The sequence below is a fragment of the Gracilinanus agilis genome, chromosome 3 (assembly GCF_016433145.1).
Source record: "Gracilinanus agilis isolate LMUSP501 chromosome 3, AgileGrace, whole genome shotgun sequence".
Classification (NCBI taxonomy): domain Eukaryota; kingdom Metazoa; phylum Chordata; class Mammalia; order Didelphimorphia; family Didelphidae; genus Gracilinanus; species Gracilinanus agilis.
In genome coordinates this window covers 464,621,613-464,734,557 of record NC_058132.1, presented here as the reverse complement: position 1 = coordinate 464,734,557, position 112,945 = coordinate 464,621,613, and the positions used below count along the sequence as shown (strand labels likewise).

The window sequence follows — 112,945 nt, the reverse complement described above, 5'->3', positions numbered from 1 at the left end:
TGAGCTTAAATTTCTTGGTGCATCCAATTTTATTGTTTTTTCAAGCTCCTACTGTGCTTATTGTCTATGAACTTAGGACTATTTTCCCAATTCCCCTTCATTATCTGGGTGAGATTCTCTACACATACATACCTGCAATCTGGAACAATGACCTGCCTTGGAGTCAGAAGACTTGGTGGTGTATCCCATTTCAGCCACTCACCACCTATATTTTCTTGGGAAAATTATTCCACCTCTGTTGTTTTGCTCCATTGTTTTAGTTGTGGCTAATTCTTCATAACCCCTTTTGGCATTTTCTTGGCAAAGATACTGCAGCCATTTGCCATTTCCTTCTCCAGCTCTTTTTATAGAGGAAGAAACTGAGGCAAATGGAATTAAGCAACTTGCCCTGGATCACACAGCTAGTAAGTATCTGAGGCCAAACAACTCAGAATGATGAGTCTTCCTGACTCAAGGTCTGGTACTCTATCCACTGTGCAACCTAGCTGCCCTGTTACTTCTCTAGGCTTCCTATTCCTTATCTATAAATATGAGAAGGGAGGACAAAATCAATGGTGCTCATTTAGTAGTTTGCAAAAGGTCGCCCAACGGCTTTGTGCTAGAAATTGTTTATTGTTCCTTTATGAAGAAATAATTGCTCAATTTTGTTAAATATATAATTATTTTTCCTCTATAAAAACATGTAAAAGCATGTCTGAAACATTATAGGGTTATGTCTGTAGTGATTTGAAACCATCACAATTTATTTACTGAGTTTTCATAACTATAAGTAGCATAATTTTATCATTTGAATTATATAATTACATAATGTAAATTTTAATTTGGAGCTTTTGGGAGGCAAAAGTTACTGTTCTTTTCATATGCCCTCAGTGGATAAATTAAAATTATATATACATATATATAAAATATATAAAATAAATGTATAAGAAATTACTCTGAGATTCAAATTTTTGTTGTTTTAAGGGTTTCTCAGAAAAAAATTGGGAACCACTGAACTAGAATGCTTTCTAAAGTTCCTTCTAACTCTTAATCTGTGAATCTGTGTTGGTAAAAAAAAAATAAGGAACTAGTATAATTGGAAAAGTTTCACCAATTGATATCGGAAGATTTTGTCCTACTTGGAAGAAAAATGGAATTCTTCTCCCCAAAAAATTCCTAGCCAACTCTGGAGTACTAATTTTATTAGGATACATCACCTTTGTATCTTAGGGGGGAAAGACTCAAACTTTTCATTCACCATATCTGAACCTGCTCTGAGTCACTATGATGCTTCTGGGAACTGGAGAGCTGTGTGTTCTTGAATCCTGAACAACCTCTAGGAGACCAAAAATCTGCAAAAACCAAAATGCAGTGGGCAAACTTCAGAAAAAAAGAAATAGTTCTTGCCTCGCATGGTATTAGATGCCCAAATGAAAAGGCACCGGTCTTTCTGTGGAGGTGCCAGGGTTCACAACTGCCCATTAACTGGACTATAAAAGTGCCAATATGTTCTTTTTATCCTGGTGACTGTTGTTTAAATGCTGCCAAGAAGGCCAGTCCTTAAGTGGGAAGGACAGTGTGGGAAGAACAGATAAAAAGTTAGCATTGTGGTTGGATTGATTGATTAGTGGTGGGAGTCAGAGGGAGAGAGAATAGTAGCAGTGAGTAAGCTACTGGGAGGGGCTGGGGAGTGGGGTATTGAGTGGAGAAAATCCAAGGTATGGGTCCGGGAACTCTGGAAGCTTATGAGTACGACTTGGTTTGTGGGAGTGTGGAGAGAGTGAATAATGGAGCAACACAGAGGTTGGCACATCCCAGTTGCTCCACACCCTGACATTGCACATGCCTCTAGTGCCTAATATCCCTATATGCAACATCAGTATTTAGGAAACTAGCTGAAAGAGCTCTGACAATTTCATACCTAAGTGCTCCAATTCTGAAGCCCCAGAAGTCTCTGCACAGGGCAGGGGATTGCCAAAGGAGCAGAAACAGACCTAGAACTTGGAGTGTTTGAGATCAGTCTGAGTGGGAGTGGGTATGTAACAATCAGAACTGTGACACCAGGAAAACTTTGTCAATACAAATTTTCTTTGAGTTTGTAAGCTGGTAAAATTGTGAAAGGTTAAAATTTCTTGATAGGAGCTATAAATCGGAGCTGTGGGAAATCCACCTAAGTACAGCCGAGTTCTTTATTTATGTCACAGGAGAGCCTCTAACAGAAAGGTTAGATCTGTATTACTCATTTAAGCACCTAATCATAGGTCAAAAATTTAGAACTGGAATGGATCTCTGGGAGTAATCTAGTCCAATCAGCTACATTTTACAGATGAGGAAATTGAGGCCCATAAAAGATAAAGACCTGGTGAAGGTCATACAAGTAGTAATTGGCAGAACCAGGATTTGACATTCCCATAGAATTCCCTTGTATTGCCTATTTTTATTTCCCTTGCAATGAGGTTAATCATAACCCACATCCCTTTCACCCATCTATTCTGACAAGAGCACAGTCCACTGATGAAGCTGAGCTGGTCTTCTCTGGCCACTTCCATCATACCATGTGGGTTCTAGCTCAGTAAGAAAGAAGTTGGCATTTCTAGATGACAAGAAATTCCTTGGTCCCATAGAGGAATGCATCAAAAAGGGATTGGGGAGATAGCTTCCATTCTTGACCCCTCTCTCTTCCTATCTACTAACCATGTGATAATTTTGTAGGGTTTTCTCTTAGAATTCCTGTAAAGCAGGAAGGGAATAACTCACTTTAATGCATCGTATTTTCCCATTAGAATATAGGTTCCTTAAACACAGGGGCTATGTTGCTGGTAGTACCTGCATGTACCTGGTACATGGTAAACATTTATAAATGTCTATCTAGAAGGTGGTGCTCCGGCTGGGTTTTGAAAGAGGAGAGGGATTCTATGAGGCAAAAGGGAAAAGAGAATAAATACATTCTAGTTGTGAGGAACAGATAGGAAATGGAGGAAAAAAGAAAGAGAGAGAGAGAAGAGGGAGAGGGAGGGAGAGAGAGAAAGACAGAAAATCAAAATATGATGAAGAAAACTGGACAGAATGGATCAAAGACACGTGTCCTTTCCAAAGAGATGGGCTACTTCACTGTCAGAGACTAGGGGAGAAAAGAAGAGAGTGGAGAATGATGATGATGAGGTATTTTGAGATAAAGAGAAAGGGAGAAGAGGAGGTCCTATTGAATAGTCTCAGTTTTCTCAGTAAAGAAAGAGATAGGGTCCTCAATTCAGAGAAAGAAAGGAGGAATATTGTGGGAAGCTGTTGAGAAAAACATGGGGTGTGTATAAGCTTTTGTGGGGAATGAGACAAGGAATCAAAGAGAAATAAAAGAATTGCCTTGCTTCCATGAGGGTTCAGTTGAAGTTGGATAACATGAATAAGTTATGAACCCCTCAGCATGATCATGTGACTTTCTTGAGCTTTTTTGAGACCTGAAAAAGCACCAAAAAGGCAGATAGTGGTAGTATTCCAGGGTTGGTGTTTGGTGGAAGATAGAATGAGAGAGCAAAGAGAAGAGGTCCCTCCCAATATATGATTCACTTTAGGGTCAAAACTGGAGAGGAAGGGAAAATGAAGTCAGAGAAGGGATGATGGCCTGAAAAACTATTGCGGGACAGAGAGATTTGAGGTCCTAATGAGTACATTCCCCATTCCTACCAGTCCTCCACATAGCCACCAAAGTGATTTTCCTAACATAGAGTTCAATTTACTCCACTATTCAGTGGACCAGATGTTCCCCTTCACCTCTAAGATTAGGTAGGAACTCCTCTGACATTCAGGGCTCTTCAGAACATGGCCCTAACTTACTTCTCCAACCTTGGAACTTCCAAGACATTATTCCCCCTTACACACTCAATGGTCAAGCCAAACTGGCTTTCTTATGGTTCTTCATACAAGACATTCTATCCCTCAGGTTCAAGTGCTTGCACAGGCTGCCCCCTGTGCCTGGAATGAATTCTCTCTGCACATCTCAGAATCCTACTTTCTTGGGGGTAGCTGGGTAGCTCAGTGGATTGAGAACCAGGCCTAGAGACGGGACTAGGAGGTCCTAGGTTCAAATCCAGCCTCAGACACTTGCCAGCTGTGTGACCCTGGGCAAGTCACTTGACCCCCATTGCCTACCCTTACCACTCTTCCACCAAGGAGCCAATACATAGTATTGACTCCAAGATAGAAGGTAAGGATTTAAAAAAAAAAAGAATCCTACTTTCTTTCAAGATTCAACTCAAGCACTACTCACTCTCCAGGTACTAATAACTCCTCACAAATTACTTTGTATCTAATATTATACATGCTTATTCCAAATGAGAAAATATTTGCAAAGCACTCAGCACAATGACTGACACATAGTTGTTTGGTTTTTTTGTGTGTGTATTGGCTCCAAGGCAGAAGAGAGGTAAGGGTAGGCAATAGGGGTCAAGCGACTTGCCCAGGGTCACACAGCTGGGAAGTGTCTGAGGCCAGATTTGAACCCAGGACCTCCACACAGCTGGGAAGTGTCTGAGGCCAGATTTGAACCCAGGACCTCCACACAGCTGGGAAGTGTCTGAGGCCAGATTTGAGCCCAGGACCTCCGGTCTCTAGGCCTGGCTCTCAATCTGCTGAGCTACCCAGCTGCGCCCCCCCAATAGCTGGCTCTTAATAAATGCTTGTTCCTTTCTCTTACCCCAAAATAAAGAGCTCTTTGACAGTAAGGACTTTTACTTTACATCCTAGTACAATGTAATGACTGATACATAATGGCACTTAATAAATATTCATCAAGAGTCAGCTTAATGGCTCAGTGGATACAAAGACCTGCAGATGGGAGATCCTGGATTCAAATCTGAATTCAGACACTTCCTAGCAGTGTGACCCTGGGCAAGTCATTTAATCCCAATTTCTTAGACCTTACTGCTCTTCTGCCATGGAACCTCTACTAAGAATTGATTCTAAAATGTAAGGTATGGTTTTTATGAATAAATAAATGCTCAGTGATTGTAAGAAGAAAATATTTTCATTCCTGAGAGATAGGTTCTCTGCTAACAAATTAATGGCCATTTACCTTTGATACTCTAGATTCTCCCTATATACACCTTATTAGCATTCTAGTTCTATTTTATCAGAGGGAGAAAACCTCAGTTAGGAACTGACAGGTTGAAAAACCAGCTTAGGTTACTTTTAATGAGTGGTAGGGGAAAGAGGGTTCAAAAATTTCAAAACTATAAATATTGAACTCCAGAATGTGGAGGGTCAACTATATAGTTTTTCCAGAATGAAAAAAATTGAGGTATAATCTTCTATTCTGCACTCAGAAACGTTCTATTGTTGATACTTGCTTATTTGCAAAATGTTTAAAACAGGAGTTCTTAATTTTGAACGCATTAGGGTCCATGACCTAGGAAAAGAAGACGTACAGGGGGCAGCTAGGTGGCTCAGTAGTTAGAGAGCCAGGCCTGGAGACAGGAGATCCTGGATTCAAGTCTAGCCTCAGACACTTCTTAGCTAGGTGATCCTGGGCAAGTCACTTAACCTCCATTGCCTAGCCCTTCTGAGTCTTTTGCCTTGGAACAGATACTTAGTATCAATTCTAAGAGAGAAGATAAGGGTTTTAAAAAGAAAAAGAAAAAGTAAAAAGTACATCTCTAGTTTCACTAATTTCTAACTGAGTGAAATTTAGCATTTCCTTTAAATATGAATGTAAATAGGGTCAGCTAGGTAGCACAGTGGCCCTTGAACTGAAATCAGGAGGACCTAGGTTCAAATCTAACCTCAGATACTTCCAAGCTGGGTGACCCTGGGCAAGTCACTTAACCCCAGTTGCCTAGCTTTTTTTTTTTAATTTAAAAAAAAATGTTTAAACCCTTAACTTCTGTGTATTGGCTCCTAGGTGGAAGAGGGGTAAGGGTGGGCAATGGGGGTCAAGTGACTTGTCCAGGGTCACACAGCTGGCAAGTGTCTGAGGCCGGATTTGAACCTAGGACCTCCCATCTCTAGGCCTGACTCTCAATCCACTGAGCTACCCAACTGCCCCATGCCTAGCTCTTTCTTGCCTCTCTTCTGACTTAGAAATGTTACTAAGATAGAAGGTATGACTTAAAAAAAATGTAAACAAGAAACCTAATCATTATAAGGAATCCATAGACTTCACCAGAGTACCAAAAGGGTCTGTACAGTGGTGTGCTAGAGCCAGCTCTAATAACTCTAGAGAACTGATTATTAAATTTCCAGGTTGAGCATTTACACCTCAGAAGTAGACAAAATCTAATAATGAGGGTTTGGTTTACCATTTTTTCAATTTCTAGACTTATGAAAATGATGGAGAAAATGTTAATAATGTAGACTAAACTAAAAAGTGTGTAGTGTATACTCTTTTTGGGTGTGGGAATGGGAAGGGGAAGTAAAATGTTAAACATTTACCAGCACACCCCAGGGGGATGGGGGTGTCTATTAAACAAAAATAATTAAGATCTTCTAACTAAAGAATTGGGCCAAGATCTATGGAAATCATTCCATATGGCTGGAAGGAAATCTTCTGAGTCTTGCTTGCTAGAAAAAATTCATGAGGCAATGAAAGGTTACCCCGGGGTAGTGAAAATAAGAATGTACTTAGAATCAAGAGAGACCCAGAATCAAATCCCTCTATGCTTATAATGTGTCTATGAGTGAGTCATTTGACTTTCTGAAACTTCATTTTTTTTTCACATATAAAATAAGGATAATGATATGATCATATTTATGCTCATGAGGTTGCTGCGAGGATTAAATGAGATGATGCATGCAAAGTATTTTATAAACCTTAAAATACTATATAAATGTGAGTTATATTACTGTAGTGTCATTATTTTTTTCCTATGATTTTTTTTCAGGGAGCTTTAAATTTTATTGTTTTTTGGTTTTTTTAAATTTTTTAAACATTTATTAATATTCATTTTTAACATGGTTACATGATTCATGCTCCTACTTTCCCCTTCACCCCCCGCTTTCCCCCCACTCATGGCCGACTCACATTTCCACTGGTTTTAACATGTGTCATTGATCAAGACCTATTTCCAAATTGTTGGTAGTTGCATTGGTGTGGTAGTTTCGAGTCTACATCCCCAATCATGTCCTCCTCAGCCCATGCGTTCAAGCATTTGTTTTTCTTATATGTTTCTTCTCCTGCAGTCCTTCCTCTGAATGTGGGTAGCATTCTTTACCATAAATCCCTCAGAGCTGTCCTGGGTCATTGCATTGTTGCTGGTACAGAAGTCTATTACATTCAATTTTACTATAGTATATCAGTCTCTGTGTACAGTGTTCTTCTGGCTCTGTTCCTTTCCCTCTGCATCAGTTCTAAATCTCTAATAATTAGAGAAATGCAAATCAAAATAACTCTGAGGTATCACCTCACACCTAGCAAATTGACTAAAATGAAAGAAGGGGAGAGTAATAAATGCTGGAGGAGATGTGGCAAAATTGGGACATTAATGCATTGCTGGTGGAGTTGTGAACTGATCCAACCATTCTGGCTGGCAATTTGGAACTATGCTCAAAGGGCTATAAAAGAATGCCTGCCCTTTGATCCAGCCATACCATTGTTGGGTTTGTACCCCAAAGAGATCATAAATAAACAGACTTGTACAAAAATATTTATAGCTGCGCTTTTTGTGGTGGCAAAGAACTGGAAAAGGAGGGTATGTCCTTCAATTGGGGAATGGCTGAACAAATTGTGGTATATGCTGGTGATGGAATACTATTGTGCTCAAAGGAATAATAAACTAGAGGAGTTCCAGGTGAACTGGAAAGACCTCCAGGAAATGTAGTGTCATTATGGTGACTATATTCCAATCAACCAAAATACAAATATCACCACAATTCTGACATGGAAAATACAAGCTAAATGACCTCCCTTCCAGGTAAAAACTATTCATTAAAGAAGGAATATCAAGTACCAAAGTACTATAAACAAAATAGATGACCATTGTTTGGAGAATGATACATCATTTTAATGAAATGTTACTGTGCCAGAAGAAACAATAATTCTGAAGAATTCAGAGAAGTACTTAAATGAACTTATATGAACTGATGCAAAGTAAAGTAAGCAGAATAAGGGAAAACATTATATATAACTGTAAAAATGCAATAAAAAATTAATAAAATCCCAAATTTAACAATATGCACTCATAATGTTCCAGCCTGGCCTTTGGGAAGTGAGGAAAAAGCTACCTCCCATTTGATTTCCCAGGAAAGTTGGTCCCTTTCAGCTCCAAATCCTATAAACTCTTGTTTGCAGAATTGGGGGGAACATTGGTGTGGAGCATGATATATTGTCAGATTTAATTAATTAATGAACAAGCATCTATTAAATATTCACTAAGTGTCAGGCACTATGAATTCAGTAGATATAGTGGTTATTTTTGCTGAAATAATTTTCTCTTTCTCTTTCTTTTTTTCAATTTCTTTTTGTTATTCTGTTTTAAGGAATAGTTTTGGGAGAAAGAAGGGGATATATTTAGATGAAAGGGATATAAAAATAGAAGATAAGGTTTGATGTTCTGAAACTATAAGACTTTTTCCATTTCTACTATTTTGATTATTTTTAAAAAATTATTATCATTTTTGCAATATACATATGTTCTAGCATTTCTGCAAAGGCTCTCTTTTACTTTTGTATCTTTTTTAAAACTTTTACCTATTGTTTTAGAATCAATACTGTGTTTTGGTTCCAAGGCAGAAGAGCAGTGAGGACTAGGCACTGGGGTTAAATGACTTGCCCAAGGTCACACAGTTTGGATGTGAGGCCAGATTTAAACCCAGGACCTCCCTGTCTTTACTTTTGTAGCTGGCTAAGATGGAATCCTCTCTCTTAAAGGTTCTGTCAGTCAATATTACATGGATAATAGTTATAGAGAGGTCCTAAGGGTCCTTCTGAAAACATTATTGCTCAACAGGGTGTTGGGGACAAAAACAAGCTTTGTCATCAAAACAGGCCATCTTCTCCCCCCACCAAATATGGTAGCACAGAGACCATGATCTACAATTCCACTATGACCTGATTTATCTTGCTGAAAATACAGTGTTGCTGCTGTTTGTTACCGCTGTAATCTCATTCATGACCAGGGTCAATCCACAGACAAGCATCCTTGTAAGGTTGTCCTTGAAGAAAACTGGAAACCTTGCAGGCCGAGTTAAAACCACTTTATTTTTCCAGGAAAGGATTTGGAGCAAGCTCTTGGCTTCTAGCCAGCTTGAGAAAACTGTCTGGGAGTGACATTGCTGAGATAAGATGATGCACAGCTCATTTACAAGGGAATGCTCAAGTTAGCTCTTCCATTTCCAGGCACAGTTCATTCATCTCCCCTGAAAGTGATTTTTTTTTTTTTGAGTAAGAGAAAAGTTAGAAACTTTTTTAAAGCAAGGGAATGGGGAAAAGAGTAAAGGTAATAGTAACGGTGAGGCAGCAGAGCCGATGGGAAGGAGTCATTGCTCCAAAGAGCAGGAAATCTTGGCAATGCCCTTAGGAATTTGGGATGGGAGCCTCTTGGCTCTCGGACAGTTGCCATTCATGATTTCCCCTTGCTTCCCTCTGGAGCAGCAGCAGCAGCAGCAACAGCAGCATTTAAGTTTTGGGCCCCACTTGCAATGTGAATTTCAATTGTGCTGGCATCAGAACCTGGGGGAAAAGGAGAAAGGACTCTGTTACTGACAGTCCTTTCTGTGTCCCCTTGATGCTTTGGCAGCTGATCTCTTTAAATATTCCTTATGCTGAAACCCAAATGGTTTTGATTTGCTAGTTTGAGTAACCAGCAAATCAGTTAACTATAGGACTGACATAAGCAATGAAAAGATTTGCTTTTTTTATACCTGAGTGAGTGACAGGACAGATCCTGGCAGAATAATCTATAATGCCCTTGTGAACTGATCCAGGAAACATTCAACATCATTCAAGGAACACTTAAGTACTTACTGTCTACCACTTCAAGTTTTGGACACTGCAGAAGTTGTATTTCCAACTTATATTTTTGCTTAGGAAAGGACCAACTATTGTTCATCTTGACTCTCCACATTATTCACCAGACTTGAAGTCAGATGACTTTTGGTTGTTTCCAAAGATCAGACGCACCCTTCGAAAAACAGCTGGTAAGTATCAGAGCTGAGATTCATTCAAGGAACATTTAAGTAGCTATGATCTGCAACTTGGCACACTGGGTGCTAGGGGAGTTATACCTGCAACCTGGTTTATCCAACTTTCTTTCCACAGAAAGAGAAAGTCTGGTATAAAGGAAAAACAAATTCCACAGTCAGATCTATATTTACGTCTCAGCTCTGATATTTACCATCTGGTTTTAGAGGGTGGGTTTGATTTTCAGAAACAGCCAAAAGTCATCTGGCTTACAGCCTGGTAAATAATGTGGATAATCAAGATTAACAATAGAGTTTTTGATACTTTCCCAGAAAAAAATATAAAGTATTAAAACTAATTTTCATGTCTGGGTCATAAATTGCCCTAATGGCAGATGTAGATGAGGCACTCCAGAAATGTTATTGTTGGAATAAGTATATTCCCTCCCAAGTTGATTTGGAGGCATGGTTTTTGTTTGTTTGTTTTAAAGAAATTTATTAGCTACTGGACTGCAAGTTGCTTTTAGACAGGAATCGAATCTTATCTGAACTTTGTGTCTGTGCTGGTAGAATTTACACTTGTTGAATAATTTCATAGTTCTATCTCTTATTTACAATGCCACTAGTAAGCAGGTAGCAAACTCATTAAAAGCTTGTACTTGTCAAGTGATTGCCAAAGATATGAAGTCAACCAGGGGAGAGAGAGTGTATCCAAGAATCTGTTCTGGATCTGAAACTCTTTTAATATTTCTCCCAATAGAAAGTTTGTTGGCATTTGTGAATGGCGTCAATTTGAACAAAGTAGCTAGGACCTGAAAACTCCAAGGATCTCTGTATTTTGCTAGTGTGTCTATGCTGACCACGAAGAAAGAAGGCATTTGCCTCTATATGGTAACATTTGGGCTTTGAGAGCTGCTGCGTTCAAAACGGGAATTTTGCCCAGGTAGCTTCTATGGGCATCTGGGTACCACTGTCCTGAGGACCCAACACCACCAGATCATCCATAGGAGGGAAATGAAGAGAAAAGGGGAAGCGTTGGGCTATAGTGGGTGAAGGGAGTGGGGTAGCTATGTTGTAAATGAGCCTAGGTTTGCTATAATGGGAAGTCTACGATACAACACATCACATGACCCTGCAATTGGTTAATTATATACCCCTTAGGGTCAGGCTTTGCCCACCCCCCACCCCCCACCCCTGTGGGTGCCATAGTCTTCACTTCACTTCACTTCACTTGCTCTTTAAGAAGTGGCTTCAAGATTACAAAAGTAAAGATATAAAGTATTAACAAAAGAAAAGTTCAGTGGGTGAAGCATTATAGGCTTTTGTGAAAATGCAAAAGTGGACTGGGTTAGAGAAAGCTAGGTGGCTTAGTAGATAGCCAGGCTTAAAAACAGGGAGTCCTGGATTATTCAACTCTGACCTCAGACACTTCCTAGCTGGGTGTCTTTATGCAAGTCATTTAATCCCAATTACCAAGCCCCTACAGTCCTTCTGCCTTGGAACTGGCACTTAGTATCAATTCTAAGATAGGAGATTAAGATTTTTTTTAAGGGGACTGGGGAGGAGGGCAGCTAGGTGGTTCACTGGATTGAGAGCCAGGACCAGAGATAAGAGGAAGTCCTGGGTTCAAATTTAGTCTGAAACTCTTCTTAGCTGTATGACCCAGGGCAAGGCACTTAACTCCCATTGCCTAGCCCTTACTACTTTTCCCACATTGTAAACAATACACAGCATTGATTCTAAGAAAGAAGGTAAAGGTTTTTCTTTTTCTTTTTAATTTTCCATGATTACATGATTCTTGTCTCCCTTCCCTCTTCCCTCCTCTCTCCCACAGTTGACAAGCAATTTCACTGGGTTATACCTATATTATCACTCAAGGATTTTCTTTTTTAAAAAAAAGTGGATTGGGTTGCCTGTAGGTGGTAGGCTTCACCCTTCTTGAAGGTCTTCAACCAGTGGCTGGATGACCATTTGTTAAGTTTGCGAGCACAGGGATTCTTTTGGTTTGAGGTGGACTAAATGACACTAATGTCCCTTACAGCTTTCAAATTCTATGATCCTTTGGGTTTCGTTGTACATTCGTAAGAGAAGATTAGGCATAATGTCAAGATAAGAAAGGTTTTATGGTGCAGTGAACTCCACAATGCATATTTGCACTGTTGCTATGGAGACACATATCTGATGTCAGGATATTATATATAAAAGGTGATTCCTCTGGGATGAACTAACACCAGTCAAGGCCTGCCCTCACAGTATCATGTTCAGTGTTGCATTACATATTTTAAAAAAGATGTGGAGGGGGCAGCTGGGTAGCTCAGTGGAGTGAGAGTCAGGCCTAGAGACAGGAGGTCCTAGGTTCAAACCCAGCCTCAGCCACTTCCCAGCTCTGTGACCCTGGGCAAGTCACTTGACCCCCATTGCCCACCCTTACCAATCTTCCACCTATGAGACAATACACCGAAGTACAAGGGTTTAAAAAAAAATGAAAAAAAAAAAAAAAGATGTGGAGAATTTCCCAGAATTCATAGGATGACAGTAGGTGATTAAAGGGTTAAAAAAAAAAGGGACTCTATGAGGAGAGGTTAGAGGAACTCAGATCTGAAGGAGACAAGGCAGGTTCTAGGTGGAGGAAGGGCTATTCCAGGAAGTACAAGAGGCAGCTGTTTCCTATCACAGCCAAGAATAGATGCAGGGATTTGACTTTCTACAGGAGGACTCAAGTTAGATAAAAGGAAGGACGGAAAAGGTGCCTATCCATCCAAAAGAGTGAAGACCACTTTCTCTGAAGACTGGGAATGATGACCTCTGGAGAGTCCTGAGAGTTCTGCAATTGCATTCCTGTAGAAGGAAAGGCTTGTGGCACAACATCATAAGCTGTTTATGACCCTGCCTGAACCCATGTTTTTGATGTCCTGAGCTCATGGGAACTTCCATGAGTTTGTGGGTTGTTGTTTTTTTTTTTTTGAAAGCCTGGATTGTCATGTCACATGGCGTCAAATGATCTAAGTCTGACCCGAGGACATTCCCATCCATGCCTTCATCTTGTAGAAATCACTAAAAACTACAGTTTTCAAGGAGTCTTCTAAGCTCTCGCCTCATCTCCTCCTCCCCCTTCCCAACTCTCCTTTGGTTTCCTTTAGGAGCAAGGCTTTTTGTTTTGTTTTTAGAAGAATAATGGGTATGTGTAAGGGGGTGGGAGGCACGGAGAAATAACTATGAAGATTGAACTTGCTCAAATGAAATCCTCGGATGCTTAGTTTGGTAATTATTTGCTCTTTAAGTGGGTTTCCCTGATGTTTTCATTCTAATCCTAAATATTTCCTTAGATGGCTATTTGATGGACCAATGACTAGCTAGAAGGGTCTAGGAGGCAAGAGTCATCTAAACTAAGCAGGGAGGATCACAGCTAAGCTATTGCAAACAGATGCAAACACTTCCAGAGAGAGGGACTTGTAACTTTCCTCAGAACTCATCCCAACTCTTAAGTCTGCATGGCATTTTCAGGAAAGCCCTGCTTCTGTTTTTCATGGGAAAAACTTCAGATGATGAATTGAATTGGATCACTTTCGCCCCCTAGTGCCAGTTGGCATAAGCACCCTTAAAAGAACAAGTTTCCTGATTAAATAAGTTCTCTAAGTCCTAACTGGATGTAATAGACTAGGTGGACATAATTATTCCATTAAGGATCAGGAGTTATTAAATTCTTCTTCTTTATCCTTCTGTCTAATTTCTGATGGAGGCTCTGCTGGCTATGCCCTTTGAAAAGCCTTCTGATTCACAGTTGACACAGCTGCCAGCCCTCAACGGATGTCAGAGCCAGTGAACATATGATAGCTACACTTGGCTCCTTCTCTGCTCCTGGACTCAAATCAAGGCATTGAATTTGATCTGGCCATCCTGTAGAGTCGATGGCCTTGTTGTATGTCTTTCTTTGTGTCCCCATAACAGCTCTACTCCATCAGGCCACCTGCACTGGCAGGACCCAGGCTTTAGTTTCAAGGGGTGACAGCAGGATACTGTGATGAGAAAGTCTATATCTCTGGAGCCTGATCCCCCTGAGAATCCACGTTGTCTGGATTGGTTATTTCTGGGCCCCAGGATAAGGTCTCTTTCCTGAAGGTATTTACTAGATGAAGTTACTGTGAGGATGAGTGGCTAAAAAGAAAAATCCACTCATGCATCATGACAGGAAACAGGTATGGGAAAGGGTCCATATATTTAGCCTAAATGACCATGAAGAACAGCTTTGCAAATGACCCCATGAGGAGAGAACAGGCCTTTCAGATAAGTTATCTTGCCACAATAAAGAGAAATTCTCCAGTAAAGTTGGGTTTGGATTCTCCAGGTTCCCATGAAACACCAGTCAGCTTTGACATTAGCTATAGGCTCTTCTGGGCTCAGAGAGAAAATGGAAAGCTTGAGGAGTGGCTCTTTTTCCAGGTTTTCCACATGTGGCTTCACTTATCTTTCTTCTTATTTGCAAACTCTGGCGCTAACCACTAGAAATAAGGGTGGAACTTCACTGCCGGGCTGCCACCACCCCACCATTTTTGCTGCTAGAATTGACCTTTTCAAACAATGGTATTTTTAAAATAACTCACATATACCATCTTGAAATCAGTTTTGTGCTCTCAAGAAACAAGTTCCACACGAAATATATGTATAGTTGTGGAGAATTCCTATGAGTCTTTTTTTTTAAACACACATCAAAACTTAAAAGTAGCTCTATCCATAAATGTTAATCATGCTTCAATGGTATCTAACAGAGTGAAGTTAGCTGTTTTTAATCGTTGTTAGGCATAGCTGTATCTATTACCTATAGATTCATTTAGGTAGCTTAAAAAGCAGAGTTGTTCCTAGGAATATGGCCAGGGCTTTGGGTGAAACAGCAAGATGGGGGAATAAATACTTAACAAAACTCTGCCTGGTGGCCCAGAGTTAAATATAATTTCCAAATCTAAAATAACAAAGACATTTCAAGATAGGATACTTACTTATTATTAAATCTCCAAAGCTTTTTTTTTGGAGTGTGGGGGTGTGGGGTTATTACTAGATCAGTCCACTGATAAGATTCACAATACTGGGAAAAGAAGGGTTCACCAACCATATTCCCAACCCAGACTGAGGGCTTTTCCAGAGTGTTCTGGCTCTTAGGGATGGACGACTTGGCTGAGGCAGCTTCCTTGGACTCACTCTGGACTGAAAATGTTTCTAGGGATTCTCTCCAGACCTCAATAGCTTCCAGAATATCACAAAGCAAATTAATCCATTCCAAAGTCTGGCTCCCATTGTAAGAATCAGAAAACTAACTATAGTTTACAATAATATAATTGGTCTATAATAATCGGTCCTGAAGTGCCCCAGTATTAGTCTCTCCACACAACCCTATCACCATTATATATTCTGTATGTATTTATTTATGTAATGTTGTTTCTCCTCAGTAGAACATAATATACTTGAAAACATGGTCTTTGAAACACTTTGCATCATACCTAGCACAGAGTAGATTTTGTTGAATTCAATTGAAAGTTGGTCGATGCACTATCATCTGACTCTGAGAACAACTTAAATAATAACAGTGCTGGAAAACTAAATGACTTTGAAAGACTTAAGAACACCAATCAAAGCCATGATCAGTTTCTAGAGAACTGATAACAAAAACAATATTGTAATATAGACAACATGTAATTTTATACATAAATACATAATTACACAATACATAATAAAAATAGCTAATTTTGAGGTTTGAAAAGTGCTTTACGTATGTTATTTTACAACTCTGTGAGGTAGGTGCTATTATTATCTCCATTTTACAGATAGGGAAACCAAGGCTGAAAGAGGTTATGGATCACAAAGCTAGTGTCTACCACGAGATTCAAATTCAAGTCTTCCTGATGCCAAGTCCAACACACTTACCCACTGCATCATCCATCTGCCTCAAAAATGATGAAGAATGCTGCTCATCTCCTAACAAAGAAATGATCAACTAGTCATGCAGAAGCATACATAACTGGACATACCATATATGGGAATTTGTTTTGCTTGACTATGCATTTTGGTGACAACAGTTTTATTCTTATTTTTTTGGGGGGGGAGAGAAAATAAATACTTCTTAATTTAAAAAAATTTAAGTTAAAAAATTATCACCTGAAAGATAGATGTGTGACACAATCAATGTGGTGATTTATGATTAGTGAAATCTTCTATTATGAAAGTTATCTTTGGGCATTATGGGCCACATTCAATCTACTAAAAATTTTTATTTTCATAAAGTCCTATGCAAATCTCTAGTATAAGCAATATGTATCTTGTTTCACAACATGACAAAGAGGGAAATATGTATTTTATGATAATATATGTATATCCTATATCATATTACCCAGTTTCTCTTGGATAAGCATATTTATTAGAATTTACATACTTATAAGAAATCATATGTTATATTGTTATATATCATATGTAAAATAAATGGTAACAAAAAGATTTAAAACTAAAAAAATATAACCCTCAAATTTAATTGAAATTTTAATAAAAACAATTACAACAAAAAGGAAGAATTGGCCTAGTCTCACAATAAACCTTTCTAAAATACCCGAGTCGTGGCAGGTCTCTTGGGCTTTCAGGGTTCCAGGTCTATACATCTTTGGAGCTGTCCTAAGTTTCCCGATTTAGAGGTACTTTGTCTTCAATAGTTTCAATTGGCACAGATATAAAATTCATGCTATATTTACTCTATCACCCTGTTAATTTCTTAGCATGTACCGATAGCAGAATGCCAAGACTTAAAACAGTTAACATAGAAGACCCTGGGACATTAACAAACTCTTTTAAAAATTCCCTCCAGCTCATAAATTGGTTTGGTAAAACCCTATCCATCTTTGATGAAAGTGAAAATTTGGTGAGAATTTAGTAGTAGTAGTGTCCATTTAGGGAGAAAAAGCAAGCAAGAGATATATGGAAGTTAGGAGCTACTAAATTTGTTGGAAATGTCAGCCCTCAAGACACAGTAATGTAGGCACTCTCAAAGGAATGCCCCATCCTGGCTAGAACTATCCTTCATCTACGTCTAGACAAGTCTTTTAAAAATAATGACCCACAGGCCCTCCCTTGAGAGTTAACTCTGTACAGATAAAGATGTATGTGATCTGTACAAACAAACAGATCTTGTGGGAGGAGGAGAAGGAAGAATGTTAATACCAACTATGTCTAGAAGAAGCAATTCCAGAGGAATGACACAACTTCATCTGAAAAAAGGATGTGGTGTTTTCAACAACACCAGCAGTTCTCTCCCAAAAGTATCCTTCCCAGACCACCACCAAATACACACAAACACACACACACACACGCCAACCTTAAGTAGGTTAATAAGACTTGGAAATCTAATTATACCCTGGAGATTTCTCATTTCGTATTTCATTTTGTCAATACTACCTACCTGATGGACTGAATCTCTGTCCCTATCATTCTCCTCTCTACTCTAGCAAGGGATCTTAAGATCTACTTGAAAAATTCTGCTAATATGTCAATTGCCTAATATGATAGTTTGAAAGTAGAAAGGGATAGGGCTGGCTGGGTTCAGAATGTTTGACATTTAATCATTTAAATCCTCATTGTCATTCTCAGCTTGTTCATCTATATTTTAAAAAAGGGGGGGATGGATATAGTACACTTTAAACGATCTGTTGTCTCATTGATTTGGCTGTTCCCTCCAATGATGCAGCTTGCATCCCATCCCATGTGGCCCTTTTCTATGGCCTTCCTTGAGTTTGCCACATGGGGACCTCTCAACATGTCAGAGGTCTTCCTTGATTTCTTCTAACATCATGAGGATGCCAGTGGAATACATTGGTTGTCTGTTTATCTTTTCTTATCCTGCCACATGACCAGCCTAATTTCTCTTTCTATCATAAATTTTCTTGGTGCATTCTAATAATCTAATTGTGTAATTGCATAGCAGTTAAGACATGGATCCAACAGTCTCTAAATAAGAATGAATATCACACAAAGGACAATGCATGGTGAGGGGAGTTGGCTGCAACATTTAACCAATAAGGAATTTTGAAGAAAAAAGGGAATAAAAAATGTCATTAGGAAACTGTATGATAAGAAAAAATGGAGATAATAATCTTTATATGCTTTACCCAGTTGTTGTAAGAAAAGCACTTTGTTAACCTTAAAGTGTTATAAAAATGTTATCATCAATTTTCAAACAATAATATGACAATCCTAAAAATTTGATATGTGCCTATAAATACAAATAAGGATTGGCAATGGCAAAAGCAATGACTTGACATGGTTTTTCCTAAAGTCATTTTTATGATTTCATCCAAAATGATTATATGATTTTTTTTTTCTCAAACTTCTGATTTCCTTGCTATAGGGAATTCCCAATGAGGAAACTCCCAGTATTAGTGTGAATTCATAATCATTCTATATCTTATAGGCTTAATGAATTTGCCTGGAGCACTGAAATGTGACTTACTTGGGGTTACAAAGTTAGTTAGAAAACATTCAGAAAATAAGAAGCAAATCAAAGAAACAAGGCACAAAATAGTTCTAAAACTTGTTAAACTGTTTAGTGTGTGTGTGTGTGTGCTCGCACGCGCACATTCACTAGAGATCTGAGAAGGATGCTTGAAGCAGGATATTTCAGACTCGATAGCTTCTATTAAGATATAGAAATTTATATAAGATAGATTATCCACTTCATGTCCTCTATGTTTCCCTGGCTACCTTAGGGATAGAAAAATAAACTAATAAAATAAATATCTGATTAAAAAGGATAAGAAAATAAAATTGTAAATATAAAAAGCAAAAAGGGAAAATTTATATAAAATGTAAAGAAAATAACTACAAATTATTTAGTCCAAATTATATGCCAATATAACTGGAGCAGCTAAGTGGTACAGTGGATAGAGCATCAGGGCTAGAATCAGGAGGACTTGAGTTCAAATTCAGCCTCAGACACTTACTAGCTGTGTGATCCTGGATAAGTCACAATCTTTGCTAGCCTCAAATGAGGATAAAATTAATTTGTTGTAAAGATCAAATGATATAATATTTGTAAAGTATTTAGTATAGTGCCTGGCACATAGTAAGTGCTATATAAATGTTAGTAATTATTATTATTATTATTAACTAGATAATTTAAATGAAATAGATGAACATATAAATAAATGTAAAATATACAGATTAACAGTGCAAGAAAGAGAGAATCTAAATTATTCAATCTCAGAAAAAATTGAAGTCATAAATGAATTTTTTAAAAAGGAGAAGGCTTTTTGAGTAAATTTTAGCAGATATTCTAAAAATATCTAAATCAAATTTTATGTAACCTTTGAACTAGTATAGGAAAATGAGAGATACAACCAAATTAATTCAATTGAAAAAAATGATTACTTAATGCCTGTACGAGGGAGACACAAAGCCAAGAAGAAAAATAATTATAGTCTCAATATTCATAATGAATCTCAGTGCAAAAATATTGAATAAAGTACTAGCAAAAGGCCATAACAACATATTTAAAAGATTACACACTAGATCAAATTTGATTTATCCCAGGTATACTAAGTTGGTTCAATATTAGAAAAACTACAAATTATTATTATTAATAATAAATGATAAAATCACATGATAAAAATAGATGGAGTTTTTCACAAAACACAACAATCTTTAATGTTTCAAAAAAATTAAAAACACAGTAATGACCAGACTTTTCCTTAATGTGGCAAATAATTTTTTTAAAAACAAAGAGCCAGGGCAGCTGGGTGGCTCAGTGGATTGAGAGCCATGCCTCAAGATGGGAGGTCCTACGTTTAAATCTGATATTTCCTAGCTGTGTGACCTAGGTCAAGCCACTTGACTCTCATTGTCTAGTTCTTACTCCTCTTCTACTTTGGAACCAATACACAGTATTGATTCTAAGATGGAAGGTAAGGGTTTAAAAAACAAATAACAACAATAAAACAAAAAAATAACAGAAATAAAAAAGAGAGCCAACTTTCTCTATATAATGAAGAAATGCTAGAAGCTTTTCCAATAAGATCAGGGGTAAAACAAGGATATCCATTGTCACCACTATTTTTTTACACTATTATAGAAGTGTTAGTTATATCAATTAGAAAAGATAAAGAAATTGAACAAATGAATTTATCTCTTTATAATGGATATGAATATCTACAAGTATATCCCTAAGGATTTAATCAACTAAATAATAAATAGAAACAATAACTCCAGAAAAGGAGGATCTAGAATAAGCCTACACAAATCATCAGCCTTTCCCTATATTACAAGCAAAACTCACCAGGAAAAGATAGAAACCCCTTTCAAAATAACTACACAATGTATACAATTTTTGAGAACCCACCTACCAAAATATGCACAGGAGCTATAGGAATATATCTAGAAAACGTAATTTATAGAAATAAAGGCAAATATTCAAAATATAATTAACTATTCATAGTTGTACTATGATAATATAAGAATAGAACTTCCTGAATTAATTTACTTATTCACTGCCATACCAATCAAACTAAGGAAGAATTAATAAAATAAGGGAAAAAATTAAAAATTTGTTAAGAGAAACAAAATGTCAAGAATTTTAAAGAAGACAGGAACAAGTGAAAAGGGGGCCTACTGGATCTCAAACTATATGACAAAAGTTATTATTAAAAATATCTAATAATAAGTAAATAGAAACATAAAGTTAATTATGTATACTAAATCCAGCAGCATTTTTTTATGTTGTCAAAGAATTGGAAATTGAAAGGAAGCCCAACAATGGGGTACGGCTGAGCAAGTTGTGATACAGGACTGTGATGGAATACTATTGTGCTGTAAGAAATGATGAGAAAGACCCTTTCAGAAAAACCTGGAAAGACTTACATGAACTGTTTCAAAGTGAAATAAGCAAAATCAAGAAAATGTAGCACTGTACACAGTGATAGCAATATTGTATGATGATCAGCTGTGAATAATTTAGCTATTCTGAGTAGTACCAAATGACTCATAATAAAAGCTACTATCTCCAGAGAAAGAATTGACCACAGCATACTTTTTTTTTTCAGGGTTTTCTTTTCCCTAGGTCTGTTTTCTTTCACATCATAACTTATTCGGAAATTTTTTGCATGACTGCAAATGTTTAATCTATATCAAATTACTTGCCTTTTCAAAGAAAGAAACAAGTAAAATAATCTTTCAAGAGATAGAAAGCATCCTTTGTCATTAGTCTTCTAGATGATAATTGCATTGCTTTCTACCTTTTGAAAGAGAAATGAGAAATGATGAAGTAGAGGTATGTAATAAAACATGTATTTTCATAAATGGCCAATGTATAAATCATTTTGCTTATTGTTTCTCCTTCTCTCTCTCTCTCTCTCTCTCTCTCTCTCTCTCTCTCTCTCTCTCTCTCTCTCTCCTTCCTCCCCCGCCCCCATTTTATTCTTCCTTTTTTGGTTTCAAAGGAGGACTTTTCATTTAGAAAGGGGTGAGTTTTTTGATGATTGAGGAGCTAGTAATAATGATAGCAAAGGGGGAAAAAAGAAAGGAGTGTCAACAAAATACTTTAAATGTGACAAACTATGTCTAATAGAAACTTGCAGTTGTATATACTATCCACTTTCTGTTTTTCTTTATAGATGGAAATGTTCATATCTGTTGATTTTTTTCTCAAGTTCAGAATAACAAAAAATTAAAATCTTAAAAAAGTCCAACTCAAAACTTTTTAAAAAATCATTTTATTTTGTAATAACAACAATATGGTGTATTTAAATGTAAATGTTATTTTGAAATCACATGGAAAGTATTTGTGAAATATACTTAATTTTACTTTTAAATATAACATTTTCCCATGTTTTAATTTTTTAGATGGCTGTAGCAGAAAAATTTCAGTATGCTTCAATATTTAAAGGAAATAGTCTTTTAAAAATAAAGTTTTAAGCAAATTATCCTTGATTTAAAAAACTATTTATGTAAACACTGCGTATAACTAGACATAATTATGTTTTCTAAGTAGAACTTGAATTATATCTTTGAAAAATTAGGTGAACATTTCAGGCAGATGATTGGAGGCCCACTATGGCATTAGAAAACAACAGTCTTGATAAGATTATAAACCAATGAGTGGGAAACCAGCCACATCTTCCAACTTGGAAGAATAATTTTGCTTTTGTTTTTGAAACAACCCTGTGATTCCTCTAGTATCAGGAACTTCCAAAGAAGAAACTCCCTCTACCAATATAGATTAGTATTTTTTCTTCAGTCTTACTAAATTGTAACTTGTCTTAAGTCAAATAGTTAATATGTATCATAGACAGAATTTGAATCCAGATCTTTCTCACTCTGAAGCTAATTCCATATCCACTATAGTTGGTTGTATTATTCCCAATACTTGTTTGAACTCTCTGAGGGCCACTTAATCTCAAAGACTCAGTGGGTAGCAAATATGTTTCTACTACTTTGATCCCCCATTTTAACAACATAATCTTGAGAGAGATTTTAGATTTCTCAGATTCATGTTCTACTTTTCCAAACTAAGCCCATATCCCCAGTGTGCTGCCTGTGATCACCAGGGTCAGCCCCCAAACTCAGCAAAGAGAAACAGTGAATTTTGGACTATCGTACTAGTCGGAGAGTCTTCATTAGAGCTGAAATTGTTTCCAACTCTGTAGTTTTCCATTTCTCATAGAGAGTTAGTTGTGGCATGTCAAGCTTCAGCAGTTTCTTTCTTTTAAAAAAAAGTTATCTGAACTCAAAAAACATCTGAAGGAATTTCCTCCCCTACTTCCCCTAATCCAAGCAGCAGCATAGATTTTGCTGAGATTGAAAACAAAATGTAGCATTCGTGACATGCTTAGAAAAGAGCACATTCAAACTTGAAGGCTTAGTGAAAAACAAGGAATTGCTACTTAAGACAGAGCTTAAACCAGGAGGCATCCCAAAGCTGTTCTGATTTTAAAAAATCAAAACTTCCTCAAACTTTTCCAGAAAGAAAAGGAACCAGGAAATCGCTCTAGAATATATATGTGGAGTGATATGTGTATAATCCAGTGGAATTGCTTGTCAGCTCTAGGAGTGGGGAGAGAAAAGGGGAGGGAGAGAACATGAATCAGATATCCTTGGAAAAATACTTAAAATAAATAAATTTAGAATATATATGTGGTTAAGAAGAGAAGCTGGTTCTTTTTGTAAAAAAGACTGGGACAGCTAGGTGGCTTAGGGGATAGAGAGCCAGACCTGGGGATAGGAGGTCCTGGGTACAAATCTGGCCTCAGATACTTCCTAGTTGTGTGACCCTAGGCAAGTCACTTAACTCCAATTGCCTAGCCCTTATTGCTCTTCTGCTTTAAAACCAATACATAGTATCAAATCTTAAACAGGAGGTAAGAGTTAAAAGAAAAATTAGTGCTAAATTACCCCCAGAAGCGAAAGAAGCTGGGAGAAGGACCAAATCAAAACTGTAACAAATTCTAATTACTTTGTCCCTTCCCTGGGAGGGATCAGCAACTTTTACAGTTAATAACAATTCTGTCTCCTTAGACTCCTTCACTCAGTGAAATATTTGTACTAGATCCTTGATTTCAGAAACAAACAAGACTTTCTTTTAGCTTTAGCCAAAACTGCTTCTGTGGCCCTCTTCGAGTCTCACTGACTCGAGACAGAAAGTTTTTAGAGCTTTCACCATGGGGCTTCACCATTTTCTTTTATCCATAGAGTGAAACACTCTAAAAAACAACACCCCCTCACACATGACTAAGCAAGGGAAAAGAGCTCTAAATGTGACTTGAGAGATCAGCCAATTTCAGATGGAACCTCCCAGAGACATATTTGAAAACAACCTGAAATTTTCACAAGGTCCTTTCACACTAACAAGAATGGTGTTTTTGCTTTTGTTTTCCCATTCATTTTTTTTTAAACCCTCACCTTCCCTCTTGCAATTAATATTGTGTATTGGCTCCAAGGCAGAAGAGTGATGAGGGCTAGGCAATGGGGGTCAAGTGACTGGCCAAGGTCACACAGCTGGGAAGTGTCTGAGGTCAGATTTGAAACTAGGACCTCCTGTCTCTAGATCTGGCTCTCAATCCATTGAGCTACTGCTGCCCCTTTGTTTTCACATTCAAATAAAATGCTGGTGCAAAGAATAGACACTTTTTTAGGGTTCTAGCCTCTGCCAAACCTGAACAGCCTGAGTAGGGAAAGATACAAAGTGAGACAAGGTGTCCTAATAAAGTACTCAGATATCAGTTGCCCCAAAGGAAAAAGATCCTGCAACAATGAAACAGAGTAGGAATGCTCTCAGATATCATTTTGATTTTCCCTTTGTTTAATCCTAATTTTCCCAAGGGAATACACTACAGTTAAAATTGTCAAGAATGACATGGTAAGGAATCTACTTGAGACAATGTCAAAAGATTCATGGCTTTAATGGTCAAATATTATATTTTCTCTTGGCCCCACTTCCCCCCTTCTTGTCTCTCTCTCATCCACACATACGGAGAAAGTGTCTCCAATGTTGATCCAACCATTGTGGAGAACAATTTGGAACCATACCCAAAGGACTATAAAACTGTACATACCCTTTAATCCCATAATACCGCTGCTAGGTCTGTATCTCAAAGATATAATAAAAAAGGGGAAAGGGTTTACTTGTACAAAAATATTTATAGCTGCTCTTTTTGTGATGTCAAAGAATTGGAAATTGAGGGGATGTCTATCAATTGGGAAATGACTGAACAAATTATGGTACATGTTGGTGATGGAATGCTATTATGCTATAAGAAATGATAAGCAAAATGATTTCAGAAAAAAAGCTGGCAAGATCTGCAGAAACTGGTGCAGAACAAAATAAGCAGAACTGGGAGAACGTTGTCCACAATAACAGCAATATTGGATGATGATTATCTGTGAAAACTTGGCTACTCTCAGCAATGCAATGCTCTGGGATAAACCTGAAAGACATGATGGGAGAATGCTATCCACTTCCAGAGAAGGAACTGTTGGAGTCATCTTTCACATCAGTATATTTTTAGTTTTATTTTGGGTTTTGATTATGTATGAGTGTGCTCTAACAACAATGACCAAAATAGAAGTGTGTTTTGCATGACAACAAAAAAGGGGGAAAAAATTCTCCAGTGTTTAAATGAGAATGTTTAAAATCTCACAGCAGCACAATTCTGAGTCTTTAAAGAGTAATTGCTTTGAAACATCAGAGGGCAGTCAAAGAGATAAACTGATACCGTAACCCAAGAGCCTCTGCAGTGCTAATTCCTGAGAGCACATTTTATTAGTGAAGGGAATGGAATTACCATTTATCTTAGATTTCCAGTGTCAGGAAGCACAAGAGCCATACAGAAGGAAAAATCCCCAACAATTCTATTCTATTAAATAAATAAGCAAATTTGTACTATAAAAAAGTTATATTGCCTACATTGAACCTGTTCTAATATATGTGAATATGAATACATATGTATCTATACATACATACACATAACACAAAAGGTATGTGTATGTGTTAATATACATATTTATTATTTTTTTTAAAAACCCTTACAAAGTATCACTTCCAAGACAGAAGAGTGGTAAGGGCTAGGCAACTGAGGTTAAGTGAATTACCCAGGGTCAAACAGCTAGGAAGTGATTGAGGCCAGATTTCAAACGAGGTTGTCCTAACTCTGGGGCTGGTTCTCTATCCACTGTGCCATCTACTGTCCCCATATTTATACTTTTTTTTTAAACCCTTACCTTACATCTTAGAATCAATACTGGGTATTGATTCTAAGGCAGAAGAGTGGTAAGGGCTAGGCAATGGGGGTTAAGTGACTTGCCCTGGGTCACACAGCTAGGAAGTATCTGAGGTCAGATTTGAACCCAGGACCTCCTGCTCTAGGCCTGGCTCTCAATCCACTGAGCCACCCAGCTGCCCCCCACATATTTATTCTTAAATTCCATAAATCAATCCCATTTCTTTCAGCTTCAATTTGACTATAGACACCAATACCATATCTCCCATAAAGAAGAATCAGAAAATGAGTAGTATTATACTTTGGAATTCAGTTACCACAATACTGATACCCTTTCTAGGCTCACACTAATAGAAATGGGCACTGTGTGTTCTGTGGAGATTACCAACCTTGATAAATAGGAGAGTTTGGGAGAAATATGTCACTGTAATTGGCTATGTTACCTTCTGACAGCATGCCTAGTGCCTCATCAGAATTATGCCCATTCACCACTACTGTCTTCTTGGGCGCATAGCTTTCATAGTTGAGGGAGGAGGCAACTTGTGAGGTGTAGGCATGTTCCACAGTGGAGGTCGACATAGATTCCCATTGTATCTCTTTCTTGTGACAGTTCAAGTCCAAGTGACATCCAGTCCAGCCATAAAAAGCCAAGGAGAAAAGAAAGCCTTGCAGTGGATTAAGTATTCCCTATGAGAAATAAGAATAGAAGATAGCCAATCAATGACATAATGCAAGCAAGCCCTGAAAAGATAAACATGGGTTGGTTCAAACCAAGCCGTCAACAAACATTTATAAAAATACTTACTTTGTGCCAAGGACTGTGCTAAATCTCTGCCACTACAAAGACAAAAATGAAATAATCTCCACATTCAAGAAGCTTACATTCTTGATGGATTTCTATAAGAACTGGAAAGCTCTACATGAACTGATACAGAGTGAAATAAGTAAAGCCAGGAGAATATTATACATAGTAATTGAAACACTGTGGAACAATTAAATGTAATGGACTTCTCTACTAGCAGCAATGCAATGCTCCAGGACAATTCTGAGGGATTTATGAGAAAGAACGCTATCCACATCTAGAGAAAGAACTGTGGGAGTAAAAATCCAGAAGAAAACATGATTTATCACTTGTATATATGGGTATGTGATGTGAGGTTTTGGTTTTAAAAGATTACTCTATTACAAAAATGAATAAAATGGAAATAGGTTTTGAGTGGTAATATATGTACAATCCAGGGGAATTGCTTGTCAGCTCCGGGAGCAGGGAGGGAAGGGAGGTTGGAGACAACATGAATCATGTAACCCTGGAAAAAAACATTTTAAATTCAATTAAAAATTAAATAATAATTAAAAAAAGAAGCTTACATTCTATTGAGGTTATATAAATAAGAATATAGAAAACAGGGACCAGATTTGTGATTTCATCAGTACAAGGAAGCCTCGGATGAGGAAATTCTTATATTGCAGGTCTCTGCAAGTTAGTTTTAAAGAGTTGCTTAGAGCACTGAGAATAGAGATGTGCCAGTAAATGTTTGATAATCAATTATCTAGGGGGGAAAATGTACTTGGGATACACTTCTAAGTTTAATCTACATCATTAATGTTTTCTTTATAACTTTCTTAAGTCAAGATGATCAACAAAACAACATATCAAGTTATGATTTGTAGTTGCAGATTTCTGAAATTTAAATGCTCTCACAAGTCCATTCAAGATGGCTCCAGCACTCTGACTAGGAAGTAATAAGACTTGCACAGGGTCACACAATCAGTATATGTGAGAGGTAGAATATAAAACCAGGTCCTTCCTGGCTCCAAGGCCAGATCTCTATGATATTATTAGCTTCTTTTTCTCAATGATCACTGACTTCAACTCTGAAGATTCCAACTACTTCTCATTGGCCAAAATGTCACCCTGGGAGGCCTCCACTGCTTTTCCTCATTGGTGATTCTCTCTCCTGCACATACCTTTTTGGAAAGGTCCTCATCCATGCTTCATCTAATTCTCAACTCTCTCTCTCTCTCTCTCTCTCTCTCTCTCTCTCAACTCCACCTTCCTCTCCCTTACCTGCAGCACTGCTACTCCTTGCCTATAGCACTGGTACCCTTCTTTCCTTACTCCCCCTTAAACATAGTTGTGTGCTGTCTTCTCCAATTAGAAAGTAAGTAAGCTCTCTGAAGGCAGGGACTGACTTACTTGTTTGTCTTTGTATCCCCAGAACTTAGTACAGTGCCTAATCCATGGTAAGCACCCAGTAAGTTTTCTATATGGATACCTAAAAATATATAATCTAGAAATTTGCCAGAAATAAGATCACAACATTATGGATATCAGCATTGCCTCAGAGGTAATTAAATATAATCCCCTTGTTTTGCTTTTTTTTTAAACAAATCTCCTATATGTTTAGCTTGCTTTTCTTCATATCCACATAATAATTCCAGTCCACTAGTGTCCCAGCCCCTCCCTGCCCTCCCTGCATCACAAAAGCTATCCTCAAGGTAGTCAATATGAATATATAAATTAAGTCTTTCATATTTTACCTTTCTGTTCACTTTCTGGAAATAACATTCAGTTTGTTCTTCCAGGATTAATTCTGTGACTGTGTACATTATTTTCCTGGTTCCATTCATTCACTATTATCTTGTATAGTTCTTTCCAAGTTTAAAAAAAATCAATCTGTTCATCTTTTCTTATGGTATAACAACATTCCATCACAATCACATACCTCTATTTGTTCAGTTATTCCCCAGTTGACAGGCATTCCCTTGGTTTCCAATTCTTTGCCATCACAAAAATAAATATTTTGGAACATATGGGTTCTTTCCCTCTTTTCCTGATCTCACTGGGAAACAGACCCAGCAGTAGTATTGCTGAGTCTAAGGGTACACCCAGTTTTGTAACTCTGGGTATATTCCAAATTGCTCTCCAAAATGGTTGAATCAGTTCACAGCTCCAACAACACAGCTTTAGTGTCCCCATTTTCCACATCTCCCTTGTTTTACAAGTGAGGAAATTAACACTCAAAGGGGTAAATGACTTGCTTATGATTACACAGGCAACCAATCATTAATTAGATCATAGATTTAGACCTGAAAAGGGCCTTTGAAATCATCTAATCCAATTACCTCATTTTACAGATGATGAAAATAAGGTCCAGAGAAATAAAGGAGTTGCCCAAGGTCATCAAAACAGAAAGTAGCAGAATAGGAACTAGAACCCAGTTTCTTGACCAGAAATATAGCATTCATTTTACTGCCCTGGGCTGACACCCAATATTATTTCAGTACATTGGAATATAGTTCAACTGGACTCAGTCACTAGAACTCAAAAGGTTCTCAAGAAGCTTTCTTACAATCTCCTCACTTATTTGGGATTTCTACTCTTGGTTAATAATGTTTGTTTTATCTTCCCCAATCTAAAGAAAAGAAAAACAAAATAAGTTGGAAAATTTAGCTTTCTTACCTTTTTCTGTTATCTTGCTCCCCATCTCACCTCTAAGCAGTGATCTTAGCCATTCTTTGATCCTTCTTGTACTCTTGATTTAGGGATAGGGATAAAGATTGGGGTACTGGGACTAGACTTGATTTCACTGATAAAGGAATTCCCAAGGGAGAAAACTACCTCTAACAATGTGGCACCTTTTCTGTAACATATAGTCTGTAGAGTTGACTAGATCTCTAAGAAGGTGACTTACCCAGGACTACACATTTAGTATATATCAAAGGTAAAAAAATCTCTAAAAAGTCTCAAGACATCTTTTTTGTTGTTTTAATTATTCATTGCCATCCTCAGTTCATTCTAGAATTTGATGTTCCTGATATAATTATATGTATGTATATATATATATATCCTGATATAATGATTTTTAAAACGTTTGTCCTTATTTAATTGTTCTTACTTCTATTTTGTGTATATATGTGAAATCTTAGTCAACAAGCATTTTGTGCAGCTTAATCAGTTCCTATGCAATTTTTCTTTTTCTTCTTTATCAGAATCATTTTTCCTGGTAGCTTCAGAATTTTATTATTGAAATCTTATCCTACCTTCTGACTGACTGTTCCAGGAGAATGGTGATTTGCTCCCAAAGTTTCTATTATTTCTACACTAGGAATCAGTTCTTCCTTGTTGGTAAGAACTAGATTCATAATAGCAGTTTCTTTGTTGTTTTCTTCAATTTTTGAAGGATGAAACTACCACTAGGGTAAGTCACAAATTGTTCAGCTTTTCTGCTTTTTAATAGAGAGAACACATGAATGAATACTTTTAGATCACTGAAGTATCTCCCCTTATATTATGCCAGTTCTATTTCCTAGATTTTTTACAATATTCCTACTCTTGTCCAAGTAGTCTTTCATACTCTTGAAAGAGTATATAGCTTTCATACTCACAATAAAAATATAGCTTCTGGGGGCAGCTAGGTGGCTCAGTGGTTTGAGAGCCAGGCCTAGAAATAGAAGGTCTTGGGTTCAAATGTAGCCTCAGATTTGATCTCAAGTTTCATAAAGAAATCTCAAATCTAAGATGGAAGGTAGGGGTTTTAAATATATATTTATATTTTTGTATTATATATATGCATGTATATATATATTTACATATATATATAGAGAGAGAGAGAGAGAGAAAGAGAGAGAGAGAGAGAGAGAGAGAGAGAGATTCTGTTTCATTCTCTGTAAATCCTTATTCAAGTCATTATGTTCATAAGCATTAAAAAAAAAAACTTCTTATCTTCTTTCTTGGAATCAGTACTATGTATTGGTTCCAAGGCAGAAGAGTGGTTAAGGGCTAGGCAATGGGGGTTAAGTGTGGTGTTCAAATCTGAGGCCAGATTTGAACGCCACACCTCCCATCTCCAGGCCTGGCTATCTATCCACTGAGCCATCTAGCCACCCTAATATACATGTATTAAGTACTTACTATATGTCAGACATTGTGTGAAATGTTAGGAATAAGAACACAAGTGAAAACAGATTCTGTTCTCAAGAAATTCACATTCTAAAGGAGAAGGCAACATGTAAACAATTATGTACCAACAAGATTTATCTAGGATAAATTAGAGATGATTCCCAGAAGGAAGGCACTGATATTAGAGGGGATTCAAAGACATTTCCTGCAGAAATTGGGATTTTAGATGAAGTCAAGAGGTAGAGGTGAGAAGGGATAACATTCCAGGCATCGGGGACTGCCAATATGGAGATTAACTTTGGGCACAGAGGGGTATGACTTGATACTGGCACAAATATAAACATAGCACACACTCTCTAAGGTCATTTGAAATTTTTCCTTGCCCTATATATTTGTTAAAAGAAAGATCCTCAGTACTTTGTCTTTTCAGTAGCACTCTTGTTTAATTCTTGTGGCTAAGTGCTTTATCAAACTGTCTGTTTTCCATAACTGTTCATCATGAGGTCAGCTCAGTCACTGGAGCTTCTGAGAGAAGTTTAATTTATTTAGGTCAAACTTCCTGCCTTTCTGACAATAAGATTGTGTAATCTGCTTTAATCAGCACATTCCTGTCATAACCCAAAGCAGAATAAAGCAAACAGAAATATAGGCACAAGAAGAAATAAAATTATTGCATCTAAATATATCTGGCTACCTTGCTACTTCTCTTTGATCTTCAGATATTTGTCTACATTTTCCTGACCATTTGGTTCTCTCTATCAACTAGAAGATGAGACATAATTTATTCAACAGATAGGAGAAAACACAAGACATAAATGCAGTCTGGTGTGAGAAAGATGAAACTAAAGTTTGGGTGAATGACTGGAGCAGGATATATACATAATTGGGAGTAGTCTACAAAGAGATGATCACTGAATACATCAGAGAAGGTGAGAGCTAGAAGAAAGAGACTATATATAGAACAGGAAAATGGACTAGAACAAAACCCAAGTGGTACATTTTTGTAGCAGGAAGAAGATAAACCTTAAAAGAAAGTTAAGGAGTGCTAAGTCAAATAGGAAGAACCCAACAAAAAGCAGATTTATAGCATCTCAGAACTTGGAATAGACACTGGAGATTATTTGGTTCACACTTATAGCTTAACTGAATTAGAGGCATCTGTGACTCAGAGATTAGGAGCACTGGACCTGGAATCAGAAAAACCTGAATTCAAATCCAACTGCAGACACTTCCTAGCTGCATGACTTTGACTAGTCACTCAACCTCAGATTACCTGATAAAAGAATCTATTGGCGAAGAATATGACAAACCATTTTAGTATCCGTTGCATAGAAAACTACATGTATACCTATGGTCCATGGAATCACAAAGAGTCAGAAACCCTTGAACAACAACAGCAACAACAAAAAAAAAACAATGTAAATCCCACTTACAATATCCCTTTGATGTAGTCACCTCACTTGAAGATCTCTAGTGAGGGTGCCTGGCCATGACTGAACAAAAACATTAGCTATGCCTCTGCAAGTTTTAAGTAGCTGAGCCCTAGAAACAACTTGGAATTTTACTATTTAAATCAGTAGTGGCAGGAGCCAGTAGTTGGGGAAGAAACCAATTTTTCAAGTCTTTGCAGGGATGGGAGAAGAAGGGAATTTCTTCTCTTCCCCCTCCCATAAACTACAGTGTCTAGGAATGGAATTACTTGCCAGCATTTGGAGTGTCCATTCAAGATAGTCTAGTGAATATAGTTAGGGGTTCAGATACACATAGTTTAGACAGATACAGAGAGCCAGCCAACTGGGCCGATACCAAAAGTAGCTTTGAGGCATGTAGGTTTGACTATGGATTTAAGAGAGAACTATCCATGGCAATGGAGAGTTTAGCTTTGGAAAAGAAAGGAAGACTTTAAGGTTCTGAAGATCTAGAGTTGAGACTTGCCTGGACCATATGTATTTCCTATATGTTTCCCACTATTATTGTACTCTGTGTATTTGTGGAAGAGTTCACCTAAGATTTATGTTGCGAATGTTTTGTAGGTAATGTATTTATTATTCAGTCTTGGTAGCTAGCTCTTGACCACTACGAAAAGCCAACTGTCTATTGGCTGATCATTAATGGAAAGTCCCTCAATGAGTTCTGATAACTTTTAAGAATAAGTACCTGTAGGATACCCTACTTAAACTTTTGAAAAGCAGCAACCCTCTGGAGCACCCAACCTACCCATATGAGGCCAAATTAAGGGGACTAGCTTAGAGGAAGTACTATCTGTTTAAAAAAGGAAAGCTGGAAAGGCATCTTTGGAGTCACCAAACCACTCCAATTTGTAGAAGTGCAATGTTATTATCTCAACCAAATGAGATAATATTTGTAAGGCACTTAGCACAGTGCTTGTCATATAATTAGCAATACTTTCTCTCTCTCTGTATATATATAAAATATATACTATATAACATATATGTTACATATTATATTACATTAAAATATATACACTATGTAATGTTACATATTATATTACATTAAATATATATTACTGTATATATTCTTATTCCCTGTCCTCCAAATCTGTATTCTGACTGAGGCATCCCACTCTCTTCTTCCCAAAGCTCCACAGAATAGCTTTTACTTTCTCTTTTGGACACATGTCTTATTTTGGGGTTTGCTCTAAGGGAAAAGGTTACAGAATAATCATTCACTTGGAAAAGAATTTGCCACTAACAGAAGGACTGGCAATTGGTAGAAGAAACTGATCAAGTCTCTCCCTGTTCATTTTTTAATTTCTTGAACTCAGGGAGAGCTAATTTAAACTGCTGTAATAAGGGGTCCTAATTTGAATGCAAAAAAATTCCAATAGAATATTCATTACTGTAAACTGTTGTGATTATCTAATGGATTCTGATAAAGAAACTAGTTAAATAAAATCTTTTAGGAATAGAAATCCTTTTTTTTTTTTTTTTTTTTTTTTTTTTTTTGCTTCTTTCAGTTTTCCACACAGAAAGTCAACAGAACAAAGCAGATGACAAGGACAGTTAAGTTCTAAATCGCGGTGTCCCTGCATCAATAATGTTGAATTGTTTTGAAATTATTGTAAAAATATGAATCACACATATTTGAATAAGGCATAAATATTTAAGAAAAGGGCAATTCCTCCAATACCCAGATACGAATTTAAAGAATAATGTGCAAGTCATTTCTGAGTAAGTTAAGTTTCCTCCTCTATAAAATAAAGGGATTGAACATGATGATCTCTAGGGTTACTTCAAGCTCTAACTCCTTTGATCTGTTGCTATGGTGCATTCCCTGCCCTTTAAAAGTGCAAGAAAGATGAAAATCTGGTTGACCTACCATAGTAAACCATGTGATCAGGGTTGCATTTCTAACATTTTTCAAGGAGCTTCCATTGACATCTGGCTGTGTTTCAAGGTAGAACAAAAGACTTTCATTGATGATATTCGGCAACCAGCTGTCAAGGGGATAAAGGTACATAGTGCAAAAGAACAAGAAAAAAATTAGTTTTTAATGATGAGATCCTGTTATTAAAGCAAAAACAATGGTGACTAGAGTCAAAGAACTAAACATCTGTTTACTGTGGTTACTTGTAGCCAGCAGTGAAAAGAAATAATATGTTTAATGGCATTAGATCAAGAAATGTTAAGTTCTTTGATTCAGTCTAAAACAGAGAACAACAAAATCTAATGACCCTCCTTGCTCACATCTTCATATTCTGTGCTTCCTCACAATGTAAAATTGCCACATTTTATGTAAGATTAGTTAGAATTTGTCTGGAATATGTTTTTCTTTTGGGGGAGGGGGTAGAATGTGCTTTTCTTACTTCAAGGATCTGAGATTTCATTTGCAAGGAAGGAATGGACATAGGGAGGACTAGGAAGAAAAGAAGAGAAAATGAGAGAAGGTAGGAAAGGAAGGGGCAGAATTGACATTGTACAGCATTTTAAGGTCTATATTTTGTTTTTACTGTTGCATTACTTATCTTCACAATAACTCTAAGAAGTAGTTGTTAATAATTACAGTTGTTATTATAACCATTTTACAAATGAAGGACTAACTCCAAAAGGTTAAGTGACTTGATCATAGTCACACAGGAAAGGGGGAAGGGAATAAGCATTTATTAAACACACACTAAATGCTGGACACTATGATAAGTGACAGAGGCAGGATTTGAGGGGCAGCAAGGTAGCACAATGAATAGAGCAAAGGGCCTGGAATCAGGAAGGTGTGAGTTTAAATCTAGCTCCAGGTATTAGCTGTGTGATCCTGAGCAAGTCACAACCTTATTTATCTAAAAAAAAAAAAATTTGAATTTGAACCCAGATTTTTGCTAACTCCAAAGTTATATATTGTCAAAGCGATCCTCCTACACCTTAGCAAATAATCTTCATTGGGTTTCTGTGCTAAAAAAAATTATTAGCCAGTTTAATGAGCCTGGAATAAAGAACTTGCCCATATTTAGTTAGATAGTCCTCAAAAAAACAGATACACAACATGGGCTCAAATATCTAGAGCTACAAGTGACCTCAGAGACCATCCAGCCGGACCCTCTCATTTTATACCTAAAGAAATCTTAGTTCAAGAAATAACTTGGCCAAAGCTATTAAATACCAGAGTCAGGATTTGAACCTAGGTTCTGACTCTAAACCCATGCTATCATTTTCTCTCCCAAACTGTTAGTGTTCCTATACTGGGATTGTTTTTTATTTTAGTGATTCCTGCTAGAGTTTTGGCTTCTCTCATAAAGAACCCGGAATTATCTCTATTCCATCAGTAGGCATCAGAATAGGGCTTTAGGGAAAGGAGATTTTCTAGGACAGCTAGATGGCATAGGAAGTGAATGTTGGACTTGGACTTAAATCCTTCCTTCAGCCATTTATTAGCTCAGGGACCCTACAGAAGCCATTTAAATTCTCACAGACTGTTTCCTCACCTATAAAATTTATTCCACAAGTTTGTTGTGAAATGATCTTCAAAGCTTTTGTATTTTCTCCTTTCACATTATTGGTAGCTTATGGGTTACATAACCCAGATCAAAATAATATTCACTAGCTTCGTATTAGAAAATGTAACTGGTAGAGAGTTTTAGTGGACTTTGAAAAGCGAACCAATTTTCCTAAGAGTAAGAAAAGGTATGCTTCTGGTAGAGTATCTAATCAAACCTCATTATGTCAAGTAAATTATTGATACCACAGATACCTGCACTATACCTGGAAGTAAGTATCACTTAACCACAGTGAAGAGCTTTCTGAAATGAATCTGTCTCCACACTGGTTTCAATTCTATTTTAAAGGGCACCTACTTAAAACCCCGATTCCATCTGCCATTAGCTAAGCTGTGAATCATCCCACCGTGGAAAGTTACCAATGATGACTTGTCTCTGTCCTTAGATATAGAAATTCTAGCTGAAAGAAGAGTATCATTTGGTGATTCTTTCAAGCCTTCCAAAAGAGCCATAACCTGATGCTAACGCCAGCCAAGGGGTGAAACACCGGATGCAGATGGTTGGGAAGTTTGGAAACTAAATTTGGGACTCCTTGTTTCATGGGCTTTTCATATGCTCAAGTAAAACTAAATAGTTTTACAGAAGTTGGTGCATTGTGAACTCGCTTTCCTGTTCTCACTCCATTTCCTCAAAGGGCACCTCACACAAGTTTCAAAGATTTCCTTTCCAAAGATTCTTCTCTTTGAAACATCCAAGTCACAGCTGGATCAAGCAAAATGGCAAGTTGCTTTCAAATGCTCCCCTCCCTACTCTAGTGATGAAAATGTGGAAAAGAGGAGTTACCAAATAATGAACACCAGCATAATTTTGAAAAAACGAATTTGAATCACTGCTCCTAAGCGCCTTTCATTCTCTGTGTAGATGCCTTGTCTTCCTTTGAGTAAAGATGCCACTAAAAAGAAAAGAAAAGAACTACTTAAATGGTCTTGTTCATTATTAACAGAGATGGTACAATGATAGTGAAAGAAACAAAGCTAGATGTAACCCAAAGAGCTTTTCAATTATTCACATACAGAGTAGCTTGGGGGCAAGACAGAAGCCTGAGAAACTCCACCAGAATTTTAAAGCTACTTTTTCTGGAGGCTTTTTGGAATATGACAAATGATGTATATTTAATATACCCTGATCCAACATTATACCAGTAAGCCCTGAGTGAACCACAATTAAATCCATGCATGGTTGTTTTTGCTGTATTCACAATGTCAACTTTTTATAATTAAAAATGCCTGCTTCTTTAATATACTGCCTTTTCCATGATGAAAGATAAGAGACACTCGTAATACCCTGTTTGAGGGTTGGCTGCTACTACTGAAGACAGATTCTGGATATATCAATTAAGAAGCTGCTAATTGAGTCCCAAATATTCAATTCTCTTTCAAAACATCACAAAAAACCCTTCATGAGAATTCTCTAGCTTCATCATAGTGTCTAAGTCTAGGCTGAGCAGTTTCACAAGCAGACGTGCAGAAAGATTTTTTTGGTGACCAAAACATAGCAACAAATCTAGAAAGGTTTTACTTCTGATATAGATAATAAAGATAGGCAGGATAGGGTAGAGAACAGTGACTTTGCCTAATTCACGTGCCTTTTTGTTCTGGTTCTAATTAATTTGCATATCAAACCAGAGAAGAACTTGGAAATTTCTAATCTCAACTCACTCTGGGACAAAAGACTGTGATTTCAATCCAAGACACAGGTTTGAGAAGAAAAGACTGTCTTGGCCTGGGGTGACTCTGAATGATTTTTGTAAGATGAATGTAGTCTGATTATGACTAAAGAGTAGCTGTCTTATCAGGTACATGTTTTCTAATCACTGTGTCCTAGCTGACTGGAGCTGAGATGTCTGGCAGAGACCATCAAAAAGATGAATACTTCTAGGTAGCAAGGAGAATTGCCTGGTAGAGACTAGCAAAGAAACACACACACTGAGAAGCAGGCTAACACCAGAAGATATCAGCAATCCTGCAGTTTTGGAAGCATATACTCATGTACCCTGGCCACTTGTGTCCCTATGTGTGTGCCCCTATGAATTTCTACTCTTTCCATTGACTCATATCTTTTGTTGGTATGCTGGGAGCATCCTCTTCTGGGGGCAGGGGAGAAGGGAAGAGAGAAATAATCCATTGCTACTTTTCCAACTCTTCTAGTCCACTGAATAAATGTTTTTGCTTTGATTGTGTCCTCTGAATGACTAGTAAATGTAAACACATTGATGGGGACTTGTGAATTATGGTCTTCAGTAGATATAAATCATTAGAACGTCTTGAACTTGGCAGCTTATCTGAATGTTTCACATGCTACGTTGCTATGTGACAAAAGACTTCTGTGGTTTGTATTAATTTGCTAGCCTACTTTTTCTTTTTGTAGAAAAGCTTTCTCTTATTTCATTATTCTTACATATTTGGGGAACAGAGATAAAGTGTTCTGCAAAGTCCAAAGAGAACCACATATATCTTAAGTCCATTATAAAATAGCATAAAAGGTGTTAAATTTGTGGTCTCTGTTAATCACCTACCAGTGAAGCATCATTACCTTTACCTGCCATAACTGTCTTTCGGAACAGAAGAGGATTGGCCAACAAAACTAGCAGGAGTGGAACATAGGTAGTCACATAATGGGGAATTGCATGCTCCAAGCCGTTTTCACAACTGCAGGGGAAAAGGCAAAAGTTATTTTTTTTAATTTTTTAATTTTTATTTTAAACCCTTAACTTCTGTGTATTGACTTATAGGTGGAAGAGTGGTAAGGGTAGGCAATGGGGGTCAAGTGACCTGCCCAGGGTCACACAGCTGGGAAGTGTCTGAGGCCGGATTTGAACCTAGGACCTCCCGTCTCTAGGCCTGGCTCTCAATCCACTGAGCTACCCAGCTGCCCCCAAAAGTTATTTTTTTTGATGCCTGAAACTTTGATTTTACTAGTTTTGTATTAGACTATTCAATTGGCTGCCCCCCAAAACTGATGAAAGTAAATAGGAAGAATAGTAAATTTATTTTTGACTCAATAAAATGATTCTTATTTTGATTACAAGTATTAAATAAATTACAGAGACAAGAGCAGCATGTTTCTAGTTGTCACTTATTGAAGGATCTCATATATATAACCATGGAAAGGAGTAAAAGAATTTTCTTGATGATGAAACAATAAGGAAGGAAGAGACATTGGAGCATGATGAGCTTCCCTACAGGGCTCTTCAAAGAGAAGGGAAAAAAGCACAAGAATAAACAAAAGCCTTAGTTACAGTCACTCTTTCATTTTTCAAATGACTCATTCTGATCATTATGACTAGTAAGTAATAGTTATGACCAAGGAAATGTCATGAAAAAGAGAAGACATAGGACCTAGTGATCAGGTGAAGGTGACAGGTATATACATCAATAAGAAAGCCCAAAAAGGTAAGTGGTAAAGGGATTACATGCAACAAGAGAGAAGACATAAGGAAAGGAGGAAAAGAAGAAGAGCAGATTTAGTAACCAGGTCACAGCAGCCTTGTGACTTATACTCTCCACTGACCCCTTCTATCACTGGTGAGTTCTTTCTAGAACCACCTCCTCTTTGGGGACAGGTCCAAAACCATCTATCCATAATTTTCCAGACTTTGCTACTGGGTACCTATCGTGGTTCTTCATTCTTCTCAGCATGAATTTTGAAGGACCTACCCAAGAAATCAGGACTAGAAAATCAACCCGAGATATATGTATAAAGAAATATGTACAACAGATCCTCTTTTCAGTTTGTGAATGAGTGACTACGACTGCAGCCTCTATCTACCCCTTTCCCACACCCCAAGAGGAGGCTAGAGTTCCAGTATATGGGTTAGTAATCACATGCCAGGCAGGTTCAGGAAGATGAAGCATACAAGAAGAAAGTCATCCATCCCATGAGGCACAAGCTGGGTAGAATCTATCTCTGACTTATTGGCTCATGTCTTGGCAAAATTTTAGGGATTTTGACTACTGTGAGTCAAGGACATTTGTTACAATGCACTAGTACTTAATGGGGTGGGGGGGGGGCGCACTGGTATCTGAACATGGTCCTAGACCTTAGGAAACCTTCCACAGATCAATGCAAGCCCCTGAGGAAAACAGAATTTCATAAGGCCATGGGGAGGTTTTGAGACTTTTTCTAGAGCCACCTAAGAATCTATAATTTGGGTACTGAAATTTCTTCATTTGGTGACTTCCTACTTTTTCACATCCTCTTATACCATAAATATGCCATGAACTCTCTGATCCAGGTTGTGGCCTCTCAAACATGAAACCTGATCTCTGTCTTTTTCTCCATCCTAATGCCTGCAATACTGTGTTCCTTACCACTACTTTTCTGTTTCCCTAACTTTCTTTAAGACTCAGCTCAAAATCCACTTTTTATAAGAGATATTTCTTGGTTACTCATGCTGCTAATGTTTTTACTTTTCAGAGTACCTTCCATACATGTTGTCTCCCCCATTGGAATGCTAGCTTCTTAAGGACAGGTACTATTTTTACTATTTTTGCCTTTCTTTGTGTCCTCAGAACTTGGCACAGTACATGGCACATTAGAAGGGTTTAATATTTTTTAACTGACTGCCTGGGGGACAATATTAGGAGTTCCTGACAGCATGGGTGCATCACGAATATGATCATTTGAACTGTAAAGGGGCCTCCAAAAGTAGCTGCTACATTTGCTGTGTGTGGTAATAAGCTTGTTATTTATAAGTTCTAGAGTAACCCCATATCTTTGGGTAAAAATAGGGCTTAAATCAATTTCCTAATTTTTGTGTCTGGTGTTCTTGTTCTGCTTCATAACTTATTGATTTTACATTTCTATTTTTACTCATTCATTCATTTCATGAATGAATAAATTCTCTACCAAAAACCACCACCAAGTTGCAATAAATTAATATCTTACCTGAAGACAGAAGGGTAGTAAAGCATAATAATGCCCTCAATACAAAGGAGGATTGCCAGGCCCCATGCCATTATATGGTAGAGCAGAATAGTACTAGGAGAAAAATGAGAGGGTAATAACTTAGATATACATAGAAATCTTATATCATGACACTTTGAAACAAGCCACACTAAAATGATCAGGAAAATGCATAGTAAAAGAATCTTCTGTAGATAATCCATTTATTCTTGAGGAAAAAGATTTAATTTAGAACAAACCCTTGTCTTGACCCTGAGAGACAGTGTGGTAGAGTAGATAAAGAGCTGGCTGTAGGGTCAGGAAAACTTGGGTTCAATTCCCATTTCTTTTTGTTGTTGTTGTTAGTTTGCCATTTTATTTTTAATTTATTTTTTTAATTTTTTGTTGTCATGCAAAATCTACTTCCATATTGTAAGAGCTTGTAAGAGCACACTCATATATAACCAAAACTCCAAAATAAAACCAAAGATACACTGATGTGAAAGATGACTCCAACAGTTCCTTCTCTGGAGGTGGATAGCATTCCCCGTCATAAGTCTTTCAGGTTTATCCCAGAGCACTGCATTACTGAGAGTGGCCAAGTTTTCACAGATAATCATCATCCAATATTGCTATTATTGTGGACAATGTTCTCCCAGTTCTACTTATTTCACTGTGCATCAGTTCCTGCAGATCTTTCCAGCTTTTTCTGAAATCATCTTGCTTATCATTTCTTATAGCACAATAGTATTCCATTACACAACATATACCACAATTTGTTCACCCATTCCCCAACTGATTCAGTTCCCACTTCTGACACAGACAGACTAACACAGACAATTCCCACAGACACAGACAGTAGTCTGATACAGACTACTCAGGGTAGCTAGGTAGTTTAGTAGTAGATAGAGCACTGGGCTGGGGAGCAGAAAAGACATCTTCATGAAATCAAATCCATCTTCTAACACTTACTAGGTACATGACCCTAGGCAAGTCACCTAACCCTGTTTGCCTGTTTCCTCATCTGTAAAATGAGCTAGAGAAGGACATGGAAAACTACTCCAGTAACATGGCCAAGAAAACTCCAAAAGGGGTCAGGATGAGTCAGACACAACCAGACACAAATCATATAACTTTTCAAAGTTTCAGGCAACTCTTTATGACTATAAATTGCAGAGCAGTTGCCACCATCACTGTCAGTAGAAATTTCTTCAATTAGAGATCTCTACACTAATGAAAAACACACACAGACACACACACACAGATCTGCTTCCTTCAAAACTCAAAACAATGGCTCAATTAGTCATGCTGCTGTAAAACATTGTAAATATTTTAAAATACAAATATTTTGTAATTATATCATTTCATTGTATATTAATAATTATATTATAAATAGAGTAAAATAAGCAGAACCAGAACAATTTATACTGTAACATCAATATTACAAAAATTAAAAAGCATGATCTTCCTGGCTTCCTTTAGTCCCAACTAAAATCTCACCTTCTACAGGAAATCTTTCTCAATTCCAATGACTTCCTCTATTAATTATTTCCTATTCATAGCTTGCATTCTATATATTTGTTTACAAATTGTCATCCCTCTCCTCTCCATCCCCCCCATTAAATGATGGTAAGTCTTTGGGGGGCCAGGACTGTTTTTTGACTTTTTTTTTTTAATCCCCAGGCTTAGCACAGTGTCTGGCACACAGAATGTACTCAATAAATGTTTATATTGTTGAATGATCAACTGTGACAGACTTAGCTATCATCCACAAAACAATGATCCAGGACAATTCTGAGGGACTTAGGACAAGAAATGCTATCCACCTCCAGAGAAAGAACTCTTGGAGTCAGAATGCAGATGAAAGCATATGACTTTTCACTTGTTAATTTGGGTTTATGTTTGGGGGGTTTTGGTTTTATAAGATTACTTACTTACAAAAATGAACAATAAGGAAATATGTTTGCACAATATGTATAATCCAGATTGAATCTCCTGCCAACACTGGGAAGGGGAATCACATATAACTTAGGAAAACTTGTGTGGAAATTTGTTATTACATGTAATTGGTAAAAAAAAATTAAAAATATACATTAAAAAATAAAAAATAAATGTTTATTGAATGATTGATTAGACATACTTGTTACAAGGAATTTCTTTTTCTTTTCCAAAGAGGTAGGGGTTAGGAAGGAGAAAAAATGGATTTTTGGTTGTTTTTTTAAAATAGAGATATGGTGATTGCTTCAGTTGTGAAATTTACTTTCAAAAGAGGTCACTCTTTTTAGTTTTACTTAACTGTTTTATTTCATTACCAGAGACCTCAAAACAAACAAACAAAAAGGGAGGGAGAGGGGAGGAGCTATATACAACTTTAACTTGAGAGAATGATAAAGTCAATGAGAGTTTTTAGATAAGAGAAAGATTGAAAATGAGGATGGAGACAATTAAGGGGTCAATCTCTAGGATGGGAAATAAAAGAGATATGATCAAAGGTACCAGTCAAAAGTTGACTTGGTAGAGAAGGACCATCTTTTTATTAGAAGCTGGAGAAAAGAAGTTGGGGTTCTGAGAAGTAGAGAAGGGATAAGGTGGGAGCTCCAGGTGAATTGGTCTCAATTTTCTCAGGAACTTATGAAGTGAGATCTTTTGTTAAGAGGGTTGGGGCAGAGTAGTTTAGGAATGTGTGGAGTGAGGATCTGGAAGGTCTTAATCTCTCTAAATAAGTAGAGAATGCAGCCAGACAGAAAGCAAAGACAGATGGGGCTCTATTTGGAGAAAACAGAGGGGAAGGAGAAGAGGGAAGGAAAGGGAATTCTGCCCACACAAGCTGCTTGGTAGGGGAAAAAAATGTCCTTTCTGTCTACATACAAGCACAGACTTTTTTTTTTTTTTTAGATTTTTTTTTTAAACCCTTGTACTTCGGTGTATTGTCTCATAGGTGGAAGATTGGTAAGGGTGGGCAATGGGGGTCAAGTGACCTGCCCAGGGTCACACAGCTGGGAAGTGGCTGAGGCCGGGTTTGAACCTAGGACCTCCTGTCTCTAGGCCTGACTCTCACTCCACTGAGCTACCCAGCTGCCCCAGACTTTTTTTATAATAATATTGACACAAGATTCCCACCTTCTCCAACCCTGTATAGTGGGGGCTGTGATGTTCACAATCTTGAGCACATGATTTTCAACATTACATACCCCGCAAAAAACCTATGATGTGACTCAGGTGGTCTTTTCTTGGGATAGTAAGAAAAGCTACATTTGAAACTTCCTGTTCCTTCCTCCTTTAGCTTATCTCATTCTTTTCCTAGAGAGGACATACTTCCCAGATTACAGATAAATTCTTCTCAAAGTTTTTGAAAATAGGTCAGAAAAACTAAAAATTTTAGAGGGGGGAGGTGTGCCAGTTTTATTCTAAGGAATAGTGATACTAAGGGGTCTTGAAAATTGGAGTTACAAGCCAAATACTACTCTGAGAATTACACATTGAATCTCATCCCACACAATCCTTCCTCTTTTAATTTCAGAGTTATGTAATTCTCACCTGCCTCAGTTTCCCCTATATGCAACAATAACAACTAATAACAATGATTAAGCATAATTAGACATTCTTTATCTTCATTTTCAGAAATCATCTTCTGATGGCCAGGGGTAGGTCTCAGGAAATTTGCTCTCTCTGCTCCAGAATCTCTGCTTGCAGACTCTCTGGGGATACTCCAACTGACAAAAATTCTTTTACAAAGCAAACATTTTATGAAATAAATCTTTCTACCTCAGGTTTCTCTAGGAGATACAGAAATTTATGGGCCCTAATCTTAAGCCTAATATTCAGGTTTCCACTCAAAACTAGAACTGGAAATGTTCTTCTTATAACTATTTCTACCTATGTCTATGGAATCTTAATTACAGATCATCAACAATTTCACTTGTCTAAAGCTATCACTTAATCAATTCTAACTTTTCACTATTAGTCTAGTTGCTTGTTTGGAAAATGGAAACTTTCTATCTTACAATGTGCTTTCTGTACTGATCATAGGAATTTGTCACAAAAGAAAGGGCAGGGAAAAGATCTTTAACTGACCTCAATAGTTCCATTATGTCTACCTCTTAAGAGGACACATGGTGACTTAACACTGTCTCATTTCACGTATAGGCCAGAGTTATCACTGGCTCATGTCACAGTTATTTCATTCAGGAATCACTAGAGTTAGAGTCAGAAAGGGCCCATCTGAGTTGAGCCCCAGACTCCCTCTCCAATTGTTATAGGACTCTCATTTATCCTCTGAGTACCTTGTTGCTTTCTTCCAGCAGTGGCTCAATTATCAGATAGCCATACTCAAATTCCAAATTCACAGTAACATTAGGTGTGATTCCCATAAACCTTTTGTCTTAAATGGCAAAAAAAAAAATCTACTCATTACAGTTCAGAGAAAATTTGTTCTCTTGATGGTCCAATTTCATTCTCCAGAATTCCATAATTCAAACATCATGGAGTCCGTCTCAGAGAGAGAGCCACACTTCCTGATTCCCCATTCCATTTAGAATTCTCCAGCCCTTCCTGCTAGTTCTCCTAAATAATAATTTAGTAAACTTCCTCACAACACTAGGAGAAGACTCCTAGCCTGGCAGCTTAATTTCTGCCTTTTTGTCTTGGAGAGAAACTGTTAACTCCTTAACTGCTGGTTTACTAAGAACTTAAAGTTTTCCTAGAAAATTAGATTATAATGCTTTCTAATAAGAAAAGGTGTGGATCATAAAAGGAATCAAAGAGAGAAGTTTAAATTTTTATCTTAGATAACCCATCCTGTCTGCATCCTGACTTGTAGGGCAGAAAGGTCAAAACGCACGACCTTGCCAGCCTGCATTGATCTTTTGATGGGGTCCAGATAAAAATATCTATTAGAGACTCTGTTTCTCTCAATTGCTTCCAACATATGAGAACAGCCTATTATCTTTCAAGGCTTTGCCTTTATCTTCAGTAAGGCCAAAAGAAGACATTTGGTCTATGGTAGCTGAGTTTCCACTATCATCTTGGTAAACTATTTTCTAAGTTCTTCATTCATTCTTTCTACCATCACCAAGAAAGGAGGGTACCATGGGATATGCAAATCCAAGTCAATATCTAAAGCTCTTGCTAATCCTTGTAACATCTTAGATGTAAAATGAATCTCATTCTCAGAATCAATATTCTTGATGTGTCCCTATCTTGGCACAAGGTGCTCTGGTAAAATTCTGGTAACTGTCTAATCTTGGCTGAACCAACTGTTCATTAGCTCTTGATTTAGTAACTCCACATAAACTAATCCACTTCACTAGGAATCAGGCCTCTCTCTTCTAGCATCTTCAAAGTCTATTTGAATGCATATAATTCACAGGTTTGGACTGACCTTGTGGAACCAAGAGTCATAATTAAAAATCCAGACCCCTGTATAACATTATAATGAAACAGGCTTGTCTGTAGGAATTCCTTACAGACCTTTGGTTTCCAGACCTCTCCCCCTTATCTGAAGGAATGCCTACCTTGAAGACATCCTGCTATCCTGTTCCCTGCTGCCTACAGACACCCCCCTATCCCGCCCCCTGCTGCCTACCACTCTATAAAAACCCAGCTCAGCCCAGCTTGGAGAACCACATTAGCCTTTGAATGTGAGACCCTTAGCTTAAGCTAAGATAATAAAGTCCCTTTGCATTTTGCATTGTTGGTTCAGACTCATTTATTGGGATACGTCTCTGGGCACTTCAACCACTGGGTGGGGCTCTATCCTTTAAAGTCTTTTTGTTTTCCTCAATTATAGTATATTCATTCATTCATTTTCCATCTTAGAGTATTGAGGACTTATCTATAAATAAGTTCAATTCCCTGGGTAGGGGAGTCTCTTACAAATTCTTGCTCACTTTAGTCTGGTCTATTACTTCCATCTCTGTTTCCTTGGGATTCTTCCTGGTGTCCCATAGAAACATGGCAAAGTTCAAATTGGACTGTAAAGCCCTCTTCAGCTCTGAGAATTTCTCTCCTCTCTCTGAGTCCCATCTGACAAGGTCAGGAGATCCTTTCTCTGCAAATTGTAATTGCTCTGATATTTTCTCTTGCTCATATTTCACTTCCACTACTGGTAGTCAGATGATTGGTACAAGAAAATTATCTTCTTTTTCCTTAGTCACAATGAATCTCACTTTATAAGGCAAAGCCTTTAGGGGTAGCACATTAGTCTTCGATCTTTGTAAAAGAGAGACTCTTTTGCTCTCTCTCTGCTATTTGGGACAATTCTTTCGAGTTGTTTATTTGCTTCATCCTTCCTTCTCAGGAATCTGTCCATTCTTAGTCTGTCTTTTCTGCTGTAGGAGTTATAGCCCCTTTTTCACTAATACCGCTTGAACTTGCTGTAAGAGCTCCTTTGATGACCTATTCACCCAATCTGCCACTTTCTGGAGCTTTCTACTAATATCTGGCCATGCATTGTTTACAAAATAGGTTGTTAAGAGATCCTGTCCAAGAGGCTCAGTCAGATCTACTCCAGAATACTTGTTAAATGCCTCTTTTAACCTATTTATGAACTCAGTAGGAGTTTCATCCTTTCTGTTTGATTTCATAAACTTTATACAGATTCTGAATTTGGGGACCTGCTCTTCTTATTCCCTAGACAATCATCTTTCCAAGGTCTCTCATGTTTGTATAGTTTGTACAGTGGGCAGATTCATTGTTATCCCAATAGGGATTTCATTTTGGGAATTTCTGAATGCTGTTAGGCCCCCCCCCACTTCTTCTTCAGGATGTACCCTATACCATGCTTGAATAGTTGCCCTTCTAATCTGTCCTTGTTCCTCCTCAGTGAATAATTGTTTCAAAATTGCCATCAGCTGGGGATATTATTGGGGATGTAGACACTAAAGGATAACTCTAGTTCAACTATCAATAATATGGAATTAGGTCTTGATCAATGATACATGTAAAACCCAGTGAAATTGTGTGTCAGCTAAGGGGGGATAGGAGGGTTTGGGGAGAGGGAAAGAACATGAAATATGTAACTATGGGAAAATATTTAAAATAAAAATTAAAAATAAATAAAAATAAAACAAAAAATGCCATCAGTGCTGACCAGGAATACAAATTTGACCCTAAAAATTGATCCACTTGCTCAGCAATTCCCACAGGATCTTCCACCAGATTTTTCATGTCCTTTTTGAAGTTCCTAACTTCAGAGGCACTAATGTATCCTAGATCTTGCCCTAATGGCATTTCTCTGAGTGGATATTGCTTGGTAAGTCCTTCCAAAAGAAGATTCATCTGATCTTCTAATGATCTCTTAATATATCTGTTCACATATCCATAAAGGTCTGGCAGAGTAATTGCTGCTGTATCAGACTGAGGCAATGGAGGAGTTGATAGAACTGTAAGTGTGATAGGAGTTAATGGTACCAGCTCTGGTAGAGCTGCAGGTGCTGGTATAGAAGGGACAGGAGGAATAAAAGCAGATGGTGCCTGGGGAGCAGGAGGAGGAGGAGAAGAAGGAGCTAAACATGGAGGCAGGAGAGACTTGAATGAGTCCCAAGTCTTCTCTCCCTTTTCTAATGATTCAGACTTATTCCTCTTTTCCCTCTCTTTCCCCACAGTTGTTGCCACTGCTGCTTTATTTTCCTTTGTCCTTCTCCTAAGTACAAACATTTCTACCTTCAGAAGTCAAAGAGTTGCATATGTTTTTTCCTCATCATTTCTAATCCATCTCCTGCTTATGGTCAAATACAAGCTTTTCCACGCTGAATCTTCATTCGATCCAAATCTTGGTCATAGGGTATGGGTTCAAGTATCTAACCTAGACCATTGAAAACAACAAAATGTAACAGAACAAAGTCTTTCTGTCAAAATTTGCAATGCAGGAGGATTTATTCCAAGATTTCATCTTGATTTCCAATGGGCTATCCCTCGGTATTCTAGCTATATCTCTTCTACTCTGTTCATTCTTATTTGGCAAGGACTGCTTGTGTCCCTTCTTGATATAGAGAATTTTTGCCCCATGTTTCTCTCTATATCTAAATTTCTCTGGTAATCTTGGCAAACTGCCTAGTAGCTTTATCTTTCCTCTCTTCACTCTCTTGTGACTTTCCCTACACAGAAAGAATCTTATTGTTCTCCAGGATTCAAGTCTTTAACCCTCTTCCCTATTTTTGTTCCTCACAGACTAACACTGTTACCAAGAGCCAAAGATCACCTGAGTTGTCAGCTCAAATACCCGGGACTAAGAGGTCCTCTATTTACACCCGAATATCTCAGACTTCCCTTAAGTCTTGTCTAGGCACACCACTTGCCTGTACAACCTACTTCATATAAATAGAGGAAACTGGGACACAACTTATATCCTGAAGGCACGACTTCTTTTTCCCTTCTTCCATTAGACTTTTTCTCTTGTTCTTTCTTTTATTCTTCTCTCAAAGCCACAGACACACACACACTCTTAGAGAGAAATGCACCTCCCCCATCAAGATCCCTATTGATATTCACTTAAACAAATTCTTCTGTTGTTCTCTGTCTTTGATTCTGGATTGCTGCTGGCCTTCAGTCATCTGCCTTGTTCTCTTTCCACCATTCTCTCTAATCTTTTGTTACTCAGTCCTTTAGAAGTGAATGAGAGGCCTTAATTCACCTATTATTCATATAGGTAAACTGAGGCACTCTCTAGTGGTCAAGTTTCCAGGTCAGGGAACCATCTGTGTGGAGTGAGGATCTGGAAGATCTTAATCTCTCTAAATAAGTAGAGAGTGTGGCCATATAGAATGCAAAGACAGATGTAGCTCTATTTGGAAAAAACAATGGGGAAGTGGGGGAGAGAAGGAAAAGGGATTTTATCCACACAAGCTGCTTGCTAGGGGAAAAAAAATGTCCTTTCTGTCTACATTCAAGGACAGACTTTTTACAATAATATCAACATAAGATTCTCTCCAACCTCTTTACTAGCCCTGTAGAAGCGGGGTGGGGAGGCGGCCCTCAGGCTGTGATGTTCACAATCTTGAGTACATGATTTTCAATATTACATAACCTCCCCAAGAACCTGTGATATGATTCAGGTGGTCTTTTCTAGGGACAGTAAGAAAAGTTACATTTGAAACTTCCTGTCTCTTCCTTCTTTGGCTTATCTCATCCTTTTCCTAGAGTTGGCAAGCTTCCCAGACTACAAATAAGTTCTTCTCAAGGTTTTTGAAAAGAGGTCAGGAAAACTAAAATTTTAGGAGGGGGACAATTTTATTCTAAGGGACAATAATATTAAGGGGTCTTGAAAACTGGAGTTACAAGCCAAATACTACTATGAGAATTATACATTGAATCTCATCTGACACAGGAATGTGTAAATGGAATTAACTCTAGCCCATTCATAGTCAAAAATCTACCCATCCTAGGCATAGAAATTATCACTCTCACCTTGCTTAGTGAGGAGGGGAGACGAGTTACCCACACGTAACAACAAGTAACAAATCAAGAATAAGGGACTGCCATTTGTCCACTTGAATTAGAGGTGGACCCATGGGAAGTGACGAAAGACACTATCTCTTTAAGTAAGTTAGTTACTTCCTGTGGAGGCAGTTTGCTCTGAACCTGGTGCTGAAGGATCTCCTGAGACCACAGAACGCTTCCACTCTGTATTGTCACGTGGGTAAGTTAGGCTGACTTCCTTGGCCTGACTGGGCCACTTCTAACCTCTACCCAAGCAGGCGCCAGCCTATCTGGTTGCTGGGCCTTGTGGCTTACAGCTTCATTTATTTAGCCTTTTAACCTTCTCTCTCCGTCCAGGCCTTTGGCCTGGACTAGCTTCTTCCTTTCTCTTTATTCCTATACTTTACCTTCCTGATTGTAAATAAACTTGCCTCAACCCGCTGCTGACTTGGGTCTGATTTAATTACGGAATCAACCTGAATTGTTGATTCCTGGCGGCGACACTTTAAATATATATCTATAAATACCTAGATTTTCCCTCTTACAGGAAGAAAAGAAAAAGTTTAGAATGATCATTGTAGGAAGTGGAACTGTCCACTGAGGAAGAGAAAAAGGATTGGCTTACTGCAACAAGGGGCCAGTTAAGATGAAATGTAATGGACTCAGTCAGTTTCAATCAACTCCAAAAGGACTGAGATATGACAAGAGAGTATAGGCTTAAAGAGGAGAGGATAGTATAATTTGGACTATAGGGTCAAGATTTGAAAGTGAGGAAATTGAAGCGAGAACAGGGGTAGTCTTTTACAGCCAAACTCCTTGAAAGGGTTGCTGACTTTTTCCATTTCCCCCAATGAGTTCTCAGACTCATGGACCTGGCTTCCTCACTATACAAAAACTGTTCCAGTCAAGGTTACCAATATTCTTTTTTTTTTTAACCCCTTAATTTCTGTTTTATGAAATAAATCTAAGACAGAGGGCAAGGGCTAAACAAATGGAGTTAAGTCCAGGATCACAAAGCTAGGAACTCTCTGAGGTCACATTTCAACCCAGGAGCTTCTGACTCCACTGTGCTACCTTGCTCTCCCACCAGTATTCCTTTAACGCTAAATCCAATGATCTTGCCTTAGGCCACATTTTACCCTTTCCCAAGCTTATGACACTTGTCAATCACCTCTTTTTCCTAAATAGTCTTTCCTCCCTTGGCCTACAAAGCTTTATTCCCTCTTGGTTAAGACTGTTCCTATTCAGTCACCTTTTCTGAATCTTCCTCTTCATCCTCTTTCCACCAACTAAAGATAGCTGGCTTTCTAGATTCTGTTCAGGGCCTTCTTTTATCTCTTGGTCAATTGTATTTTGAAAAATCTCTCATAATTGTCCCTTTCTCTTTAATCTCACAACTGCCCCCCCCCCACTTGATAGTCTCATTATCTCTAAATTAGGCTATTACAATAGCCTTCTTCTTTGTCTTCCTGTCAGTGGTCTCCCCAGCTGGCCAATCTACTCCATAGTAATTGATATACCTAAAGTACAGATCTGATTCTGCAATCTCTTGTTCAAAAACACAAACTCTGCTTCCTGGCATTTATGGTTTTTCACAACCTAGTTACCACCTACCTTGCTGGTCTCATTTCATATCACTTCCCTTCATACATTCTCCAGACTACTTGGACCAGTATTCTAGCTATTTGCCAAATGCAAAATTATATCTATCTCCCATTCTGCCTTTGCCGGTCTAGAATGTAATCCCTCTCAACTCCATCTTGTAGAATTCCTAACATATACCACTTCTCCATTATTATATTTTGAAATTATTTTGTATAACCTTATATGTACTCTGTATTTACTTGTAGATGTTTTTATTCACTCTCTTCCTAGTCCCTTCCCACCCCCACCCCCATCTAAGTACTGGAGGGAAAATGCATTGTTTTTTGTCATTGTATGCTTTAGTGCCCAGAACAGTACCTTGCAAATAGTAGGTGCTAAATAAATATGTTTTGAGTTTACTTGAATTCCTGATTCCCAGTCTAGAATTCTACACAATTTGCTATATTACCACTCACTGATGATATTAGAGAACAAATTTTTTAAAAGAGCTCTCTTTGTTTTAACCTGCTTTAGGAAATCAAAGCCATTTCAGACCTCGAAAATGTTCATAAATGGGAATTGAAGATGAAGAAATGACTGACAGTATGACAACTGGCTCACTTGGGGCACTGAATTTGAACAGATGATAATGAGATTTCTGAGTGTTTGGGATGAAGTAAGGGACTAGTCTTTTCTTTTTTGGTTATTCAATATTCTATTTTTATCTTTGTATCTCTGGAATTTTAGCAGAATGCTGGACACAGTGAAGGTACTTAATATATTGTTGTTAATAGATTAGTTAGCATTTAACATAGGAAATTTAGGGCTATTAGAAGTGATTTTGTGTTATTTACTGCCCAACAATATCATTTTCCCCTTTCCCCTAGTTTCTCCAAGTTAACTGAGGATATGGCCCAATATAACTTCTGTATACATAAATGATTCAAGCACATTCAGAACTTGGTGGAGATTTTTTGAGGATATTTTTTTTTCCCTTCCTCACATTAAAATATAGAACTTCTGTCTAGGCTTCTATCACATTTTCTGGCAGAGGTCCTAGAATCTAGCAGATTCTTCTGGTAAATATTAGATACTCCACCTAATTAGAACTTAAAAACTCTTATGAGCTCCAACTAAAACTGAAAACAGGATGGATTAAAGGAAAACCAAGGATTTTCAAATGAAAGGACAATATAGAATTCAAATAAAAGGGAATAGAAACTGGGCGGGGGAAGAAACACCTAATGAATATTAAACATTCTACCATTACTCAAACTTATTTTTTCTTATTGATGGATATACACAAATATTTTTGCATCTTCACAAGCCATGCTTATTTTTAGTAGCTACATAGAATTACATCACACATCTATCAAGTTTTCTCTTGGAAGCTTTGTCCACATATTACTATTTCTCTGCTTCTGGACCCATATTATAGTTTTTGTAACCCTCTTGTTTTTTCTAATGCTTTATTCTTATAAGTAATACATATGGACTTAAGAGAATTAAAGCTTTCTTATGATTGACAATTTTGTAGTCAGTTTTTGGAGAGGCAATAGTGAATCATTTCTAGATATTTTCTCCAACCACACTCAACTTTTCCTAGAAAAGCAGTTCCCTCAATGCTCTTTTAGTTTGAAAACAGGTTAGTTATTTTATTTCTGCCTCTTCCTTCATGCTCAGGAATACAAGTGAATTTTGTTGGCGAGAGGAGTGAGAAACAAAAAATATTTCCCCTGAGTGAGATAGGTTAGTCTTTGGAGATCTTTGCATCTTAATTCTTAACCTCTGATTTAAAAGCCAAGAACTTCAATAGTATGAAAAGGATATACCTTTGTTTCTTCTCAAGCCCACCACCCAGACTACCAGGATGGTGAGAAGTTGGCTGGGAGCCTTTTGATGCTGTCAAACTTGTCCCTCTGCCCCTAGGAGACTTCCCACGGGCTTGTAAGCATTTATCTTCTTCTTGCATCCCTATCATCTGAAGATGGTTTACCAAGACCAAGCAGAACCTTTTTCTTATACTATTCCCTACCAACATGTTCAGTGATTCCAACATCTTATCTTACTTTAGAATTATTGTGACCACATTTATAATACTTAATTACATCAAATATTTGTTTGATATAGAATATCTAATGTATTACTCTTTTGGGGGGCTGGTAGCATTTCCACTGAAGTATTCTTGCTTTTGTCCATTCTCTGAAGGACTCTTAAAAAAAACACACTGAACTCACTATTGGCAATATGGTATTTAGCTGTGCATCACATATACATGTGATGCTAAGCAAATACAATGGGGACTGATGATGTTAAGATCTTCCACTAGTTCATATACATCACATGAACTTAATCTTGACTCATTAAATTTAAACAGTTATCATTATACAATTCACACTAAAATGAATTTCACATCATTTGGACTCATATTAATTTCAATCTAGCTGTAATTTATAGGTCCAGGGCCATATCAAACAAATTACCAAATAATTGCTTCCTAGAATCAAGAAAAAATCATAAAATCCACCTGGAGGAACAAAAGTTTAAGAATTCTCAAGGGAAATAATAGGGGGAAAGTGGAAAAGAAGGAGACCTAGACGTTCTAGGTCTTGAACTTTTTGACAAAGCAGTAATCTCAAAAACTATCTACTATTGGTTAAATAAAAATAAAAAAGGTGATACATTCAATGGATTAAATACATAAAAAACAGTAAATAAATATATTAACAAAATTTTTAATAAACCTAAACATTTTAAATATTGGAGTCACAACTTACTCATTGACCAAATATGCAAGGAAAACTAGAATGCAGTTAGTTAGAAATTAGATTCAGACTTATATTTTATACTATGTACCACAACAAATTCCAAATGGACAAAGGATTTTAGACATAAAAGGTTTAATCACAAATTACAGAAGCAAAGAAGGCAACACCTATCTTAATTATGGACAGCAGAAGAGTTCTTAACCAAGCAAGGGAGAAAAAGGATTCGCAGAAGATAAAATGGGCATTTGTAAAATACATAAGATTAAAAAAAAGTTTTACACAAATAAAATCAATAATGAAAATTAGAAAGGAAGCAATGAACTTGGAAAAAACCTTTGCAACAAATTTCTCTGATAAAGGTTTAGTGTACAATATATTTAGGAAATTGATGCAAACACATAAAAAGAAACATTCCTCAATTGAAAAATGACCAATAGATAGCAACAAGAAATTATCAAAAGAAATAAAAATTGTTAACAACCATGAAATACTCATGAAAATGCTTCAAATGAAAAATAATAAAAAGTTAAAAATTATAACAATTCTAAGATTCTACCCCCAAATCCTCAGTGTCAAAAATAGCCCCAAAAAAATTTGGAACTATATCCCCTAAGTCAACAAACATGTATACCCTGTGAATACATCATTACTAGACTTAAATCCCAAAGAGTATGAAAGAAAAGGAAAAGGACCCACGTGAACAAAAATATGAATAGCAGACTTTTATTGTAGCAAAGAACTAGAAACAAAGTCATTCTCCTTAAGTTAAAGAAAGACTGAACAAATTAATGGCATTAAGAGAATTTAACTTTAGTTTGCATCCCCTTTTTCTTGGTAATCCAATCAGTCTTGGCCCAGGAGTACCAGATAGCAAACTGTATTACAAAGCAATAATCATCAAAACAATCTGCAACAGGCTAAGAAATAGAATAGTAGATGAGTGGAATAGATTAGCTCACAAAATTTAGTAATAAATGACTAGAGTAATTGACTTGATAAATTAAAAGATTTAACCTTTTGGGACAAGAATTCACTGTTTGGCAAAAACTATTAGGAAAACTAGAAAATGATATGACAGAGATTGGGAACAGACTAATGTCTCACACTATATACTAAGACAAGGTCAACATGGGGTACATCATCTAAATATGAAGGGTGTTACCGTATATAAATTAGAGAAGCATAAAGTAGTCTGCCTATCAGATCTATGGATAAAGGAACAATTTAGGACCAAATCAGAGAAAGAGAGCATTACAAAATGTAAAATGGATGATTTTATTTATATTAAATTAAATGTCTTTGGTACAAACAAAACAAATGCAAACAAGATTAGAAGTAAAACAGAAAGCTGGGAAAATTTTTTGCAGCAAGTATGTCTGATAAAGGACTAATTTCTCAAATGTATAGAGAATGTAGTCAAATTTGTCATTTTCTAATTGGTATAACCTATATCATTATATAATTTCTTATAATTATATATAAATATAATTATCACATTGGGGGAGAGAAGAGGAAGAAAGAGAATTTGAATCATGAAATGTCAGAAAACAATTGACAAAAATTGTTTCTATGAATAATCAGAAAAAAAATTTTTAAGTTAAAAAACTGAATTTATAAGAGGCAGGATGGAAACTGTGTCTTCCTAACACTTAGTCTTTCTATGGATCATTAAGGCTATGCAAAAAATTCTTCACTATTAGTAAAAAAGTAATAGGTAAAAAAAATCATGATTTTGTCAAAATAAATAAATAAGTAGAATGATAAGAAGCATCTACCTACAACCATCAGCAAGCATTAATCATAATGGGGAAAAGTTAGACGTCTTCTCAGATAAGATCAGGAGTGAAAAGGGTTGCTCATTATCACCAGAAATACTAAATATTGCAATAAGAAATTGAGGGAATCAGGATGGGCAATGAAGTAATAAAATTATCTCTTTTTGCAGATAATATGATGATAAATGATACATGAGTTTATGTTCCAAGACATTTCTTTTAATTAATTCCCTTGATATTCTTGGCCTTTTGTTTTTCTACATTTTTATTTTTTCCTAGCTCAAGAAAATAATGTTTTGTTAATTAACTGAGATAGTGTTGAATAAACAGATTAGTGTAGGTGGAATATTCATATTTATCATATTGGATCTGCCCATCCAAAAAGAATGAATATTTCTCCAATTATTTAAATCTGATTATTTGAATAAATATATCCAAATGGATGGTTGAAACTGAAAATATAAGAGAACCAGCTGAGCCCCAAATATATGTGCTCCCCCTCCCTGTTCTTGACCCTAGGCTCATGTTCTATGGCCCTACACATACACACACACACACACACACACAAAGTGAAAGTGGAAGTGGAAGTAGATTGGAGAAGATGCCACTGCCACAGGAAGATAATTGAAACTGTGGAAATGCAAACCATGGGTAAGGAGGCCCTATTGAACTTTTGAAATCCTAAAGATTGAACTAAAAAGTTAGTTAAAACAACTAATAATTTTAGCAAAATAGCAGGATATAAATAAACCCACATAAATCATCAGCATTTATCTATCACCAACAAAGCCCTACAAGGATAATAAGAGATAGATAATTTAAAATAATCATAGACAAGAAAAACAACTGTTTGAATGCATGGGCTGATGGGGATATTATTGGGGATGAAGACACTAAACAATAACTCTAGTCTTATAGTCAATAATAGGAATTAGGTCTTAATCAATGATACATGTAACAACCCAGTGAAATTGTGCGTTGGCTACAGGACATGGGGGGTTTGGAGGAAAGGGAAAGAACATGAAACATGTAACTATAGGAAAACATTCAAAATATAAATAAATAAACAAACAAATAAATAAATAAATGATCATAGACAATGGCACATTTTGTGCCTGGAAGTATATATTCTAAGAAAACCCTAGGAATTACATGAACATAATTATTAAATACTTTTAAAAAATAGAAATAAAGTCAGATTTAAATAATTGGAGAAATATTAATTGTCCCCCAGATAGAGCCAATATTATGAAAATAAATATACTACCTACATAAATATATCTATTCAATGCTATATCAATGAATTAACAAAAGATTTTTTTCTTGAGCTAGAAAAAAATAAAATTAATTTGGAAGAACAAAAAGTCAAGAATATCAAAGGAATTAATGAAAAGAAATGTCAGGGAAGGAAGTCTGGTAGCACGAGATCACAAACTGTATTATTAGATGGTAATCAAAACTATTTGGTACTGATTAAGAAATAGAAAGGTAGTTCAATGGAACAAAAAAGACATAATAAACAGTAGTACATGATTATCGTAACCTTATGTTTGGCAAATGTAAAGATTTAAGCTTTTGGGATAAGAATTCACTAGAAAAAGTGGAAGGCAGTCTGTCAGAAACTAGGTATAGACTAGTATCTTATACCATTTACCAAGATAAAGTCAAAATAAATACATGACCTAAAGAAAAAGGGAGGTAAAAGTAAATTAGAACTTGAAATATGTCACCTATCAGACCATATGGATAGGGGAAGAATTTCTAAATAAACAAAAGATAGACTATTGTGAGATATAAAATGAATAATTTTGATTATATTAAATTTTAAAAGGAGTTGTACAAATAAAACCAATATAACCAAAATGAGAAGGAAAGCAGAAAATTGGGGGTAGAACTTTTATAGGTAATTTTTTGGATAAAGGTCTCATAACTCATATACAGAGAGAACTGTCAAAATTTATAAGGATATGAATCATTCCCCAGTTAATAAATGGTGAAAATATGTGAACAGACAGTTTTGGGATAAAGAAATAAAAGCTATATGTAATCCTATGGAAAAAATGCTCTAAATCATTATTAGAGAAATAAAAATTAAAACATCTCTGAGATATCATCTCATATCTATCAGATTGGCTAAAATGATAGAAAGGTGGGACACTTAGGTGATTCAATGTATAAGGTTTCAGGACTACAGACAGGAGGTCATGAGTTCAAATCTGCCCTCAGACATTGCCCAGTTGTGTAACCCTAGGCAAGACACTTAACCCCAAATTACCTATCCCTTTACAGCCTTCTTGCCTTGAAATCAATATCTAGTATCAATTCAAAGACAGAAGGTAAGGATTTAAATTTTTAAGAAATAAAATAATAGAAGGGAAAATGACAAATATTGAAGGGAATGTGGAAAAATTGGGACACTAATATGCTGTTGTAAAACTATAAACTCATCCAGTCATTTTGGAGAGTGAATTAGAATTATGTCTAAAGAATTATATCTTTAACCCAACAATACTATTATTATGTCCGTTTTCCAAGATGATCAGGGAAAAAGGAAAAGAACTATATATTCTAAAATATTTATAGCAGTTCTCTTTGTAATAAAAAAAAAAAAAGAACTAGAAATTGAGGGAATGCCCATCAATTGAGGAAAAGCTAAACAAGTTGTGATAAATGATTGTGATGGAATACTACTATGCTATAAGAAATGATGAGTAGATTGATTTGAGAAAAACATGGAAAGCCTTGCATGAAAAAATAAAGAATGGAATGAGCAGAACAAAGAGAAAGTTGTTTATAGCAAATACAATATTGTTCAAAGAATAACTCTGCCAGAGAAAGAATTGATAAATAGAGGTATGCATAGTATGTTGTTTTTTTTTTGGTGTTGTTTTGTTTTATATTTTTTAAACCCTTAACTTCTGTGTATTAGTTCCTTGGCGGAAGAGTGGTAATGGTAGGCAATGGGGGTCAAGTGACTTGCCCAGGGTCACACAGCTGGGAAGTGTCTGAGGCCAGATTTGAACCTAGGATCTCCCGTCTCTAGGCCTGGCTCTCAATATCCACTGAGCTACCCAGCTGCCCCCATAGTATGGTTTTGTGTGTGTGTGTGTGTGTGTGTATGTGTGTGTGTGTGTGTGTATGTGTGTGTATATACACACACACAGATATATATAGATAGATAGATAGATAGATAGATAGATAGATAGATAGATAGATAGATACACATATATATATATGTATATAGGGGAGGGAGATAGCTCAGAACTTAAAATGTAACATAAATTAATTTATTGTTTAAAAAAGTATTTGTCCTAGCAGATTGGCTAAAATGAAAGAAGGGGAGAGTAATGAATGTTGGAGGGGATGTGGCAAAACTGGGACGTTATTGCACTGCTGGTGGAGTTGTGAACTGATCCAACCATTCTGGATGGCAATTTGGAACTATGCTCAAAGGGCTATAAAAGAATGCCTTCCCTTTGATCCAGCCATACCATTGTTGGGTCTGTACCCCAAAGAGATCATAAACAGACTTGCACAAAAATATTTATAGCTGCGCTTTTTGTGGTGGCAAAAAACTGGAAAAGGAGGGTATGTCCTTCAATTGGGGAATGGCTGAACAAATTATGGTATATGCTGGTGATGGAATACTATTGTGCTAAAAGGAATACTATTGTGCTAAAAGGAATTCCATGTGAACTGGAAAGACCTCCAGGAATTGATGCAGAGCGAAAGGAGCAGAACCAGAAGAACATTGCACACAGAGACTGATACACTGTGGTAAAATCGAATGTAATGGACTTCTATACCAGCAGCAATGCAATGACACAAGACAGCTCTGAGGGATTTATGGTAAAGAATGCTACCCACATTCAGAGGAAGGACTGCAGGAGAGGAAACATAGAAGAAAAACAACTGTGGGTTGAGGCGGACATGATTGGGGATGTAGACTCGAAACTACCACACCAATGCAACTATCAACAATTTGGAAATAGGTTTTGATCAATGACACATGTTAAAACCAGTAGAAATGCATATCGGCCATGGGAGGGGGGGAGGGGGGATGAAGGGGAAAGTAAGAGCATAAAGCATGTAACCATGTTAACTTTTCTAAAAAATAAATATTAATAAATGTTTTTTAAAAAAGTATTTGTCCTAAGATATGACTTTCTAGGAGGAAAGAGAAGAATGTAGGATGAAAGGCAGATGATGTGTTAACAAAAAATATTAATGAAAATCTATTTTTAAAACCTTAATGAGTTCTTTATCTAGTAGCCTACTGCAATCTGAGCAACATGCATTTTTCATTTACTTTTTTAAGAATCTCATGTGGATGATTAGAGTTAATGGTATGAATGCTTTTTTGTTTTTTTATTAAAAGAGTGATTGCCATTTCCTTCTTCAGTTCATTTTACAAAGGAAACCAAGACAAACAAGATAAAGTGACTTGCTCAGGGTCACACAGTTAGTAAGTATCTGAGTCATGAGTTGAACTCAGATCTTCCTGATTCCACGAGCAGCATTCTGTCTACTGAGCCACCTACTTGCCATTGTTTGAATCTACATTTTATCATTTTAATAAAGTTTTAATTTTATATGTTATGTATCTTAAATATATAATCTTAGGTACTTTCATCTGGTAGTTTTTTCTTCTTCTCAGATCTAATGCAATATATAAAATGTTACCAAGCATGTTGATTGATGTCTATCAATCATCAAGTATTTATTGACCACTCTTAGAAAACATCTGAAGTTAAAGAGATTTGTAGACTTGTAGTAAGATTTAGAACTGATGGGACCTTTGAGTTCATCTAGTCAAATCTCCTCATTTAATAGACAAGGATACTGAGCATCATAAAAACTAAATTACTTTCTCAAGATCTCACAGCTAATAAGCAATAGAATCAGAATTTGAACCCAGACCTCTGACTCTAAAATACAGGACTTTCTCTTCTCTTATACAAAATGGTTTTTGTAATAAAGCCCTCTTAAAATAAGTGTATTTAAAAAAAATTTTCCAACAACAATTAAATGAATTTTTAATGACAAATTCAGTTTTTTATTTTCTCTGTTAATACCTTAATCCTGCAGATCTTCTTATCACCAAATAGGCATCTACAGCATAGCAAAATAACCACCAGAAGCAGGCACTATATAACAGCTGGATCCACATCTACATAAGAGAAGGAAAAGCATACATCAACTGCTTGGAAACATTCACCAAATTCCCAAGCCATCCGTGAAATGAAACATTAGAAATCCACTTCCTTTGACGTTATTAATTCAACACATGAATGCATTCAGTCAGACATGTGGCTGTAGTTTTTGCAGCGAAAGAAGGATATTTGTCTTGTGATACATTGTTCCCTCTGCTCAACTGGATGTGTTTAACTAGCTTTGTTTCCTTTAACACTTTTATACAGAGTGGGAAAAGTGCTGATTTTAAACCATGGCAGGATTGCCCAGGAGTTTACAAATTGTAGCTTCTTTCTCTTCAATCTGATTAATGGAGAAATGGTTACGAAACATATCTCAACCTTGATGGAAAAGAATTGTTTAAAAAAATACCAATACCAGTATCTCCCTAGTATGAGGTAAAATATTTATTCAATTATAACTAAGAAAAGTTTTGGGGGCAGGCAATGAGAAAGGGAAGAGTGGGCAAGAGGCTCTTTTGCTAGGTGAAAACAGAACCAAAATAATTTCCCTCTCTTTAAATCTTTTTAAAAAAAAATTCTTACCTGTCTTAGAATGAATACTGTGTATTGGTTCTAAGGCAGAAGAATGGCAAGAGCTAGGTAACAAGGGTTAAACAACTCACCCATGGGCACACAGCTAGGAATTGTTGGAGGGCAGATCTGGACCCAAGACCTCGCATCTCCAGGTCTGGTTCTCTATCCACTGACCCACCAAGCTGGCCCCTCTTTTAATCTATTGAGGGATATCATCTGTACATGTAATTTTATTGGTTCAGAGAACTTCCAGTAAAGATGCTCCCTCCACTGATGCCTATCAGCAGCTCCTCTGGAACTTTTATAGTCTTAGCTGTCCAGAACACAGGGAGGTTAGGTCACTTGTCCATGGTTATCCAACTAGGACCATCAGAGACACGGCTTGATTTTCTTGCCTCCAAGGTTATCCACTAAACCATGCTTCCTCGTTTCTGGTTACTCCCCATTAACTGACAGCACAAGAGCTTTGTTTTATTCATCTCAAGAGTTGCCATAATATGAAAAACTCTAGATAAAAGTCCTCAACATATTGTGTGCTTACTGTCTCCATGTCTCCATGGACGACTTTATGAAAGGACATGGAGAAGAACTCGAAATGAGAAGGTATGGATTGTTAGGTGCATCACTGAAGCAAATACCTATGTGGATGAGATCACAGATGCAATGAAACACCAACGCATTGGGTCAAGATATATTTTGATGATAATGAATGAATTGCATTTAGAATAAAGATATCATCTTTCAAATATACTCCTGTCTTATACTTGTGGTTTCCATTATATTCTTTATCACGTGAGTGTGAATGTGTGTGTGTAGGCATATGTGTGCTCGTGGGGCCACGTGAGGTAGCAGGAAGTAGAAAATAAGGTAAAAGGCAGGAGAAGGGAATTGAGAACAATGAGAGAAATATGCAGATGGTACTTACCGCACTCCCTACACAGAAAGCAGCAGGCCACACATCTGTTCCATTCACCACTGAGATATTTCCAATGAAATCTGGAAATCCTAACCACACTGTAGACCTGAATATGATACCTAAGGGAAGAATGAACTGACCTTCTAAGTCTGTAATTCCAATTAAATTTGCAAGCTTACATGTAGCTATGTTTCAAGGGTATATCCAGAGAGAAAACAAGGACAGACACACACACACACACACACACACACACACACACACACACACAAGCAGAATGCAATAGCTAGGGAATATCTCTTAATCTGGCAGAACCTTAGCTTCAAAGTATCTTAACCTATTTTAGAATAAAGGCAAAGAAGCCATTTTTGCTTCTCTCATCAGTGTCTTGATTTGCTACTAAAAATGTATGCATTTTCAATCTCTGTGTTAAGAATTTCCTATGAAAAAAATCTGTTAAAGAAAAAATACGTCTGATGTTCTAAAAACTATTATTTAATTTTTAAATATAATCTCCTAAATTGATTACCTATATTTATTGGTAAAAATATTGTGCCAATGTTGTCTTTTAAGTGTTCTTTAAAATTTTTTCTAAAATACTGTCTTCATTACTTTCTTCATATATTTCTTTTCTTTTTTTAACCCTTACTTTCTGTCTTAGAATCAATAAACTATATTGGTTCTTAAGCAGAAGAGTAGTAAGGACTAGGCAATGGGGAGTTAAGTAACTTGTCCAGGGTCACACAGTTAGAAAGTAGCTGAAGCCATCAGACAGGACTTTCCATCTCTAGGCTTGGCTCTCAATCCACTGAGCCACTGAGCTATCCCTTCTCATATGTTTCTAAAAACTGAATTTATTGCCCTACTTCATTAGATAATGCATTAAATTGTTTACAACTATATTATTATTGCATATTAAATGGGTAACATGAACAATAAAAGACAGGTCACAAAATAATGAATTATTGCTATTTTTTTTAAACCCTTACCTTCCATCTTGGAGTCAATACTGTGTATTGACCCCTTTAAATCCCTTTACAAGAATATCAAGATTAAGAGTGAGGATGATCATTGTAACTGAGGAAATTGAAGGATTGGGAATTTAGATTATTAGAAGAATCTCAATGTGTATGTGTTATTTGTAAGGGCAGGAGTTGGAGAAAAGAAGAATAGTGTGAAGTATATCCTGAATTTCTTGGGGGGGAAAAGGGGAGAATAATTTCCAGGATCAATAGATAACAGATCTAGACTGTATGATAAATTTAGAGAGAGAGAACTACAAAGAAGAAGTTGCAGAGTGATGGAAAAAAGAATATGCAAATGAAATTGGGGAATAAGGAGTATTTTGATTCCTCTTCCAATACCATTATATCAAGAGAAAGAAAGAAGCAGCTAGACAAAAGTTCTCAGAGGTCTCTGCAGGGCAAGACAGGTACATATCCACCCTTGGTGGATTTTGCTATACCAAGAAAATCATAGATTCAGTCTGAAAACAAAAAAAAATGGAAAATATACCACAACCTTCCATCTCTATAGAGCTTTGTACTTTTAAAAGTAATTTTTAAAGTAGTTTAAAAGTAGAAAATGAGATTCATTGTCATTTGATACAACAAATTGGAGAGGTGGTCTGTGTCATTTTCCTCATTTTACACCCAAAGAGCTCGAGGTTTAGCGAAGTGGTCACTGCCCACAATTACAAAGGAGTTTCCTTACTCCTACTCTGGTGGATTTTCTACCATATCATGGTAACATAATTCTCTTTCTTTCTTAGAGCTAAAAGGACATGCAAATGGTATCTCTTAGAAATGGTTGGTTTGATTTTTAATTTTTTATAGAAAGTTTTTTTCATCATATTCATTTCCAAATGAATCCCTCCTCTCCCCACCCAAGTTATCTTTTGAAAACAAAGACTAAAAATGAATGAATAAAAAAAAGTTCAGCAAAACTATCTAGTGCATTAATTCAATATGACAATGTTCTAAAACCATGTCTTACACCTCTGCAAAATAAGGCATAATAAGGAAGGGTGTTAAATTTTATCTCTTTTGAGCAGATTTTTTTTAATTAAGAAATATAAGGGCATAAAAATTCATTTCCAACTAAGTGTCTCTTCTAAAATTTGGATAGAAAAATCACAACGAAAGACTTAGATCTAATGAATTCTATCCATTAAATTCTGTTCTTTTCATCCTGAGTATGTGTGACTACTCTCTCTCCTTTTTGCTCCTCAGTTTTTTCCCCTACTAAACAAGCCTCTTGAAATTTCCAATGACATTTCTAAAGCCTAAGGTTATAGAATCAATAGAGAGAACTGTAGGAAATGGTCACTGTTCCACTTATGGCCCAGAGGTTGGTAGCTGGAATATGCTGCCTTTTGTATGGAGCAAGGGGCAAGGCAAACATGCAGACTCTCTCCTTTCAACAAAAAGCATTTACTTACAGACTCCTGATTCTAGGCACTTTCAGCAACACCTGGTTCATAATTTAGCAATTATGTCAATCCCATTCAGCAAGCACTTATTAAATGTCTCCTAAGGGCTAGGCATTTATAAATCATACTAGAAATCACATTTCTCCCTATAAGAAAAATAACTTGAAAATAAATTCAAACTATGCTGATCTTGTGTCTTTGCATGGTTCTTCCAGACCCACCTCCATGTCCCCCAAATTACTTTCCTCCTTTTAATCCAGAATTAAGTGGTGAAGGACTGTCATTAGTCCACTTCATCTTGACCAACTCAAAGCAACCTTTAGACTGTGCTTTGAGATCACCCTCTCATTCTTGACAATAGGTGGCAACCCCCCAGGCCCCTCTTTACCTAGGCAGCCCAGAAGATCACAGGCAGAGATGAAGAGCAGGATGGTGGCAGAGGAAGTTTGGGGGAGCTTCTTGGGCCCCTGGCTCCTCTTGGGAAGGAGCTGTAGCACACTCAGCAACAAGTTGAAAGAGGCACTCCCAAGGCACACCCCATTAAACACCTGGGGCTGGAAATCCATTACCAGCTGTGTGGCAGCATCCCGGTTGGGGCAACAGAAGGTCTCAAGCCTGGGAGATGCCATTGTCAAGTGATGTGTGCAGAGATCTGCAGCCGCCGTCTGCTTAGTCCAGAATCTGGGAGGTCTCCTGGCCTCAGGGATTAGATCATGTGCTGTGGCTGGGCAAGGAGAGATCATGTGGGTGGCTGCAGCTCAGGATAATGCCCCCTCGGAGCTGACTTTTTTCTCTCTCAGAAGCTACCTCAAAAGGGAATGGTCTAGAGCCATGGGAAATTTCTTCCACCTGAATATTTCTGAAAAGAAGCCACTGTGTGAAGTGGGAAATTAGTGTGTTATTCTCACTACCTGGAAATTACTCCAGGCAGGAGTCCCAGGCTGATGGTCTTAGATCCTGAAGGACTAAATTTTAAGTACCAATCTTGAGTACCCTTTTGTCTTAAGAGGTCTCTCCTATTGTATCAACAGGAAGGTCAAGCCTAATGGCTTGAATGATCCTCTCCTCAGCCTCTCCTAGATAATCAGTCGGGAACCACTGCCCTCTTTGTATCTGTCCCCAACTCCCTGGTCATTCCTATAAAATATTGATTTGCTGTTGTATCCATTGTGAAGCTATTCTCCAATTTCTTGAAGATGTTAATAAGTTTGAATAGGTTCATTGTAAAGCCAAAGTGAAACTATTCAACCCTGTTTCCAACTATTGAACTATTGTAAAATGTTATAATCCCTTCTGGAAGACTGGATTTCATCAGGTTCCTATACAAAGGGGCTTTTCCTATGAATTACTGGGCATCTGTCTTGGGTCTTCAACCTTGAGACAATGCCCCTCCTCCACCATTTCTCTTCTTCTCCTTCTTCTCCTCTTCCTTCTCCTCCTCCTCCTCCTCCTCCTCCTCCTCCTCCTCCTCCTCCTCCTCCTCCTTCCCCTCCTTCTTTTTCTTCTCTCTCTCTCTCTCTCTCTCTCTCTCTCTCAGTAAAGCTTTATATTTTAAATGATTGACATCCATGGTCATATGTTTTTGTTAATAAATGGTAAAGGAGGGTAAACTTTGAAATTTTCAAAGTCCCCCCAATTTCCACCCCATACACTACCAAGAGCATTCCTCCAAAATTCTAGATACAAAGTGATTGTAGGAAAGGTAGTAAATGGGCAGATAGGGCTTTTCTGTCTTGTTAAGGCAAGCTAAGCTACGAACTCTTTCACCAAGGCCTTTTCTTAAAGCTTAATTTAAAAAAAAAGCCTCTAGACTTCTCTCTCATCTCTATAGGCTCTAACCAGATAGACATTTTGGAGTGAAGTCCCTAGAGCAACAGTCAGCAACCTTTTTGGCCGTGAGAGCCATAAATGCCTGCGGAAGGAGGAGGATGGAGGTGGAAGGCGCTGGAATATGGGGCCAGGGCTGAAGGGCCCCCTGGGGCACATCCTGGCGCTCTACCCATACTGGCTGGTCAGGAGGTGGAGCCAGATATGGCTGGAGAGCCATACCTTGCCAACCCCTGCCCTACAGCAATAAACCCATAGGTGTGTTTAAAAAAATAAAATTCTGACCAAGATGAATGGCATATACCAATTGCTTGTCTACTTTGGGTTTTGATACATCTTTTTAGGTCACTTTGGCATGGTTCATAAGCTATGACTGGACATCAAGTAGAAAATGGATGCCATTTTTCTTTCACTTCCAGCCTAGTAATCAATTTCCTATTGGGAGAGGGCTTTTAATGTCCATAGCTTCTAGCTAAGACTCTAAAAGCCAAACTCAGAAATTATTTTTGAGAAAGACTATCTAAATTGGGCACCGGCTATTTTAAAGATGGAACGGTAAATGTCTTTTTTTTAACAATAGTACCACATTTCAGGGTCAAATGTTTAAGAGACTGTGTTTTGTTTTTTTTATTTGTAAAGGCTTTAAATTTACATTTTCAAACTTAGATTGCAGTGAATTTCCCCTGTGGGTGAACTTTTGGAATGACATGATTAAAATATGACAGAATAGGCAGGTGTGGATGGATTGAAATCTACATCTTTGGAGGGAATTTATGAATCAAGAAGATCATACATCCATTTCAGAATTAAGTATGAAATAAAACTGAATGCTTTGAAACAAACCTGAATGCTACATAAGTGTGATAGTAAAGACTGACCCCAAGGAAGAGATGGCAAAATCAATCTTCCTTTTTGGTAGAGGCTTGTGAATACAGAACCTTGTCCCTACTTTCAGACTTGGTAGTTTTCTCCAACATGCTCTTCTTTGTTCTTTGTTCTCTTTCTTTAAAGTTTTTACTTCAAGGGAAGGCGCACTCCATGGAGTAGAGGAGAAATGGAATTAGAAGGTAACATGATGTAAAAAACAATAGCTATCATAAAAATACTCTTAAAGATGTATAAAGACAGATAATCTAGAAATAGTCTTTAAGAAGTAGTGAGAGATGTATTTATTATCACTAATAAATCCTGCCACTATGTGACCTTAGTCAAGTCACTTAATTTCTGGGGACCTCACTTTACCAATCTGTAAAATGGGTGTTTAGCTAAAATAATCTCTAATATCCCAACCAGTTCTACACATCTATGATGTTATTAATCAGTGTACATTTCTACTTTAAACACTGAGACCTTTCCCAACAAATCAATATGTGGAAATACAATAAAAATGTTAACCTTTCTTCCTACCCTAAAAAATAAAATAAACCATTCTGGAGATTTGTCAAGAGATTTCCAACCAGTTTTAAGGGCCAGAAAAATTATTTATGGGACAACAAACTCTGCTTCCCAAATAATTTAATTCAGTCCTCTCCATGCTTACTTTTCTATATTTCCACCTAAGCAATTTCACCTGTTGTACAATTTTAATTGAGGGCCAGCTTGTGTTCCTCTCCCTTCCCAAATACAGTGGAGTGGGTTTCCTGTTGGGTTAGTCACTGAAGGCCAACCAGAAACTTCATTTCCAGAGGGGAAGTAGGATGCTTTAATGAGACAATAGACTGCAAAGCTTGTGATGACATCAAAAGAATTAAAGCCTGGCACAAGTTTGTAAATATACTCTATTCAGGTTGCAGCTGCTCTTAGACACAAAATCCTGAAATGTCAAAAGATAGGCTACAATTATGCCCTTGTAAAAATCATGAAAATCATTACCATGACCAAATGAAACTGCTTTCCAATATTTGATTTGCTCACCCTTTTCTAAAAATATAAAATCCAATTTCATTGTTCTCAACATTCTCTGCCAGGTTGTTTTTTTTTTTCCTTTCTTGATTTACCAAATTGATTTTCCCTTTGACACTTTTGATCTAGGACTTCTTCAAAGTACATTAGTACTAGGTTTGACTTACATCTGCATTAGGACTTACCTGCTCTAATAAAGGGGGTTAGAATGATCATTCTTGGAGAATGTTTCTTATGAAGTGCTGAAACAGCATTAAACTGAATCATTATCCTTTGATGGCTACTGTTTTCCCTGACCCTGGATATTCAGTTCCAGTAGGAGCAAGAGTCAATAGCAGGTCATGCCTATATCCCACTCCTCCTCATTCTCTGTTTTCCATATTCAGATCATAAGATTGTTAACCAAAATATCAACAGTTAAACAATTGGGATTTGGGCATGTGGAAAGATGACTACAATATAAAAGCTGGGTTTTTAAATCAATATGCATCAGGTGTCCTAAAGTAGGAGGCAGCATTACATGGTGCAGGGGCTCTTAATTTAAATATTTTGCTTATTTAAAAATATTTCAGAGGATTTATACATTTGTATGGAGAAAAATTATGCCTTAATTTTTGCTTACCTCTAGTTGAAATTTACCATTTTCTTCAATTATGAATTTTCTTTAAAATAGTCTTTTAGGCGAATTTGCATTTGGCACTTGAAACAATGTGGCCAGCCCATGGAAGTTGTTCTCTCTGCAGTAAAGTTTGAATGCTTGGCAGATCCATTCAAGATCTTTGGAATCTTCCTAAGACAATTCAAATGGAAATGATGCAATTTCTTGGTAGACTGTTGTTAAAGTTAAATTAAAAACTCCTAGTTCTTAGTTTCCATAAAGTTTATTAATATTTACTTGAAATGGAGAAAGCAGATAAATAAAGATCAAAATCTATTTCTAATCTAATTCTAATCTTGCCATGTGGTGCTCTGCCTCATTGCTCCTGGCCAATGTCCTACAATACTGCCATCCAAGGAAATAGAGAGAGTTCACTCCTTCAAACCCCCTCTTTTATCCTTTCTTTTGGTCCAGACACATCACCTGTGTGTTCATGTAATGTCCAGTCATGCAGCGAAGGGATGCAGGTAGGACTAGGGGGGTGGGGTTCCCATTACATAATCCCCCCTATGATTCTATTGGAAGGCAAGCATGTTAAAATCTCCCCACTTGGGGTCTTGAGAGATTAACATGCCTAGTCTTCCCAATGAATCATTTCACATAACCAGTTTATACTTCTAAAGTTTCTTTTACTAGAGGTGTGTAAAACATTGTGCTTTACCTGGAGGGAATTACAACAATTTGGGATATGAAGGAAAGAAAAGAGAATGAAAACAAAAATGATTGATAGACACATTGACAAAAATCCAGTTAGAGGGCACCCCCCTTTGGCATAAGAGTTTACATTCAGAATATGTTCAGCCCCCTTTGGTTCAGTTCATTATATCCCAAAGTTCACTCTGGATCTTTTGATGTAGTGTTTGATTGGCATCCTGATGGCACCTTCTCCAAAAGATCCACTTTTTCAATTCAGGATGTTGGCAATTTTCTTTTCCTAAGATTTAGTTAGAAAATTTTAAACCTTTAATTTTAGAATAATTATACAATCCCCCTGAGGGGGGATTGACCAACACTAGAATCACCCCGGGATAAAGGGCTGAGTTATGAGTTATATGAATAAATTCTCAAAAGAAAACCAACCTACCCACACACACACAAACAACAACAACAACAAAAAAAAAAGATAGAAGATGTAGAGAGCCATTGGAGAAATAGGGTCAAAAATTAGGACCTATTATCTGGATTCCCTACGTGACCAATCTAGACTAAGGCAGTCTTTGTGTTTGGTCCTGGTCACCTGAGCCCTGAAAAACTCTGGTACCAGCAGGTAGGTTAATCCAAAAACAACTTGACCCCTCCAAGAGGTTATTAGCAGTCATTTAGAGAAATAGAGTCTGTAATAGATATTTTATCTGGATCCCATTACAAAATCATCGGCAAGTAAAACTGTGTGTATGATTTTTCTGCACTGCATGTCAGATGCAGATAGAATGGGCCATCTAAGGTAAAAATCTGAGGCTCCTCTTTTGACTCATTTTCAGATCCCCACCTTTTCTTAATATTCTTATTGGAAAGCTTTGAGTCCTTAATCAAACCAGCAGCTACTGACTTAACAATTTCTCTCCTTGATAATTAAGAAGCCTGAACCCTAAAAAATATTACTTAGATAAGCTGGAGCCAGACTTTATCTGACCAGGTGCAATTCTGTAAATCAAGGCAGAATGCAATTAGTAAACATCTCTATGAAATATGTTTCTGCTCCTAGAATTAACCCCTACTAATTGGTGGTTGGAATTTGGTCCTAGTCCTTGTACCTATATCTCTACTTTTTAGACTTTAATGGGTTGTGTATGATTTGTAACCCCTTCACAGCTGTGACTCTTTCTTTGTGTTCTTTGTTTGAAACCAGTATAAAATAAACTCCAAAGCCCATAGAGGTTAGATCAGCATGGGCTAACCACTAGTCTGGTTGTTCTCATTTTCTTTTTCCTGTCTTAAGAATCCGATGCCACAAAATGCCACTCAGGACCCCTACCATATAAAGAGCTGGCTCTCTATAAGAAAAGAAAAAAATCAAATTCTGGATAAAAAAAATATGTCCAAATCTTATGTGTATAAAATTATGAGTAAAAAAAAAATAAACCCATAACAAGTCCTTGATTCACCAGCAAGATCCAATTAAAGTGATTTATGCCCTACAAGCCTGCAGGACAATTGCAGCACTATTGCACTTACCCATTGGCAGCCAGGACTAGATAAAATTGCCATACTGTAAGAAGGGACTAGATTTTGAGATAAAAGAGAAATTATTCCCTGGTCTAATTTTACCTTCAATCTCAGGGATAGGGGAGCCAAAATGAAAGCCAGACTAAGATACTTGTAGGAATCTAGCACAGGGAAGTCCAGTGTCTGGATTTGTCAAACAGCTGCTTCCTCAAACCTCAAAATGAGTCCTCTGTCTTGGCGCAGATCCTCAGTAATCCCACAGGGATTGTTGGCCTCCTTGACTTTGTGCTTCTTTGCACTGTGCAGTGGCTCTTTTCTGATCCCTTCTTCTGAAATCAGACACAACTATTAGTAAAAGTCCATAATATTTATCAATGGCAGGTTTCCATAGTCTAAAGTTTTGGGGCATGCATTGGTATTAGGGCTAATAGATATTGTAAACTTATCCTTCAAAATCAGAAACATTAATACTGCTTCCTTTTTCTCAAGTACAAAAAATAAGAAGAAAGAGGGGAAAAAATCAGATATCCTATTGCAAATAAACAGAAAAAATAATAATAAAAATGAAAAATCAGGAATTCATAGTTCACATTCCATGTGACAATGGGTTAGCCAAGCAGAGGCACAACACAAAAGTTTCTTACTCAAAATTGATTTATATTTCCTTTCTAACTTGGCCATGATCCATGGTGTGAGTGTACATAATTTTTTCACCAAGTAAAAGCTTGTTATAAACAATATTAACAGAATATATAGCTAATAGTCAAAAGATAGTAACTGAAAGTAACATTGTATAATGGAATACTTTAGATTAACATGTAAACTTAAAAATAAAATTAAATCTTAAAACAAATAAGCAGCAAATACAATATATGTGACAAGATACAGTCAATCAGTATCAATAAAAGTTACCCATTTACAGGTGAGCAATGAATCCAAGAGTCTTTTTCTCCAATTTTGATAGCCATTGGAGTGGTTAACTGGAATTTATATATACCTTGTTTCCTGGGTGTAGATCTGTATTTAAAATTGAATTACAGAGAATTCTTCACTATGGGGCAGGGAACAAACTGAAATAGTTAACATCAATAAGGCAGTGGGGTCTGAAAGGGCTTAAAATTCAACTCCAGGCTCTTTGAAGTCCCTTCCCCTCCTAAGTACAATCATTTATCTAGATTTATTTGGCCACACTTCTGGCCATTTTGATTATTTCTCTATGGCATCTCACAGTGATAATAGATTCCTTGGCAAGGTGCATTGTGGTCTGAGTTGTAATTTACCTTATTACAATCACTGATCGTGTTAGAGAATCTATTATTGTTATTATTATTTCTCAAGTTTCTTCAGTTTCTATTTTCTTGGTTCCTGTTTCTACAATTCATAGCTAAAAGGCCTTCCTTCCCACAAAAACAAACAAACAAAAAAGTCATTGGTTGCCTCTTGTGTTCCTTTAAAAGAGCTATAACCTCTGTCTGTCTTATAGTTCCTTCTTTTACTTATTCCTTTAATTTGGCTATTTCTTTCCTTAACTTCTCCTTTAATTCAGGTTTTTCCTTCTTTAATCTCTCCACTAATTCAGCATACTCTCTATATTCCTTTTCATGGCTGTCAAAGATGTAGACTGCTACTCTCTTTAATTTATCAAGGTCCATAGTGGACCAGTCAGGACAGTTAGTCTTAAAATATTTTCTAACCACCTTGCAGGAGTTTTGTACAAATTGTGTTCTGATGTGTCTAACATCTTTTTCCCTAGAAAGATCTAGGTCTGGATATCAGTCTATCCATAAACTGAAATGGTTTCTCGTTATCCTCCTGCTTCAAGTCTTTTAATTTAGTCCAAGTATCTGGCCTGTCAGAACAAGCCCTCAGTGCTTTTAGTAATGCATTCCTAGCCTGACATAAATATGAGAAATCTTCCTCTGAATTTGGGGTATATTTAGGGTCTTCAGGCAGCCAATGAATCTCCCCCTCTCCCTGGGCCTGATTAACAAGAGAAAGAACTTTATTTCTTTTTCTTTCTATTAACAGAGCATGCATTAAATCCTGGACATCTGTCCATTCTGTATTATAACTCCTCTAAATGTTTTCAAACTTATTTATAATTACAATAGGTTCATCTTTAAAGGAAGGAGTTTTTTCTTTGAATCTCTCAATGTCTTGTGGAGAGAAAGGTGTATGATGTCTAATATTTACTAAATTCCCTTGTTTATAATAAGTGGGAACATACCTTAGAGGGAACAGGCTTTTATTTGAATTGTCTATGGTTATCGGCATCTGATTTGATGTTTGAATTGTAGTTGAGTGGATGGGGGAAAGGGGAGATGTGATTGAGACAGGCTGATAAAGAGGTGGGGAGGCAGGACAAAAGGAATGGGGAGGGGGCAGGTAGGGACCTTGAGGAGAGTGGGGAGGAGAAGGGGGAGAGGAGGAGACTGGGTGAGTTGGGGGGGGGTTGGTCATGGTCAGGGAAAGGAGGATAGGGAGAGGAATGGCAGAGAGGGAGAGGAGAAGGATGGTTGAGAGGTGGAAGAGAGCAGGGGTAGGGAAGGTGGGTGGGGACTAGGTAGTAAAGAGTATAAGGATGATATTAGAAAATAAATATTGTTTTTTTTTACATTTTAAACATTTATTAATATTCATTTTTAACATGGTTACATGCTTCATGCCCCTACTTTCCCCTTCACCCCTCTGTTCTCCCCCCACCCATGGCCAATGCACATTTCCACTGGTTTTGTCATGTGTCCTTGATCAAGACCTATTTCCAAATTGTTGGTAGTTGCATTGGAGTCTATTATCCCCAATCATGTCCACCTCAACCCATGTGTTCAAGCAATTGTTTATCTTTTATGTTTCCTCTCCTGCAGTTCTTCCTCTGAATGTGGGTAGTGTTCTTTACCATAAATCCCTCAGAGCTGTCTTGTGTCATTGCATTGCTGCTGGTATAGAAGTCCATTACATTCGATTTTTACCATAGTATATCAGTCTCTGTGTACAGTGTTCTTCTGGCTCTGCTCCTTTCGCTCTGCATCAGTTCCTGGAGGTCTCTCCAGTTCACCTGGAACTCCTCCAGTTTACCATTCCCTCTAGCACAATAATATTCCATCACCAGCATATACCACAATTTTTTCAGCCATTCCCCAATTGAAGGACATACCCTCCTTTTACAGTTTTTTGCCACCACAAAAAGCGCAGCTATAAATATTTTCATACAAGTCTGTTTATCTATGATCTCTTTGGGGTACAAACCCAATAATGGTATGGCTGGATCAAAGGGCAGACATTTTTTATAGCCCTTTGAGCATAGTTCCATATTGTCAGCCAGAATGGTTGTATCATTTCACAACTCCACCAGCAATGCATTAATGTCCCAATTTTGCCACATCCCCTCCAACATTCATTACTCTCCCCTTCTTTCATTTTAGCCAATCTGCTAGGTGTGAGGTGATACCTCAGAGTTGTTTTGATTTGCATTTCTCTAATTATTAGAGATTTAGAACACTTTTTCATGTACTTATTGATAGTTTTGATTTCTTTACCTGAAAATTGCCTATTCACATCTCTTGCCCATTTATCAATTGGGGAATGGCTTGATTTTTTATACAATTGATTTAACTCCTTGTATATGAGTAATTAGACCCCTGTCAGAGTTTTTTGTTATAAAGATTTTTTCCCAATTTGTTGTTTCCCTTCTGATTTTGACTACATTGTTTTTGTTTGTACAAAAGATTTTTAGCTTAATATAATCAAAACCATTTAATTTACATTTTGTAATTTTCTCTAACTCTAAATATTGTTTTATTAGTTTAAAGATAAGAAGTAGAGAACCTGGCTTGAGGAAGAATTGGAGTTTCAAATAGAGCTGAGAGGAGTGTTAATTTCAACTCCTGGCAGTTATAACCTTATTTCTATGACAATTACATAGTTACACACATTTCTGGGTGTGGCATTCCAGGAGGGGCTTTTGGCAGTCGACAGAGCCACAGGCAGCTTCTTTCTCTCTCAGAGCTGGAGAAGGTCACATTTTTGCCTCTCTCTATCTTGGTCTGAGGGAAAGACTTGAAGGAGGGGAGTGTTTTCTTTTCCAGCTTGGGAAACACTATTCATTTATCTGTTACTGTCTATAGATTGCTTAAACTGTGAAAAGACCAAACAAAACCTGGGGTAACTTGATTCTTGTGGAGACTCAACCAGCTAGCCTTGGTTATCTTTATAACTTAAAGGTGAAGTTAAGAGTTAGAGTTGTTAGGTTTATTTAAAATAGTATAAATTTGGTTAGTTAGCTCAGGGAGGATTAGTGTATCCTGTGAACCACAGGGAAGTTGTTCCTTACGGGACCTGAGAGTTTATTTGGGTGGAGTTAGAATCCCTTAGAATTAGCAATCCTTTTTCATATATATATATTTAAATAAGTAGGTTTTTTTCATAAACAAGAGTCTCTTTAGCATTCCTTGTGCCTGACCCTGAAGGGAAGTTTATCTTTGAGCTTCACTTCATTTACCACTGAAAATACTTTGATATCATCTATCAAAAGTATCTAGAAACAATTTTGACCTTTATTTTCTAGTTCTTTGTCCTTTATTTGTGTGCTCACCTATTATTATTTTTACAGGTGGGAGAAGTTGTGCAAGGTAAGAAAGGAAATGAACAGGGCAAGGCAAAGACTGGGTGCTACAAGAACAAGGATAGTTGAGTTGAGGGTCAGATAGAAAGGTAGGGTAGAGAGGTGGGTTGGGAGGAAAAGATATGGGAGGAGTGGGAGGTGAGCAGAGTCTAATGGAGGAGAGGCCAAAGGGGTCCAGTCCTGGTTTGGGCCAGTGAGAAGAGAAGGAGCTTCCTCACAGTCAAGGTAGGAAGATGACAAGGTGTCTTTTTTTTTTTAAACCCTTAACTTCTGTGTATTGGTTCATAGATGGAAGAGTGGCAAGGGTGGGCAATGGGGGTGAAGTGACTTGCCCAGGGTCACACAGCTGGGAAGTGGCTGAGGCCAGATTTGAACCTAGGACCTTCCATCTCTAGGCCTGGCTCTCAATCCACTGAGCTACCCAGCTGCCCCCAAGGTGTCTTTCTTGCTAGATTTAACTAGTTTTTTGGTTTATGAGGAGGAACTGAAGGAGTTAAGCCAGAATGGTCAGGATCTAAAGAAGGAACAGACTCTTGACTGGAGGACAATGAGGGCATTTATCAGGGTTCTCAGAGTCAATCATGCTATTTTTGGTGGGTTTTGTTCAATTCTCAATCATACTTGCCCACAATAACCAGTAAGCAAATTCTTTAGAATCCTTATGGCCAATGGCCACTTTTAGTTCTTTTGAAACTTTAAAATCAAAAGAACCATAAATTGGCCAGCTAAAGGATTTCACTGCCCATGCTTTGCACAATCTCTTTACTTCCTTCTTTGACATACCATGTTCTTTAGGAAAATTAAGATCACCTCAAGAATTTAATAGTTTATGCAGGGGTGAACCTGGAGGAATTTTTCCTGATTTCCTCTGATTTGTCGCAATATTTCCCATAGTGTCTAGTCTTTTGACCTCGAATTCAGAAGAAAAATTTCTAGACTTCCTGTCCTGATCCACCTATTGGAGCCATTCCGACTGTTGCCAGATGGACAGTTCAAACAATGAAAGGATCCTAAAATATAAAAAAAAAAAGAAAAAAAAAGATTTTGAGACACAACTTCCTTTAATTTTATTGTAGAAAGCTACCATACTAGAGTAAGGCTAAATAAGAAACCAATGCAAGGCAATAGTACCAATAATAAATACATAATAATAATGGTTATTATTATTACTGAAAAAATATTATTATGATGTTTGAAATAATGAAGCACTGAATTAATATATTTGATTAATTAATATTGCATTGAATTAGTTTGACTTAATTTGGTTTTGTTCAATTTTATTCATTTGAATATATTTAATTCAATATTATTAATAATTCTTTCATCTAAATTTATTCAATTTGATTCAATTTGGTTTGATATATTCAATTATATTTAATTTTATTATTAAAAATGTTTTTTAAATTAAATTGCCTGCAGTTTTACTTCTTGCCTGAAAGTGGCGCTATATCTGTGCCTTTAGCCACAGCTAGGAGCTTGGACCCTCAACCCCTTGCTGGGGGTTCAGGGTCCAGCATGTGGCACAGGAGATCCCCTGTGTGGGATGGTGCTTTAGTCCCCACCCCACCCTCACAGCCAGAAGCATGGAAGCCCCACTGGGTTAGGATAGGATCAACTTGAAAGCTAGGCCAGGGTGAGAGTGAATAGCATGGATGGGGCCCTGGGTCCCCTGCTCTGGGCACACTCACAAAGGTCCGGCCTGGGGTCAGGGATGTAGTCTGGACTATGCAGGGGACCTGTCACCACGAGGCGCCTCACCATGAGGCAAGGAGCCAGGGAGGGGAAGCAGGTAGATGCCTGTCTCACCAGGTGGAGCTCTTTGGGGGTTGGCTAATTGTAGCTAAAAGCCCGGCTTGCCAGGCAGCAATAGGGTGATGGGTTGGGGCTGGCTACTCAGTTTTTCCCAGTCACTATTCAGCCCTGAGCTGGTTTGAGGTATAAAGGGGGAGTTTTCTCACCCATAGTGGCAGCAGGCTCAGCAAGGCTCCCAAATTGGCATTGGGTGCAGAGACAGGCTAAGCATCAGGAGGGACTGGCAACGTGGCAAGTACTAGCAGCACAGCTTATCAGTAGAATCAAGGTAGCTATTTTGGCAGGGGTGGCTGTGAAAAAACGTGAAAATGGCTTTTTAGCAGAGATGGGAGCAAAACTGATCTATTCTCTATTCTATACTAAAAGACTTTCTAAAAAAAAAAAAGAGAATTCTTTTTCCAAAACTTCAGGTCACCAACTGTTAAAGTTAAATGAAAAACTCCTGGTTTTTAGTTTCCATAGAGTTTATTAATATTTACTTGAAATAGAGAAAACAGATAGATAGGGATCAAAGCCTATTTCTAATCTAATTCTAATCTTGCAACATGGTCCCTGCCTTATTGCTAGCAGCTGCCACCATCTAAGGAAATAAAGCGCACCCCCTCAAACCCCCTCCTCTATCCTTTCTTTTGGCCCAAATCTGTCACCCGTGTGTTCATGTAATGTCATGCAGCGCAGGGAAGGAGGTAGGACGACAGAGGTGGGGGTTCCCTTTACACACTGTCCAGGTTTCACAGGCATACAAGAATTAGGTAGGCACAACAGTTGGACTTTGAGCTCTACAAGGAGCCCCAAATACAAGACTACATCAAACCATGAGGAACCTGAGTGTCCCACAAATGAGAAAAGAATTTCAAGCAACTATGAGTGGTTACCCCCTTACCCATGTTCTTTCTAAGCTTTTTTGTGTCCTCTGGAGAGTATTACAGATTTTTGTCAGGGTTTTTAAAATAGTAATGATTCTTATGTTATCACTTTTTTTTTTAAAATTTTTTTTTAAACCCTTAATTTCTGTGTATTGACTTATAGGTGGAAGAGTGGTAAGGGCAGGCAATGGGGGTCAAGTGACTTGCCCAGGGTCACACAGCTGGGAAGTGTCTGAGGCCGGATTTGAACCTAGGACCTCCCGTCTCTAGGCCTGGCTCTCAATCCACTGAGCTACCCAGCTGCCCCCTATGGTATCACTTTTGATGTGATTAAAATTCTCTGGAAATAAGAAGAACTGAAGATGAAAAATCTTACCAATGGAAGCATGAAAGTTATAATTTACATATATATATATATGTAAAATTAACTAGGAAATAGATTGAAGGGAGAGAATTTAAGAATAATTGGATTCTCTGAAAACCATGCTGTCCCAACCCCAAACTGGACATTACACTCAAAAAATAACTAAGAAAACCAGTGTGTGTGTGTGTGTGTGTGTGTGTGTGTGTGTGTGTGTGTCCCCTAAATGGCACAGTACTCAAGTACTCAAGAAAAATAAAATGTAAAACAACAATAGTAGAAGATCTCAATGTTACCTTCTCTGCCCTAGACAATTTTAACAAAAAAATAAAAAAGAAGGAAATCAAGCACTTAAATAAAATTTTACAAAAGTTAGATATAATAGCACTCTGGTGATTACTTAATGATATTAGAAAGGAACAAATGTATTTCTTAATGGTGCATAACATCTTTAAAAAACTGACCATGTTCTGGGTTAAGATGGCTGCAGAGTAGAAGCAGGATGCTTAACTCTCCTAACCAACCCATACATGATACTTCAAAAGAACACAAAAACCAAATCCAGGTGAATTCAGGGACCCCACCACAGGGCTCAGAATTGAAGGTATGTGGGATTTGGGCATTTCCATGCTATAAGGGGCTGAAATAGCTCTCACTAAAACTCGAGCTGATCAATACCCTCACACATACACACAGAGTCCCAGAGCCAGTGCACAAGAGTTAGAGCAAGTGTGGGGCATTCACTAAGTTCTTGGCAGCTAACAGAGGCTTGCTCCTGAGAGCAGCAAGACTTAAGACCCCAAGAGGCTAAAGAACACCAACTTTGAGCACAGACCTTGAGTGTGGACCTTGGGCGCAGACCTAGAGCGGAGGAGTGCCAGACTGTGGAAGTAGCATGCTGAGACTCATAAAAGAGCCTCAGGCAGAGGAGCAAGCAAGGGGACCACCAGGAGGCTTGACCCTGAGAACAGCTAGACTTGAGATCCCAGGAGTCTAAAGAGCGCAGACTTTGGGCTTGAGGATAAAGCCGAGAGGGGTGGCACTGCTCTGTGACTCAGGCAAAAACTGCTCCACAGCTCTATACACAGAGAGCTTGCCCACCTCAGCCAGACTTCTGATTGAGAAGGAAAAACCAGCATAATAATGGCAAGCAATGACCAAGAACTAACAAGAGAAAAAACAAGAGGAAAACATTAACACTCAATAACTTTTACACAGAAAAAATCCAGACAACAGAGCAAACAGCGGAAGTAAACACATCCAAAAAATGAAAATTGGTCACAAGCTTTTGAAGAGTTTAAATCTGAGATCATGAGAAAGATGGAAGAGATTTGGCAAGAAAAGTGGGAAATAGCTCAAAAGGAAATTAACAGGTTCAAAGACAGAAATTCCCAATTGGAGAAAGATGCCCCAAAATCAGATGAAATGATAAGCAAATTGGAGACCCAAATTAAACAGCAGGAAACCATGAAAAACAAGATAGGCCCATGGTGGAACTTCTCATGGCTAAAGGGAATGGGTTTGTTGGCAAGTATAGCTAAATGGACCTTTTTAATCTTAGGAATTCTTGTACTTTTTAGAATTTGTCTTAGTTGTTGTAGCAAAGCTTATACCAAGCTTTAGCAGGAGAAAAAATTATGCTTATACTGCGGATCATGGCCAGACTAGAGAGACAATAGCTTTCACTTTTAAGTGATCAATCTGGTTTTTTTTTTTATGCCCATGTTTGGCTGTCCCATTGTTTAATGGGGTTTGCAATATGATTTTCTTTTTGAATTTTTTTCTTTCTTCCTAATTCAAATTTGATAGAATTTTTAAAAACTTGAGTTTATGGAATCATGATTGATATTTGATATTGAAGGATCAGTTTACAATGCCTATCAGCCCTGACAACATTGCATACCCAAAAGTTTTAGACTATTGAATCCTGTCATTGGTTATTAAATATTATGGTTCTTTAAACGATGTTTGTGTCTGATTACAGAAAAAGGGATTGCAAAGAAGCCACTGATTAGTGCTGATGAGCACAGGATCAAGGATGTCAACAACCACTGTGGGGGTGGTGAATATCAATGCCAAGGTAGAGGATTTGTCTTGGGGAACTTGGGGAAGTGTCTGTTCAGCAAGTCCTCAGGTCAGGCTTCCCTGTTTTCTGCCTTTAAGATATGAGACTAAACTATATCTCTACTTGGCTTTAATTCTGGCTTCCTATCCCTATGTTTGGAATAGAAATTGGTCTAGGGGATCATATCTCCTTTTCTGTCAGTCTTCTGTCCCTTCTTTCTTTGCCTGGCAACTTTCTTTAGTCATGGCTGATGGTAGGTAACTGCAATATTGCTGCATTTGTCTTACTTGCTTTTAGGATATAAACTACTTCAACTAGACCTTGAATGTGAATCAAGGACTTTTTATTATTTTAATTTATACTTATATTAATATACATATTTTAATTTTAATTTTCTCTCTCCTCTTGTTCTGGGGATAATATTATTAATGGTTTTTCTTTTTGGGGTTTTGGGTTTTTTTTTGGATCACCAAATCACTTAGAATGTGTCAAGCCTATTGTTGATGTGTTAGATTCAAGTTATGTTAAGATTAGATCCTGGGCAATATCTTATCCTCTTGACGTGGGGATTGTGTAATTATCCTAAAAGTCCAAAGTCTAAGATCTTTTTAAAGCAATTTTATGAAAAGATATCACCAGTAACCTGGACCCCAAAAGCAGATCTCTTGGAGAAGATGCTGTAAGGACCATCATGATTTCAAATGGACTGTAAAGATGACAGCAATAAAGGATGCTTCCAGAAATTGAACACTACATTATTAGGCTCTGAGTGATCCTTTGAACAAAATGAACTGAACTGAAAGAGTTGAGCCCTCTATCCACTTTTGTTTTTCCCATCTATTGTTATTTTATCCTGATTGTAAAATTCTCATGCCAAAAAGGAAAATCCCCCCAATGGCTCCTTGTCAATATACCTATCAATCATTTTTCTCTCCTTTCAATTACCTAAATTGTAATTACTCCCTCCATAAAAATACAATATTTTTTGTGCCTGATGAGAATAATACAATATCTTATGCACCTGGTGAGAAAATCCTTGTATAGACTCCATATGTGGATTGATTCGTTGGGGAGATTGAAATGTTAATCTCCTGGAAAACCCATAATGGGGAGACTTAACATGCTGATGTTCCCAGGGGGTGATAGTGTGAATTAAATGTTTTGGGGACCCCAATCCCAGAAGACTCATCTAATAGGGTGTCGCAGAATCATGTGTTTTAATTTACTGTTGCAGCAGGCAAGATTCCTGACCAGCAAAAGTCAAAGGATGAGGGACTGAAGTGAAACCATGGCCAATTCGAAAATCTTGGAAAAATTTAGACTAAGCTTAAAAAGCCAGTGTGTGAAGTGGAGTGGGCTCGCTTTCTGTCATTTTTAACTTGTGGAAGAAGTTCTCTCGCTGAGGAAGTATTCTTGGTGCTAATCTATGTAAGCCATCTCTGGCAAGGAAGCATAGTACTGGGCAGTTGGGACCATATCAACCAGGTCTGGGGAAGCTGGGTAGCTCAGTGGATTGATAGTCAGGCCTAGTGATGGGAGGTCCTAGGTTAAAATCCGGCTTCAGACACTTCCCATGTGTCCCTGGGCAAGTCACTTGACCCCCATTGCCCGCCCTTACCACTCTTCCACCAAGGAGCCAATACAAGTTAAGGGTTTAAAAAAAATAAAAAATAAACAGGGAGATAATTTGCAAACAAATATATGCAAAGCAAGCAATAGTCAGGATTAATAGGAAATAATTAAAAGAGGGACAGTACTGGAATTAAACATAGTTAGAGAAGACTGCCTGTAAAAGATAGGATTTTAGTTGATGCTGTGGCAAGGGAGTCTTAACTAATTAATAAAATGAGGCTATTTCTCTGAGCATAATAATGTTTATTAGTAAGGACATGCGATTTATTAATAAAGGATAGATCAATGGCTTCCTTCCATTTAGGCTAAAGGCAAAGAGTGAAAGCTGGCAGGGTCTTTTATACTGAGGTATGTCTTCTTTCTGATTGACCTGATTGTACATTTTTGGGATCTCCCCAGGTAGTTATTGGTGGATATTTTAATAAGGAGTCAGGCTAAGGGTTCTTAGTTCTTCCCTATTACTTCATCTTTGGTTGGGTAGAGGGAGAAGGCAACTGGGAAAAGTGGGCTGGCCATCAGATGTGGCAGATTACACCCCTTTCTGACTCCAAAGGAATTCCATTTGTTAGCAATCTTAACCAGAAAAAGCATGTCATTGCTATCAGGCTTATTCTTATAATTCTTATAATAATATAATTCTTACTGGTTTATTCTTCCTTCATAGACTAGGTCATCCCAAATTTTGATGAAGGGAACTAGGACAAAGTTCATACTCCCCAGGGGAGGGTCTAACCCAAACTAGTTCTTGTTTAAGGAATAAACAGAAGCCAGAGTCACATTTGAGTGAGATCCAGCACTAACTAGCTGAGGGGTAGACAACCTTGAAGGCTAAGAGTGATCTTATTACTAGGTCACAGCCTTCAAAGACTGCCTGGACTTTTCAGGATTGGAGACTTCACAAAAATAGGAAGAAGAAGAATGGATCACAATTTAATAATTGTTTATTAATAATATAATGTTAACATAACATAATAGTATGATATTAATTTTCCTCAGGACTTAAAGGAAGCTGAGGAGATTGGTAGGCATGGGGGACAGGCAGAAAAAATATCCAGAGCTAAGAGATGAAGTTTCTTGTTTGTGGAACAGTCAGGAGGCCAATGTCCCTGGATTTGCATTATTCCCAGCCCCCACATTAAAAGCACTTAATAAAGGTTTTACATTCATTTGTTCATAGTTGAGCCATATAAATATTACTTTAATTTACAAACTTAATGCCATAGTAAATTACCAAAAGATGGTTTTATAAAAGTAGAAAAAAATTAAAGAATTCAATTGATGGAACAAAAAGTCAAGAATCTCAAGGGAATTAATAAAAAAATAATAAGGAAGGAGAACCAAGAAGCACTAAATCTCAAACAATACTTCAAAACCATTTAGTATTAGTTTAAAAGAGAAAAGGGGATCAGATGTAGAATAGATTCAGTATACAATAACCAGATGTAATCAAATGTAACAGCATAGTGCTCAAAAAACCCAACACCACCAACACTTAGGTAAGGTCTCACTATTGGACAAAAACTGCTTAGAAAATTATAAAAATAATTTGGCAGAAATTGCTCATATCATATGCCACAATAAGCTTCAAATGGATACTTGACCTAGATATAAAAGGCTGTATCATAAACAAATTGAAGGAAAAAGGAAGGCAACTATTTTCATGACTTTGACTAGGAGGAGAGTTCTGGACTCAACAAGGAATTAAGAAGATCACAAAAGATGAGACCGGTGATTTTGATTATATAAAACTGAAATGTTTTTGTACAGACAAAATCAATCTTCTTATTTTATTAATTTACCATATAAACACATTTATTATATATTTTCAGGTTTAATCACTGTATTAATTTCTTTTTTTCCTTGCCTATACTTACTTAAATCAAGGGAGTGCTATCATTTTGGGGAGGGGAATGTTGGAGGGAGTGAAAAGGAGTTAAGCATGACACAAAAGGAAGAAAAGAAGGTCAATGAAATACTTTTTTTAAATAGAAGAGAGAAGAAGGAAATTCAGTAAAAACAGACAAGCAGAGCTAATTTTGGTACTAGTATGTTAAGTTTAATATATTTAATTTTTTGATTTTACTTTCTACATGTTACAATATTTGATCATTGTTTTTTGACATTTTGCAATCCATGTTCTTTCCCTTCCTCCCACCTTTTCCCCCTCCCCAAGACAGCAGGTAATATAATATTGGTTATATATGTGCTATCATGTTGTGAAAGAATACACAAACACCTTCTCTAAGAAAAAAGCTCATGAAGGCAATAAAGTGGAAAATGGTATGTTTCCATTTACACTCAGACTCCCTCAGTTCCCTCTATGGTGGTGGATAGCTTTTTTTCATCATGAGTCTCATGCAGTTGTCTTGGATCCTTGCAACCTTTGCTGATAAAGGTTAAGTTATTCACAATTGATTTATATAGTACATTACCACTGTTAATGTGTAGAACTTTATCTTGGTTCTGCTCTTTTCATTTTGCATCACTTCATATAAGTCTTTCCAGGATTTTTTCAAATGATAGTTTAATATATTCTTAAAAGATGGACAGAACAGAGATTTGAGTTTCCTATAGGGTCTACTTTTTCTGTTTTTCCTTGTGTATTCAGGTGTCTATGAGGGTTACCTGTATAAGAAGATAAACTAATGAATGGCCTTTCACCCTTATAAAGTGGTTGTCACCAGACTTTCCCTGTCATTCACTAGGTACAGCTTACTCTCTAGTTGTGACTCCACCCCTTCAGAAACCCTGGGAGAGAAAACAATTGGGGCATTGTTCCTCAGTGTTACCCATTCCTCTCACCAGACTAACAGCTATTTTTAGCTCCTAGATCCAGGTTTTCCCCACTTTGAGAATCTGTATTTAGTACTAATTAAAATGGCAATTATATATGTAGTTTTAAAGAACAGGAAAACTTTGGGTTAACTTTGTTTTATCTCTGGAGAGAGAAGGTGGATGAGTAGAATGTAAATTTGCCCATCTAAAGCAATCACTCACAGGGTAAAGTTCAATAATAAGCAAATCTGCTTCTCGCCTGGATCCTAGCCATGTCCCATCTGATCCAGACTGGTAGAGGCCATCCCACAAGTGGCTCAATCTTGGACACCACCTTCTAGCTAGGAGTGAATGACTCTATACCCTGTTAACCTGAAAAAAAATAAAGAGGGTCAAGGGAAATTACCAAGTAGTTAAAATAAAAAGTCTGTAATGGCAGTGAAAAGATTGGAATCTGGGTTCCCCCACAGCACCAAGACCAAAGTTTTTGGGGTCTCCAGTGAGATACAGAGGAAGAGGTGGTTAAGTAGTCTTTTGAAGAGATGGCTGAACAGCCACCTAAGAGAAACTTAGGCTAGATGCAATAGCCAGAGGGTAGGATGACTAAGAGTGGACTTCTTATTCTTTAGATTTGTTAAATTTATTCCCTATGCAAAAGGAGTTAGTTTCTGGGAAAGAGACTAGACCAAAATTCAGAGTTAGTTCAGAGTCATTATGTCTTTTCTTTTCTTTTTTTCTTTTAGCACTCTAGGAAAGAGTCAGTCAGAAGATTCTCTGTAAATAAAGTTCTTATCAACGCTACCACCACAAAACTTACCTGCTGGAACTCTTCTTACTATCAAACCAACTTCTAGCCCAAATTCTTCCTCCCACCGGAGTACTCAGGTGAGAAGGAACAATACTATTTGACATTCTATCTCCTATGGCAATGGACATTTTCCTCAGCCCAGAAAGTTCCAGTCTAATGCCCTGCTACATATTTGCATATGGAAATATTCATGTGTATGGATGTTTGCCAAATTTATAATTTCTTAACAGAACAATAACAGGAACCATATATGAGGGTTTTTTTGGTGCTGTCTTTCTAAATAGATACAGAATAATTAAGGCATATCTAGGGTTTAAGAGTGCTTAAAACAGTCAGAAGTTCAGTGTTTAAGACACCAGTGATGATTGCTTTAGGTCTGATGGTTGTTTGTAATATTAATAATAATGCTTCAAGATGATTTCAGAAAAAGCTGGAAAGATCTGCAGGAACTGATGCAGAGCAAAATAAGCAGAACCGGGAGAACATTGTACACAATAACAGCAATATTGGATGATGATTATCTGTGAAAACTTGGCAACTCTCAGCCATGCAACGATCTGGGATAATCCTGAAAGACTTATGATGGGGAATGCTACTCCAGAGAAAGAACTGTTGGAGTTGTCTTTCACATCAGGGTATTTGTGGTTTTACTTGGGGGGTTTGGTTATATTACAACAATGACCAATAAGGAAGTGTGTTTTACATGACAATAAAAAATTTTAAATTAAAAAATAATAATGTGTCACATTTATATAGTGCTTTAAGGTTTTAAATAGATGCTTTTCCCTTGTAGAATTACACTGTTTTAGTTAGTCGAAAGATTATTATATACAACCAATAAGACCTATCTAAAAATGTAATACATTGTCTCAGGAAGCTGTGGATTCTTTCTGGGAGTATGCTGTAGGAAGGATTCTCATATAAGCATGGATTGGATTAATTGGCTTTTAAGGTTTTAGGACTCTATATGATTTTATTGGTTCACATTTTACAGATTTCCTCAAGGTGAGGAAAAAAATAAAGTGACTAGCCCAGGGTCACACAGCTTGTAAGTGTCAGAATGAAAATTTGTGCCCAAGTACAGTGCTCAGTTCACTAACTGGGCCACCAATGCTAATAATGACTTTGGGGCTATGGGAGAGGCAGTTCTGGAATTAAGAGTTAGGAGATGGGTTTGGATCCTACCTCCTGTACTTACTAGCTATATGATCCTGGGTTAGTCACTTTATTTTTTTCCTCACCTTGAGGAAACCTATAAAATGGGAACCAATAAAATCATACAGAGTCCTAAAACTCCATTTAGTTTCTCTAAGTCCCAGGTTTTTCCTCTATCAAAAGGGGATAATACTAAATTAATTAGCATGTGTAAAATGTTTTGTAAACTTTAAATTATTATAAAAATGTCTGCTATTGTTATTATTATCATCAATTGAAAGCTTGAAGAAAGATTGGAAGATAAAAAAGAACGAGTTAATTATCAGCAATACAATGATTCAAGACAATTTTGAAGGACTTATGAAAAATGCTGTTCACTTCTGGAGAAAGAATTGGTGGAATCTGAATGCAGATAGAAGGATATTTTTAAAAAACTTTCAACCTTCTTGGGTTTTCTTTTTTTTTGGTCTGTAATTTCTTTTGCAACATGGCTAATATGGAAACGTTTTACATGACCGCATAGGTATAATCTATATAAAACTGCTTGCCTTCTTAAGGAGGGAGGAGATTAGGAAGGGGGAGAATTTGAAACTCAAAAATGTTTCTAATGTTAAACGTTTTTGTTTACATGTAACTGAGAAAGAAATAAAATAAAAATTAAATGGAAAATTAATAAAAGAAAAAAAGAGATTTACATGCCAATTATAATGTGAGTTGTGCCATGACCACATCCAATGCCATCAGTTTAAAAATTTTAAAATGAGGGGCAAAACATGCAAAAAATTAAAATAAGTAACACATTAAGGAAAATTAAATATGTCGTTAAAATGTAGCGTCAAGTACAAACTTCTTACAAGTTAATCTGGACTGTGTTTTTTCAGATGTGCATCAAAGCATCAATGTTGCTGCATTCCTTTAGGGTAGGAAACAATCATGATTACATTCATGTGTCTAAAGGAATTTCTTCATTCTTCTTTATGATCAGGAATGTCAGTGTTTCAGCTTTGTATGCTTTTCCCTTGCACTGAGACTTTGGACTTAAAAAAAAGGGGGGGTTGGGGTGGGGAATTCCATTACCTAGAAGGAATGCATTGTTGCTGATTTACTGGTACTTTGCTATGATTTTAGCACCAGTTGTAAGTTATACAAGGTAGCATATCTTTTTGATAAAAACTGCTCTTTTCAGAGAGGACTGAAAAGAGTTGGGAAGCAGCATAGTCAGTGAAAAAGTGGCTAAAGTTTATGTCACTGGGCCATAGTTCAAGTCCCAATTCTGTTCTCCAGTACTGTGTGATTTAGGGAAAATCACTGGGACTGAGTTTACACTTTGTAAAATAAAGGAGATTGGACTAAATGACTCTAAAATTCCCTTGTACACCTACAAATATTCCTTACTAAAACACAGCTGAAATCTAAGAAATGGTAATGCCCAATCTCTGCCCTGAAGAACAGATGACAAAATGCATGTCCTTCCTTTGGTGGTGGTGATGAAGACAATGAGTGTGAAATGTTGTGTAGTCTAGGTCATTGAGTGATAGTTTTTTCTTCCTTGTTTTTCTGTGTTTCAAGGGTTAGCAGAAGTATGTGGTGGATTATATTCAGAAATGATTGTAATATTAAAAAAAAAACAAGAGGCATCAATAAAACATATACAAAAAGTGTTTTTTCTCTCTCAGTTTTTTATACAGAAAAAGAATGACTGTGACCAAAAATCAGAAGGAAAAAAAGGAGCATATATACCTAAAAGCCAGACTGAATTGTGGAAGATTTGATTAATTTTTAAGGGTCTTCTGTGTTCCAAAAAGTCAAGAGTGTAGAGTGTTATTTAATTAGAAGCCCAGACATCCATTCCATGTATCATTATGGCTTTAGGATCTATCCCTTAGGGAAATCAACAGGATTTTGTGCCTCTTGTGTCTAAATTATGTGTCTAAATTAATATACAGAATAAGATTTGAAGAACTACTATAACCACCCTTACTGACAGTCCTAACTTGAGCTCTAGGGGATGGAACACCATGATAGATATTATATTTCTTTCTAGAGGACAAGCAGAAAGGAGGACTGGTACCATTTTTAGTAATAAAAATGGAAAGGAGACCAATGTCCAAGAGTGTAACCAGTTCGGCCGGTTAGATTACACAGGAGAGGTGAGGTGAGGTCATCTCTGAAGGTGGTTTCATTTAAGTCACTCCTAACATCTGACTGCTGCAAAGTAAGTTTTATGTTTTCCTTCTTTTTAAAAATTATACAGTTAACTTGAATATGTTGAAATGAGCTCTTCATCTAGTATTAAATATGTCCAATATGACTCTCTGGGCTACATTTTTTAAAAATGTGGAACTGGCTATGTGTTTATGATTTTTTAAAGGTGTTGTACTGACTCATGCTCATGTCTTAATTCCATGTGCCTTTCTGGGCTCTCTGGAAGAGATCAGGTCCTGCAAATATCTCTATGAAATGCAAGAGTTTACCAGCCTAAAAAGCCCAAAGGAAGCTGAATCAGGTTCAGGACTGGACTTCCTTTATTCCATGAAATGGGTGATTCTCAGATTCTGAAGCACTCACCCTTTACCTTAGATAACAGGAAATTTATGGACTGAAAAATAATGTGTAACCATGAAACAAGTTCAGGGAACAGAAAGGTGGTGTGAATCAGAAGTAGGAGAGCAGTAATAGGCAAAAATAAACATACTAAATATCTTAAAAACTTGCCCCAAATCAGCCTTAATTTGTTTGTTAGGGGTCAGTTTGAGGCAGCTAGGAGATTCAGTGGAAAGAATTAAGCCTAGAATCAGAAATACCTGAGTTCAAATACAGTCTCAAAAATTTACTGGTTTTGTGACCCTGGACAAGTCATTTAACCTCTGTTTGCCTTAATCCACTGGAGAAAGAAATGGGAAACCACTCCAGTGTTTTTGTCAAGAAAATCTCATTTCTTCAAAGCATTGTTGTGCTTTGGTCTTCAAGATTAAGAAGAATCTGACACAATTGAAATGACTGAACAACAAATAAGGTTTCTTCTTAGATTATATAGAAGTGATAGCTATTATCTGTATAATGTCTATATATGAAGGAATTTTCTTCAAGCCTTTCACTGATCACACAGCTAAGTAAATTGTGTTAAATGGCCCTATTAACATGTATACTTTAACTAAGTTTATATATATATGTTTCATTGGGAAAATACAAAAGTGGATAATGAAATGTATTATTAGTCTCAAACATTCAGTTTAATTAAATTAATCAAAATTATTTCAAGAGCCTGATTTGGGGTAAGAATACCAATTTATTGATTAGTGTTATGAATAAAAGTTAATCTTGGAGAATATACTAAATTTATAAATATTTTTTAGTAAAGAGAAAGAAAGAGAGAAATAAGGTTTCCAACCTTTCTAACTTAAAGTAAGATCAGGTCCCACATTCCAGCTCAGCTCAGTCCCCCCTTACCAGAGATGGCTACATAGATAGGCCCAAATGGAATGGCAGAGAGACCTCTTGAGAGATTCACATGCTGGCTTTTTAAGTTCAGTCTAAGCCTTCCCTCCCATAGAATCCTACAGTTAGCCCAAGGTTTCATCTCAGTAAGGACTTCACATCCCTGACTTCCTGGACTTCTTTTTTTTTTAAATTTATTTGTTAATTTTTTTTTAAGTCCTTTCCTTCCATCTTAGAATCAATACTGTGTATTGGTTCCAAGGCAGAAGAGTGGTAAGTATCTAGGCAATGGGGGTTAAGTGACTTTCCCAGGGTCACACAGCTAGGAAGTGTCTGAGACCAGATTTGAACCTGGGACCTCCCATCTCTAGGCCTGGTTCTCAATCTACTGAGCCACTCAGCTGCCCCCTTTCCTGGACTGCTGTTGGTCAGGGAATCTAATCTGTGATGCTGGCAGATTAAGACACATGACTCTGTGACTCCTATGGCTACTTATTGTGGTGAGTCTTCTGGAATTGGATTGACTTGGAGGTCCCTAGATATTTAATTCACACATTAGACTAGCATAACTAACAAATTGATAGGTCAGTGACCCCCTCAAATGACCAAACACCTGAAAACTTTATCAGAGTGATCTTTAGAGTTTTAGGAGCTCATTATTCAGTCCCTCCCTAGAACATTTCAAGATATCTCTAGTTGGTAAATAACTAATTAGGAGGTGATCCATTAAACTATCCTCTCCTCCTTATCCCCACATGATGAAGGTCATGTAGGCAGGAAGATAATCTCTGCCTTACTCTCCTATTAACCAAATTTTGTTAAAATGAAGACATTCATTAGGATTCCTAAGGACAAAGAAAATGTAAAAAGCAGAATCTCTGACCTAGAACCCAAACACAGGAATACACAAAAAATTCTCTAATCAATGACCCCTAAATAGAAATTAATATAATATATAAAATACATTCTTATAAATTTTATTATATAATTTTATTTAACTGAACAAAATGTATCATGTGGGGTTGTTGCATCCTTTGAGGGTTATTTGGGCCTTTTGGAGAAGTATATAGTGTCAAAGCACAGCTTGTCAAAAAAATTTTTTTTTTTTTTTTTGCCAGACCCATGATTTCATAGTAAACTCCTGGTGAGGCAACTCCCTCTCCCCATGCAGAAGGGTCAGCTGTTTCAGTTTGTCACCACGCCAAAAAGTAATGATAAATCCCAATGTATATAATAACTGTTGGCCATTCATACATGAATGAACACCCTTTGCATACTTATTCTCCTCAATGATAAGTATACTTGTTGGAGAATATGTAATCCATTTACTAAGTTATTTCATGAAATGTCTTTGCTTTTAACTAGTTGGGTCCTTGGGTTAACTAGAGAAAACATATATACATTGATAGATATAGAGATTGAACTAGAGTTTTGTTTTTTTTTTAAACCCTTAACTTCTGTGTATTGACTTATAGGTGGAAGAGTGGTAAGGGTAGGCAATGGGGGTCAAGTGACTTGCCCAGGGTCACACAGCTAGGAAGTGTCTGAGGCCGCATTTGAGCCTAGGACCTCCTGTCTCTAGGCCTGGCTCTCAATCCACTGAGCTACCCAGCTGCCCCCTAAACTAGAGTTTTGCAAGGCTATGGATCTGAGAAAAGGAAAGGGTATTGAACCTGAAATAGTGATTCTGGGGACTGTGTATGTGATGGTAGTGAGGAGGTGGGTAGGAAGAGTGCTCAGGTACTATATGGAACACAGAATCAAAAAATCTGAGTTGAAAGGGATTTCAGGGATCACTTAGTCTAACCTATACCTAAATACAACTTCCTTTAAAACATTTTTTCAACAAGCATTTTTTTAGGTGCCTACTATGTACCAACTTTTATGCTATATGCTAGGGATATATGGTTGAAAATAAGGAGTCTCTGTCCTAAAAGAGCTTAAATTCTATTGGGGGAGGGAAGAGAATAATAAAAATTCATATAAATATAAGATATATGCAAAAAATCTATCTGATTTTTTTGAAAAGGGCAGTTCATGGGATCAGAAATGACCTCATGAAGGACATGGTATTTGAGGTGGTTTTTCAAGAAAACTAGGGATTCTAATAAGTAGAGATGAAGAAGAGAGTGTTTTATAGGCATGAGAGCAGTGGCACAAAAGAGGGAAATGGTCCCTTCTTCCTTCCATTTATCTCCTATATTACCAGTAATTAGTCTATAGTAAAGGAACTTATCATATGAAGCATTCATACATAGTACTTTATATTTGCAACTGACAAATGATGGAATACAAAAAGGGCCAATTTGGATAAAGGAACCAAAGAGGTAATCTGTACAGAAACTGAAGGAGAAAAAAAGAAGTTCATTTGTAGGGTGATAACTGGGGCCTAGAGTCAAGAAGAGCTGAGTTCAAATCCAGTCTTAGACACTTACTATTTTTGTGACTCTGGACAAATCACTTAACCTGTTTGCCTTAGTTTCCTCATCTATAAAATGAGCTGAAGAAGGAAATGGGAAATAACTCTAATACCTTGCCAAGAAAACTCCAAATGGGGTCACCAAGAGTCAAACACAACTGAAAATAACAGTGTATGAATTTTACTTTTTCACATAACTGAAAGTTCAGAAATTTAAAAATATTTTTGAACTATATCTAAGAGATTTTCATATGAGAAGAATGAATTAAGACTTCAAAGGGCATTAAAATAACTGAGAGGAAAACAAGATAGATGAATGGGTTTTAATAGCAATTTAATTTGGTGGGTCATTCTAATGAAGCAAACAAAAAAAAGTATGAAAAACACTTTGACAACCATGGAATGTTATCAGAAATATTTATAGAAGAATTCATTATCTGGCAAATTCTCATAGTTTGAATACTTATATACTGTGTTTATAATTAAATAAGCTAAATAGAAGATAATCCTGTATAAAAACAACAGTTTAAAAAATTATATAGATTTCATTATAGTAAATACCCATTTTGTTGTAGGAAGTCTACCAAAGTTCATATGGTCATATTATACTCTGAGATTTTTATTGTATTGAGTACTACAAAAAAATTATGAGTTCTCAGAGCTGGAAATTGTGAATAATAATTTTGTTTTACTGAGGTTCAGTTATACAAGTATTCTCCAGATTATGAAAGTATACATCTCTAGTTGTATGCCTCTCAAATTGCTATCTTTTGCCTCAATCTCTTTTCCTGTGCTCCAAAGATTTTCTTATCTATATATTTAATTATTTATTTACCTGCTTCCTTATTCATCTATTCCAGTGATTCCCAAAGTGGGTGCCACCGCCCCCTGGTAGGTGCTGCAGCCATCCAGAAAAGCGGTGAATAACTGTAAGGGGGTGGTGATAGTATGTGACAGGGGGTGCTAAGTAATATTTTTTCTGGAAAGGGGGGCAGTAGGCCAAAAAAGTTTGGGAACCACTGATCTATTTATTTATTTGTTTGTTTGTTTGTTCTTCCATTCATTTATTCATTCATTCATTTGTTTGTTTGTTTGTTTGTTTATTTATTTAAAAAACCCTTACCTTCTGTTTTAGAGTTAATACTCTGTATGAGTGGTAAGGGCTAGGCAATGGGGGTCAAGCAACTTGCCCAGGGTCACACAGCTAGGAAGTCTCTGAGGCCAGAATTGAACCTAAGACCTCCTGTCTCTAGGCCTGGTTCTCAATCCACTGAGCTACCCAGCTGTCCCCCAAAGATTCTTATTAGTTAGATCTCCCAGAAGGTCCCATTAATATCTTAAATTTTATATACTCTACTAGTTGTTCCCAAGGAAAACTTTGACTTCCCCTTGTTCCATATCTTGTTCATACGATAACTGAGATGTCCTATCTCCATTTTGAAACATCACAACCTTATCCATTTGATTCAACCATTTTGGAGAGCAATCTGGGATTATGTTTAAAGAGTTATAAAACTGTGTATATCTCCTCATCCAGCAACATCACTGTTTATTTTCTAAGATGATCGGGGAAAAGGAAAAGAAATCATATGTTTTAAAATATGTATAGCAGCATTCTTTTTGGTGGCAAAGAACTGGAAATTGAAAGGATGTCCATCAATTGGGGAATGACTAAATAAGGTATAGCATTTGATTGTGATGGAATACCACTGCACTGTAAGAAGTGATGAACAAGTTAATTTTGGAAAAACATGGCAAGACCTACATGAAATTATGAAGAATGAAATGAGAAGAAACAAAAGAACATTATATACAGCAACAGAAATAGTTTTTGAAGAATGGTTTTTGTATGTCCACCTCCAGAGAAAGAACTAATAAATAGAAATAAGACATAAATTACATATATCTTTTTGTAAAATGATACCTTTTCTAATATGGGGAAGAAGGAACCTGGGTTATTTTAATGAAATAAGGAAACAAATTAATTAATTAATTAAAATGACCTTATGCATCTTTTAAAGTGTCCAGCAAATCCTACCTCCTCTGGGAGGGTTTCCTAGGTGCCACCAATCAAAAGTTAGGTCTACTTCATCTGAACTTAAATAGCAATTTGTCTGTCCGTTTCTTACAGAATTACCAAACTGTCCTCTATGTTCTATTTATCTGCATGTATGTCCTCTCTTTTACTGTAAATTCTTTGAGGGCAAGAACTCTACCTCTTTTTCTTTAGTACAGACTGGCGATTTCATTTGATAAAGGAAAATTTTTTTTCCATCAAAGCAGATCAATATCTTGTCCAATTTATAATCTTTGTAGCTCATAGGAATAAAAGTTTAAGTTATTTGCCTAGGCTCTGTTTGCACAGAGCAAATATGTGTCAGAGGGCAGGTAGGTGGCACAATGGATAGACTATAGGGCCTGGAGTCAGGAAGACTCTTCTTTCAGAGTTCAGGAATCTGGCCTCAGATACTTATTAGCTGTGTGATCCTGGTCAAGTTGCTTAACCCTTTTTGACTCAGTTTCCTTATCTGTAAAATGAACAAGAGAAGGACTTGGCAAACCATTTCAGTATCTTTACTAAGAAAACCTCAAATGGGGTCATGGAGAGTCAGATATGATTAAAATGACTGAACATCAAGTAGAAGTAATAATTAATGATGATGATGAAAATTTAAAAAGGATCTATGATCTCATTGATTTAGGAATTCCCTTCAAGAGCACAGGTTGAGAAGCTTTCTCAATGTCTTCCCATCTTGTGTGCCTGTTATCCATGTTTTTTTTTTTTTTTTTTTTAAACCCTTGTACTTTGGTGTATTGTCTCATAGGTGGAAGATTGGTAAGGGTGGGCAATGGGGGTCAAGTGACTTGCTCAGGGTCACACAGCCGGGAAGTGGCTGAGGCTGGGTTTGAACGTAGGACCTCCTGTCTCTAGGCCTGACTCTCACTCCACTGAGCTACCCAGCTGCCCCCTATCCATGTTTTTTTCAAAATTTATTTCAAAGGGTTACCTCATGTATTCTCCCAAGTAACCAATGGAATCCTTTGGCTGGCCATGTGTTAACCTTGCTTTAGCCACATGCTATTCTTTGATGACATCCTTTTCTATTCTTTTTTTGGAGCTCCTCAATATTTAATGGTGTTACAGCTTACTCCCACCTACTATGCATCTCTCTACTATTCTCTGAAGGACATTCATTTTTAGTTTTTCAGAGTCAGTGGTGTGCCACTAACATTTATTTAGATGGTGTTTAAAGGTTGGCAAAACACTTTACAAACATTATATCAGTCCATATAACAACCCTGTAGGAGTAGGTGCTATTATTATTCTCAAATGAGGAAAATGGGGTTAAGGGAAGTTAAATGACTTATTCAAGGTTATTGCTTGTCAGTTTCTGAAGCAAGATTTAAACTTTGACCTTCCTAACCAAATCAAGCACTCTCCACTAACTGTAGTAACATGGTTGATCTTTAGGAATGTGGGGCAGAATGATAAGAGATAGGATTGAGTAAATGGAATTTTTCTTTTTGATTTTGTATGAGAAGTAAAACCCAGATACTTGAAGCATGATGATACCAGAATAAAAGAATACCATTAAGATTAACAAGTCTTCTTTTCTATTGAATAGAAGAAATTAAAGCAACCTGAATGGTCCTCTTTATTTTAAAATTATTTATGTATATGTAAATCTTTTCCCAAGGTCCAGTAGTCATATGTATTTAAAGATTTGTTGTTATAAGAATTTTATGCCTTTGTGTTTTTGTTCACGCCATCTTCCTGGCTAGAATTCTCTTGTCTCTCCTTTCTAATGATCAAAATCCTACCTATTCTTCAAGTTTTAAAGTTCCACATTTCCCATGACTTCTTTCTACTCACAATGTTATTTCTTCCCTACCCTCTGAACTTTTATGGAAAGTATTGACAGTAAAATTTAACAGTATAACCATTATATATTCCTCTGTCCTCGAATCCTTTGCCCTCTTATCCTAATGCTGATCACATGTTGCCAAACCCCTGCACTAGACTGCTCTTATGATGTACTTCCTTTACTCTTAGCCCCATGCTACTGAATGGAACTGGAAGAAAACATGAAACTTTGATGATTTGGTCCACTAAAAATTTATGCTGCCTAATATAAAAATAATATGTTGCCTAACAACTACTATCTCCCTCATTTTTAGCAGTGATTATTCCCTAATAATGGGGCAGCTAAGAGGCACAGTGGATAGTGTGTTAGGCCTGGAATCTGAAAGTCTCATCTTCCTGAGTTCAAATCTAAGCCTCAGAGACACTTACTGACTGTATGTCCCTGGATAAATCACAACCCTGCTTGCCTCTGTTTCTTCATCTGTAAAATGAGTTGGAGAAGAAAATGGCAAATTGCTCCAGTATCTCTGCCAAGAAACCTCCCCAACAATGGGGTCACAGAGTCAGACATGTCAAAAGCAACTGAACAACAAATCCCCTAATTAATTTTCTATTCCAATTCTCCATAAACCTTCTCATCTCTCCTTAAGCCTTAACTGTAGCCTTACACTCTCAGCCCAAGTCTTATACCTCACAGAAGAAATTGAGGCCATTGGTTGAGCACGTTCCCTCTTCTCACCTCACTCTCAGCTCATAACATCTTCCCTCATTATTTCTTGGCTCACTCAGATGAAGAAGACTGTCTTATACCCTTGATCACATTTCTTCTATCTTTTATAGCAGATCACTTTCATTATCATTTCTACTTTCATCTTCAAACTATCCCTTTCTACAGGCTCCTTCTTGGCAGCCTACAAATATATCTTCCTTCCCATCCTTAGAAAGCTCTTGTTTCATTTTACTGTCCTATCTAGCTAACCTACCATTGTTTTCCTCCTCTCAGCTAAATTCCATAAAAAACTAATAATTATATCTCCAATACAAGCAAATATGATACTGCTGCATCTCAGCCTCAGAGGCTGCATGGAGTGGACAAACATCTGTGAACAGAAAGTTGTGTGGTTAAAAAAAAAACTTTACCTCCTCAGATTAAAGGTCATTAAAATATTCACTAATTGTTTTTTGACATCTTGTGATCCATATTCTCTCCTTCCCTTCCACCACTCCCCTTCCCTAAGATATAGGTTGTACATGTTCAACATGTGAAAGAAGACACATATTGATTACATTTGAGAAAAATTCATGGAGGAAATCAAGTGAAGGATAACATGCTTTAAACTGCATTTGTCAGTTCCTTCTATGGCATTGGATAACCATTTTTATCATGAGTTTCTTTGAGTTGTCCTGGATTTTTGCCTTGTTGGTAATGGTTAAGTTATTCACAGCTGATCATCATATATTATGTTATTTCTGTGTACAACATTCTCCTGCTTCTACTCACTTCACTTTGCATTACTTCATATAAATCTTGAATTTAAGTGAGGCAAAATTGTACAAAATCAGCCTCACTTTCTTTCCAGTGACAAGTCAAAAGTCAAGATGACTGGTGATGGCTACAGATGCAGGGGATAACCTTGCTTCTTTGATATCTAACCAGCTTCAAGTACTCCCAATGCCCATTTTCACTGCCTTCGTGACTGTTGGAACAAATTGTTCTCACCTGCCCATTCTGCCAGAGGAAGTCTTCACAAGCTTAGGGTAGACATTCCCCTAACTCACAGATAGGTTTGATGCCTGTTAATTATCCTTAGTCTGATTCAGCCTGTCTGCTAAGGCAGTTTTACCAAAGTGTGACTATTGTGTATGCTATAGTGTCTTAGAACCATAGGTGAGAGCTGGGTAGTAGGTAGACACCAAAGAAGGAAAGCAACCCTGAAAAAGGCCCAGCAAGCCCTCATACCAGAGGTACTAGTCTTCTCTGAACAACTTGTACATCTCAAGTGCTTAATAAATACTTGTTGCTTGATTAGTTGATTATAGTAGAGATAATGTGGTGATTAGGTCTCTCTAAAATAAAAAAAAGTGTGATAGTTACTCTTAGCAGTCTTCTTGCCTTTTCACATGTTAATTTATTTGGAGTATGATACTAATTGTATTATTTTCACTGATTTATTATACTGCTCAAGAAGTGTCTTTTTTGTTGGAGGGGATAAGGAAAAATTGAGACACTAATACACCATTGGTGGAGCTGTGAATTGATACAGCTATTCTGGAAAGCAATCTGGAACCATGCCTAAAGGGCTATCAAATTGTGCATACCCTTTGATCCAGCAATATCAGTACTAGGTCTGTATCCCAAAGAGGTCAAAATAGGGGAAGAGGACTGTAAGATTTAAATTAATATCAATAACTCCAAGTACTAATTTTATAAAGTTTATTCTATCCACACACGACCTACCTGTACCAAAATATTTATAGTAGCTCTTTTTGTGATAGCAAAGAACTGAAAACTGAAGGGATGCCCATCAGTTGGGAAATAGCTGAACATATTGTAGTATATGATTATAATGGAATACTATTATGCTATAAGAAATGACAAACAAGATGATCACAAAAGTACCTGGAAAGACTTGTATGAAGTGATGTAAAGTGAGTGAATAGAAACAGGAGAATGTCATACACAGGAACAACAATAAGATATGATGATCAACTGTAAATGACTAAACTATTATAAATGAGGCAAAAATCCTGGACAATTCTGAGGGACTCATGACAAAAAAGGTTATCCACAGCCATAGAAGTAACTGATGGAGTCTGAATACAGATTGAAGGATATCATTCTTCATTTTATTTCCTCCATGAATTTTTCTGTAGTGTAGGTGATATGTTTTGTTTCACAACATGATGAATGTAGAAATATATATTTATCATATGATAACACATGTACAATCTGTATCATTTTACCTGCTTTCTTGGGGAAGGGGGTTCTGGGAGGGAGGGGAAAGAACATAGATTGCAAAATGTCAAAAAATTATTAAAAATTGTATTGACATGTAAAAAAATAAATCTACAAGAAAAGTGGCTTCCTCTTTTCTCTGAGATGAAATAGAAACTCTTCTGTTTGTTATTTAAAGCCCTTCACAATTTGGCTCCACCCTATTTTTCCAGGGTTATTATGTATTACTTCTTCATGACTGCATGTTTCAGTCAAACTGTCCTATTTGTTATCACTCACACATTAACAATCTATTCTTTTGTATAGGCTGTTCCTCCTGCTTGGAATGTACTTCCTCCTCATTCTACCCTTTAGAATCCTTACCTTCCTTCAAGGATCAGCTCAATTGTTCCTTTTTATATTAGGCCTATTCTTTTGCCATTGGTTGCTAATGTCCTGCCCCTAGCACTTATATCTTATAGATTTTGTATTTACTTCTCTATGTACATGTTTTTTTCCAAAAGAATGTAAACTTCTTAAGGAAGGAGTTTTTTTGTTTTTGTTTTTGTCTCTATTCCCAGTATTGTAGCACACTATCTGACACAGGGTTGGGTTGTTGTCCTTTGCACTTAAAGAGGACCAAAATGGCATCACAATATTGGAGTCAATGCTGTGTGTTCATCTGTAGCTGATCAGACCAATATGGACTCAGAAGCATCTGCCACAGGTGGGACACAAATAGCTCTTATGAACATTTGGGATGGAATACCTGGCACAGGGTATAGGTATAATAAATGCAGTCTAAACCACTTGTACATTCACTGGGAAGCACAATAACCTTAATGAAGAAGGAAATGTCAAACTACTTCAGTATCTTTGACAAGAAATTCCTAAAATGGGGTTGAAAAGAGTCAGACAAAACTGAAAACCACTGAACATTACAACAACTGTACATTATAATGACCAGATATAGTTTTTAAAAATGGATAATAATTGCAGGCATAGGTATAATGATTGTTTAATTTACCTGTGAATAAAAGGAGGAATATGTCTATATTGGAGGTAAACAAACTTTATAATTAACAAAGGGTAATTAGGTAAGGTTCCTAGCAGGCTGCTCAACACACAATAGGTCCTCAATAATTGCTTGTCATTGTTTCTTGTGAATTGTAGATAATAATACCTCTCCTGCCAACTTCATAAAAGAACAGACTACATAATTAATGCATATAAAGCAAATGTTTTATAAGTGCAAGGCATTATATAAATGCTAGCTATTTCATTATCTTTTCTTTTTCTTGCGGTCCCAGGAATATATTATGCCCCTTTGTAGATCTCCCTTGAGCTTCAAGAATATTGCTATAAGTAAAAAGGGAGGCCTAAGGAACAGTGTAGGGAAGGGCAGTGGAGAGCATCGGACCTAGGCTCCCATTCAATATTTGTTTTACCTTGGACAGGTCATTTAATTTTTCTTGGCCTCAATTTCCCCCTACCTAAAATGAGAGTGTTAGGTTAGATCAGTGATGGTGAACCTTTTGTAGATAGAGTACCCAGCCCACCATCTCCCCCCCCTCAGAGTGCCATGTCCCTCCTGGACACTGAGTGCTGGAGTGCCCCTCCCTCCCCTTACCCCACACAGGGTGAGAGAAAGCTCTCTCATTGAGCTGCTGGGTGGAGGGGCAGGTGAAGTGAGGAATGTCCTCAGCAAGTGTAGAGGGGAAGGAGAGTGATCAGTCTTCTACTTCCTTCCAGCTCTGCTGCCCATGAGCCACCCACCTTACCCTCTATGCCTCTCATTGAGCTGCTGGGCAAAGGGGGAAGGGATGGGAAAAAATATCATCAGGCATGGTGAAGAGGAGGGAAGGGAGCAGCTCTGCCTAAGTCCCTCTGCCTTTCTAGTAATGAATTCTGGGTGGGGAAAGGGTGGCTGTGTACATACAGAGAGAGCTCTGCATGCCATCTTTGGCACCTGTGCCATAGGTTCACCATCACTGGACCAAATGAACTTGAAGATCCTTTTTGACTCAATGAACCACAAATCTAAGTGGGAAGGAATACATTTATTATATTATTGTCTTTCTCTCTGATTTGATATCTTACCTCAGACATTTCAAGTTCTCTCACCTAACTCATTCAGGTTAGGGATAGGAAACAGACCTGTGACTTTATTATTACAGGGAACTCTTTAATAAGTTACTTGTTACTTGGAAAGTGGGTAAAAGGAAAAAAAAATTTTTCTTAAGGTGAGAGGAGCCAAGATTTGGGCAAGTTATTTACTGTTTCTTGGCCTCGGTTTTCTTATCTATAAAATGAAGGGGTTAGAATAGATTGTTTCTACTGTTCCTAGAACACCAAACATTCTATGATTCTAAAATATTTTCTGGGTAATTATTATGTACCTGGACACCAGACTGGATGATGTGGGAGGATTCTAAAGAAATATAAGGTGGCCTTTGTTTTCCAGGATCTATAATAAAGTTGTTGAGAGAAGGCATTAGCCTAGAAAGAAATCAAAGAATAGTTTGACTACATGCTAAAATTAAATGCTAAATTGTGTGGAAAGAATTGACAATTATCTGTGGAAATTGGAAGCTCTTTTACTAGCCTTGAATTCAACCCACATTTGGGTTTCTACAAATAGGAATGAAAAAATTATTTATATGGTATCTAAATATCTATACTGTATATAATCCTTTGGATTTTGAACTTATAGGGAGTCGGAAAGGGGTTAGAAGAGGTAGTTATATTTTCCATCAATGATTTTTCTAAATTTAATGGAGTTAATCTGCTAAATTCAATGGCATAATATATTTCCATATTTTGATACTGAATATGATAGGGTGACTTTTAGATCTAATGATACAATTTCACAAAAGTTGTGGGTAAAAGTGAGTTTATAATGGAAAGGCTTCTTCTCTTGTAAAAGTGACATTTGCCACCAAAAGGCTATAAAATGTACATAATTATCAGCTTAGTAGGTGAAGGGGGAAATTTGTGGTAAGGGTGGGAATTTTTCTTGTAGATGCTAGTAAATCATTCTTGTTCTGTCTTGTCTCTATAAACGACACTTGTATTTTTTTGGATAGGGTTTTAGAAAACACCAGATGCTGTACTATTTGAATTCATTATTATGGAAACACTTATAAAGAAACAGGTGTGGTTGGGAGTTGGCCATAACAAGTTGTCCTATAATCCGGAAATATTGTGACCAATGGGCTAACATGAAGGAGTGTTTATTTCGTTAAATACAAAGATCTGGAGTTTCATCACTTTAAAAAATGTTGGGGAAGGAACCCTACTGAGAAAAAAAAAAGGCATGGGATTCAGTTTGGAGTTACGTGGAGGGAGAGAAATTAAACCGTTAATCTTTGGGTTCAAAGCTAGGGAAAATGTTAAAAAAATGTTTTTTTCCTTGTTAGTGCGCCCAACACATATTTTAAAATATGAAATTAAATAAGAAGTTCCTATGGGAGTTTCTTGATATTCCCGAGGCGCTGTTTATGTAGCCCGCACCTGCGAGTTCCACCCCAGACACGGAGAGAGTTTCCAACTCCCAGTTTAGCAGGGGACCTCCGAACTCCGCAGCCCCAGGCCTACCTCCACGTGGCTCCTCCCACAGGTAGCGCTAGAAACCCGAGGTAGAGGGACTGGGACCGGAACAAAGGAAGTGGGAGGAATGGGAGCCCGGGGGTAGGCGGGCCTTTCCAGATCCCTGCAGGTACCTCTCTGGGCAGAGATGGGGCGGAGTCTAGTTCATGCCCAAGATGGAGGGCTAGCTCCCTTTAGGGAGCTGTAGGATACCTACGATCCCTTCCTCTGGACTTTTTTTCCTTTTGCTTTTGGAACAGTTACTGAAATCCTGCCTTTAATATACTCTTTTCCTTACAAATTACTTTTTGGCCAATCACTTTTCTCCTTTTCATTCCCACCTCTTCCCTCCCCTTCCTTCACTCTTTCTCCCTTCTCCACTTTTTTAACCTCCCCACCTCCCCCCAGCCCTTTAGTCTCTTCAGGGCCTCAGCTTATGGGAGACTGAACCACACGCCCTGCTCCCATGGCCTGGGGCTGCAGCCTAACTGAAGAAAAAGGAGGGGTGGGGCTGGGGGGTTTATCTCTAGGTCCTTTTCCAATAGCTCAATCAATCCTCTTCTAAGAGACTAATGCATAGGCTGGCTCTGCCACTTGTGGCTGAAAAGCTCCGAGGTGGAAGAGGGTGGGCAGGAGACCTGGCACGCTTCACCTGCCTTTCTCTTGGCCTCTGGTACTGATGACCTAGGGTGATCTGGAGCGGAGGCAGAGGCAGCGGCAGCAGCAACAGCAACAGCAGCAACAGCCCCTAGAACCCAAGAAGTCCCAGCACGCTGGCAGAGGGTAGGGAAAACGTGGAAAACTAGAGAGCAAGGTTCCAGTTGACCTGGACTCAGAAGTCCTAGGTTGTGAGGGAGGAAGAAAAGTTATCGATTTGCAATCCCCTAAGGGGAGGAGAGTCCAATTCCCTACGGGAAGTTGGATTTTTAAAGAAGTTCTGGAAACTGGCTTAAGTCCCCTTCCAGCTCCCACCCCTCCAGCCTCGGGAGCAATAGCTAAATCCCCTTTGTGATTTTGCCCCCTCCCCCTCCCAGCTATTTGTCCCTCCGTTCCCCTCCCCCTCGCAGCTAGTTGGCCCTCGCTGCCTGAAGAACAGACGCTGTAGCCCTGGAGTTGCAACTGACTCGAACACACACACACACACTCACACTGGCACGCACCCCCCCTTACCCCCTAGCCTTTGCTTTTATGAGTTAACCACCTTTCCAGAAGTTGCTGCTCAAGTTTGTAAATTCCTGTCGGTGGCCAGCAGCTCTATCCCGACCCTCAGTTTTCTCCTCCCCCTCCATCTCTTCGTTCCCTTCTTTTGGCCAAATAAAACCGGATCTGGGCCAGGAGAAAGGAGGAGGAGTAGCTAGAGGAGGGGGGAGGGAAGCCGGAGACGGAGGGGTTGAGAGGTGAGGGGGGAGTGGTGGTTACGCGCACCATTCATGGACTCTGGCTGGGACTGGTGGTCATTGCTCCGCGGCTCCTAGTCCGGCGGGCAGTTGCTCAAGGGCGCTGGGGCTGGGAGGCAAGCCCTCGCTGCCGCTGCGCCTCCCGAGCGCTATGGAGAACACGGAGCTCCGAAGCAGCCGGCAGGAGCGATTCCCAGACAAAGATCCCCGGCTCAACCCCTTGTTCGTGGATCCGGGGCAGCCGCAACAGCCTCTGATGATGGTGCTGGAGCCCAGAGGGACGGACGGGCACAGAATGGTGGAAGTGTTGTTGACTGGAGGGGCTCCCTGGGGATTCACCTTGAAAGGAGGGAAAGAACACGGAGAGCCTCTCATAATTACGAAGGTAAGCTAGCATCCAGGAATTAAGCAAAGGTTTAGGGTTGGGAAGGAGCGGGGGAGGGAAGGAAATTCTGGCTCAAGATGATCATTTTTGACTAGGGTTGGGTACTGACTGGGGTGATGAACTCCATAAGTTTCTTGAAGCAGGATTTGCTTCTGTGCTGTGATAATTACTTTGCGCGCCTCCTTCTTCCCCTACCTCATGACAACCGTGGACCCAGTGATAGTACAATGATATTTAATGATGATTATTGTTAATGCCCACTGAACTAATCTACAGTGTTAGTGTGTGTGTGTGGGGGGGAATTGCTCACGATTTTCCCAGGAGAAGGGGGAGTAAAACAGGGGTAAAGTCATTATATCCGAGGTTAGTGTGACTTGTGAATTTCGTTTTAATTAAAGGGAACAAATAGGCGATTGTAAAAATTAAGTTCCACCATGGACTCAGGTTTTGATTTTCTTTTATCAGATACATGGGATTTGTGCCCGAGTTCCTAGCTCCTGAAGTCTTCCGCTATGGGGTGGGGTCCCAAAGCCCTTACGTTCTCTCTCCCCCCCCCCCCCCCCAGTCTCAGGGGCACCCATTTCTATTTCCTCTTACCCCTGATAATGACCTACGGTTTTGCCCTTTACACCTTTCCCCCTTCCTCCTTGTCAGTGACCTGCACCTGTATTGGAAAGACAACAAGCTGTTAATAGTGCTTAGGAGCAAAGACTTGGGGGAGAGGGTAGAAGAGGAAGAAAAAGACTTTTTGCAATGAATCAGAGGGTCATAGGCTCCCCTTCCCCGCATGCCTAAATCAGAAACTGTTGAGGCTACCTACTGCTTCTTATTCTAAATACACAAATATGTATTACTAAGTTCCCACTATAGTCAGCACTATAATAATCAGATCTGTAGAGAACACCTAAGCTTTTTTTTTTCTTTCCAAGTATGGCTCCAGAATTTTTTTTTCTCATTGCTTTCAGTTCACCGGAAGAAGCTTTTTCTGACAATTTGGTGGTGGTTTGGGTTGCTTTTTTGGAGAATTATACTTGGGTTGAACCTATAAAACAACAACCAAACACAAGGAAACTAGTTTAAATTCCTTGTTCCTCTGCAAATCAAAGATAAGATAAAAAGACACATTTGAATTTGCTGTTTCTTGTTTTGCTTAATTATATTTATACAAAGCAACTCCCAGTAAAAATAATTTACCGGTTGATTTCTAAGTGGAGGCTTTAGCTAGAGCTTAACTGAGGGCCGAAGTTCCTTTTAAAATGTAAAAATTGTTGGCTACCAGCAGCTTTTGAAGGTGACTTACTGGTTTTCTCCACATTCCTTCCTCTCCACTGCCGGAAGAATTCATGTGACTCCTAACTTTGTGTGCCTGAAGTGGCTATAGTCTAGGAAGGAATATTGCTTTGTTATCCAAATTACCCAAATGTGACTGTAAGGCTTTTTATATCTTTGTGAAGGTGTGGCAACCAAGGGGAATTCCCCTGGGAGGCTTACTTAATACAGTTTTGAATTTATGTACAACCTAGAAAAGAGATCATAGTTGTTAGCCAAAATAGTTAAATCTCATCTTAAGTTTAATTAGTTGGATCCTTTCAAAGTATATTGACAGTAATAAAATGCTTTTACATTGAATCTTTGTGTATTGTGTGTATACACACTTGCAAATTTATATGTTATCAACTTTAATCATCAGTGTCCCACGTGGTCTATATCCTTAGGAAGTATTCCTGATTAGTAAACTTTGTTTTTTATTTTGTAAGACTGCCACATGTATATACATTGGTCTGTTTTTTTAATATAATGCAACAGTACATAGAAAGGCATGAGTACCTTGTTTAAAGTACACTTGATTGTGGTAGTATAATGAGATATGGTGTATCTCATTGTATTCTTATTGGAAAAGCATAAACCGCTTTCAAATTCAGTTTGGTATTACTGCCAAAAAAAAAAAATTATGGCCAGAAGAAGAGGATCTCAATAGCCCACTCTACCTTTTCAAAATGACCTTGTATATTCACTTATATATCTCCTACTTTACCTGTTGTAGACGCTCTAATTCTAGAGAACTTTAGGAGGTGGTGAAACAGTCAGTAAAACCTGATCTACTATAGATGGCAAGAACTTTTAGAGTAGTATTTGGCAGTTCACTTTTCTTTATTCTTTCATTTTGCATAAATTATTGTGGGCATCAGTTAGAACTTTTTTATTTTTTTCAGGTATAAGACTGGTCATTTTATTACCACAACATATATCATAATATATATGAGAATCTTAACTGGATTCAGAAAGTAAAATCAAAGCCTGCTTATACTCTGCTGGGGTAGAGAAGATGACTGAAATTATATATTAAACAGCAGGTTCAATACAGTTTGGCAATTTTTTTTTTAAACCCTTACCTTCCATCTTAGAGTCAATACTGTGTATTGGCTCCAAGGCAGAAGAGTGGTAAGGATAGGCAATGGGGGTCAAGTGACTTGCCCAGGGTCACAGAGCTAGGAAGTCTCCTGTCTCTAGGCCTGGCTTTCATTCCACTGAGCTACCCAGCTGTCCCCGGCAATTTCACCATTTCACTTAGAACTTTAAAGGTGAAGTTTAGAATGAAAATATTACATGCTTCCTTTGTAGTCATGTAGGTAGGGTAATATACTATTTCTTCCATCTTTCTATCTTGACTCAGGGTTTTGGAGAAATGAGGAATGGTTATGTCACAGCTGAATTATGTTAAGAAACCAAAATATATATTGGAAAGGCAGCCATGAAGTCAGGAAGACCTGGCTCTGTGACCTTGTACAAGTCACTTACCTTCTCAGTGGCAAGGCACCTTTTTTTTTTTTTTTAAACACTTACTATGTATTGGTTTTAAGGCAGAAAAGCAGTAGTAAGGGCTAGTTAGTGGGGGGTGAAGTGACTTGCCCAGGGTCACACATTTAGGAAGCATCTGATGCCAAATTTAAACCCAGGACCTCCCATTTCTAGGTCTGGCCCTCAATCCATTGAGCCACCTAGTAGCCCCTAGGCAATTGTAAGACTAAGTGTAGAGAAAGTACCAACCTACACTGGCACAAATAGTATCCTCATCTGGCAATTATAAATGAAATCAAATATATGAAATCCCTATTTCCAAACTATCCCAGATAATGTTATTTCTCATTCCTTAGCTTAGTGCCCCAAAATTTGTATGTAATTCCAAGCTTGTGGTCACTCTACCTGCTTTATATATAGATGAAAATTAAGTCATTTCTAACCTCTTCAGTTCTGAATAAATTTTTCTAGTTTGACTCATCATTTTTTGTTGTTTTATTATTTCAATCATGTCTGACTCTTCATGACTCCATTTGGGGTTTTCTCCATAAAGATACTAGAGTGATTGCCTTTTCCTTCTCCAACTCCTTAAAAAAAACAAAAACTCTTACCTTTCATTGTAGAATCAATACTCAATATTGGTTCCAAGGTAGAAGAGTGGTAAGGGTTAGGCAATGGGGTTTAAGTGACTTGTCCAGGGTCCCAGAGCTAGGACGTATCTTAGGCTCATCTTCCAACTCGTTTTATAAATGAGGAAACAGGCAAACAGGGTTAAGTGACTTGCCCAAAGATCATACAGCTAATAAGTTCTGAGGCTGGAGTTGAACTCAGGAAGATGAATCTTCTGAACTTCAGGTCCAGTGCTCTATCCACTGAGCCACTGACCTGCCTGACCCATAGTTGGCATAACATTATTTACTTCTCTCTTTTTTCTTATCTAGGTCTGGAAAACTAATTTTTGTGTGTCTTTGTAGCTGTTTCTGAGTGATTCGTGATTGATGCTTACCAGCTAGTAGTGCAAAAGCAGGATTAGTAGCCAACTTCCAAAACCTTTTAGATTTTGTAGAGTCATTTAAAGAATAGAACTTAATTATGCTGAGAACTGTGTGAATCCATTAATGGCATTGAAATTTTTGTTTGGATTTTGTAAAACTACCTTTTTTAAAAAAAACAGGTAGTAAAACATAATAGATTTTCATGAAATAATTCCTTTTAGAAATTCTGCTAAAAGAGCTGTTCTTTTTCATTTTGTAATCATATAGAAACACTGAAACATTCAGAGTTTGTTCCATGTATTTTTTCCTACTTAAAGCTGGGTTTGATGATGACTCATTCTTATATTAGAGAATACATTTATTTATTAACTTAAAGTAGTGAGTCTATATTGTATACTAGGGATGCTGTGTATTGGTTCTAAGGCAGAAGAATGGTAAGGTCTAGGCAATGGGGGTTAAGTGACTTGCCCAGGGTCACATAGCTAGGAAGTATCTGAGGTCATTTTTGAAGCTAGGACCTCCTGTCCCTAGGCCTGGCTCTCTAGCTACTGAGCCACCCAGCTGCCCCACATTATAAGTTTTAAATAAAAGCTTAGGTAAAATATTATTATCCCTAGTTTATATATAGTGCTTAACAAAATATCCATAATGCTTTGTTAAATTCAAATTTTAAAGATTGAGCTTAGAGAGGCAGTTCTACAATATAATAGAAGTAGCTCTGGCTTTAGTGTCAAAGGTTTTACATTCAGACCCTCCTTCTGAGGATTACTACCCATGCAACTGGGTAAGTCACTCCAACTTTCTTGGCCTTAGTTTTCTCATCTGCAATATGAAGGGCTTGGATAAGATAGTCTCTTGAGGTCCCTTTCAATTCTAGACTTATGATCCTATGACTTTTGCATCTTAGTTAGACATTTATAAAAAGGGATCTGGACATCTTTGATCCTGTGTGCCTGTGATTTGCCCTAGATTGTCCAGTAATCCCTCGCTTTTGGAGAAGAGGGTTAGAAAATGTATCCTTTACCTAATAGCATAGTAGCATGCATTGTAAACTGATCTTTTTCTGGAAATATACCTTTAGTCATTTGAAATTAGACAATTCCTGGTAGCTCTCAAGGTAATCATGCTTGAATTTTATATTCAAAATATCTTAAATAAATTAAATTTTTATTTAGTTCTCCCCCCAGTCCTCCCCAGTCTCATTTGACCTTTCTGGTGGTATGTTTGGAGACATCTGGTGACACAAATGTTTTTGTGAAAGGCATTTTTCTTTCTTTGAGTCCAGTAACCCCAAACTCTGGTGATGGCAGAGGGTTTTATTTACATAGCAAACACTAAAACAAATATTTGCTTCATTTATGTTATGTGGACTGAGGGAAAAAAAGGAAAGAAAGAACTGTTTGGTTCTAAGTTTTCATAAATAGCTAGCATTTATTACTGGGTATACAGGGTATGGACATGATTAGTCTGATGGGGTCTCTGTTTTACCATCAACAAACTGAAGTTAGTAATAGTATACCACCTTCCTTCTGAGTGGCATTCTAAGAATTCAGGAGAGAATGTGTGTAAAGCATACATAGCAAGGTCCTCTAACGAAAGGGGTTAGCAAAATACAGAACTTGAATACTATGTAAGGAAATTTTAGCCTGAAACTGGTATGACTAACTTCTTTACAAGTGAATCTAGAGATTAGGGAAATCTCAAATAGTTTATTCCTGAACTGGATAAAGATAAATCAAATGTGTCAGTTCTCAGGTGATGCAATACATTGGGACAGTTCTGATACAGGTGTGAGGATAGGGCTCAAGCTATTACGTGCTAGCCATATTTTATATTATATCTATGTACAGATAATGTAGATATAATTTCACTATGTGTAGTTGATATTTCAGAGAACTGATTTGATTGATTAGTATCTGCATAATTAGAGAGCATTGGTACCCAATTGTAATTCTACCATACCTAGGGTATTGTGAAATAAAAACTATCATAGTTTTCTTTTAAGTTATACATTAAATTTAATGGGAAACTTCAGGGAAAGGAGGCTAATTTCTAAAAGGTGCTGGGTAGAATATGAATGATTGAGAAAAACCATCCTGTCTTTGGGGAAAAAAATTATTCTGTGCCATGTAGGCTCTTCAAAGGGTGGATCTGAAGCTTCGTCTTTGTATAAGATAGAGTGTGATTTATTCAAGAATTTTGTTCACACATCTCTCACCTATCCTAAATCAGGTTTGGTCAGTTCTTGAAAAGGAAATGCTACAGGAAATGGTAGTTAGTGATTCATTAGGAGGCATTTTGAGTAAGTATTAAATGCACTAGTTTGGTGTTAGCAAGCACCCTGCTGTTAGAGGAATGTTTTAGTATGAATGAAGCCCCATTTCCAGTTGACTTCTTAAAATGTGAGTTGCCTAGCTATAATAATAGTAGTATTACCTAGAAGTACCCCAGGAGATGAATGACTCACTAAATTTTGCTTTGAGTCTTTTTTCTTAAAAATCCCTTCCAGTTTTTGTCTATACCTGAGAAAAGCTCTACTTTGAAGTTAAGTGTAGTTTTAGGCTGACCTTGAGGAAATGGGTCAATTTTAGGGTGAGTGAATTCTGGTGATTAGGACTGTAATCCTTTGAGCCATTTACCTAGACAGGGGATATCACAGGCTCCAGAAATGGCCTAACCTCTTTAGGAGACTTACACACTAGGAATGAGTGTATTTGGGATCTTTTGGACTGAAAGGCCCTGGAAAAGAGTATATTTCTTAAAATTTTGAATTTAATTCTAAAACATAGAATGAACTGGATTGGCTTTTTTTGAAGTGAGTGGGCATCTTTGCTGGGTCATTTGTCTTCATGGACAATTTTATCTTTCTTTGGATGAGATGGAAAGAGTGATAGAATTGGAGCCATAGGGCATGGATTCAGATCCCACCTTTATTTATTAATAGTCTTTCTGACCTTGGGCAATCACTTATTCTCTCCAAACCTCAGTTTCCTTTTATATTAATTCAAGAATTTGGATTAGATGACCTCTAAGATGCATTCTGATTCAAATTTATTTTACCATTATAACAGATACACTTCCTAATTTGGTATGCTTTAAACAAGAATTTTTATCATTATAAACATATAAATATTTCCATATGCAAAGTACCAGAAAAGGACAATTCTATATGAAATCATGAATCTACCATGTACTTATTATTATTATTATTATTATTATTATTATTATTATTATTATTATT

At 37.3% G+C, this 112,945-nt stretch overlaps 2 protein-coding genes across 2 annotated transcripts in view; one reads left to right on the top strand and one right to left on the bottom strand.

Moving 5' to 3' along the window:
• Nucleotides 1-9,527: 9,527 nt before the first annotated feature.
• On the bottom strand, nucleotides 9,528-65,864 carry GPR143 (G protein-coupled receptor 143). Its single transcript, XM_044666976.1, has 9 exons — nucleotides 65,624-65,864; nucleotides 62,817-62,926; nucleotides 61,238-61,332; nucleotides 40,622-40,714; nucleotides 38,273-38,382; nucleotides 36,518-36,626; nucleotides 34,066-34,183; nucleotides 26,267-26,510; nucleotides 9,528-9,637 (listed from the first exon to the last, which is right to left on the bottom strand). Exons 1-9 carry the CDS (start codon nucleotides 65,862-65,864, stop codon nucleotides 9,528-9,530), a joined length of 1,230 nt encoding a protein of 409 aa, XP_044522911.1.
• Nucleotides 65,865-105,646: 39,782 nt separating this feature from the next.
• The window catches only part of SHROOM2 (shroom family member 2), a 258,104-nt gene continuing 250,805 nt past the window's right edge, over nucleotides 105,647-112,945 (top strand). Inside the window, exon 1 of the mRNA XM_044670384.1 lies at nucleotides 105,647-105,910. Within this exon, the coding sequence (XP_044526319.1) occupies nucleotides 105,677-105,910 (234 nt within the window). The 5' untranslated portion in view covers nucleotides 105,647-105,676. The remainder of the gene's footprint in view (nucleotides 105,911-112,945) is intronic.

Coding starts and splice junctions, on each gene's coding strand:
- GPR143 (XM_044666976.1), bottom strand. CDS start 65,864: ATGGCATCTCCCAGGCTTGAGACCTTCTGTTGCCCCAACCGGGATGCT. Junction 62,927..65,623: donor TGATCTTCTGGGCTGCCTAG/GTAAAGAGGGGC, acceptor TTCTTCCCTTAG/GTATCATATTCAGGTCTACA. Junction 9,638..26,266: donor ACTAGGCATGCTGTCAGAAG/GTAACATAGCCA, acceptor CTTTTCCCCCAG/GTTCTGATGCCAGCACAATT.